Source organism: Quercus robur, chromosome 6 (assembly GCF_932294415.1).
Source record: "Quercus robur chromosome 6, dhQueRobu3.1, whole genome shotgun sequence".
Classification (NCBI taxonomy): domain Eukaryota; kingdom Viridiplantae; phylum Streptophyta; class Magnoliopsida; order Fagales; family Fagaceae; genus Quercus; species Quercus robur.
The window spans coordinates 37,612,765-37,756,943 of record NC_065539.1 but is presented as its reverse complement, the minus strand read 5'-3'; the positions used below and the strand labels follow the sequence as shown (position 1 = coordinate 37,756,943).

The 144,179-nt window shown below is 37.0% G+C and overlaps 7 protein-coding genes and 1 long non-coding RNA gene across 11 annotated transcripts; 1 reads left to right on the top strand and 7 right to left on the bottom strand.

The window, feature by feature from the left end:
* Window positions 1-26,596: 26,596 nt before the first annotated feature.
* On the bottom strand, window positions 26,597-27,858 carry LOC126688644 (uncharacterized). Its single transcript, XR_007644323.1, has 2 exons — window positions 27,781-27,858; window positions 26,597-27,017 (listed from the first exon to the last, which is right to left on the bottom strand). It is a non-coding gene; the product is annotated as an uncharacterized LOC126688644 (long non-coding RNA).
* A 5,095-nt stretch (window positions 27,859-32,953) lies between these two features.
* Window positions 32,954-37,473, top strand: LOC126688642 (low affinity inorganic phosphate transporter 1-like). Of its 2 annotated transcripts, XM_050383412.1 has the most exons (3): window positions 32,954-33,060; window positions 33,178-33,226; window positions 35,643-37,473. In XM_050383412.1, exon 3 carries the CDS (start codon window positions 35,704-35,706, stop codon window positions 37,273-37,275), a length of 1,572 nt encoding a protein of 523 aa, XP_050239369.1. In that variant the 5' UTR covers window positions 32,954-33,060; window positions 33,178-33,226; window positions 35,643-35,703; the 3' UTR covers window positions 37,276-37,473. The 2 variants fall into 2 exon arrangements, with proteins under 2 accessions (XP_050239369.1, XP_050239370.1); XM_050383413.1 differs by lacking the exons at window positions 32,954-33,060; window positions 33,178-33,226 and adding an exon at window positions 33,438-33,460.
* A 39,916-nt stretch (window positions 37,474-77,389) lies between these two features.
* On the bottom strand, window positions 77,390-78,867 carry LOC126688641 (phosphoenolpyruvate carboxylase kinase 1-like). Its single transcript, XM_050383411.1, has 2 exons — window positions 78,039-78,867; window positions 77,390-77,854 (listed from the first exon to the last, which is right to left on the bottom strand). Exons 1-2 carry the CDS (start codon window positions 78,820-78,822, stop codon window positions 77,799-77,801), a joined length of 840 nt encoding a protein of 279 aa, XP_050239368.1. The 5' UTR covers window positions 78,823-78,867; the 3' UTR covers window positions 77,390-77,798.
* A 22,944-nt stretch (window positions 78,868-101,811) lies between these two features.
* Window positions 101,812-104,199, bottom strand: LOC126690149 (uncharacterized). The gene is made up of 3 exons (XM_050385280.1): window positions 103,289-104,199; window positions 102,432-103,186; window positions 101,812-102,293 (listed from the first exon to the last, which is right to left on the bottom strand). The coding sequence occupies exons 1-3, from the start codon at window positions 104,197-104,199 to the stop codon at window positions 101,812-101,814; spliced, it is 2,148 nt and encodes a 715-aa protein (XP_050241237.1).
* Window positions 104,200-105,142: 943 nt separating this feature from the next.
* On the bottom strand, window positions 105,143-105,712 carry LOC126690148 (uncharacterized). Its single transcript, XM_050385279.1, has one exon. It carries the CDS (start codon window positions 105,710-105,712, stop codon window positions 105,143-105,145), a length of 570 nt encoding a protein of 189 aa, XP_050241236.1.
* Window positions 105,713-105,849: 137 nt separating this feature from the next.
* On the bottom strand, window positions 105,850-106,518 carry LOC126690147 (uncharacterized). The gene has a single exon (XM_050385278.1). It carries the CDS (start codon window positions 106,516-106,518, stop codon window positions 105,850-105,852), a length of 669 nt encoding a protein of 222 aa, XP_050241235.1.
* Window positions 106,519-122,361: 15,843 nt separating this feature from the next.
* On the bottom strand, window positions 122,362-129,122 carry LOC126688640 (cryptochrome-1). Of its 3 annotated transcripts, none has more exons than XM_050383409.1 (7): window positions 128,989-129,122; window positions 128,675-128,739; window positions 127,843-128,228; window positions 126,737-126,958; window positions 125,772-126,478; window positions 124,416-125,139; window positions 122,362-122,674 (listed from the first exon to the last, which is right to left on the bottom strand). In XM_050383409.1, exons 3-7 carry the CDS (start codon window positions 128,150-128,152, stop codon window positions 122,655-122,657), a joined length of 1,983 nt encoding a protein of 660 aa, XP_050239366.1. In that variant the 5' UTR covers window positions 128,153-128,228; window positions 128,675-128,739; window positions 128,989-129,122; the 3' UTR covers window positions 122,362-122,654. The 3 variants fall into 3 exon arrangements, with proteins under 3 accessions (XP_050239366.1, XP_050239367.1, XP_050239365.1); XM_050383410.1 differs by having other exon boundaries at window positions 128,687-128,739; XM_050383408.1 differs by lacking the exon at window positions 128,989-129,122 and adding an exon at window positions 128,830-128,870.
* A 6,548-nt stretch (window positions 129,123-135,670) lies between these two features.
* On the bottom strand, window positions 135,671-139,492 carry LOC126688639 (actin-depolymerizing factor). Its single transcript, XM_050383407.1, has 3 exons — window positions 139,327-139,492; window positions 137,489-137,754; window positions 135,671-136,096 (listed from the first exon to the last, which is right to left on the bottom strand). Exons 1-3 carry the CDS (start codon window positions 139,339-139,341, stop codon window positions 135,946-135,948), a joined length of 432 nt encoding a protein of 143 aa, XP_050239364.1. The 5' UTR covers window positions 139,342-139,492; the 3' UTR covers window positions 135,671-135,945.
* Window positions 139,493-144,179: the final 4,687 nt, after the last annotated feature.

Sequence of the window (144,179 nt, the reverse complement as noted above, 5' to 3'; positions counted from 1 at the left end):
CCAAAACGAGCCCACATAATTGGCGCCGTCTGTGGGAAAGAACTTGTGCCTTGACAAGTGAAACCGTTAGAAATGAAAGGATCAGGTCCGCGCCAAACCGGACACGCAGACTCCCAACGACAAGACAACTTTTTGAACCTCGAACGGGAGAAAGATCAAGACAAGCAGCGAGAAGGTAGTGTAAACACCTTCCACACGAGCAAAAGTCGCTTGAAAGGGAAAGGTCACGCATCCCATAAGCGAAACGATCACAGGGCTTTACAGCAAGAAATCGACGACTTGAAGAATAAGTTACGCCGAGAGCAACGAAAACGTCCTTCACCCGGCTCGGACATTAGCGATGAGGATGACAATGAGTACAGGCGGAGATCAAGAACCCCTCCAAGTGAAACCTTTTCCTATGAGGAAGAGCAACCTCGCAAATGCAGCCACAAAAGCCCATCTTACCAAGGCCTGGCAAACGACGCCATGAGTAAGGCCCTGGACCACATCTCCCAGTCGCCTTTCACGCATAGGATAGAGGGGGCTGAGTTTCCATGGCAATTCCACCAACCAACCTTTGCCATATATCATGGTCGGACGGACCCAGTAGAGCACGTAAGCCAATTTAACCAAAGGATGGCTGTCCATTCCAGGGACGAGGCGTTGATGTGCAAAGTGTTCCTGTCCAGCTTGGGACCTATGGTGATGAGATGGTTTGATGGCCTCAAGCCAAACTCTATAAATTCCTTTAAGCAGCTAACGCAGGCTTTTGGTTCCCGCTTCATCACCAGCAGCAGAGTCCCTCGGCCCCTAGATTCCCTCCTATCCTTGTCCATGCGAGAAGGAGAGACACTGAAGGCCTATTTAGATAGGTATTGGGAAATGTATAATGAGATAGAGAGAAATTACAATGACATCGCCATTAGCACCTTCAAGAGGGGCTTGCCGACAGAGCATGGTTTAAGAAAGTCCCTGACTGGGAAGTTGGTCACTAGTGTGCACCAACTCATGGACAGAATTGACAAGTACAAAAGGGTCGAAAAAGACCAACAGACGGGGAAGGGCAAAGCGAAGGTTGTCCCTCAGGAGAGAAGGGACTTCAAGTCGGACTGCTTTAACAACAGTAATAGGCCGAGGAGGGATTACTCGGAGCAGTCTGGATCCACTGGGGCACAGGCAGTCCATGCTGTGTTCCGAGAACTATTACATAAGGTCCTAGAGAAGGTGACGAACGAACCGTTCTTTCAATGGCCAAGCAGGATGGCAGGTGACCCCTCAAAACGTAACCAAAGTCTATATTGAGCATATCACCAAGAGCCGGGCCACACCACCGACGATTGCAGGAATCTGAAAAATCACTTGGACCGGCTTGTCCGAGAGGGGAAGTTGAGACATCTATTGCATCACCCTGTTGGATGGCAGGAGCAGTCAAACGTTGAAACCAGGCAAAGCACATTGAGGCCACCCATTGGCACAATAAATGTCATACTCGCCGCACCAGGAAGGACCGGCTCCAATCCTTTCAGGGTAATGACGGTAGGCAGGCTCCCGGCTGAAGCTGACGATAGGGAGTCCAAGAGGGCTAGAGGGATGGCCACGCCCCTAATCGGATTCTCGAATGAGGACAAACTGGGAACCCTTTAACCCCACAACGATGCCTTAGTCGTCACGCTTAGAATTGGGGGATACGATGTGAAGAGGGTGCTAGTTGACCAAGGCAGCGCCGTGGAAGTAATGTATCCCGACTTATATAAGGGATTGAAGCTGAAGCCAGAGGACCTGACGGCATACGACTCCCCTTTGGTCAGTTTTGAAGGAAAAACCGTCACCCCGAAAGGCATGATTACGCTGCCTATACAAACAGACTCGGACGTGGTGGAGGTGGACTTCATTGTGGTAGATGCATACTCACCCTACACTGCCATCGTGGCCCGACCATGGCTTCATGCCCTAGGGGCTATGTCATCAACATTACACCAAAAGGTGAAGTATCCGTCAGAAGGTCGAGTGAAAGAAATAATAGGGAACCAGGCGATGGCCCGGCAATGCATAGTGACAGCAGTCTCGCGACGACCGAATGGTGAGCCCTCCACCTCAGCCGAGAACGGCTTATAACAATTAATGACCCCGGCCCCAGCCTCGGGTAGTGGGGGACCAACCATGGAAGCGAGTTGCGAGGATTTGGAGAAGGTTCTTGTCGGATCAGACCCAGAGAGGTTTTTTCAGGTCGGCTCAGAATTACCGCCCCAAGAGAAGGAGATGTTAATTGATTTTCTCAGACAGAATGTGGACGTGTTTGCCTAGGACTCCTACAAGGCCCCAGGGGTTGACCCAGATTTCATTTGCCATCACCTTAATGTTAGCCCGGCCGTAACGCCTAAGAAGCAGCCTCCTCGGCGACCGTCAAAAGAGCATGCAGACGCCGTGAGAAAGGAGGTTACAAAATTGAAGAAAGCAGGGGCTATTAAGGAGGTTTTCTACCCCAAATGGTTGGCCAACACAGTCATGGTGAGAAAGAAGAGTGGGAAATGGCGGGTCTGCGGGGACTTCACAAACCTAAATAAGGCCTGCCTAAAGGACCCTTTCCCCATGCCGCGGATAGACCGATTAGTGGATTCGACCATGGGACACCCTGGAATGAGTTTCTTGGATGCCTTCCAAGGCTACCATCAGATACCACTAGCCACTGAGGACCAAGAAAAAATGGCTTTTGTCACCCCCGTTGGAAATTATCATTATAAAGTAATGCCCTTCGACTTAAAGAATACCGGGTCAACTTACCAAAGGATGATGACCAGGATGCTCAAACAACAGATGGGTAAGAGCATTGAAGTGTATATAGACAACATGGTGGAAAAGAGCAAATTAGTGCCCAACCACGTTAAAGATCTCGGCGATGTCTTTCGAATTCTAAGAAAGTACAGGCTGCGCCTAAACGCGTCCAAATGTTCTTTTGGAGTGGGATCAGGGAAATTTTTGGGTTACATGGTGACCCACCGAGGCATCAAAGTCAGCCCAGACCAAATTAGAGCTATCCATAGCTTGTAGCCTCCTCGGAATCCCAAAGAGGTCCAGAAACTCATTGGCATGATTGCCGCTTTAAACCGTTTTATTTCCCGTTTTGCAGACAGATGCAGGCCTTTCTTCCTCCTGTTAAACAAGTGGAAGGGCTTCGAGTGGACTGAAGAGTGCGCCCTAGCTTTCCAACAGCTTAAGGAATACCTTACTCGACCACCAATTATGTCCAGTCCTGAGGTCGACGAGATGCTATTCACCTACATTGCTATAGCCCCTCACACAGTGAGCTTAGTGCTGATCTGAGAAGATAACGGCACACAACGGCCCGCCTATTACGTAAGCAAATCACTGCATGAAGTCTGCTCCGTTACCTCCCCATCGTGAAAGCCATCCTGGCAATCGTGCAAGCCACGCGAAAGCTCCCCCACTATTTCCAGGCGCATACTGTTGTTGTACTAACCCAACTTCCGCTGAGATCAATACTCCGGAGTGCCGACTACACGGGTAAAATAGCAAAATGGGGAACGATACTTGGCGCCTTCAACATTAGGTACATGCCTCGTACTGTGGTGAAGGGTCAGGTTCTCGCGGATCTAGTAGCTGAGTTTGCTAAGCCCACACCAGAAGGAGGGACACTAAACCCTGACGGGAAACTGATCAGCACAGTCTCTCAGCAAAAGCCCAGTTGTTGGAAGGCATACGTTAACGGCGCGGCCAACCAAAAGGGCTCAGGGGTGGGGCTCATCCTGATATCCCCCGAGGGGATCACCATCGAGAAATCGTTGAGGCTGGTTTTCTCCGCCACAAATAACGAAGCGGAGTATGAGGCACTATTGGAAGGAATGTCAATTATCCAAAAACTGGGCGAAAAATCCTTAAACATGTTCTCGGACTCAAGACTTGTTGTGGGGCAAATAAATGGGAAACTGAAGGCAAGGGATGAAAGAATGCAAGAGTACCTAGTCCAAGTCAAGCGCTTACGGGCACATTTCGATCACTTCAATCTAGTGCACGTATCCAGGAGCGTGAACACCCATGCTGACTCCCTTGCAATGCTCGCCACCTCCACGACTTAGCCACTTCCTCGAGTTATTCTCGTAAAAGATCTCTATAGCCCAATGATGACGAGGACCGACTTAGTTCGGGTTCACAGCATTCGGGCAGGGCCTAGCTAGATGGATCCCCTAGTACTATTCTTCAAGCATGACACCTTACCAGAAGACAAGAACGAGGCCGATAAGATTAGAAGAAAGGCTTCTCAATTCTGGCTGTCCGAGGACTCCAAACTGTATAAGCGCTCATTCTCAGGGCCATACTTGTTGTGCGTACACCCAAATGCCACTGAACTTATTCTGGAGGAATTACACGAAGGGATTTGCGGAAGTCATACGGGGGTAGGTCCCTGTCCCATAGAGCCATAACGCAAGGTTATTGGTGGCCAAGCATGCAGAAAGAGGTGCAAGAATTTGTAAAGAAGTGCGACCAGTGCCAAAGGTTCGCCCCGAATATACATCAGCCGGGCGGGACCCTTAATCCGCTGTCCAGCCCTTGGCCATTCGCACAGTGGAGCCTAGACATCCTTGGACCATTTCCTAAAACAGCGGGGAACAAAAAATTTCTTCTTGTCGGCACAGATTATTTAACAAAATGGGTCGAAGCTGAGCCACTGGCAAACATTAGAGACGTTGATGCCAAGAAATTTGTTTGGAAAAATATCGTCACTAGATTCAGCATCCCTCACACCCTGATCTCGGACAACGGTCTCCAATTTGATAGTAAGGCTTTCAGAAGATATTGTAGCGAGTTGGGAATTGCCAATAGATACTCCACACCGGCTTACCCACAGGGTAATGGGTAAGCCGAAGCCATCAATAAAACCATAGTGAATGGGTTGAAAAAGAGGTTAGATGACGCGAAGGGAAGGTGGGTGGAGGAGTTGCCCCATGTCTTATGGACGTACCGCACCACGCCACGCAGGTCCACAAGAGAAACCCCCTTTTTGATGACATATGGGGCCGAGGTTGTTATTCCTCTAGAGATAAATTTCCCAACACAGAGAACCAGCGCATTCAGCCCCAGTGCTAACGATGAACTTCTGGAGAGGAGCTTGGACCTCATCAACGAAAGAAGGGAGAGTGCAATAGTCCAACTCGCCTACTACCAGCAAAAGCTTAAGCAAGGTTACGATGCCAAGGTGAAGCTAAGACCCCTGGCACCCGAGGATTTGGTCTTGAGGAAGGTCCTAGGCGCTGCAAGAAACCCCTCGTGGGGAAAACTCAGACCAAATTGGGAAGGGCCATATCGTATCCCCTCTGTGGCCGGCATAGAGGCCTACTTTTTAGAAGATTTGGATGAACATGTAGTGCCACGCTCGTGGAATGTAAATAACCTGAAAATGTACTATTATTAATGAAAGATGTAATTCTTGGAGCCACATTACTGTGCAACTACTTCTTCAAAGTGTTAAACAGAATTTAAGTCCTGCCTGGCTCCTCCGACCACAGGCTCGGGGGAAATTAACTAGAATGCAATTTCTTCCAAGTGTTAAACAGAACCCAAGTCCTGCCTGGTTCCTCGGAACACAGGCTTGGGGGAAATTAACTAAGATACGATTTCTTCTAAGTGTTAAACAGAACCTAAGTCCTGCCTGGCTCATCGGATCACAGGCTTGGGGGAAATTAATTAGAATGCAATTTCTTCCAAGTATTAAACAGAACCCAAGTCCTGCCTGGCTCCTCGGACCACAGGCTTGGGGGAAATTAACTAAGATACGATTTCTTCTAAGTGTTAAACAGAACCCAAGTCCTGCCTGGCTCCCCGGACCACAGGCTTAGGGGAAATTAACTAAGATACGATTTCTTCTAAGTGTTAAACAGAACCTAAGTCCTGTCTGGCTCCTCGGACCACAAGCTTGGGGGAAATTAACTAGAATGCAATTTCTTCCAAGTGTTAAACAGAACCTAAGTCCTACCTGGCTCCCCGGACCACAGGCTTGGGGGAAATTAACTAAGATACAATTTTTTCTAAGTGTTAAACAGAACCTAAGTCCTACCTGGCTCCTCGGACCACAGGCTTGGGGGAAATTAACTAGAATGCAATTTCTTTCAAGTGTTAAACAGAACCCAAGTCCTGCCTGACTCCTCGGACCACAGGCTTGGGTGAAATTAACTAAGATACGATTTCTTCTAAGTGTTAAACAGAACCTAAGTCCTGCCTAGCTCCTCGGACCACAAGCTTGGGGGAAATTAACTAGAATGCAATTTCTTCCATGTGTTAAACAGAACCTTAGTCCTGCCTGGCTCCTCGAACCTCATGATTGGGGGAAATTAACTAGAGTACAATCTCTTCTGAAGGTTAAACAAAGCCTGAGTCCTACCTGGCTCATCTGACCATTGGCTTGGGGGAGACTAACCAAAGTAGTAGCGTAAAAGAAATTCATTCAAAACAAAGGCAGAAAAGAAGTAGTTAGAAAAGATTCAAAGGAGAAATATTGTCATTCATTAAGCTCCAAAATGCGTTGTTTTACAAAATGTTGATAAAATAAGTTGACAAAAGGCAAAATGTCCTACACTAATTTTGGAAAAATAAGGAAAGACAACTACTAGTAAAGTCCTACGCTAACGTCCTAGGCCTTATCCTGGGCAGAACTCTTCGCGAGGACGTCCGCCTTAGGTTGATCACCTCCTGCCTAGGTCTCAGAAATCGCCTCATTGGCTTGAGTGACCACAGCCCTTATTGTGAGAGTGTCCTCAGGCTGGTCTTTTGCAGGGGGCTGCACCCCCTCGGCTTCAAGAACAAGGGAATCCGAAGCAGTGGCCTTCGTAGAGACAAGCTCCTCAGCAGGAGCCGAACCCGGAATCTCGCGAATATCTTCAGGGAAGAAGATATTCTCAATCTTCCTAAGGTCGGAGTCCGTAGGCACAGCCGCCCGGTCTAAGGCCACCCCCCAGGACATAGCGATGTAGTCCCTGCACACTGTAGCCACCTCCTCGGTCAGCCTGGCCTCGGTATCCGCCACTCCACGTTCATAGAAGGCTAACACCGCAGCCTCAACCGCCTCCCTGGCCAGGCGAGCCGCCTCTTTTGTCTTGGATAGCTCGACCTTGAGGTTTGAGACCATCTACTTCTCGGTCGCGAGGTTTATCTCGGACATATAAAACTGTTTGCGCATGTCCTCAGCCTACTAGGTGGTGGTTTTGAGTCCAGCCTCGGCACTGGCACTGGCCTTTTGCGCATCCTTTACCTCATTATTCAAGCGATCCTTTTCCAGCCTTAGGACGCCAGCAGCCTTCTCCGCAGCAATGCGAGACTGAGCCTCGGTGTGTAGATCCTCCCGAGCCTTCTTGGCCCATTCTTCAGCCACAAAAATTTGTTGGGTGACCTGCATGGGAGTAATGGAAAATTGATTAAACAAAATAACAAATAGACAGGTGCGGTATGAAGAAACTGAATAGGGAAGGGTCTTGGTTCACCATGGCCATATCTCTTTTCAGCGACATAAAGAGATCTGGTTACTGAGTAGCCCGCAGCCCCTCCATGTCGCGGGGCAAGAGAAGGGGCTGCTGCAAAGCCTCAACCAGATAGGATGCCTGTCCTCGCTGGGACTCCCACAGAGTCACGTCCCACGAGATAAGAGCGCCATCCAACTCTAGGCGTGGGGACCAGGTCCGCTGCTCTTTCCTCATAGCCGCCTCATCTCGGCTATCAATGGATTTTGTTCTTTTTTCTTTGGGCTCTTTGCCCTTCCTCTGCTACTTGGCCTTCTCAGGGCCGACCTCGCCCTCCTCAAGCTCTTCCACTGGCCTCTTCCTCCTCAAATTGGGAAGAGGTTGTAGCGCTGGGTCAGTTGTGGAGGGAAGAGGAGGAGGAAGCTTAGATGTAGCCTGCTCCTTGGGGACATCCTTGGAAGATTGCCCCTTATTTCTATTGGACGGGAAACCCCTGAGGAGAGACCTTGGCTTCAAGTCCATGCCTTTTTCTTCGGCCTCTTGGCTAGTGTCAACTTGTGCAACTACCAAGCCAAGGGTGGGAGCCGCCGAGGAACGGTCTTTGTCAGAATCCGAATCCGAGAGCGCTACAGGCCTGGCCGATACCTCTCCTTCCTCGATGAAATGGAATTGGTCAATTTGATCCTCAAGAGATGAGTGCGAGGAATCAACTCCTTCTCTTGGGACAACCACCTCCGGGAGAACACGTTGAGCTGGCAATCTGACGGGAGGTAAGTCCCTCTGAGCAAGAAAGCTTGGTATAGAGACGTCGATGCGAACTAATCGAGGACTTCCCGCCCTGATGGCTTGACCGGCGTCCACAAAAGCGCGTGAAAGGGGCTCGTAGTCTAAAATAAGAGGAGCGGCACGTAGTTGCCCGTCGTCACTCACAAAAATTTCAGACCTTAGCAGGAAGTTAAGAGCCTGGACATTGACCAAAATTAGCCGAGGAGACGTTTGTTCCTTGTCTGCAAAACCCAAAAGAGGGTTCACGTTAGTCCGAGGAGGCAAATAATCAAGGCTGAAACTGCAATAAAGAAAAGAAAACTCGAAGCTAAGATCCCCTCCGAGGGGTCTGACCCTACAGTACCCCACCTGGTGTTCCTGCCCTAACGGGGCAGTGAATACCATCGTGCCATGCTCCGAAGACGATCAAAAGGTCGTCCTTCAAGCCTTTGTTGGACTTAGGAAGGCATGATATCAGCCTCACCTCGTCGGACCTGGATTTCAAGCAGTACGACTCGTTAAGGCTATGGAATTCGTACAAGTGAACTACGTCGTGCCATGAGAAGCCGAGGTTCATTTGTTCGTTCAGAACATCTATGCACCCTAGGATCTGGAACATGTTCGCGGCGCACTGGTGGGGGGCCAACCTATGACCACGCAAATAGTCCCTAGTTATTCTCCCCATAGGGATCGTCATTCCTCCCTCCACAAAGGCTATCATTGGAATGGCAACCTGCCCCGTCTTTCTCTTAATCAAGATCTCCTCGAAAGAGCAATATTCTAGGCCTACTCTTGGCGGGATACGGTATTTAGCCCTGAAGCCTTCCATACCGATCGGAGAGTCTACCAGTTTCTCAAGCTTACCCATCCCACCAGCCCTAGTTGACGTGAAGAAGATTTTACTTAAGGAGGAAAGCCGGAAAGGCAACAGAAGGGAAGTGAGCACTTATGGGTGAGGAACTCATTGGGAATCTTCAAAGGAGTGTGTGTGGAGTTTCAAATGCTTTGCCAAAGAAAGTGCCGGAGTACTCTGGGACGCTTAAGTGCTTTTTCGAAAAATGAAAGCAAGTCTCTTTGGAAGTGTTATATATAGCGGGGAGAAACTGAACGGGCTTACTCCCGCCCAGAGAAATGGAAAAAATATCAACCGTTGATCTAGCGGCCCACCGTTGGATTAGAAGGACATAAAGCCATCAATCGCAATAATTAGCGCCTCGTGAGTTACAACACGCCATTTGCAGTAATGAGGCACGTGGGGGCGTACCTCCACACGGGTGAAACAAGAATTCACAATCAATGACCCCATTAATGTCAAAATCCCGTCTTTTCTCCTCGGATAAGAGGGAAAGAACCGGAATTTTGAGGGGCTATTGTAGGGGTAAAGTTCCCAAATCAAACAATGGGCCTTGAGCCCCATACAGAGTCCAGCCACGTCCAAGGAGAAAGTGGGGCGCCAAAAGGGCTTCCGGCCCAACTCTTTTGGGCCCAAACTTATTTAAAAGGCGGTCCAAGGAGGAATGTCTCATCGGACATGCCAAATATGGCCCAAACATGCATCCTACCAGCAATAAAGAATCACCCCAACAAATATTGGTAGTAGGGATGAGCCTCACAAGGCCAGGAGAGGGAAGAGAGTATAGGATATCAAGGGAGAGATTACAGCTACCGCATTAAATACAGGGAAGCTACTTTTCTGGCTGCATTAATGTGGAGAGGACATGCGAACAGTTACCTTGGCCACTACAACTCACAGAAAGGTAGGGAAGATGTCCGATGGGACGGGCACTCAAGTGAAGGTCCAGATGATCAACAAGTGTAAGGTTCTAATGACTTCAAGGAGGCTATATAAGAGAAGGGAACCTCCATGAAGAGGGGATTGGAAAAAAGGAGAAAGAAAGGACGGAAGAGAGAGAGAACGACCATAGCCTTTGATCAAGGACAAAAGTGCACCCACACGTCTCCTTGGACCGAATATCCAGTGGACATCAAGAAGATATTCTTATGTTCAATTGTTGTATGGCCCAAAGTTAACTAACGCTCACTTTGTTAGGACCCAGTTCTGTAACCCACTCTCTACAAATTCATTGTCTAAGGCTCCTTGGGTCATGATCACCTACCTGTTGGGCTTGGACCTCAAAACGAGCCCACACAAATATATATTAACTATATTGGAAGGGGGGACATTAGTTAATTTTATATATAATTTTGTTTATACCTGCAGTGTAAGAGGGAGGGAATTTTTTGCAAAAGCAAGGGCCGCTACCTAGCCCTCACATCTTATAGCCGTTGCGTCTACCCACGAGACATAACACAACACAATCAAATAATTCAATCTAATCAAATCGCAAAAATTGAAAACCCGAAGATTATGGGCCCGTTTGGTTATAGTGTTTAAAAATTGTTGTTTAAAAAGATGTGAAAATTGTAATTTAAAAAATGTTATTGAAATACATGTTTTTAGTGTTTATAAAACAAAAAAAAAAATGTGTTTGGTATTATGGTTTAAATAACATGTTTCAGTGTTCAAAAATATAAAATATGTGTTTGGTATGTGTGTGTTAAATGGTAAAAAAAAGCTGAGCAAAGTACAAAATAAATATTTTTTAAATCAGCAAAGTACAAAATAAATATAAAATATTTTTTAAATGCTGCTGGGTTGCTGTCTGTGTGGGTGAGAGAGTAGACCATTCTTCCAAAAAGCTGACCGGTGGACCCAGGTTACTGTTCAACCTAATTACGAAAGTGCCACTCAGCACTAGTTTTTGTTGTTAAAAATCAATCCGAAGGGGATTTCAAAAACCATTGTTTTGAACAATATTTTTCAAACACCCCTGTTCCGAAATGGTCTACCAAACGTATTTTTTTTTGTTTTTGAACAATAGTGTTCAGTGTTTAAACACTGAACAATATGTTTAGAAATCAATGACCAAACACCCTCTATGGTATTCTATATACCTGTACTTTTCGAATCCAGATGGGATTCTAGAGTTTCTCCAAAATTAATGCTCTATTTGGTCTGAAGTGAATGACAAGAGACCCATGGCACACAATACAGCACTGCACTAGCTTGAAATGAAACCATTAGGAATCTCCTCTCTTTTCTTTTCTTTTTTTCCTTTTTTGTGTTAGATCAGGCCAACTTTCTCCTTCTGTAGAGTAGCTTAAATCTCATGTTGTAGCTTTTCGAATATTGTGTAAAAAAGCGAAAGGCAAATCCCATATTATTCACATGGCAAAAAAAAAAAAAATCGTGTAAGCAATGCATTTCTTTTATCAATTCTTCACGCTAGCATCTTTGCAATGTGATAACCTGAGAAATAGGAAAATAGAGTGTTTGCAGATAGATTTCTTAAATTTTAGATTCGAATTTTAATTGTAGAAGGAATTTAAAGATGCAATATATATGATCTTGAACTCTGCATAAAGCAAAGAAAGAAAAGTCCCATTAAAAAAATTGGAGAAAATAGACAATTATATCCCATCAATGATTATCACTCTTCCCATATAGTGTCAATTTTTATTTTTATATTTGAAATAATGTCACAAAAATTAAAAGCATGAGATGTTTCTGCCTCTGAATACTATAGGCTCACGTGGCGAATACTGTCATCATGGACTAAAATGATTAGTTTTTTTTTTTTTGTTACAAAGGCTGTGTTTGGTTACTGTAAAACGTTTTTCGGAAAATACATATTTTCCGAAAATGTTAATTTCCGGAAAAGGAAAATATTTCTGTGTGTTTGGTTGCATTTCAACAAATTTTCCGAAAAATATTTTCTGGTGTTTGGAAAAGAAGAAGGAAAAGACAAAACCCAGAAAAACACTTACAAAACCCAAAAGAACTGGCGTGATCGACGGCGGCGAAGCACCGTTCACGAGATCGACGGCGCCGAAGCACCGTTCGCGAGATCGACGGTGAGCGAAGCACCGTTCGCGAGATCGACGGTGAGCGAAGCACCGTTCACGATCTCGCGAAGCGTCGCTCAACGCTCCGCGAGATCGCGATCTCGCGAAGCACCGTTCGCGTCGATCGCGATCTCGCGAAGGGTGATTCGCGCGCCGTCGATCGCGAGATCGCGCGATCTCGCGAACGGTGCTTCGCGCGCCGTCGATTGCGCTGTCGATCGGACCGGTGCTTCGGATCGACGGCGCAATCGGAGCTTCACGATTGACGACGTGTCTGTGAGCTCTCTCGTTCTCCCTTGCGCGTCCCCAGTTCCGGAAATCATTTGAAGTGAAAATAGGAACTGAAATGGATTTCCGTGGTCAAAGGGGAAATTTGTGGTCAACCGGAAATCATTTTCCGGAAAATAATGTTTTCCGTGACAGCCAAACGCATGCATTTTCCGGAAAATCATTTCCGGAATCACTTTGAAGTCGATTCAAACGCAGCCAAAATGATTAGTTTTCAAAATAAGTGAACTAATAATAAAAGTAGTGACATGACAATGTTAAGTTCGACCAAAGTTCTCGTCCTATTCGGCTTCCACTGACAGTCTGACACGCTTCACACATTGTTGACAAAGACAAAGTGGAGTACACAAAGAATAGTGAGTGGATAAGTTTTTTAGTTTTTATTTATGGATAATTCAATGATTGAGGGAGCGAAAATTTGAACATGGACACCTAGTTGGAAACACTAAAATGTATGGTTTGAGTTACAACACTTTTGATCAAGATAAAAACCATTAATTTGACTAAACTTTTACAACTTTGATGAGATACATCGTGTTTAATACATTAAAAAAATATATATTAATAATGATTCATATAAAAGTAATGTTAGTCTAATCATAATTTACTACTTTATTAATTTATAAAAAAAATATTTTAAAAAATTACATCTTTAATCTTGCTCATTTGACTAAATTAAGACTATGGGTGTGCATCAAACCCACTAACCCACCAAAACTAACTCAGTCAAATGTTTCAAATTGGTTTTTGTGAGTTGGGTTTGAATTTTGTTTTAATCCTTAGATTGGGCAAAGTTCTAGTTGATAGTTTTTTCAATCCATTTGACCCAACCTAACCCACCATGTATATAAATTTACTTCATTACCTGTATTTTTAATCTTTTAGTTTGATTAATTTTAGAATTTTAAGAACTAGTTTTGATAAATTTGGAAATTTAGAATATAAGTTAAGCATGTTATATGAATTGTAATAAAGTATTGAAAAAAGTGTTTACAGAATCGATGAAATACCAAATTTTTATAACACATAAAATATGTATGCGCAACCCATAGACCCAACCCAATCCATATGGGTTGGTTGATTTCTACACATATGATCAGTTGGGTTTGGAATTTCTTGTTAGGTTGGATTGAGAAAACCCTCTAACCTGACTTATGCAATCCCCTAATTTAGACCCATACCATGGAGAATAGCAAGAAATAGAGAAATTTCAAACCTAATTTTTCTTAAAAGTAATAAACAAATAAAGTACCTGTAAATCATCCTTGATATTTGTTAAAGAAACTACAAAGTAAAGGAAGACTCAGATTAAAATAATGTTATGAGCACAATAGTTTTCACCAAAAAAAAAAAAAATCACACCTACTAAGATGACAAGTTATTATTGATTTTCATATAAGTTCATTGCTAACACTACTTTATTATTTATTACTAACTGATGATGAACTGATCGTCAGTCTACTATGATCGTCCAAATGGAAGCTGTCCCTCACCAATCGGGTCTTCTGCAATTCGTGGACGAAAGAAAGGAAGTAATTCGCCGGCGGTTGTGCCTGCAAAAAGGTCTTCGATGCCAAAATCAGAAAGATTGACAAAGGAGAGCAATGAGAATAATGTGTTAGAGTACTTTTCTTACCCCACCCCTTTTGGGGTTCATTCTTTATATATGTGTGCTTGCAGGTGATTTCTTCTAGCCATTGGTGGAGTCTTGATGGAGGCTTTAATCCTGCCTGGTAACGCCCTTGCTGGGTGTTAATGATGAGCTGCCATTCCCAACGATCTGAAGGTTGATTAATGTCTTGTAACGGTTCCGCGAAGAGTGGGAACGAGTGTTCATGTCTTTGAGCGACGACCTTTTCCCTCTGGACGGTTTTAGTAAGGTCGTCCTTGTTCTACATTGTATGGACGATTACCATTTTGGTCGGGCATATCTGCTGCCCCCCTATTCCATGGTCGTCTATCTCTTGGACAATTATAGGAATATGAAAAGATTATTATTATTATTATTATTATTATTATTTTTTCAGTTATGGCGCTTGGAGTTCTGCTCCGCATTGATTGCGTAGTGGCGGCGGTCGCTCATCTCAGTGCCACATGTTTGATTTCTATTGGTTGGGGTGTCTCGTTTCCGGTGCGTGCCTTTTCAGTTTTCCCGCACTTTCCAAGGCAGTGTCCTTTGATTTTTTTTTTTTTTTTTTGCTTTTCCTTTTTCCATTTCCCCATTCTCTGTGCAGTTGATCTTCTCCTACGCGTATTTTGCTCCTCACCTTCTCAGTTTTCTCCCTAACTTCCAGGTACGCCCACCCCCATTTACGCTTTTCTTTCCTTTCTGATTTTTCCTTGCATTTGTGTCACTTAAGCTAATTTTTCTCTCTGTACTATCCTTTCTTCTTACGGAGTGGTGCTGTTAGTTTTTTTTTCTTTAATGGTGGATAATTTTGAAGTTAGGCGTAACTTCCCCTCCGTAGCTTTTCTCCTCGCCCGCTTAGGTTCCTTGGTAGAGCTTTCCGGTGACCCATTGGGTGCGCCTTCGCTTGCTGGTTCGTACCCACTAGTTGAGGAATTTGTTAGTAGGGGTACCGGGTTAGCTTCGGCGTTGGGTGTTTTATACCCTCTATTGTTAGAGTCTCAAGCTTGGTTCCGGTCTATTAGGGGGCTCCTAAGAGAGGGAAGTATGGGTTTAGAGGAAGGGTTAGGTGATTTAGAGAGGGGTTCGACCTCTAACGTGGTTGAGGAAGAGGCCGGGATCGATGGAACGACCACCGCACTTTCCCGTGCTCCCTCATCCTCCCATTCTCCCGCTCCTGCGACGGTCCGTCAATTTCATGCTCTCAAGGAAAATTTTTCCTTGAAAGTTGAGGTTTTTAGTAAGTTTAAGGATAGATTCTAGTTTCCAGAGGGAACCAAGGCTCGTCTTCCCAGGAAGGGCGAAAAGGATTGCGCCTTTGCCCACAGAGAAGTTTGCTTTTACGAGGTTGCTTTTTCGTGTGGCCTTCGGTTTCCCGTCCATCCGTTCATAATGGAGCTTCTTTACCATTTTAACCTTGCACCGGGGCAACTTATGCCTAACTCCTGGAGAATAGTAATTAGTTGTATGGTGATCTGGACGACCATTGCTGACGGGGATATGATCTCAGTTAATGAGTTCGTCCATCTGTATCGTCTGAAAGAGTCTAGAGAATTTGGGTACTATGAGTTTGTACCCTGGAATAGGAAGGCTCGTCTGGTAGCTAACCTTCCGTCGTCCTTCGCTACTGGAAATCAAGATACTTCTTTGTATCTGGGGACGGTTGGGAAACCTTGCCTGATGATTTGTGGGGGAACGTACCTAGGTTGCTGCGCCGATGGGAGACCCCTTTGATTGGTGCGTTTACCCCAATATTGTTGGCCTTTTTTCTTTTCTTTTTTTTGTATTGGTGTCGTCCTTTGCAGTGAAAGATCGTCCAGAACTTGAGGCCAAATTTGTAGAGCGAGTTCAGGCTGCGATCAAGTACGCAAGGACGATTGAAGATTTTGGTGAGCTGATCGATCCACGTACCCTAGCTCGTCACTGTCTGGGACCAGAACCTTCCCTTTACGTACTCAGTACCCTTGACCGTGAAGAGAGAAAACGTAAGCTATACTTCAAGTCATCTCTTTTCTTTGTGTTTATCTTCATTCTTTTTATTCATCGTTACCCCCCTTTTATTCGTCCTTGATCTCTTTTGTGTAGAAATCGAAGTTTAACAAAGAGATGTACGACAAAATTAAGGGCAAAAAGAATGAGCCTCTTTCTAGCATAGGCCAGAAGAGGCTGAGAATCACGGATAAAGAAAAGGAGAAAGAGAAAGAGGTGGTGGAGAGAGGATCTTCCACACCTACCCTTGATCTGGACGAGGGTCTGGCTGTATCTCCTGGCATTTCGGTTGAGGAGGTGGCTCGTCCTTTCAAGAAGCAGAAGGCTGCCAATAAGGGGAAAGAGAAGGTCGGTGCCAGCGTTTGGTCGGACGCTGGGACGGCCATGGATCGTGCCAACGAGCTTTTTACCCCTGGTGAGATGAGGGAAGTCACGAGCATTCCTTCGCACGAGATGGTGAGCCGTCACGTTCACAAGCTCGTGCAGGTGACCCATCATATTTCTTGTTGTCCTTTTCTTCGTGTTTAACTGCTTCACCATTTTGGTTGCTTTTGATTGAGCTAATTTTTATTAACTTTGTTCTCGTCCATAGGTGTTGGGGGAGACCATGCACATCACCACGTAGTATTTAGCGAACGAAGAGAAGGCCGTCGTGGCCAACTCGAAAGTGGAAGCTTTGGAGACTGAGGCTTCAGGCCTGCGGAAGGATTTGATCACGACCATGGATTCCCTCAACGTCTCCAAGGAGCAGGTTCGAGTACTGACGGAGCAGCTGGACGCTGAGAGGCAATCCATGAAGCAGAAGGACGAACTCCTGGCCGCAGCTGCCCAAAAGATGAAGGTTGCAGTGGCCAAGGCCATTACTGCCTTCCAGACCACGAAAGAATATAACACCATCCTTTTCCAGTGGTACTTCAAGGGGTTTGAGCTGTTGTGGAGGTACTTGATCAAGCATGGTCCTGGCGTGAACCTTGAAGACTTAGACTTTGAGGCCGTCGACAAGGAGATTAAGGAGGACGAAGCGGCTCAGGCAGTGGCGTCTGCCGGTGTTGAACCATCTCAGGCTACTCAGGACGATGATGTTGCCCCTCCAGCTTGACTCTGCTTAAAGAATTTTTTTTTTTGTTTTTTTTTTTTTTTTTTTTTGCACTAAGTTAAGAACAGCTAATGTTTGGATGCTAATGTTTGGATGCCCCTCCTGTTTTTGGGGCCCCCCATTTTTGTCTTCAGAACACTTTAACTCTATGTTTGATTTTTGGCTATAAATGTCTGTGTGTTTATTTTTGCCTTTCATGATTGCATGAGTTGTGCGAGGATTTTTGTCCCTTCCTGGGGGTTTTAGAAAGGTTTCCCCATTTACTGACTTTTTGGACGTCCTGCGTGAACGAGGTTGTGTTGGTCATCTTGAGGAGTTTGATCCTCTTGCTTTGTTGTATGGACGAAATCATTTTGTATGATCAGTTTGGGCGATGCATATCCGCTTAAGGAATTTTAGCTTTTGAGACGACGTGCATCCCCTGAAGGGATTTTAGTCGTCTTTAAGCTTTTCAGAGACGATGTAATTCCATTTAAAGAATTTTACTGTCATTAAGCTTTTTGGTGGACAATGTACATCCATTTAAGGAATTTTATCGTCAGTGAGCTTTTTGGCGACGATGTACATCCATTTAAGGAATTTTATCGTCATTAAGCTTTTTTAGGAATGATGTACATCCATTTAAGGAATTTTATTGTCATTGAGTGTTTTTTTTTTTTTTTGGCAACGATGTACATCCATTTAAGGAATTTTATCGTCATTAAGCTTTTTAGGGACGATGTACATCCATTTAAGGAATTTTATCGTCATTAAGCTTTTTAGGGACGATCATTTGTGCTTTTCTTTGAAAACTGTGGCGCATGATTTGCTTAAGAACACTTAAGAAATGCTGGACGATACTTATGATTCGAATAATTGCTTACATAAGATAGAAGTATCAAATTGGTTTTACAATGAAGTTTATGGTTCCTTTTCGTAATACCTCTTTAAATGTTCGACGTTCCACGGGCGAGGTAGTCTTTTTCCTTCTGAGTCCTCCAGGTGGTAACTGCCCTGACGTGAATAATGGACGACTCTGTAGGGACCTTCCCAGGACGGTCCCAATTTGCCATGTGCTGGATCCTTTGTTGCAGGGGTGACTTTTCTAAGGACGAGGTCACCAATGTTGAATCTTCTCAGCTTCACTCTTTGATTATAATATTCGGCTATCTTCTGCTGGTACTTGGCCGTTCTTTCAGCTGCCTGATCTCTAATCTCGTCCAGACTGTCTAAGTTTTCTTTCAATTGGCTGTCATTGGTTTGTTCGTCAAAAAATTCTCTCCTTAGGCTTGTGAGACCAACTTCGACTGGAATGACTGCTTCTGTGCCATATGTCAGACTGAACGGTGTTTCTCCAGTTGGTGTCCGCGCTGTCGTCCTATATGCCCACAAGACGCTTGGCAGTTCTTCAGGCCACATTCCCTTTACCCCCACCAACCGGGACTTGATGATCTTGAGCAGGGTCCGGTTGGTTACTCTCGTCTGTCCGTTGGCCTGGGGATGACCTGGTGATGAGTACTTGTTTTTGATGCCCAAGCTCGAGCAAAATGACCTGAAGCTTTGGCTGTCAAACTGACAACCGTTGTCTGATATGATCGTCCTTGGTATCCCGAACCTGCAAACAATATTTTTCCAAACAAAATTTTGTACCTTTGCTTCTGTGATTGATGCCAGAGCCTCTGCCTCCACCCATTTTGTGAAGTAGTCGATGGCGACGAGCAGGAACTTCACCTGTCTCTTTCCCGGAGGTAAGGGACCCACGATGTCGATCCCCCACTGTGCGAATGGCCATGGAGACGATATTGTGGTCATCTTTTCCCCGGGGATTCTTTGAACATTCCCATATCTTTGGCAACTGTCACACATTCTCACGAAATCAGCTGCGTCTTGCTACATTGTTGGCCAAAAGTAGCCTGCTCTCATGATCTTCCTGATGAGGGACTTTGCCCCCGTGTGATCTCCGCAGATTCCCCCATGTACTTCTTCAAGGATGTACCTGGCTTCCTTCTTTTCAACACATCTCAAATACGGTTGGGAGTAGCCCCTTTTATAGAGTTCGTCATTAAGGATCGTAAATCTGGCTGCTCGTTTCCGTACCTTTTTAACTTCTTCTGGATCAGGCGATAGTCGTCCTTCTTGAAGGAATGTGAATATCGGGCTCGTCCATCCATTGTCTGTGTGGACGGAGGAAATTTGGAGTTTCTGTATGCTAGGATAGTTTTGTTCTTCCATCTTCCAATCGAACCTTTTACTTTCGCTGTCCGTCGAGGCGCTTCGGGCCACCTCATCAGCTTCTACGTTCTGATCCCTGGGGATCTGGATGAACTCTATGTAATTAAAGGAGCTTATCAATTGGTTCATCAACTTGAGGTATTTCTGCATCCTAGCCTCCTTTGCTTCATACTCCCCTCTTACTTGCCCAATGACGAGTTGGGAATCGCTTTTGAGTACAACATTCTCAGCTCCTAGTGCCCGGGCTACTCTCAGACCCACCAATAAGGCCTCATATTCTGCTTCATTATTGGTTACAGGGAATTTAAGTTGGACTCCATACTTGAGGATATTGTTTTCTGGGGAAGTGAGGACGATGCCTGCTCCGCCTCCCCGTTGAGTGGACGATCCGTCAGTATTAACCATCCAGATGTTCTCCACGTTCCCGGGGATGGTGAATTCCGCTATAAAATCGGCCAGTGCCTATGCTTTTGTCGCCATCCTTGGACGATATTTTATGTCGAACTGGCTGAGCTCGATTGCCCACTGCACCATTCTTCCTGCCGCTTCGGGCTTGTTCATTGCTTTTTTTATAGGCTGATCTGTCATCACGATGATGGGATTGGCTTGAAAATATGGACGAAGTTTTCTCGAAGCCATAATCAAGGTGAAGGTGATCTTCTCTATACGAGGGTACCGTACCTCGGCACCCTGGAAGGCCTGGCTAACGTAATACACGGGAAGTTGCAATCCCTCATCTTCTCTAATCAATGCCGCGCTGACAGCCGTGACCGAGACGGCTAAGTACAGGAATAGGTCTTCACCTTCTTTGGACGGGCTTAAGAGGGGCGGGTTGCTAAGATAACGTTTCAGCTCTTGGAATGTCGTTTCGCATTCCTCCGTCCATGAAAACGCCTTCTTCAAAGTCTTGAAGAATGGAAGACATTTGTCCGTGGCCTTCGAGACGAACCTGTTGAGGGCCGCAATTCTCCCTATGAGGGACTGCACTTCTCTTACCGTCCTGGGTGAGGACATTTCCAGGATGTCCTTAACCTTCTCGGGGTTTGCTTCGATCCCTCTCTGCGATACTACAAACCCGAGGAACTTTCCCGAGGAAACTCCAAAGGCGCATTTGGACGGATTGAGCTTCATGTTGTACTGCCTGAGAGTATTGAACGTCTCTCTAAGGTCGTCCAGATGATTCTCTTCCTCCTTGCTCTTGACGAGCATATCGTCGACATAAACCTCCACATTTCTCCCGATTTGCTTCTCGAACATCTGGTTCACCAATCTTTGATAGGTGACCCCTGCGTTCTTGAGCCCAAAAGGCATGACCTGGTAGCAATAAAGTCCCTGGCTAATGATAAAAGCGATCTTCTCTTGATCTTCTTCGGCCATTTGTATCTGGTTATATCCCGAAAACGCGTCCATAAATGTGAGAAGTTTGTGCCCTGCTGTGGAGTCCACTAGCTGGTTGATTCTGGGCAGTGGGAAGCTATCTTTTGGGCAGGCTTGGTTCAGGTCTGTGAAGTCGATACACATTCTCCACTTCCCATTTGCTTTCTTGACCATGACTACATTGGCCAACCATTCTGGGTAGTGGACTTCTCGGATGAATTTTGCTGCAAGCAATTTATTTACCTCGTCCATCACTGCCTTGTTCCGCTAGGGAGCAAAGACTCTCCTTTTTTGCTGGACAGGTTTCTTCCCTGGATCAACATTCAGGTGATGCTGGATAAGGCTTGCTGGGATCCCTGGCATATCCTCGTGGCTCCAGGCGAATATATCGAGGTTGCTCTTCAGAAAGCTGACAATTTCACCTCTCGTCTTTTGACTCATGCTCGTCCCTATTTGGGTCGTCTTTGGAGGATTCCCTTCAGCCAGCTCTACCGTTTCAAGTTTCTCCATAACCTCTGGTGTCTTCTCTTCAATCACCCACGTGTGGTTTTCTTTTGAGGCCAGGACGGCATGGTAGCATTCTCTTGCCAGTACTTGGTCTCCTTTAATCTCCCCGACCCCATGTTCTGTTGGGAACTTCACCTTTAAGCAGTAGGTGGAGATAGCAGCCTTCCAGCGATTAAGCATTGGTCTCCCTATGATCACATTGTAGGACGAGGGTGAGTCTACTATCAGAAAATTGTGCTAGTTGGTTACCTGAAGGGGGTATGACCCGGCCGTTACTGTCAACGCCATGATTCCTCGGGGGTATACTTTGTCTCCGCTGAAACTGACGAGGGGAGACTCAAAAGGACGAAGCCTTTTTGGGTCCAGCTTCAGTTGTTGGAAAGCAGGAAGATAGATTATGTCCGCTGAACTTCCGCTGTCGACCAGGACTCTTCGCGTGTTGAACCCCTCGATCATGATCATAATGACGAGTGGGTCATCATGGAGTTGCTTCACACATCTGGCATCTTCCTCAGAGAAATGCAAGTCCTCACTGGTGCGTCTTTGCTTTGATGGAGGTACACTGTGGACGCTGTTTACCTGTCTTTGGTATGATTTCCTGAGAGACTTGAATGATCCCCCAACGGTTGGTCCCCCAGCAATGGTCTTTATTTCCCCTAGTGCGCTTTGTGGACGAGGTTGGGGGCGATCTTCGTCTCTCCGTGTATTAACTGGCTGGCTTTTCTGTCCATACCTGCTGAAATCCCCCCTTTTTACATACTGTTGTAGCTTCCCATTACGAATGAGTTCCTCAATCTGTTCTTTTAGATCCCTGCAGTCCTCTGTATAATGCCCGTGATCTTTGCGGAAACGGCAGTATTTCCTCTTATCGCTCAGTCCAGGTGCTGAATGGAGTGGTTTTGGCCACTTTAGGGACGGTTCATCCCTTATTTCTGTTAGAATTTGATCGACTGGCATCACCAGCGGGGTGAATTTTGATGGACGAGGGTTTTTGTCCTCCCTCCTTCAATTTCCGTCGTCATTCCGTCTGTCAGCCCGATCTCGTTTTAGCCCTCTTCGATCGTCCTCCTTTTCTTTCTTCTTTTCCCTACTCTTATCTGCTCCGTCAATAGCTGCCAGGGCTTCTTCCGCATTCATGTACTTCTGAGCTTTCAACAGTGCCTCGGCCATCGTCTTGGGGGGGTTCTTTGCCAAGGATGCCACAAAATCCCTGGACTTCAATCCTGCTTTGAAGGTCGTGAGATGTACCTTGTCATCTGTCTCGTCTATCTCCAGCATTCCCCGGGTGAAACGTGTCACGTAAGACCTCAGTGGTTCCTTCTCTCCTTGTTTGATGGTAAGCAGGTGGTCGGCGGTTCTCTTTGGTCGCTGCCCACCTACGAAGTGACGAACAAAGGAACTGCTCAACTGCTCGAAATTGTCAATGGACGATGTTGGCAACTTGTTGAACCATTCCCTGGCTGCTCCTTTGAGGGTTGTAGGGAATGAACGACACAAGATCTCGTCAGGCCGCTGTTGGAGGCCTAGGGTCGTCCTGAAGGTGTTCAGGTGATCCAAGGGGTCTTTCAGCCCGTCGAAAGGTTCTAGCTAGGGTAAACGAAACTTTGAGGGTACAGGGCACTCCTGGACGGCTATGGTAAAGGGTGAATCCGTCTTCCGGACGATTCTCTCCAAGCTTTGGTCCGTCTTTCCTTTGATGGCGTTTCTTAGTTCGTCCATCTCTTTCCTCATCCCCCTTAAAAGATCTGAGCTTGCTTCCTCCGGAGTGCTGGTTCACCTTCTGTTGCTATCTTCGTCGTCTCCCCTGTCTGCACGATTACTTTCCTGCAGCAGTCGTTGCTTCATCTCTTGGTTCTGTCTTGTGAGTTCTTCCACGGTTGCTGATAGCGACTGGATTTGTAGGGCCAGCACAACAGGGTCTGGGTTTGTACTGGATTCCATTTGGACTGGGGACAAATCACGTGTTGAATTGTCGTCCCCACAGATGGCGCCAAACTAATGATGAACTGATCGTCAGTCTACTATGATCGTCCAGATGGAAGCCGTCCCTCACCAATCGGGTCTTCTGCAATTCGTGGACGAAAGAAAGGAAGTAATTCGCCGACGGTTGTGCCTGCAAAAAGGTCTCCGATGCCAAAGTCAGAAAGATTGACAAAGGAGAGCAATGAGAATAATGTGTTAGAGTATTTTTCTTACCCCACCCCTTTTGGGGTTCATTCTTTATATATGTGTGCTTGCAGGTGATTTCTTCTAGCCGTTGGTGGAGTCTTGATGGAGGCTTTAATCCTGCCTGGTAACGCCCTTGCTGGGTGTTAATGATGAGCTGCCATTCCCAACAGTCTGAAGGTTGATTAATGTCTTGTAACGGTTCCGCGAAGAGTGGGAACGAGTGTTCATATCTTTGAGCAACGACCTTTTCCCTCTGGACGGTTTTAGTAAGGTCGTCCTTGTTCTGCATTGTATGGACGATTACCATTTTGATCGGGCGTATCACTAACAACTTGTCACTTCAAACAAGCAACAAAATTATTATTAATTTTGATGTGTCTCTAGACTTATTGCTCAAATTATGAGGTGCTCCACGTTTTGCTCAAAATTTTGGTGTCGTTCCCGACCTACAAAGTGGATGAGTAGCCACGTTAAGGTATGCACATGAGGGCAGAGCGCATTAGAAGTGCTAATGTTCATTGCACTAAAAGTCTAAGATAACATTCCTAGCAAAATCTAGTGGAATGGACTATTTATACACGAATGATGTGATTGTCATTGGCCTGAAACTTCTTGGTCGCGGCAAAAACTATGATTGAAAAACCCAATTATCAGTGGCCTTTTTTGAACTTCGCAACCAATTCCAATTCAAATTTGGTTGAGAAAAAGAGAAAATGAAAACGACTTATATATAATCTGCTTGTGGGATTAGTGTTTTTTTTTTTTTTTTAAATAAAAGACGCGAGGGAAGAATCTTATTATTTTTTTGTGTACATGTAATACCCCATCTCACATATATCAGGTTATTACAGGAGAAAATCTCTTTGAAGTCGTTCTAAAATAGAAGTCAGAAAAACCCACAACCTTATGGATGTCATGAGGGTTTTGAAACCACCAAGTCAACCTTTTGAATAATATTCTATATTTTATTATTGAATATTATAATATATTAGAAATTCAATAATAAAATAAATAAATAAAAATATTCTAAGTTACATTTTAAAAAATGCATCGTAAATAAATTTTTATTAAAATCAAAAAATTATAATAGGTTATGAAATAACTAAAAATATGAAAATCATTTTCAATTTCTATTAACCTTTGATATTAGAGTTTTAATTGGAGTAGTATATTAATTTTTTTTTTTTTTAAACATTGGGGTAGTAGAGGTTCATATAAAGAAAACTATATTATATATGTCATACAATTTATAATGCTTGCAATTAATCTTATAGTGCAAGTACAACTTATAAGAACCAACTTTTATTATTGAAGAATACATTATGGTAATTAAAATCATATAAAATAATCAATTAAACCCTTTTTTTTTTACTTTTTTGAAACTGTCAACAATAAAATTTAATCAAAACAGTATTCTTTAAATTTTATGAAATTTTTGGCAATAAAAATTCATTTATAGCAACTACATTAATTATTGTAATGTATTTATATTGCTTTACATGAGAGAGGACATCCACTCAAAGCAATCACAACATGTAGGACACAACTTTTATTATATAATATATGAAGTATATGATTTTAGGACTAGCTCCCATGTTCTGTCAATATTATGGCTACAACATTAAAATATGATTATAGATATGAAGTATGTATTAGAGACAAACTTCAGGGGGAAATTGGTGAAAATTTAGGAGTTTTTGTTGGAAATTTTTGTCTTTAATCGCATACATAGTTGCCACGTAATGATCTGCCACTTCTCTCTCACATCAAACATGGATATAATACTTCCTCTATTAAAGCTCATAATTTTTTTTTCTTTTTTATATTTATTTTAGAACATTTTAAGGTCAAATTGAAATCTTAAATATCTCCATTAAAGACACGAGAAAATGCCATTTAACCTAAACACTACCTCCCTTCTCACAAATTGTTAACCAAGCACGGCGGAGGGAGAGGAGGGGCTAGAGGGGACCATGGCCCCCCTTGACTTTTCGAAATCCTCCTTCTTGTTCTTTTGGTAAAACAAAATTGGAAATAAATTTCAATAAAAGCCCCCCCTAGATTTTTACTAAAAATATGTAATGCAATATTGAAAGAATAATGCTAGAGATACAAACTATTTTACAAAAAAATTTTATAAACTGCTGATGTGGTGAGTGATTATTGGTAAATGAAAAAGTGATATTAATAGTGAGTCTGAATGAAAACCAATAAGAGGTTGACCACATCAACATTTTGTAAAAATGTTGTAAAAAAGTTTGTGTCTATAGCCTGAATTGAAATATGTTTTTTTTCATTCCCTTAAATTACTCTTATATTATATGTTATATATAGCTCATTAAATTAAAATGTATTTAATGTATATCATATGTAATTTAATTATATTTTATTTTTATTAAATTGACTTGTATTTTTTTAGACATGTCAATACTTACTTTTTTTTTTTAGTTTTGCAAAGATTTAAAAATTTATTCAATGTATATATTTTTATTTACTTAAAAAATATCATATGTTAAATCAAAATTACAAATATTTAATGTATAAGCAATAAATTATGTGTGTATCTGTGGTAAAGTCTCTGATGGTTGAATAAGAGATCTAGGGTTCAATCCCTGCTTACACCAAAAATTGATTGGTGTATTGGTTTAATGACAAAGAGTAATCATCAAGAGCGAACGCCATAAGTTGAAACTCTTTCAAAATATATATATATATATATATATATATATATATCAGCTTTTTTTTTTTTTTTTTTGAGAGAAACTATATATCCGCTGTTGTACGCAAAGATTTATGATGTATTATTTGTGTACATGAGTAAATGCAAATGTGAAACTAATTATGTGGCATGTGTTGTAACAAAATCAGAATTCTTTTATTAGTAACTAGTTGCTAACCCGTGCGATGCACGGGAAAACTATTTTGTATAAAGATGAAACATTAAATTACTTAATGAAAAATAGAAATCAAACTTAAGTTTAAAATAAAATGAAGAATTAAATCTTAAGAATTAATCAATATTTCCAATAAATTGAAAAAAAAAAAAAAACTTTAAAAAGTGTTTTTTGGTAAGCCTGGCAATAGAACAGGTTGATAACGAAAACAACAATAAATGAAATTTTCCAATAGTTAGAAGCACCAACAACGAACAGGCAAAAAAATTTCAAAATTTCAATTTCATACTCTAATTGAAAAGAATTATAAGAATTGTCGTAGCAGCATAATTATTTTGACTCTAATCATCTCTCTGCAATAAATTTTTCCACAATACAATTAAGGACCAAAATGGGTTATGTATGAACTCCATATCCTGTTCCAAACCCAAAGATTCATCTAAACTACAATTCAATCAAATATAGAATACAAAACAGACACAAGTACCCTCTAATATAATTATTTACATAAAAAGAATTGGGTCGAAAAAAAAATCAGCACAATCTATTAAACAATAAAATTTCAATATAATCTTTGGAAAATATCTCTCCCATTGTCATCTTCATTGTTGTACATGATATGACATGGCTTCAAACTGTTGGCAGGAGGAGTCAGATGTTCCAAAAGAAACTCATTTGTTAACTATGGTAAAACTCATTCGATTGTGAACTATAGTAATTCTCATTGCATGTAGCAAGTACTGTCAACAAACCACAAATTTACTCTATCTTAGCAAATAGAAAAAGAGGCTAAAGCAAGGAAAAAAGAAGAATGATTCATTTAAAGCTTTACGTAGGCATTTGAATTGATGTAAGTGCTATATAATGTCTCAGTTGTAACCTTAATAGAGGACAACTCATTCAGCCCAGGAAAAAAATTTTCAAAATAAAAAGAGAGCAAAGAATGAAGCATTGAAAATATTAGTTTGAATACCAAGCCATTGCATTATTTGGCAGAAAATAAGAAAAAAGACTATTCAATGCATTGAATTAAATACCTTAGAAACAAAGTTCTACCAAGCACCTATCTAAATTTGAATGCTTGAAAGTTGAAAGTAACGTTGACAAACTGCGCTTTGACCATAAGGCTTTCATTATAAAAAAAAATTGAAAAGAACAACAATCCATCATTCCATTATTTCTATATCAATTGAAAATCTGGCAATTGAAATCAAATCTACTGATTAAGTACATTGGCTATTTAGCAGAACTGACATCTAAGATTTTCTTCATCCTTTAATGACTTGGCAAAACATATTTTTTTCCGATCGTTGGGTACAAACAGAATATTTTTTGTACAAACCATAAAGTGGCTACAAACTAATGCAAGAGTAAGCAAGGCATTTTATCAAACACATGGTGTGCACAAAATATTTCAATGCCTTAGTTATAAATGTTTGTTATTATAAAAATTAAAAATTAAAAAACAGAAAACAATAGCATGATTGTGAAGAAAAGAATTACCAATAGCAAACCACCAAAAAGATACAATTGTTTAGTGTTTTAATAACTCATGTCTATGTCCATTACTCATAGCTTTCTTTTCACTGCAACCCATACCAACAATTTGCATTAAATAATCACAACAGAAAATCTTCTATCATTAGTAAAATTTTCTCATAATTTCTATCTTAAATAGCTCTACCTTTTCACTTTGCTATTGCTGGGATTTGCAGACAGCTTCTAAACTATATAGATTTGGTCTTTCGCTATGCATAACAGAAAGCAGAAAATAATCCGTGGGTTACTAAAGGAGGAAGTTGGAAAAGAAGCTGGGGTCTACAACCAAACAAAGAATCAAATAAAACCCCTCAAAAATCAAGATGCTACTATTAAAGAAGATTCGGTCAAACTAAAATACAAAATAAATAGAGACTAAACATGAAACCAAAGCTTGAGATAACCTAGAAACTTTAATTAAATCCCCAAAAAAAATAAAATAATAATAATAATAAAGGTCTCATGTTAATACAAATAGAGCATAAACTGAGAATTCTTACGGTGGAGGACATCAAATACCAAAACTACACAATTAAAAATTTGCTAAAAACCCCTTTTTAAGGGCGTTGAACCAAAGGCCAACCATTCAACCATAGTAACCCAAAAAACCAAAAGTAGATCAAACCGACAAAATTCCTCAATTTCACTCCCCCTTACAAATAACAGAACAGATAAGAGGGAAAACAAAACTTGAAAATTAAAGTGACATGATTAAGTTTAAAAGAACTAAAATTCACCTGCGATGAAAAAGGGATAAGTATAACAATGTAGAGTATGACAGAATTTTTAAAAGAAAAAATTCTTTAAATTTTAGTTCATACCCCTTTTAAATTTCAAAAGTGCTGTTTCCCTAACTGCCCAACACTATCATTACATCCCACGGGGAATTCCATTAAGTTAAAGACATATTTTTGCAATCCTTCCAAGAAAATCAAAGTGCTACCTATCAGCAGAACAATTAACAACAATAAGAATCCAAGTTGCAACCAACATAAATTTTAGGAAACTTGCATCAAATGCCAATAATTGTATTATTCTAACAAAAAGTCACATATCCAAGTCCAAAAATTTATTATAGCCGTTAGTAGCAACCCAAAGATAAGAAAAGAGACACCTATTAAATTGGGCTATAAAAAAAACATTTGATGATTGCTATAAAAATCATGAGCTAAAGTTGAAAGTTCAATCCAAAAGTCCTAAACTTTAGGAAACTTGCATCAAATACCAATAAGTGTATTATTCTAACAAAAAGTCACATATCCAAGTCCAAAAATTTATTATAGCCGTCAATAGCAACCCAAAGATAAGAAAAGAGACACCTATTAAATTGGGCTATAAAAAAAACATTTGATGATTGCTACAAAAATCATGAGCTAAAGCTGAAAGTTCAATCCAAAAGTCCTCCATAAAATAGGAATAGAGTATGGAAAAAACAAATAGATGAAGTCTGACTTATCTCTAATTCCAACAATACGGTAACAATGCCATACAAACATATTTTGCAGCAACTTTAAATGAGAATGAATTTCATTATTACAACATGGTAAGAAAAAAAAAAAAGATTTCAATTTCATTGAGACATTCTGTCAAACACTTAGGGTGATGGGGAGGATTTTAACAAAATAGACATAAAATTTTTACCAAACCTTTAATTTTCATTGATTCTAATTTCTCTGATACCGATTCTTACATCATTCTCTCAACCATTATACTAGCAAAAACATGAGAAAGAGAGAATTACAGAGAGAAAAAGCAAGAAAGCTGGTGAATTTGTCAAACAAAATTGGATTTTGAATAACATATGGAAGACTTTGTATGTTTTGAATAAAAGGAAGATCGATTTGTTCCAGAAGACAATTTGCGATGTCGTTGGGTTCTTTGGATTATGCCCGTTTAGAGAGGAAAAGGGGTATGAACTAAAATTCCTAACTTGACAACAAACCATAATTGAAGAGAATATTAGAAAAAGAAATTAATACCTTTGCTGTGATGAAATTAGAGTATTCCACTTCATCTCTGCAAAGAAACTAAATGATTTAAATCCAAAGAGATGAATTAAAATATATATATATATATATATATATATATATAAACGAAAACATTTAATCAATCACATCAGAATCCTATTTTCTAAGCCCTAATTTCTGAATTTAAATCTAGAACCAAAGCCAACTGAAATTATAAATTTTGAAAACGTATAACAAAAAATCAAAGAAAGAATGGGAACCCATCGGTGGAGGAATTTTTTTTATCAGAGAAAGAGTAGGAACCCATCAGCAGCGGTGTTTATGGGCGGAGGAGAATTACCTTTTGAGAGGAAGTAGGCCACGACCCGAAAATCAAAGAGAATTGCTATCTCTGTCTCGGCGTTTCGCGACTCTGTGTTTTTTTTTTTTTTGGATGCGGCGGTTCTGTTTTTTTTGTAGAATAGAATCTATCTGGGGTAGCAGAGCCACAGGTAGAAGAGGAGTGGGGGGAACGATAGAGAGAGATACGTTTGCGTTTGAGGGAGAGAAATAGGTTTTATCGGGTTTGTTTTTGGAGAAATAGTTATTGGGTCAGAAAAGGGTTTTACTTTTTTTTTTAATAATCTTTTTTTTTTTTAATAATGCTGATGTGAAAAAATGTGGAAGCTCTAAAAGCTTCGGTTTTATATATATATATATATATAGATAAGATTAGAATTAATTTAAACCCCTGGGTTGGTATAAAGATTCTAGAATCTCACACAACATGGCCCATGGGATTTGAGTTGGACCATCCACTAGCATAGGCTAGCATCCAGTTTTTCTCATCCCCAAACCCAAGGGATATAATATCTCTGTCACAGTTAGTACATTAACCTAACCCACCGAGGAACGCACAAACTTTGTCAAATAAATGAGGGTATATGGGCCAAAGGCAACCGTTCCTTTTTCCTCAAAGTCAGCATTTGTATTCCGACGACTCGTTGACTTGGACTTTCGCCATCAAAGTTGAACCGCGTGGGCCCAATTCTACTGACACATTGTAGATAGAGCTCACCGCGTGGCCCATTAATTATTCGTCCTACTCCTTTATGCTATATTATTCAATTTTATATATTGTCATTATGATCATGGATTATAACTTCTTTTTTTCTCCTTTTTTTTTTTTTTTTTTTCTGAAGAAATGATTATATTTGGTTCAAGTTCAACTAATTAGTCTCTGCTAATACTATATGATTGACTATGAATAGTAGATAAAAAAATCCACGTGAAAGTGACAAATAATTATAATAAGATAAGTATGAAAATGTGTTATATTAGAATTATTCATTTACATTTTATATAATATAATTATATGAAACATTATCTCATTGTCCATTGTTCAAGTCTTGCATGATTGATTGATTGCAATAGACTTGGGGACTCGAAAACGTCAATTGTTTACTTATGTTTAACTTCACCATGATATAACTTAATTAAAAAAATATTACTATTATTTGCATTTGTTACTGTTCTTCTTCTTATTCTTTTCTTTTCTCTCTCTCTCTTTTTTTGTGGTCATGCATGTATTACTGTTCATAATTGGACAGTGACGTTGGAGGTTTGTTCTACAGATTTTCCCTCAGCCACAAAAAATATCAAATAAAATTTTGGTGATCATAAGTTATAGGCCAATTGTCAAGCAAATGGTTAAGTAAATTAATCCTAAGCCTTACATTTTTTTTTTTTTTTTTTATGCAAGCCAAATCACAGATATCTTAAAGTTTGTTCAAATTAACATGTTAAATAAGTAGATTAATAATAAGCCTTACATTTTTTTTTTTCTTTGGAGAAAAAATATAATTTAAAATAAGCCTCCTTGAATGTTTGTTGGCAAAATTTAGGTAATATTGATCCACTGTTCAAATGAATGATAACCAGGTTATCTCAATCAGCCCGCTAATGCTATTTTGCGAATCACTACCTTTTCAAGAATAAATTACCTAAATATTGTTCACAAGTTCAAATCAAGGGTTAATTAGATATCCTAAAGAATATACCTAACAATAGGGTTTGAACCTCAATCTATCCTATTGCCAACCCAAAAAAGGTTCAATAAACTTTCATATCAACTGCCACAAGAGATTACGCAAATTCAATTATGGAGAATTTTGTTCAAAGTTAAAAGGGATAAATAGCACATTTTGTCCTCAAAGTTGCCTAATTTTTCAGTTTAGTGATTGGAGTCACAAATGTGTCATGTGATTAGGTATATTTACAATAAAAAGGTTTATATAGATTAAGACTTACACGCTAGTAGTATAGGACTCTGGGTGGATTAAAAGTTCCACATGATCACCATAATGGCTCACTATTGCCATGTGTAATAATAAAAGAATATTTTCGATTTTCTAAACTTGAGTTTGTTGAATAATTCTTTATTTCATGTTTGGCTAATGAGAAAATGTTGGGAAAGGACAAAGATATAAAGAAGAGGGGAAATGGGGCAATCATTTTTCAAAATTTAGAAATTCTAGGGACTAAGTAGAAAAATAGAGCAAATATTAAGGAGTAACTTGGATCATTTTACAAATTTCAATGATTTGATTGCTACATATGAAATTCTAGGGACTAATATTTGAAAAATTGAACAAACATTAGGGACCAAAAGTGATGTTTAACAAAGATTAAAATGACTTGTTAGCAAGAGTCAAAACAAGAGTCAAAAGAGAACTCCAAGGAGCATAGTGATTGGTAATCACCTTCCATTCTGATAGGTGTCAAATATTTGATCGGTAGCCATACCTCAACGGGTTTGATACACAAGAGTACTGAATTTAATCTTTATCCAAGAGATGGTCCACTCTTACAATAGTAAGAATCGGAGGATATGCTTGTTAAATTCCTTTTTACTACTGTACATTTTACACACGTTAGTGCATTAAGCAAGCGTTTTTAAATACAAAAAATTATTAGATTTATCAAAAGTATTAGTGAAGTGATACTCCTAACTAATAAAATAATGCCATTAATATAAGTCAACTTCCTAATCAACATGAAAAATATAATAATAAATCTTTAAATTATATTATATTTACGTAAATAATAACATTTTATTAATGGAATGAATTGGATAACCACTTTAACAGTTCCTAGAAATTTCTCTTTAAATACGTACACTTCCCCGGGCTTCCCTCCGTATTCCGTTTACTCTTTCCAACACACACTCTCTTTCTCTCTCCTCAGTTCTGAACTGTAAACTCTCACTGACAAATTTATAACAGCGTTTATACTACTCGTAAGTCGTAACGTTTAACTTTATTTTCTTCTTTGTCATCTTCTTGTTCTTCTTTCTCTTTGTCTCTCTTCCTTTAGAGCTTGCATTAACTATGTGTTCCTGTGCGTGAAAGGATAGGTAGAGAAGGCAGAGGATCACTGTTCTCTCAGTTAACAGTAACAGTAAGGTATTTATTTCCTCAATGATTTCATATAAAACTTTGTCAATATTTGGTTGTTGGTTCTTTTTTTTTTTTTTCTTTTTCTTTTTCATTTTAGTTTTGTGGAGGTAGTGTGTGTCCTGCCTTTCAAGTGGGCCATAATGAAAAACCTGACCTGTTTTTGTTTTGTTTCCTGGGGCCGCAATGTTTTAATGTTCTTGGATTTGAGCTTTTAAAGCGTTCTTTATTAGCTTACTAGAGGTATGTTTCATAAGATTTAATCAAAAATACATATCTTTAATCTTTGTAGATATATAGCGGGTTACAATTGCTGTGTTTGGGTGCCCTTTCTTTGCTTTTATGTCCAGTGTTCAAAAGATCGCTTAAAAAGAAGGGAATTCAAAAATCAAGAATTTCTTTGTTTTTCGAATGGGTAATAAGGTAATTCTAGAAGAGAATGGTAGGTCTGTAGACTGTAGTTGTTCTTGTTCAGGAGGTTCCAGGGTATTCTTTCTATTTTTCTTTTTCCTCTCCTTTCTCTTTGGTTGGTAAGAAAATTAAAGAAACTTTTCTCACGAGATGTTTTTTCTTTCCTGTTTTGATTCTAGGGGCATGATAATTTCTTAACCACCTGTCGTATACCATTTATTGTTTTGTTTCCAGAACCTTTCCTATTTAACCTGTCCCACCAAATTCTAAACAAATAATAAGTACTAGAATCAGTGGAAGGGATTTTTTTTTTTTTTTTTCTTTTTCTTAAGAGTTCTAGTTAATGAATATCTTTATAATATTTATTAATAAATAATATAAAAAAATTAGGAATATAATCCCTTTTAAGGCTTTTTCCCTTCTTTATATATACTTTATTTAGAAGTTATATATATATATATATATATATATATATATATATGAAGATGTTGTTAGTAAACCAAAAAAAATTTATAAGAAAAAAAAAATGAATCAGAAAGATTTTATAAAAAAAGAAAAAAATATATATTTTAACATCTTTTTCAATTTACTATAAAAGCTGATAAAAACTTCTTTAAAAGAGCTTATTAACAGTTGTCTTAAAACTATTCATTAATATGACCCATTATATATATATATATATATGTATGTATTTGTTATGAACACTCTTTTTGTTTTTTTATTTTGAGAAGGATGTTGTTATGAACTTGAATTGGACATATCACCGTATAACTTTCGTGTAAATTTCCTTGAGTGGGATTTTCTGGTCCTTCACTTAATTTCTTTTGTCTTCTTGGTTAGAGCTCTAGGGTCCTCTGCCTCTGGTTTCAGTAACCATATTCGCTGTCTGATAGCAGCTTTTCCTGCATAGGGGGGCCTTCCATTTTCCATAAGCTAATTATTTCATCTAATCTTATCTCTAATGAAAGTTGCAAATAAGCATTTGCATCAAGTATGCTAAAATAGCATAAGAACTAAATATAGCTGATGAAGCCAAATACTACCACCATCAAATCATGAACCGGTAATGAAAAATAGGATTTTGTTACCGTGCTTGTTCAAATTTAAGAGACATGGTTGCTTATGCAAAATAGTTTTTTTTTTTTTTTTTAATTTCTTTGCATTTATGAGGGTGAAGGAAGAAATTAGATGATGGTTGCTGCGTGTGAAAAGAAATAAATAATAATAAAAAATCAAAAAATTTGATAATAAAATATAAAATAGATAATCAGGTGCAACAAGTATTTTAAAAAATAAAATTTTAAAATAAGAATGCTGATTTTGCATAAGCTAACATGAATGCTGATTGTACTTTTTTTTTTTTAAGGAAGATTGTACTTTCAAAAGAAGTAACCAGAAACAGTTTGGCCTAAACCATGATCTGAATGGCTCATGCCTCCGACCTCCGAGATATATAGATATTTATATATATATATATATATATATATATATGTGTGTGTGTAAAAGAAAAACTTTATGATAATCAATGTGTTCCTTGATTTGAGGTGCTGCAACTAATGTTTTAGCAGTTGCTTTCATCATAAGTTGATAATTGTGGTATTGCTTTATCGACTCAAAGACTTCCTATGCCCGCTTAAAAAAAAAAAACTTCCTATGCCCATTTACCCAAAAAAAAAAATATATATATATATATAAGGCTTCTATGTCCCGACGCAATTTATAAGGCTTATTTTCTTTGAGCTGTCTCTCATCACTTGTTTCTTTCTTAGTCATATGGCCCTTAAATTTGAATTCTACAGCAGTGGAAAAATATCTGCCACTTTTTTTGTCGTCTTCTCAATTACCTCTTATTTTATGTTTGTGATTGTTTCACAATCACAGTCACAGGTCACAACACACGAGTCTAACAGTCCACACTCGGCTGAGTCAACTCGCCGACTGACTCTTGTGGATCACATGTTCATACTTTTGTTTTGTCATATGTGGGTTGATATATATTTTTTTCTTTTTTCAGGTTAAAGAGTGAGGGGGTTTGAACAGGTGCAAGAGATTGTGAGAACTGAGAAGTACCAGTCATGGCTAAGGAAATGGAAGTGCTCAATGCTCTTGATGTTGCGAAAACACAATTGTACCATTTCACAGCCATTGTGATTGCTGGGATGGGCTTTTTCACAGATGCATATGATCTATTTTGCATCTCTCTAGTGACAAAACTGCTGGGCCGCTTGTACTACTACAAGGAAGGTTCTCCTGATCCAGGCTCTTTGCCCTCAAATGTCTCCGCTGCTGTTAATGGTGTTGCCTTCTGTGGTACCCTTACAGGCCAACTCTTTTTTGGTTGGCTTGGTGACAAAATGGGCCGTAAACGTGTCTATGGACTGACTCTCATGGTCATGGTGATTTGCTCAATTGCCTCCGGCCTTTCCTTTGGCAAAGATGCCAAGGCTGTCATGGCTACACTTTGCTTCTTCAGGTTCTGGCTTGGCTTTGGCATTGGTGGTGACTACCCACTTTCCGCTACTATAATGTCTGAGTATGCCAACAAGAAGACTCGTGGTGCCTTCATTGCTGCAGTGTTTGCAATGCAAGGTTTTGGGATTTTGGCTGGTGGAATGGTTGCTATCCTTATTTCTGCAGCTTTCAAGGCCAAATACCCTTCCTTGCCTTATAAATATGACCCAATTGGCTCCACTAGTCCACAAGCTGATTATGTCTGGCGCATAATTGTGATGTTTGGTGCAATCCCAGCCCTGCTTACTTATTATTGGCGCATGAAAATGCCCGAAACAGCTCGATATACTGCTTTGGTTGCCAAGAATGCCAAACAGGCAGCTGCTGATATGTCCAAAGTTCTGCACGTTGAATTGGAAGCTGAACAGGAAAAAACTGAGGTCAAAGGAAATGATTTCGGATTGTTCTCAAAGCAATTTCTTCGCCGACATGGGCTTCACTTGCTTGGAACCACAGCTACTTGGTTCTTGTTGGATATTGCTTTCTACAGCCAGAACTTATTTCAGAAAGACATTTTCACTGCCATTGGTTGGATTCCAAAGGCAAAGGAAATGAGTGCCCTTGATGAGGTTTTCAGAATTGCCAGAGCACAGACTCTTATAGCTCTCTGCAGCACTGTGCCAGGGTATTGGTTTACCGTGGCATTCATTGACAGGATAGGGAGATTCGCAATCCAATTGATGGGGTTTTTCTTCATGACTGTCTTCATGTTTGCCTTGGCCATTCCTTACCACCATTGGACCTTAAAAGCCAACCGAATTGGGTTTGTTGTGATGTATTCCCTAACGTTTTTCTTCGCCAATTTTGGTCCAAATGCCACCACATTCGTCGTGCCAGCCGAGATTTTCCCAGCAAGGCTGAGGTCTACATGTCATGGTATATCAGCCGCAGCTGGAAAAGCTGGGGCAATGGTTGGTGCATTTGGATTTCAGTATGCAGAAAAGGCTATTGGAGTGAGAAATACACTTATAATTCTGGGTGTGGTCAACTTTCTTGGAATGGTATTTACTTTCTTGGTGCCTGAATCAAAGGGGAGATCATTGGAGGAAATGTCTGGTGAAGCTGAGGAAGAAAATGGAGATGCAATAGAGTTATCACAGCATACTGGTCATGACATTAGAACTGCACCGGTTTAATTAGGCCTTCTCTTTATATCTTTTAGTATTGTCTAGTAAAATCTTGCGAGTTGCAACCACCGACCATAAAGCTCTTTTTATGTTTCTTGCTTTTAGCTACTACTATGGTCTTTGTTCAAAGATAAGGTGAAGGTTGTAATGTTCTTTTTCTTTTCTTTTTTCAAATATTGCAATTAAGAAATCTTGACGGTTATTGTAGTCCGCTCTTTTTCTGACTTTTTAATCTTTTAATCTATATGTCACCATTGAGCATAATCTTCCACTTTCTTCATCAGATTTCTGCACTTTTTTATTCTCTGTTCTTTTCTTTCCTAATTTTTTCCCTATTTTTAAATTTCTCATTGTGATTCTTGTCATAGTTTCTCAGATTCCTGAGAAGTGGGAAGTTTAAATAAAATAACCCTTTTTCCTCTTCATGCCCACTGTCTTACAAGCAACCAACAAGAGTTCATGTAAACTAGATTCATAGTCGAGTTTGCAGGTACAGAGTTTTTTTTTTTTTTTTTTTTTTTTTGAGAAAATGCAGGTACAGAGTTAGGAGTTAAGGTTAGAGGGGCAAAAGTATAGAAAAAAATATATAAAACATCATTAAGACCCTGTTTGGTATAGTAGTTTAGTAACATATTTTCCGTTTTTAAACAAGATTACGCACATTTTTATTCACATATATTTCCAAAAAATACAAACAACATTACTAAAATAACGTTACCAAACAGGCCTTAAGAAACTCCAAATAAGCATTCATTTTTCTCTATAAAAAAATAATTAGAAAAAATATTCATTTAGTATTAACAAACCCATCAATGAAGATTAAGACACAAAATTATTATTTCTTAATATATTACCGTGTAATCATTTATGAGACTGGAACTCGACATGTGTTTGCCGTTGGTTTTTTTTGGAAAAACTATATATTTGATCTTTAACCTTTGGGCCGAATGTCAATTTAGTCCTTAACCTTTTAAATGTGTCAATTTGGTCTCTAACTTTTTGATACTATGTCAAAATAGTTCCAATTATTAAGTAATAGATAGAAAATATTGATGTGGTTAATGGCTAATATAAAATATTATTATTATACCACTTAGGATGCCATGTATACAAAGATTAAAAAGAATATATGTAAAAACAAAAAAAGAAACTAAACTAACCAGGAAGAGCATAAAAAAGGATTGAAAAATTTCTACCCAGGTCTAGCAGCTGGCCTTAGATGGACATGGTCTCCTCCTAGATCATCTTCACCATCTATCAAATCATCGTCAACGGCCACCCTCCTCTCCTACAACCAAATTCATACCCAACCTAACAGTCTCTTTGAAACTCTCATCGGATATGTAGTTTTGTTTAAATCTGACCAAATTTGATTTGTATTTTTAATTGAACTTTAATTTTTCTTTTTCTTTTATTTTTAGGCTATGTGGCAGTATACATGGAATCTTCTTAGGTGGCGTTTTTTATTTTAACTGTTAGCCATACCAAAGTTTTTCATCCATCACTTAACGGAATGAACAATTTTGATACAATATTAAAAGGTTAAGGACCAAATTGACACATTTAAAAAGTTAGGGACCAATTGACATTTAGCCTAAAGGTTAAGGACCAAATATATAATTCACCTTTTTTTTTTTTTTTGGTATATGTTTATGTTTGTGTGTGTCTTTGATGGGCGTGTCCATTGCTGGGTAAGGATAAAATTATTTGTTAAAATCTTTTAAAGAATCAGGTTGTTTGATTTTGGTAAAATTAGTTGATTAAGCTTAATTATTTTTAGCTTTGTTATTCTTGATTTAATTTTGTTGTTGGCTAATTTTTTTAGGCTTGTTAATTTTGTTCTAGATTTTAGATCTATAACTTTTTTTTATGGCCTTTAATTAAGATTCTAAATTGAAAGGCCTATTCATTGTATTATGTATTAGAAATATCTACAACGACACCTTCTCTTCATTATGTAGGTTGTGTTTGGCTTGATGTAAAATGTTTTTTGAGTATAAAATAATTTCAGGTGAAAATATTTTTTGAAAAGGAAAATTTTTTCAATTGTTTGGTTGTGTTCTGGTAAATAAGATGGAAAATAGTTTCTAATGTTTGGTTTTCACATAAAATTATTACTGGAAAATATGTATATACGTCGAAAAATACGTCGGACAGTGTCTCAGCCGGAGCTCTCTCTCTCTCTCTCTCTCTCTCTCTCTCTCTCTCTCTCTCTCTCTCTCTCTCTCTCTCTCTCTCTCTCTCTCTCTCTCTCTCTCTCTCATAAAGGCTGAAAAATAGGAGTGTAATTCAGTTGAAGGTAAAATAGAAGTGTAAATGATTTTACACTAAAGGGGTCAAAATTTTATGGTCAAACTGAAGTTAATTTCAATTTGACCGTATTTTCTAATCCACCCAAACACCCTGTTAGGTGTAAAATATTTTTTGTAAAGGTTTTTCACCCGAAATAAACACAATCGTAGTTTCAATGCAATGGATGCTGTGTTGGTGACATTGTTATTGGTGTTAAAAGTCCGACTCAATGCAACTAAAAGTTCATACTTTACTGAAAACGGAAAGAAAAGAAAGAAGAAGAAGAAAAACAAAACATTTCAATTCTTTTATATTCACGGTTGAATGACTTCTTGGAAAAATTTAAAATTACATAAGGGATTAGTCTGCCTTCTAACATGCTAAGCCAAAAAGGAGAAAAATAAATGAATGATAGAAAAAGGTCCGCCATTTAACACCAATCTTAAGACATTATAAGCCTTTTGGCTTTGCATTCAGCTTAAGGTGGAATGAACATTTCAAATTCACGTGAAATTTGAGTATATGTGAGAGTGCATATAATAGAGTGTGTGAACTAGTTTTTACCATTTAAGTAGATGGTTTTTGATAGACCAAAAAACTACAATCGTCTAGATGACCCAGCCTAGACGAAGAAAGGGTGCCATAAAGACAGCCATTCAATACCCCGACTGTTACATATCAACGGGAAGACCGTTGGAACCTCCATTAAACTTACATTAAGCAGGCTTGAGGCGTTACAAAGAGGGCAATCAAGCCACCATTAAAGGAGGCCAATGGCTAGCAGGTTGATGAGCCTATTTATAGGCTTCCCAAAGCTCAAGACAGGGTACGAATAACATCCACAATTATTTACGAATTCTCTTTATTCTCAAATTAACTCCAAAACTCTTTGTTTTATAACTTTATCATCGGAGACTCCTTGGCCAGCACCACATCGGTATCCATCTTGTAGCCCCTTATAGGACCCCTGACAAGCCCGTATTAGGAATCTAGACAATCTTAGCTACTGACAATTTTAGCATCATTAGTTTGGCGCTGTCTGTGGGGAAGACAATTTCAGACCTTAGCTTGAAAGCGTAGTTCCGTTCAATTCTAAGATCCAGATGGAGTCCAATACACTGCAAGACTCTACAGCATTAGCTTTGCAAATCCAGATGTTTACAGCTAGCGTAGAAAAACTCACCAGTCAGAACCAGGAGAGAAGGTTACAATTGCAACAAGATGAAAATCGCTCGTCGACGAGCGTTGGGACTAAGAGAAACAATGACGAAGATAGCCACAAAAGGGACAATTCTCAACGACCAAAATCCTAAGATAAAGCCAACTCAGATCTTCTCAGGAACATGAGGAAAGAGATGGACGAGATAAGGAATGTGATGAGAGAAAAGACAGATAGAAACCTAGACAAGATGGTTAGGAGGATGGATTCCCCCTTTACTACAAAGATTTTGGAATGCCTCCTACCATTGAAGTTTCGACTTCCATAGCTTGAGTCATTTGATGGCCTAAAAGACCCGCTGGATCACATAACCACCTTCAGGATGACCTTGAGTCTACAACAAACCCCAAATGAGATCTTATGTCGCTCTTTTCCTACCACCCTCAAAGGGGCAGCACGAATGTGGTTCAGGAAACCGGGAACTTCATCCATCAACAGCTCTGAATAGCTAGGAAGTTCTTTCGTGTGTCATGTTGTTGGTGGGCAACACCAGAAGAGGATGGCGAACCACCTACTTACCATCAAGCAAGGCGAAAGAGAACCCTTGAGGTCATATGTGAAGCATCTTACTAGAGAAGTGCTAGAGGTTGACAAAGCTGATGATAAGGTGTAGTTAACCACTTTTAAAGCTAGGCTGAAATCTAGAGAGTTCGTGGTTGCTCTCGCAAAAAGTCCTCCACAAACGATGGTTGAGATGTTATTGAAAGCTTAGATGCACATGAATGCAGAAGATGTCCTGGCCGTGATAGTAGAAGAGCACACACCTAAAGAGAAGGAGAGTGCCAAGGAAGACCACAGAGGGTGTAAGAGAGAAAGGGGAGATTGTCAGACCAACTTCTATGAGAATAAGCGGAGAGATGATAAAACTTCGCGGACGGTAAAATTTACTCCTTTGGTCATGCTTGTCGACAAAACTTTGATGCAGATTAAGGACAATCACCACCTCAAGTGACCAAAACCACTGCACTCCTCACCCAATGTGCGGGACAAGAGGAAGTATTGCTACTACCACAAGGATCACGGCCATTACACTAAAGATTGTAGAGACCTGAAGGAGCAAATAGAAGAACTGATTTGTAAAGGGAAGCTATAGAGGTTTGTGAAAAAAGGGGAGTCTAGTCGATCTAGAGACGATCGTAAGATGAAGCTCTAGACTATTCCGAAAGACAAGGATAATTCGCTTAGTCGTCAACAAAGCACGATAATAGAAATAAAGATGATCATTGGAGGACCGTCCACTAATGGATCCTTTAGGTCCCTCAAGAAGTCACACCAGAGATAGGTAAACAATGTCCACAAAATACCTTTCACGAAACAAAGAAGAAAACAAGCATGGACATTTTGTTTTCAGAAGAAGACGCTAGAGGTGTGAAGCATCCACACGACGATCCCTTGGTCATTATCAAGGGTGGTTTTTGTGTGTAGCCACGTGTCTTCCGATAGAGGTGTGACTCTACTAGACCCGGATTTGTTTTGGGGAGTTCAACCCGGAACTCGACTCTGAGCTGCATAGACCAATGGCTTCTAGTGCATTTTTAAGCCTACAAAATAGATAAAGCCCCAAGTCTTAGAATCATGATAATGGTTGAAATAAATAAATAATATGTTTAGTTGAATAGTTTTGATTAAATAGTGAGTTGAATGTTATTATTATGTATTTTATGTGATGTCCATTAGAATGATTAATTAATTTTCATATGTCCAGTAATGGGATGAGTTCAAAATAGTCCATATCCAGCTGTAGTTCATGGTTCATGTCCAACATAATAAGGTATGTCCAACAATGGTCTATGTCCAAATAATGTATGTCAAATAGTTTATATCCAGCTATGGTTCATGCCCAAATAATATATGTCCAGCGGTGGTTTATGTCCGAATAATATATATCCAGCGGTGGTTCATGTCCAAATGATATATGTCCAGAGATGGTTTATGTCCAAGTAGTATATGTCCGGTGGTGAGATAGATTCAATTTATCATTATATATGTTCATTAATGAAGTATTAGTGAGATCATGTTTTATTAAATAGTGAGATGATATTAAAGTAACTTGCATCCAGCGGTGCAATAAAAATGAGTTAACATATACTTAATAATGTAATCTTGAAGATAGAGAAACATTGACTTATCTTTTATGTTTCTGACTCTAGCCGTATAGCATCACTTTATTCTTTATATGATTTGTGGCTCCAGCCGTATAGTATTGGTGAGTTGATAACATTCCAGGGGCATAATAATATGAGTACAGTGGTACAATGATAATAAAATAAAATATATTCAATAATGTAACTATAGAAATAAAGATATAATGACATATCTTCATAGTTTGTGGCTCCAATTGTATAACATTAGTGGACTTACAACATTTTAGCAGCATGATAAAATGAGTCCAGCGGTACAATATGATATTATGAGTCCTTTCATAATGACTTCATGATTGAAGGGAAAAAATAGGTGCAACTGGAAGAAGATAGAATATGTCCAACCGTGTACATAGGTTGGTTAAGTTTATCCCCTTTATTATGCACTAAAATGAGTTTCCCCATATAATACACTTTTAGTTTTTAGGCAAATATAAGTGATATTGTCATCCATAAGAAGGGCTTTTAGTATTATAAGTTTGTGTCTTTCATAAGAATGATTTTAATGTTAAATCACTGGGCATTCTAGGAGAAAGACTTTTAGTATTTGATGTTCATATGCCTTCCATAAGAAGGGCTTTTATAATATGATCTTGGAAGAATGTTTGGTATCTTTTAAGATGTATGGAGATATGGTGTTTGTAATATATATGGGAACTATGTATAGATACTTTGTTGAATATGGATATTGTATATAGATACTTTGCGAGATATGAAGTTTGTTGAAGTTATATGTGAAGTATGTATGGATATTTTGTGAGGAGTGTGTTTGTAAAATATATGGAAGTGTGAGAGATATTAAGGTTAAATATAGTAAATACATGAGATTATAATTGCTGCTGGAGTGGCTTTTGTGTTATGATAATGGATTATGTTTCTTTCTAAAAGAAGAGATTTTGTAAGAGAAATGGAGAAGGATATGTTTGGGGATATGGGTAGCAAGATGATGATATTTCAGAATGTAGAGAATGAGAGAATGAGCATAGGATGGAGTAGTAGTGTGTTGTAATGGTGTTATCTAAGAAGAGAGATTTTGTAAGAGAGATGGAGAAGTATGGAAATGTTTAGAGATATGACAACAAAATGAATGAAGTTTCAGAATAAGGGGGTAAGAGAGGGATGGATAGTGTGTGGCTTGGTCCTCTTTATATAGAGTCAAGTAAGTAACTAGATTAGAATTAGTTGAAGGGAAATTTAGCAAATAAGGAAAAGTCTTTGACAAAGTAAGTGATTTCATTAGTGGGTTTTTTATTTTTACCCAAAAGAAGAAAGTTTGAGACTTTAAGGTTGCTGCTGCAAGAGTACAGCAGTAGCTGCTGCAGCTATTAGGTCTACAGCAATAGCTGTCCTGACACAGTTGGATGATGTCAGCTCTGTGAGGTCTTCTGCTAGAGAAAATATTTTGCATTCAATTCATGGGTTTGCCTAAAAATGGTAAGATAACCTTTATAGGATCTTCCTATTTTTGGTATTGCAGCTGGAGGCTAAGGACCTTAGCTTAAAATGGTATGATTTCTTTTATAAGACCCTTACTTCTTTGGGTATAGCAGAAAGCTACTAGGATTGGGCATTAATGGGTTGATGATGTCACTTTTAGGCATGTGTCAATTTCCTAAGTTGCTGCTGGAGCTATTGCATTTGCTGCTGGAGCTGTTGTTGTATCTGTTGGAGTTGTTGCAGCTTCTACTGGAGTTAACGTAGTTTCTGCTAGAATGATTGTTGGTATTTTTGGCTAAGTTGCCTTTTTTGGAAAATTATATGTTTAGTTAATGGTTTTATTACAATATAATTTTGGTAAGTAATAGACTAGTTAGTTGATATTTAATGAAGTTTTAAAGATGTAATTTATGGTCTCTTTGTGTTTTGACCAAATCTTGGAGAGCAAGGAGAACATTTAATGCTAGATATGAGATATTAAAATAGATTTAGTCATGTGCTTGGGATTTATTTAAATGAAAATAATAATATAATTTATATAAAATAATATAATTACATTTTTAAACTTATATTATATGATAAACATTAATTTTTATGTAAAGAGCATGGGGAGTTTCATTATTTTAAGTCTTATGTGATATGAGAGGCTTACTAGATGCTACCTATTGCACACTGACCCATCAAAGTTCAGGGAATTGGGGAAAACATGCCAAGCAACATGTTTTCCTTTATCAACTTTGAACCGCTGAAACTTTACTGAACATACTTCTTCATCCTCAAAACCATGACTTCCAAAATTCCCCCCAATGAGACTCATGAGCTTGGATCATGAGCCCAAAATGAGATGATATGCCATAAGATTGAACTATGGACTTTGATGAGATAATATCTCCATGGGTTTTAGACCATGGGCTTTGTCGTCATTTTGTAAATATGGGCTCTTTTGCGCTTTAAAAGAGGTTTTTCCAAAATCCATAATTTGTTGATGTGGTGTGAGTTGCCAATAAAATAAATTCCATGTGGTGTGAAAAAATTTGTCATCAACAATCATCATGCTAATGATAAAAGGATTCAACACTAGACGAATTCTCATAGATAATGGCAGCTCTGCAGGCATTATCAACCTTTCAGCTTTCCAGCAGCTAAAGGTGGATCCCAAAAGGTTGCAACCCTTCGAATCTCCCCTCTTTAGTTTTAGCGGAGACCGAGTGTACCGCAAAGGGATAGTAGCACTGACAGTCACAATAGGATCACATCCCCAACAACTAACCCAACAGCTTAACTTTTTTGGGGTAGATTACCCATCATCATACAATGTGATTATTGGAAGGCCCACACTCAATCGTTGGAAGGCAGCAACATCTACATACTGCCTAAAGGTGAAATTTCTAACGGAGTATGGCATAGGTGAGATGAAAGGAGACCAAGTGCTAGCCAGGGAATGCTATCAAACAGTGTTAGCTACAAATGAAAACCATACTTGGATGATTGAGGAAGAGGAGGAGAAGAAGATAGAAGCCTTCGAAACTGTGGAACTGATTGATGGAGAACCGACGAGGACAACAAAGATAGGGATGAACCTGAGTACTCAGATGAAGAAGAAACTGGTGCAATTCCTCAAGAAAATCTGGACATCTTCGTATGGAATCACAAAGACATGCCTGACATAGCGACAGAAGTCATCCAGCATCGTCTGAATGTAGACCCTAAGAGAAAACCCATCTAACAGAGGCAACAAGTATTTTCCCCTGAGCGAAACAAGGCCATCATGGACAAAGTAAATAAGCTGCTTGCAGCAAATTTCATCCGAGAGGTATATTATCAGGACTGGCTAGCCAACGTCGTCTTAGTAAAGAAAGCAAACAAAAAATAAAGGATGTATGTGGACTTCATGGACCTGAATAAGGCCTGCTCAAAAGACAGTTTCCCATTGCCAAGAATAAACCAACTCGTGGACTCCACAACAGGACACAACCTCCTCACGTTTATGGACGCATTCTCGGGCTACAACCAGTTCAAAATGTCAGAAGAAGACTAGGAGAAGACTACCTTCATCACCAGTCAGAGGTTTTACTACTACAAAGTGATGCCCTTTGGGCTGAAGAATGCAGGAGCGACCTACCAGAGGTTAGTTAACAAGATGTTCAGCAAGCTGATCGGGAGAAATATGGAAGTGTACGTGAATGACATGCTCGTCAAGAGTAAAGAGGAAGACACACACTTAGACGACCTCAAGGAGACCTTCGCGACCCTTAGATAGTACCAAATGAAGTTAAATCCTAGTAAATGCACCTTCAGGGTCTCATCGGGAAAGTTCCCGGATTTATGGTGTCCCAGCGAGCAATAGAAGCTAATCCGGAGAAGGTGCAAGCTATATTAGAGATGATTTCACCAAAAACAGTGAAGGAAGTGCAGAAGCTAACAGGGAGGATCGCAGCTCTCAATAGGTTTATCTCCAAAGCCACAGACAAATGTCTTCCCTTCTTCAAAAACTTGAAGCAAGATTTCACTTGGACGGAGGAGTGTAAAGAAGCCTTCCAGGAGCTGAAACGCCATTTAAGCAATCCCCCCCTCCTAAGCCCATCAAAGGAAGAGGAAACTTGTTTTTATACATATCAGTGTCAACCACAGCAGTGAGTGCAGCGTTGATTCGAGAAGAGAAGAGGGTACAGCTCCCTGTTTACTACGTAAGCCAAGCATTCCAAGGAGCCAAAACAAGATATCCATGAATTGAGAAGATTGTCTTTCCCTTATTGTCGTTTCGCGCAAACCTCGTCCCTATTTCCAAGCAAACCTTATTTTGGTAATAACGAACCAACCAATAAGGAAGTCGATGAACAAGCCCAAGGCTGCAGGAAGAATGGTGCAATGGGTGGTCAAGCTAAGCTAGTTTGACGTTGAATACCACCCCAAAAAAGCAATTAAAGCTAAGGAATTAGCAGACTTCATTGCCGAGTTCACTATGCTAAACAATGAGAAGTTCCAGAACAACTCAGAGAAATGGACAATCCAAGCAGATGGCTCATCAGTTCATAAAAGAGGAGGTGTGGGAGTTGTCATTAACACTTCAGAAGGAAAAGTCCTCAAGTACGGGGTACAGCTTCAGTTCCCTACTACCAACAATGAGGCAAAATACGAAGCTATACTACCGAGACTCGGGATCGGGAAAGCTTTGAAGGCTAGGAACATACTCCTCAAAAGTGATTCCAAGTTGGTAATAGGGCAAATAAAGGGTGAGTATGAGGCGAAGGAAGGAAGGATGCAAAAATACCTTAGGCTAACGAACCATATAATGCAAGAATTCGATCGAGTAGACTTCACGAAGTCCCCAGAAGCCAAAACTCAAAAGCAGACAAAGTGGCAAGGCAAGCATTGTCGAAAGAAGGAACAATATCGCTAGAGTTAAAAATAGAAGTACAAAAATATCTGTGCATTGAAGAACTCCACACTTTCGCAATTCAAGACCAAAGTAGTTAGACGACTCCGATTTTTTCTTTCCTCTAAGATGGATAGCTCCCAACAGACGTTGACGAAGCAAGGAAGATCAAGAAGCAAGCTGCCAGGTTCACAATCTTGAATGACATTTTGTATAAAAGGGGCTTGTCTATGCCCTACTTGAGGTGCGTCAAGGAAGACAAGGCTAAGTACATCTTGGAGGAGGTCCACAAAGGAATGTGCGGAGACCACACAGGCCCAAGATCCCTGGTAAGCAAAATCATTAGAATAGGTTATTTCTGGCCCATAATGCAGAAAGATGTGTAAAAGAGTTCATCAAAAGATGCAATAAGTGCTAAAGGTTCAAGAACGTCCAGCGCATCCCAGGAGAAAAGATGACGGCCATAACCTCCCCATGGCCATTTGCTCAATGGGGGATAGACATCATAGGCCCCTTACCCTAAGGTAAAAGGCAGGTAAAATTTTTGTTAGTTGCAATTGACTATTTCACTAAGTCGGTAGAAGCAGAAGCACTACCAACAATCACAGAGGCAAAAATTCAAAGCTTCGTGTGGTGAAATACAGTTTGTAGTTTCGACATACCAAGGACGATCATATCAGACAATGGTTTTCAGTTTGACAGACTTCAGAAACTTCTGCTCAGGACTTGGAATCAAGAATCAGTTCTCGTCACCAAGGCACCCATAAGTCAACGGGCAGACAGAAGTGACAAATCGAACGTTGCTGAAGATCATCAAAGATCGACTAGAAGGGGCAAAGGGTGCATGGCCAGAAGAATTACTAAATGTCTTCTAGGCCTACAAAACCACCGCTAGAACCCCAACTGAAGAGACGCCATTTAGACTCATCTATGGCACTGAAATAGTAATACCAATTGAAGTAGGAATCGCCAGAATGAGAAGAGAATTCTTCCAAGAAGGCAGCAACGATGATCAACTGAAGGTCAACCTGGATTGCCTGGACGAAGTAAGGGAAGAAGCATCTTAGAAGATGGACAAGTACCAACAAAAGATGGCCGAATATTACAACAAGAGAGTAAAACTCAAAAGAGTCAATATAGGGGACCTTGTTCTACACAAATCACACCAGCAATGAAGGATTCAACCCAAGGAAAGCTTGGACCAACATGGGAAGGACCCTACAAGGTTGTCCACTATTTAAGACAAGGAAGCTACCACCTGGAGTCGATGGACGGGAAAAAGCCGCCACGACCATGGAACATCAAGCATTTGAAAAGTATTATCAATAGCGTTAAGTCACTATTGTAATCACGAGAATAACCTCCTTATTTGAAATAAAGTAATAAAAGTACTATTCAACAAATATTCTCGCAAATTGTGTATGGGTATATAAGAGGGAAGCAAAGAAAGTGGCTAAGTGATAAAATTCATTAAATGAATATAAATCACTGACAAGGCCTAGTGATAAAATTCCTTAAATGGATGTAAATCACTAATGAGGCCAAGTGATAAAATCCCTCAAGTGGATGTAAATCACTAACGAGGCTTAGTAATAAAATTTCTTAAATAGATGTAAATCACTAACGAGACCAAGTGATAAAATTCCTCAAATGGACATAAATCACTCAAAAATGGCTAAGTGAAAAAATTCCTTAAATGGACGTAAATCATTGACGAGATCAAGTGATAAAGTTCTTTAAATGGATGTAAATAATGGATGTAAATCATTGACGGGGTTAAGTAATAAAATTCCTTAAATGGATATAAATCACTGACGAGGCCAAGTGATAAAATTCCTTGTACGAATGTAAATCACCTAAAAATGGCTAAGTGATAAAATTCCTTTATGGATGTAAATCGCTTAAAAGACAGGCTAAGCGATACAGTCCCTAGAAGAATATGACGAGGCAGACCATGTGGCAAAGGTCAAACAACAAACAGCTTGCACAGAAGTTAAAAAATAAATAAAAAAAGGAACGATCATCAAAGGTAAGACAAACAAACATATGACATAAATATATAATTGTCAAGGAAATTGCTTCAAAGTAATTATTTAAAGCCCAAAAAACACACTAGGCACCCAAAAAAAAAGGGAAAATGTTCAAGTAGCAGCCTCGCCTCCTTCAATCGTATCAGCAGGGGCACCCTCAAGATTGGCAGGATTTCCCTCTGGAACATTCTTGTCAGTGGTAGCAACTTGAGCAGCCTTGTCAATCTCCATCTCCTTGTCCACCTCTTCGAAGTCTAGGTTCTCCAGGTCAACTCTAAAAGGGTGCTTGACCAAGTAACGCCTGAGGAGTTCAAAGCCTTTATAATACCAACTGAAGAGCACTATGTTATACTCTTCAGTTAGTTGAAAGGCTTCAATAGCCTTGGCAGCCACAGTCTCAACCTTCTGGTTCGCGACTTGAAGTTACTCATCCTTCTGCACTGTTAGCTACTTCTCAACCTTTAGATCGTCAGCCAAAGCCTTAGCCTTCTCCTTGGCATAATTGGCCTTGTCCATGGCAGCGATGAGATCCCTCCTCAGCTTAGCATTCTCAGCCTCCAGAGTCTCCACTTTGGACCCTTCCTCCATTGCTAAGTACTCAGAGGTAATGTGGATTGTCTCTCCCAGCACCTGAAACTTATGGGAAAAGAAGGTTACAAAGAAGTTCAACTTCACATACTATACAATCCCAAGAGAATAAAGAGAGAAGTATTACCTGGATGAGCTTATGGATATGCTCACAACCTCATTGGAAGGAATGCCTAAAAGCATCCTGAGGTCCTCATGAGTGACGACGTTATGGGCCCTCGTCAAGGCCAAACCAACATCATCCCAAACGCTAGATGTTTGGGAACCTACCTTCTCCTTGCCTTTCTCTGCTCTCCCCTGCCTTTTTGGACAAGGGGTAAGTTCCTCCAACGAGGTGGTGGGAGAAGCAGTCCTCATGGCCTCTGGGATGGAAGTGGCCGGAGTGATCGGGGTTCCCTTCTCGACGACTCGCACCACCTTCTTATCCAAGCTTGAAAGAGGCTCATTCTTCTTGGCCTTCATTTTGGCATATAGATCCTGGTTAAACTTGATCGTCATCTCTGCACAACAGGAAAACGACGAGACTTAAAAAAAAAAAAAAAAAAAAAAAAGAGACTGAAGAAAACTCAAACAAACCAAACTTACTTTTCACTTTAATCTTGATAGCACGAAGGATGAAGGGGGAAGGCTTTGGACCAAGACAATGACGAACTAAAGTTCTAGGGTCGATAAGATCGTTAAAGTCGTCAATCGTTTTCGTGTATTCGGTGGCTGCCTGGACATGTGCCTTGTACCTACCCTTAAGCTTGGAATGCTTCTTAACTACAAAAACACAAAAAAATGAAAGGTTAGTGACCAAAAAAAAAAAAAGAGAAAAAAAAAAATAGGAGAAACTAACATGAAATAAGCAAAAGGACATCACACCTAGCCTCGGGGCCCCCCACTGACGAAGCAACCTAGGAACTTCACCCCAAAAGTCATCGAAAAGAGTCTCCCATCCATCCCCAGATACAAAGAAGTACCTAGACTTCCATTATCGAAAGGACGAAGAAGATCCGTGATGATCCTTGCTTCCTGACCCAAGGCACAAGCTCATACCCATACTCCTTGGACTCCTTTAAACAGTACAGGTGAACAAACTCATCCAACCAGATCGTGTCCCCCTCAAAGACGACCATCCAGATCTCCATATAGCTAATCACCATCCTTCACGAATTTGGCATAAGTTGCCCAGGAGCAATGTTGAAGTGGTTCAGGAGTTCCATGATTAATGGATGGACAGGAAACCTAAGGCCGCACTAGAAAGCAGCCTCATAAAAGCATACTTCTCCAGGCAAGAAATCACAAGCTTTTTCCCCTTCTCGAGGAAGACGAATCCTGACTTCCTCAGGGAACTGGAATCTATCTCTAAATCTAAAGTGGGTGTTAGCGTCTAGAGCACACTCTTCCCTAAGGGCATGGAAGGACCTAATCTCCGTCCATACAAACAACAAAGAACCAAAGGCAACAGTATCTACCTCTACCTCAACGAGGTCATCACTAGACGACAACCTAGTTTCAAGCTCACTAGACCTCACCTTAGACACTACTTCCCTCTCATTAACCATTTCCCTAAACCAATTCAAAGACTGATGTAGTGAAGGGTGCAAATCGGCCAACACAAGACCTAAGCTACTACCCATAGATACGAAACCCTCAATTGGGGGGCAATGGGTACTAAAAGAACCTAGAGATGCCCCTAAACAAGCAAAGAAAAATGAAATAGAAGGACAAAGCTACCTAACCTCGGAGCTTTTGACCATGGAATTCATAAGGAAAAGGTATGAATTTCTATCCCTAAATGGAAAAGGAAAGGCAAATAAATTTTGCTATAAAAGGAAGAGAAACTGTACCTCAAAAAGTCAAGCTCAAAAAAAAAAAAGGGCAAACGATCAAGCTCAGAAAAGAAAAACGCAAAGTAAAAATGGCAAGAGGTGAAAAAGTGAAGAAGAAGAGAGAAAAATGAGAAGTTTTAAAAAACCAACTTGGGAAATTGAAAACCAGTGAGGAACCCAAAAGTCCCTCGAACAAAACAAAGACATCCACCACTCAGAACGTGCCACATGGCCACGACACGCATAGTGCTACCACTTCACATTAAATGCAGATAAAAATAGAATCTCAAGAGTCATTTGAACAAATGACCTTCCATATTCTCGAGATTGTCATCACACGTAAGGACGACCTCAAAATAGGGGGCAACTGATAGACCAAATAACTGCAATCGTCTAAATAATTCAATACCCTAACGGTTACATATCAACGAGAAGACTATTGGAACCTCCATTAAAGCTACATTAAGTAGGCCTGAGGCATTACAAAGAGGGAATTCAAGCCATTAAAGGAGGCCAACGGCTAGAAAGAAGATGAGCCTATTTATAGGCTCCCCAAAGCTCAAGACAGGGTACGGATAATATCCACAATTATTTAGGAATTCTCTTTATTCTCAAATTAACTCCGAAACTCTTTGTTTTCTAACTTTATCATCGGAGACTTCTTGGCCGGCACTACACCGGTGTCCATCTTGTAGCCCCTTGTAGGACCCTTGACAACCCCGTATTGGGAACCTTCTGGACGACCTTAGCTTCTAACGATTTCAGCATCATCAGTTTTCTTCTAATATAGAAAAATATCTTGACCTTTGTTGTCACATTAGTTCTAAATTTCTAACTCAAAGTGGCACTTCCTTCCCACCCATAATACTAGGAATCAATGTACATTGGGTGTAGGTAATTATGTTTAGTTTACCATAAAAATAAAATGACATTGCTTATTTCACACGCTAAAGTCGTTTTTTTTTTTTTTTTTTTTTTTTTTTTTTTTTTTTTCAAAATAAAAAAAAACTTGGGCCACTTGGCCTTTGTTGGATGGTGAGGTTACGGCACTATGCTCTTTTTAAGACCCAAAAGTCCTTACTTAAGTTAATGAACTTTACGAATGATTGACTATACGCTTCTCAGGACATGCTTTTCGACTGATTAAGAGAATCTGAAACCAAAATAGGAGCAATAAAAAAGTGAATCTTTATGTCACCATTAAAAGTACGTTTCACACTCATAAGTTGTAAACACCTTTGTTTTCTTATTTTTTGCTGAATGTAACATCTTTGTTTTCTTAGTAGTTGGAAAAGAACTTCAATTTATTCCTGTTCTCTTTCCGCAAAATTTGACAAAACCTTTTGAGGAATCAAAACCACATTAGCAAACATATGCGTATGCCTACATGTTTTGTAGGGTGTGTGTCAATTGGTATGGGTTGGTTCGTTGAAGTTAAAGAACTTTATGAGTGATTGACAATATGCTTCTCAGGACATGCTTTTCGACTGATTAAGTGAATCTTTGTCTTTCTCAGAACAAAAACCAAAATAGGAGTAATAAAAAAGAGAATCTTTATGTCACCATTAAAAGGTTCGTTTCACACTTGTAACACCTTTGTTTTCTTATTTTTAGCTGAATGTAACATCTTTGTTTTCTTAGTAGTTGGAAAAGAACTCCAATTTATTCCTGTTCTCTTTCTTTAAAATTTGACAAAACCATTTGAGGAATCAAAACCACATTAGCAAACAAATGCGTACATTCACAAGTCTTTAAATGTTTTGTAGGGTGTGTGTCGATTGGTATGGGTTGGTTGGTTGAAGTTAAAATGAGGATGGACCACCCATTGGTATGGACCCTGTTCCCGAATAAATGTTTCTAATTCATCTGTAAGTGCACAGACAAGTGCATTAACGGGTAACGACACTGTTATTAAAGCGATAGTGACACTGCAAATCCTACCACGTAGAAAAATGAATAGTCAACTTAAAAGAGCCTTACATCCAAAGGCATTTAGCAATTTGATAAGCAAGGCTAAAAGGTCACATGCATATCACCATCCCAAAAAGAAAAAAAAACTCACATATTTACCAAATGATTCTTTTATTTTGAAAATAAAAAATAAAAATAAAAGTTGTGGAAAATAATGATTTTGGTCCATTTATGCTATGTATACTTTTCCCTCTTTCTTCTTTCAATCATTGTTCTACAAAATTGTGGATAAGCCTCTCCCACCTAAATTCCTCCTCGTCCCTCAGAGTTTAAACTCTTTCGGATTTTAAAAATGACAATACTTTTAAATTAACTTGGGCAATAAGTTGAAATAAAGCGGTTCAATGAGGTTCAATATGTTTTTTATATGTTGAAATGATAATATTAGAACATATAATTTTTGTTTCATGATATTTATTTTTTATCATCAAGTCTACATTCATATACACAAGTTTTATATTAAATAATAAAAGATTTTATTAGTTGAGTTACCTGGAGTATAAGAAAGTTATTGGACAAATTGGGCCATTGAATCCAAACTAATGAAGGTATTCTTAAAGTAGTGGAAATAATATCAAAACATAGAATAAATAAATAAATAAAAACTAGTGGAAATAAAGGGCCTTTACGACAGTGTATCACCACCACCATAGAACCAACTTCCTAGAAAGAAAGTATTGATAAAACATTGGGTTTGACAGCTTTGTCTCCAGGCCCAAACCTGTAATAGGGTTCACATGGACTGTGTCTGTGAGTCCATGTGCCTAATCAAGGCAGTAGGTTGGTCAAGACCTCAGAAGATGGAATTGCTTCCTTTAGTAAGGAATAACCTAAAAAGCTATATTTGCTGGTTCATTATGTGTTTGGTCAAATTAATTGTTTAACAACATAGATTTATATACACTTTAATATGTATGAAATCAAAATCTATATCACAAAATCAATATCATATTTTCAAAATAAATAAAGAGAACTCTGATTTAGGAGCTTGTGACTTTAATTTTATATATTTGTTACTTTAGAAGGATACATCTCAAACCGAAAATTCTATCATATCTTATTTTATCATCTCAAAAAGTCACTTTATCAATAATACAATACAATTTTACAATACTCCAAGCATCCTAACTTTTATTTTCCTATTCTACTTATTAAAATTATATTTCTACACAATAAAATAATATATCCCACAATCACCATCATTTACAATACCATACATTATTTATTCTCTCTCTTTTTCTTTCTGTTCAAGAACCACAATCACCACCACCGCTGCACTACACACACCTGACACCACCACCACCACCACCACCACCAGCAACCCATAATCTACCATCAACACCAAAAAAAAAAAAACAAAAACACAGCAACCCACGGTCAAACCCATTAAAAAAAATCACTATCGGAGCCATCGAAACTCCAATTCAAACCTTTGTTAAACCCATTAAAACCCATCGGAGCCATCACCAGCAAACCCACATCACTACACCTACTGCCCAAGTCGTTGCACCACCAAACCCACACCGTTGCATCCACTGACCACGTCGTTGCCCACCAAAATCACACCTATTGAAATCAACCCACCACCACCACCCACCAATCCAAAACCCTTTCTCACATAGATCACAACCCACCTGACCTACACAACCCAGGCAACCCAACACTAACCCATCACAATCTCCATCTCTAACCACTGTGAAGCCACACAATCTTCACCCACAAACACAACAAAAAATTATGAAAACCTGATTGCTCAATTCGCCGCTGGGTAACTCGATTTTGTTGAAGCTCAAAGGAAGTGGATTCGTCGCTAGGAAACTTGAAGGAAGTTGATTTTGTTGACCCACGTGGAGAAGGAAAAATGAAATAGAGAGAGAGAGTTGCCGAAGAAGGAAAAACGCGAAGACCCACCACTGCCGATCTAGAAACCCACCATGCTGATCTCCAACTCAACCGCGCCACCATGTCGATCAGAGAGACAAAGAGGATGATGACTGCTTGCGTTGCATTTCCATTGGGTTGATGAGAGTTTAGCATAAAGTGAAGGTAATGAGAAGAATCAGAGAGCAAGAAGAAGAGAAAGCAAAAAGAAAGAGAGAAAAAGAAGAGAGAAAAGAATCGGAGATAATATAATAATAATTTTTAATTATACAATGTTTCTATATTACTATCCTCATCTTACTGTAGGAGTATTGTAAAATTTTTTACAATTGGCACATTTTGCAAGTCAGGCTGGAGCAACATTTGAAGGCTATGATGGTAAAATATGTCAACATATACAATATACCATTTGGGCTGCGGATGCTCTTACAGTCTCAAATATGTTGTCTTTTTTACTTTTTCATATAGTTCATATGTTCACTTTTCTTAATTTCTTTTAGTTTTCCAAATTGAATTTGTTACATCTTAGAGTTAATAAGTAATATATGCTACTCTATTTTATTAGAAGAACCAATGTTCAAATTCTTTCTTTGTATTATTAGCACTACTAAATTATGAAAACTATAAAAAATAAATAAATAAATAATTTGTCACGCGAGATATTCACTTTGCATACAATGAAACAAATTTTGTAATATTAACACAATCAATATAGAGGAGAAGTATACACAAAAATAATTTTTTTTTAAAAAAAAAATTCAGTAGAAGAGAAACTTGACACTGACTCTTTCTCTATAGTATGGGGAAGTAGAAGTATAAAATCATATTTATAGACTCACACACACAAAACCTTCAATAATTGACACAATCTCTCGGCTAAAAAAAAAAACAAAAAAACAAAAAAGCATATCAACATCATAACATGGCCCTCCTCAAAAAAAAAAAAATAAAATAAAATAAAAAAATAAAAAAATTCATAGCATTGTATGTTTAATCCACACAGACAATTTTAAAATAAAAAATAAAAAATTGCCACAACAATTTCAAGACCAATTATTGATACCTAATCGGAGATGTTAGAACAAATAAATGAAATTACATAAATAGGCTCAAAGTTTACAATATGTTTTATATTAGGCCCCATATTTTTACTTTTATTCGTTAAAGTAGCAAATTTATGAAATTGTTTCAATTTGAAACTTTCATCCATTTGTGTTATTCTAGGAATTAATGAAGATGTAAAAAGTTAAAAACCAACGATAAAAGTATACATTTCACCTAGGGCTAATTCATAAATTAATTTGACGAACACTGAACAAAAAAAGATAAAGAGGGAAAGCTCAATTTGGAAAGAAAAAAAAAAAATTCACTTAAGAGTGAAAAAGTGAAATGGCTCTTATGTGAGAAAATCAAAGTTAGTTACTTCCCTGAAATGTTAATTTTATCAATTTTTTTTTTTTACTACTCCATTATTATCTAGAATAACAGATATGAACAAATGCTTCAAATTGAATCAATTTCAATATTTAGCAACTCATACCTGAATGAAGCTCAATTTGAGTGGGTAGGTTGCTAAAATAGCAACTTGGGGAGTTTTACACCACCCAATATTTAATACTTAAGGTGGAATAAGCAATTTCTATACACCATTCTCTTATTGCCGTGACCAATTTCGCTTTAGTTTTGTATTGTCTTTGAGTTTTTCATCCAGCGATCACAAAAGACTCCTTATGATTACACGCTACTCAATTTCTGCCTTTATTTTGTGAAATGGATACTTTATGATTACATTATCACTTCACAAAACTTTTTTCCTATCAATTCTTTGCTATCTGATACATTTGGTTATTCATTGGACAGCAAAGTATCCGAGTTTCCCTTCAAGCTCTTTCTTCATTCTTCAGATTGGTTCAATTTATGAATTCAAGCTGGACGCCTCACATGTGCAAAAGATAATGATAATCAAGTAATGCTCTATCTTGCTTCCACTGCACAAAAAGCACTTATTGTTATTGTATGTCAAACCACTTTTAGACAATCTTATTCATCAATAGTACTGTCACATTGTTATTGGTTTTAATTTTCACAATATTTTTACAACAAATTATTATTGGTTTTAATTTGAAAACACCACTGATATTACTTTTTTTATTCACAAATAAACAGCTTGTCACTTAAGATTTATAGTGAAAATATTACCAACATAACCTTTCTCATTCATCAATGATGCTAAGCGCACTTGATTTTTATCACGCCAGCTGCTTTGTTGGGTTTTCAAGTATATATTCGGTGTTTCATTCCCTATGCACTCCAATTATTGATGCTTGAAGTTGATTATTGGACGGACACATTGATCAAATTCTGTGCCTATATATGCTAAACAACAAAATGTCACAACAGCTTTATATTTTCAAATTAGCATGCCACAATTTACTACTAACATTTTTTTATATGAAGTAATGCTACAAAGCTTTATATTTTCAAATTAGCATGCCACAATTTACTACTAACATTTTTTATATGAAGTAATGCTACGTTGATGATATTTTTATATCAAATTTTATGTGACAAACTATTACCGGTTCTAAATTAAGTTCACCATTGACAATATTTTTTTACCCACTAATAACGATTTGTCACTTAGAATTTATTGTGAAAATATTGTATATCCAGCATTACTCTTATTATTTATTAGATTTGTTTGTTCTTTCTTTCTTTCTTTCTTTCTTTTGCCCCTAAAGGGGAAATATAATAATTTATTAAGAGTAATGTTATCGTTACAAATTATTTTACAACATTTTTATAAATTGTTGTTGTAGTTTGCTTCTTATTGGTTTTCATCTAAACCTACCACTAACATCATTTTTTTATTTACCAATAAGACAATAACTACTCATCATATTAACAGTTTGTAAAATAGTTTATATTTCTAATTTTCTTGCATTACTCATTTATTAATAGGATTATTTATGATTTGAGAATTTTTGGTGTATATTGTAGAAAACAGCCCATGCGCCTTGTAAGAAACATCAAAATCATAGCCCAACCCAGATTCTGCCCACCCTAAAGTAAACCCATGTGGTGGAATAAGTCCATACAGAAGTCTTGATGCCTTGAGGAGGTTTGAGTTCCAAATCATATTGAAGTCTAACAAAACTATTTACTGAATGCAACTGAACCAATCAATAGTTGAAAATTCAGATTTCATAAAATTTGGCCCAACATATAGCCCCAACCTAGGAAGCTCGAATTAAGATCTTTTATTATTTTTCACCCATACAAAAGCCCGCTAGGAGGATTTTACGAAACGTCGAACTCATGGAGCAACCCCACCCATGCATAGTGGATTGTAAATGCCTCAGGCCTTAAGCATAATTAGTAAAGGCCTGTTTGTAAGTTAAACTTGAACCCACAGTTGACCCCAAGGCTGATATGGAGCCCATTTTCACTTTCTTTCCTTTCCACCCCCACACTTATAACTTATACTAGGCCTGTTCAAGGATATACTAGCACCAACAAAACCGATCTAATGGCACCGTCCTGCCCCGCCCTGCTCAGGGCTCCGCCGAAGGTTTCCGGTATAGTGGTCGAAAGTAGATTTTCAGTACCCGATGTCAGACTGGTGTGGCCATCAGCGCCGAGATGTGCACACTAATAAAGACCGAACTAACCCGAGCATGTTTTATATATATGTATAAGAAGAGGCCTAACATTTATCCATGAACAGGATCCTTCTTATAAAATAAAATAAAAAATTGAATTCTTATCCATGAATGTACAGGCCTAACATCCTTATCATAAAAAAAAATAAAAATAAAAAAGTTAACGTGTGTGAGCTACCTTTCTCAGTCAAAAAACGTGTATTATGAGGAATAGTCTGAGTGGTCTTGTCTAAGTAACTCTAGTGTCTTCCCACTTGCATTTTTTGAAAATAAAAATATATTAAAAAAATAAAAAATGTTGTATCGCCGTATGGGATCCATGTCTTGCCACTTGCGTTTCTTGAAAAAAAATAAAAATAAAAAATGATGCATGTCACTGTTTGAGTCACTGATGGAGTCAATCACTGTGCAAAATGTATTTTTTTCTCTTTTAATCTCAGCCACACACGTCTTTTCTCTTGAGTTGTCTCCTACTCAGATACTCTCATTTCTTCTCTTTACTCATTAGACTTCTGCTCCTCTCAAGTCTCACCTCTCAGACTTAAAACTCAGTCACTCATCAGTCATCAGCTACCTCCATTTCTCTTCCAAACCCTAATCCCGCCGAACAAACATTAGTTTTTTCCTCTCAATCTCAGAAACTCATGCTCTCACCTAACCATTTTTCTCTTCTTTTTTGCTCTCAGCCACATAATGTTTCTTCCAAACCCTAATCCCACCAAACAATTAGTAGTGTTTCCCTCTCAATCTCAGATTTTCTAGCTCCCACCAACCATTTTTCTCTTCCCTTTTGCACTCAGCCACAATTTTTTTTTCCATACCCTAATCCCGCCAAACAAACAATAGTTTTTCCCTTTCAAATTCTCAATCTTAGGCTCCGACCTAACCTTCCAATATTTAAGAACATAAGTTCTCAGTCTCACTCTCAAGACTCATCTCTGATTCTCAGTCTCACTCTATCACAAGGAAAGACTTTCCACTCAAGGTCTCACGAAATTCCTAATACCTAAGTCAGTCTCCTTCTCATCTCTGTTCTCCACTGTGGCTCTGCCACTATGTAGTTCTGTCTTTGGTAACCCTAACCCCTACTTTGTTTTAGTTTTATTTTATGGTCACTAAATGTTTCTTGTTGATTCTTTCTTTTTCTTTTTCTTTTTGGTTATTTTCTTGTAATTTTAGGGGTAATTTAAAAGATTCAGCTTCAGCCTAGTGAAGGAATAAATCTCAAAGGCTTAAATAGTTCCTAGGTATTTTCTCATACTATTTATATTTGTTTTGAGTTCATTTTTTTTTCTTTTCTGTTTGATTTTGTTTTAAGGATTATTTTTTATTTTGTTTTCAGTTCACCGTGTTGTGTTGAACTTTCATGTTCGTGTTTGATTTTGCTTTTAGTTTTAGTGTTTTTTTTTTTATTATTAAATTTCACTCATGTTGTTTGTTGTTTGGTTTTGTTTCTAGGGTTCAAAGACTGTAAATTTATTTTTTGATCGTGTTTGATTTTGCTTGTAGTTTTAGTGTTTTTTTTTTTTTTAAGTTTCACTCATATTGTTTGCTATTTAGTTTTGTTTCTAGGGTTCAAAGACTGTAAATTTATGTTTTTGATCATCCTATTGATTAGGGGTGTTTATCAAACCACATAAACCGCACAAACCGCGAAAACTACACCAAAACCATCCACAAAATGGCATAACTGCACCGCACCGCAAGTAATAGTACACTACACCACACCACACCACATGGTGCAGTGCGGTTTGCGGTTTGATAATAAGAAAACCGTACCGCACCACACCCTCTCTATATATTAATATTTTTAATTATTTTTAATATTAAATATATTATTAATAGTTTAATAACCCTAGTTTTCAAAAAAAAAAAAAGTTTGATAAACCTAGCAAGTGTTGATTACGAAAGGCAAACCAAAATAAAGAAAAACAAGCTCAATAATTTAAAACTTGGACCATAACAAAGGGAAAAATTAGTTTTGGGCTAGGTATGAAAAGCCCAAAATTTGAAATATATACAAGCTTCAAACCATTCAAATCGCATCTTATACACCACACCGCACATGTGACCGCAAAAATGAGGTGCGGTGTGGTTATGGTTCTGGCTAAACTTTAAATCATACCGCACCACACATGTGACCGCAAAAATAAGGTGTGGTGCAGTTATGGTTTTCGCTAAATCACACCGCAAAGTGCGATGCTAAAAATGGCCTAAAACCACACCGCGAACACCCCTAGTATTGATTAATCATACTGTTGTAATTTTAGTTTTATATATATAATATTTCTTTTTAATGTTCACTCATGTTGTTTGTTGTTTGATTTTGGTTTCTAGGGTTCAAAGATTGTAAATTTATTTGTTGATCATCCTATTGATTGATTATACTGTTATGATTTTAGTTTATTATATCATGCTAATATGTTGTGATTTTAGTTGATTGTCTTGTTGTTGTGATTTTAGCACTGAGAAAGCTATTTGTATAGTTTTTGTTTACTAATATTTTATTGAAATTAGTGTATGACTATATGTTTAAGTTAAAGGTTGCTTGCATAATTTATTTGTTGTTGGTTCCTTAATTGCTATGTATATGTGATTGTTATTTATATTGATGTAATTAGATCATGGCTACTTGTGCTTCTTCTTCCACCCCTCCTGCTGAGCCTACTCCTAGTTTATGTACTGAGGCTAATCAACCAAATACACAATCTCCCATTCCACCATCGGGTGTTGTACCCCCTCAAACACAAACAGAAACTCAACAAACTACTATTAATGGTGGTAAAGAGCCTTCTAAGATATGGGACCATTTCTCTAAAATAGAGGGATGTGACCCCCTTTACCCTAAGTCACAGTGCAACTATTGTCAAAGGAGTTATAATTTTCATCCAAAAAGAAATGAAACCTCTGCCATGTGGTCCCATATAAAATCTAGTTGTAAGAAGTAAACCTATAGGCGTGATAAAGGCCAAACCATTTTGAGTTACCAAAGTAAATAAAAATAAATAAAAAGGGGGGGGGGGGGGGGGGGGGGAGACTGTGGTAATGTGCTGGTATTGAGAAAGTTTAGTGTGGAAAGACTAAGAATGGTCTTGGCTAGGATGATAATTGTTGATGAACTACCTTTTAGGTTTGTTGAGCATAGCGGGTTCATTGATTTTATGGCAGAGGTGGAGCCTAGGTTTGAAGTTCTCTCTCAGGTTACTGTTACAAGGGATTGTCTTGGACTTTACATTAGGGAGAAGGAGAGTTTGAGAAATGTTTTAATGGCTGGTCAAAGAGTGTGTTTGACAACTGATACTAGGACTTCAATCCAAAACCTTAATTACCTTTTGTTTAAATGCACATTATATTGATGTTGATTGGGTTTATCATAAAAAAGTTTTGAATTTCTACCTAGTACCTGATCATAAGGGTGAGACCATTGGTAGGGTGGTTGAGTCTTGTTTGCTTCAATGGGGGATTGATCATAATTTTACAATTACTGTTGATAATACAAGTTCAAATGATGCGACCATAGAATATCTTAGGAGGAAAACAAAGGATAGGGTGGGTAGTCTCTTGGGTTTTGAGTTCCTTCATATGCGTTGTTGTGCCCATATTTTGAATTTAATTGTGCAAGATGGGCCAAAGGATCTTAATGAGTCATTTGTTAAGATTCGTAATGTAGTGAGGTATGTGAAATCCTCTCCTAATAGATTTGAGAAGTTTAAGGCATCTGTTGAAAAAGAAAAAATTCAAAGCAAAAGTTTGTTGTGCCTTGATGTCTCTACTAGGTGGAATTCAACTTACTTGATGTTAGAAAGTGCACAAAAGTTTGTGGCTGCATTTGAAAGGATGAAGGAAGATTATGGGCATTTCCTTCGTTATTTTGAGGATCCATCTAGAGGTCCCCCTTGGTTTTTAGATTGGGAAAATGTAAGACTTTTTACAATATTTCTTGGTATGTTCTATGAGGCAACTTTAAGATTTTCTAGTTCCTTGTTTGTGACTACTAATGTGCATTTCCATGAGCTTGTTAGTCTTCAAGACCAATTAAATCAATTGTGTAATGGCAAGGGTGATCCTTTGTTAAAGGGTATGGCACAAAGAATGAAATTGAAGTCTGATAAGTATTGGGGAAGTGTTGATAGGATAAATCTAATGTTGTTTATGGCTGTTGTGGTTGATCCTAGATATAAATTGAAATATGTGAAGTTTTGGTTTAAGCAATGGTATGAGAAGGCTGATGAGTTAAGATTGAGAATTAGGGAAGCTTTGAATAGATTGTACAAGCACCATAGTAGGGCAATGGGGACCCCATGTGGTGCTAGTGCTAGTGGGACTAGTGAGTTTGGTAGTAGTGATGTTGTTGCCATGTCTTTCATGCTAAGTGGCTTTGGTAGTGCAGAAGAGAGGATGAAGAGGTACAATAACATATACAAAAGCACTTAACAGATAAGGATAGTGTAGAATGCAAATCTGAATTGGACCGATATTTGTTAGAAGCTAGTGTAGATTCAGAGATAGAAGGCTTTGATATTGTTGATTGGTGGAGGGTGAATTCTTCAAGATATAGGATCCTTTCTCAAGTTGTCCGTGATGTTTTGGCAATTCTCGTCTCTACCATTGCATCAGAATCTGCATTTAGCACAAGGGCTCATGTCTTGGATCCTTTCCGTAGTTCATTGTCTCCCAATACTATTGAAGCTTTGATTTGTACACAAAACTAGTTGAGGTCCAGGGATTCAACTAGACCAATTAACCTACGAGAGGCAATGGATGATGTGGAAAACTATGAACTTAAATCGAGTAATGTGTTTATGTTCTTTTCTATTTTTTTTTTTTCTGCTTTTGTTATTTATAAATTCTCTTGTATTTTTTTTTTTTTTTTGTTATTTATTTATTTATGAGTTATTATTTATATACAATTTTCCCCCTTTTAGAGCTTGCACCAAAACCCATTGTGGGTACAGATTCTATTCTAGACTGATTTGGAAGGTGGGGTTGTTTTTTGGACTTAGCTACCTAAGGTAACTTAAAAATTTTATGTAATTTGCTTATGTATGTTGGCTACTATTTGTAATGGTGTTAATTGTCATGTATTGCTTTCTACTTTCTAATTATCATTATTTTTAGGGGATTGACATTGTAGGGATGTAGTTTTTTTTATACGATGATTTGGAGTTGGAGTTGGTGGCTAGCTTATTGTAGAAATTTTTTGTGGTTGAATTGCTAACTTAATCATGGAGAGGACCAAGTTAGGAGTGTTTAGGTGCTTGGGTTGTTGCTGGTTGCTGGCTTAATGCCTCTTTGCTGCTCTCTCCTTTAATTTTGTTTACCAAATGCACACATGACAACATAAGCACTGAACATACTTGAAAATTATTAGACAATTAGTCTTAGTAGACTAGACTACCTCCATTTTTTGTGAAAAATATGCAGTTGTGTAGTGTACCAATTGTATATTCTGGTTCAACATCCATTATGTATATTTGTATAATGCTTCTCATGCACTCCTTGACTTTTTGTAATGCTGCACTACTATTCCTCCTTGGAGTTGTACTACTACTTATATTTGATGTGATTACTATGATAGAAATATTAATGTTAATGTTGCTGCCATGCTAGAATTCTCTTGTTATGATTGAGACTTGATACTTTATAATTGTGTGTTTGATTTGGAATGTTGTGTCAGGTTTAGATTTATTAATATGTGTTAATGTGTTTAATAAATACATTTTTAATTTGACAGGTTGAATTTAAGTTATATTATAGTTGAGACTTGATATTCTATAATTGTGTATTTGATTTGGAATATTATGAGTCTGGTGACAAGTTTGGAGTTGTCTTCTTATGGTTGAAACTTGATAACGAAAGGCTTAGTTAAAAAGAAGTCAGTTAAAAAGAAGTCAGTTAAAAAGAAGTCAAAATGGGCTCAAAATGCTTTTTTTAAAGGCCTAAAAGCCCAAAGCTTAGAATAGTAATTTTTAAAAATCCAACCCATATAACCGAACGAACTGCACTGAGCTACTAAGATTAACCGCACCTTGTGCAAACCGGTTTTTATCTTCCAAAAGTAAGGTGCAGTTAAGCATAGGGTGAAACCGCACCCTATAGGTGTGGTGCAAAAAACCTCTCCAAAATCGACCGAACCGAACAGTGTACACCCCTAACTCATACCCTTGCAATAAATAAATACATATGTATATATAGGCATATTTTATTTATTTTTATGGATATTTTATACTATTTTGAGTTTTTGAAATTAGTAACAACTATAAAAATAAATAAAAAACTTTAATAACACATCTAAAATTAAAGAAAAATTGATTTCATCTTTCAAACACACCAAGGAGGCGAGGACATGCATGTTAGAGTGATTCCCTCATGTCTATATCTGACACATGTCTGACACAAACATTTCAAGAATTTTGGGGTGTCAATTTTTTCTTAGTTAAAAAAAAAAAAAAAAGTATACATGCATTGGCAAAATAAAGAATATTTGTTATTGACAATGAAATATAAGATAACTGTTTTTTTTTTTTTCTAGGAAAGAGAGTTAATTTACAAGAGTTTGTTTGTATAAAATATAAAAAATAGAATCCTCTGAAGTAGTTCTTTTGGGTAACTCCAGGATGAATTTCTTAAGCTATCATCCATTCATTTGAAATGAGTGTATTAGATTTTACCACTTTATTAATAATTTAAATAAATACTAAAAGAGTGATAGCCAATTTTTTTTAATAATATTGATGATATCATAAAATGCAATCTATTTATTCCAAAATGAATAGATAAGATTTTTTAGGAATTTTATGTTGGAGTTATTTTAAGAACTTTAAAAGATCATAATCAAAATGATGGGTAATTTATAAGAAGAATTAGACTCTTATAGAAAGGAAGAAAGAGCAATAAAACTTGTCTTAAAAAAGGGATAAAAGACAGAGTCACTAAAATAATCACTTATGAATGCACGAATGGCTATCAAATCTTTAAATTATTAATTTAGATGATTGATTGTAATAATTTAAAAGTCTTTTATATTTCAATTTTCTGTCTATAAAATTAATTATTAAAGTCACTTTTTATAATAATTATTTAATAACAAAATCCATAATAAAGTATTCCTAAACATCCTTTCAAGTGGCAGTGCTACATTCTAAATTGTTGGCATAATTGCACCCACTGAATTTTATTACAACTTTGAGGGACAAAATGGCCTAATGCCCTTTTCACCCAAATTAAATAGTCTTATGTCCCTCTTTCCAAACTAATTAGGGAAATACCCCTCTTTTGTAACTTGATTTTCTCAAAATCGAGTTTAAAATATATATATATATTTGGAGCCCTATAGTGACATTTTTAAGGACTTATAGTGACGTTTTAAGGACCTATAGTGACATTTTGTAACTCGATTTCATAGAGCTCGAATTACAAAATGCCACTATAGGTCCTTAAAAACGTCACTATAGGGTTTAACTCGATTCTGAGAAAGTCGAATTTCAAAAGAGGGGCATTTCCCTAATTAGTTTGGGAAGGGGAGTATAAGGCTATATAATTTGGGTGAAAAGGGCATAAGGCAATTTTGTCCCAACTTTGAGTTATATATACAAACTAGTTAGTAACGTATACAATATAGCAGAAAGTTAACATATTATATATATAATAAGAAATTCATTATTAATAATAGAAATATATATGTAATTAATAATAGAAATCTTCATAAAATATTACACAAAACACGCATTGTAGTTACTCTAGAGATTGTCTTTGAGATACTACACGTCCCTAGGGTAGCGTATCCTGACTACCCTGACTATGAGCGTCTGAGGATAGTGTCCAAAGATAAACTCTCGTTTCGCTTTTGTAAGACACCTTCATCTTGGGGTGACCATCAAAACACCCATTGCTCGGGTTTTGCAAAAGGTCTGAGGTTCCTTAACATGGCGATGATATTTGTTCTTCATCCTTTGTCTCACTTTAACTCTATTACAGAGCCTCATGCTTGATTTTTGTTTTCCTTCTTAAAGGATATCTCTATTGACTTTCCTTCTCACTTCATCCTATCCCTCATAGATGTCTATAGGGATACAGCAACCTGTGATAAGCTCATTTTTCCTTTGGCTATCGCGCGGATTCTTCATCATTTTTCCATTCCCTTTCCCATTTTTCCTCATTTTTCCTTGATGGGTGCCATAGACGCTACTACTGTTCGACGGAGTGACGCACAACTCAGACCGCAGCGGCCCCAGACATAGACGGCAGCTCCTCCCACTTCTTTTGCTCCTTCCACATTCGCACCTTCTTCCTTAGCGGGTGGTGTGACCCTTGAGGCGGTCATGGCGCAACTACAGCACATGGATGCTCGCCTTGACACACTCAGTGATGAGTTGTGTCAAGTGAACACCCATGTCGGCCAAATTGCCAAATGGCAGGCTAGCTTTGGTGGCTTCGTGGCATCTCCCTTTCCTTCTCCCGAGGTATCTAAGGACGATGACGATGACTCTGACAACAATGATGATGATAAGGATGGGGATGCTAGCTCACCCAGTGATGACGAGATGTGTACTTGATATACTTACCATTTGTCACTCATGACAAAAAGGGAGAGTAGTTTTGAGATAAGAGTAGTCATACTCATAAGGGGAGGGTTAGTATAAGAGATTTTTGTTAGGGGAAGTGTTCATATTCTTTGAGGGATGTAGTGAGGATTTTTGTATCTTTTCTTTTCTTTCTCTTTTAGATACATTATATTTTGTACATTGGTCTTGTAACCACTTAACATACATTGTACTTAGATTTGGGTTATATATTGATGTATGTTATTTCACTTATCTCTCCATGTATTGTTTCTTTTCTTTCTTTATACACATGTTTCTTATATCTTGTATGCAATCTTATATTTATGTTTCACACTAAGATGCCTTGATGAGTTTTGTTTAGAGTGTTTCAGAAATACAGGTTTTTCAAAGTCTTTTTGCCATAAACTCTCTTCTTGCAAAGCTTTTCAAGAGTTTGTATTAGGATATATTTTATTGTATTCAACAAGTGAATATGAGTTGAATGATTTATGACTTCTCTCATATGTTCATTTGTTTGTTGTGGTTTTGTGACGGATTGTCAAAGGGGGAGATTGCTAGGACATATGTGATTTGATGTTAGGAACATATGTCAATATTTTATGTAATTGACTAATCCTTTAACAAAACGTACTTTACTTGTAATTGGGTAGATCTAGGATGTGTTTAATACTTCAAGAAACAAAGTTTCAAGTTCAAGTGTTAAAACCATGCAAGTCTGCCAAGAATCAAGTGAGAAAATGCAAGATTTTAAAGCTTAACAGCTAGCATCTATCGAGGTTTAAAAAGCTGTGAAGTTCAAAGCTCGACAGCTAGCTCGATAGATACCCTATTTGTCGAGGTTTATGAAATTTAGTTTTTCAGAGCTGTTTTTTCATTCAATCCATGAGTATGTGTTAGACTTTCTTTTCTCACAACCCTAAACATATATAAGGATTGTTTTAAGGGCCGTCACAGCTAATGCAACTCAATGCAAAAGTTTTTCACAAGCATATTGTGAACCGGAGACATATGCCCTAGTTCATCTTTCTCTTGAAGAAACTACTATGTTTGTACACCGTATGATTTTGTGACCAAGGAGCTTCTTGATCTTCATCGTGTGATGAATTGAAGAACTTTGCAGCCAACATCTTTCTCAAGTTGGTGATTAAGTCGCATACTAGGAGTCGTGCATGGAAAGAAGAGATTGTCACTACAGAATAAGTCCAATTGGTATTGGAGTAAGAGTTCAATTGTAGGTTGGTATACAGTACTGGAATTCCTTTACTTGTAACCGCTTGTTTTGATAATAGTAGATTCTCGGGAATAGTGACCTTAAAATTACCCGGTAGGGTTTTTGCCATGTAGGTTTTTCCTATTTGTAAACAAATCACCATGTCAATTTATTTTCCGCTGCATACTTAGTTTAATTGGTGATTTGTTTGTGCTACCATGCATCTTGCATGTTAATTTGATTAATTAATAAACTTGGCTAATTAATCAATTAATTCATCATAAGGAGTCAATACATTCTTGGCTTATCATTGAGTCTAGTTGTATTTTACTCGGATTATGACCCGACCCAGTATAAAAGTGCTATGATTTTTAATGGGATTTTTTTCTGCGGTTTAGTCCATGGAGCAGAGGCTTGGGTCGATAGGTCTAAGCTAGATAGAAAATTGTTGTTTTTGGAGATTAAGGTTTGGTGTGTTGTTTTGTGAGAGAAAAATGTAATGTCACATCTAGTATTTTTCCATGTGAATAGTAAAATTACTGCAACTCCTTAAACGTAGACAAATTACCGAACCACGTAAATATGATTTTTGGTGCATTTTTTTTTTTTTTTTTTTTTTTTTTTGCATTTAACAAATCTAGGAATTTCGTATATATGCCCTAACATGTAAGATTTCTCATTATCCTATAAAAGATATATAATTCAAACTCCACCTACATTAAAACTCAACTAATATCTTAGTTTGATGATAAAGAGCAATCATCATAGAGCAAATGTTATAAGTTAAAATTTTATCAAATTTATTTTATATATATATATATATATATATATCAACATGTAAAATTTCTCATTTTCAAATAAAAGATATATAATTCAAAATCCGCCTACATTAAAACCCAACTAATATCTTAATTTGATGATAAAGAGCAATCATCATGGAGCAAATATTATCAGTTAAAATTCTATCAAATTTATTATATATATATATATATATATTGGCTCATTGAAATTTGAAAATCTATGGTAGATTAATAGAAAGGGAAAAAAAATGAATTTTTTACATTCAAGATTTTCATCATGGAGGTCACGCTGTAGCAATGACTACTGACTAGTGAGGGTGGTGGCCCACAATTAGAAGAATAGGTATATATCATCTATACTACTATTTAAGAAGTTTACCCTGTTTGGAATCCTCTTTTTTTTTTTCTTTTTTTGGTTCAAAAAGACCCCCACATCCTTATGTTTAAGTAGAGATAAAACTAAAGAACAATCCAGTAAAAATACAACACTAACTTCAACTAAAACATTGCCTAAAAATAGAATCACTCTCCGATTAATTTTCAAATTACTTTATCCACTTATAAATTAGGTTCTCAAAATAAAAATTATATATGAAAAATAAAGACAGGTTTTTTTTTGCTATAAAATAGGATCACTAAGCCCAATGTTTTCACTTTTTTTTGTCCTTCTCCTTTTTTCCCCTTTATCAAAACTTAAACATTTCTCTCTTTTTCTTTTCTTTTTTCAGTTTCCTTTCTTCTTAATTCTAATATCACATTTTATTTTTTTTCAAATCTCTTTTCTTTGTTTTTGAATTATTAAAAAAAAAAAAGTGATTTTTAATGTACTCCCTTTTTTTTAATGATTTATTTATTTATGTTGGTATTTGAATTGTTTTCTCTTCACATCTGTTTGTACTGCCTTTTTTTCCCCCCATTTTAATGACTGTATTTTGTATATCCAAAATAAAAATTACTATGTGTGTTGTTTAATTGAATAGAAGAGAGAAATGTCTCTGTTAGAGATATATTAGCCCATTAGTATAGGTCCAAGCCTAATTCTACTTTGTGTGCAAGCCAAGTCTCCTACTTGTACTAGAAGTCTATTAGTCTAGGGTTTAGTCTACTATATATACACATGTTATGATTCATTGTAACACAGGATTTGTATTACACTCTAATATATTATTGATGTAGCCCTTTAGGGTTTCCTCCGTGGATGTAGGCCGTTAGGCTGAACCACGTAACCCTCATGTGTTACTATGTTTTATACTTTATGATTTCGCTTCCGCATCCATACTAGCATATTCAACATGGTGTATCAATGCTAATATTTAACATGGTATCAGAGCCACCTTCTTGTGGCCATGATTTTCTGTCCTTACGGTATATTCAAGAGCAATCTTTGTCTTCCTCGGTGTTTTTCTTTGCTGCGTTCATCTTCTTTGGCTTCCTACTACTGCCGTCAAAACTCTCCGGTATAGTCAAGCTACTGTTAGAAGTCGCATCAACACTGTAAGACCATTGCCTTCCTCAAACTACCGTCACAGAACCAAACTTCATTCAAGGGATCTTCTCAACCTTATCAAATCTCAAGATTTCATCAATCTTCCATCTTGAGTTTGAGAGGGGGTGTTAGAGATATATTAGCCCATTAGTATAGGTCCAAAGAAGGATCAAAAGTATTTGTAGAAGGAACAAGAGACTCGTCTGGAAAGATTTCTAAAACAGAGGAGTTAGTCAAGGAAGAACGAAAGTGAGAGAGCTCAACAAACAATCGGTGTTCCCAAAAGACAACATTACGAGAAACACGAAGACGATGAGAGACAGGATCATAACACCTATACCCCTTTTGAGTTTCGCCATAACCAAGGAAACAACAAAGCCTAGATCGAGGCTCAAGTTTGTTGTGCTCATGAGCCTGAAGAAGAACGAAACAAGCAGATCCAAAGGATCGAAGGTGATGATAATCAGGAGGTGACCCAAAGAGACGCTCATACGGAGTCTGATTATGGATGACAGCACTTGGAATGCGATTAATCGCATGAACAGCATTAAGAGCAGCTTCACCCCAAAATGGGGCAGGAACTTTGGCAGAAAGAAGAAGAGCACGAACAGTGTCAAGAATATGACGAAGTTTTATTTCGGCTCGACCATTTTGCTGAGAGGTACCTGGACAAGTTAGATGATGCACAGTGCCATAGGAATGTAACAAAGCTTGAAAAGCATATTGAGTATATTCAAGAGCATTATCAGAACGAAAAGTTTTGATACGTTTGGAGAATTGGGTTTCAACCATTTTGGCAAAGTTGCTATATATTGGTAAAATTTCAGAACGAGATTTCATAGGAAATATCCAACTATAACGAGAATAATCATCAATAAAGACAACAAAATATCGAGATCCACCAATACTAGCAACAGAAGAAGGTCCCCAAACATCAGAATGAATTAACTCAAAAATACTATTAGAAATGGATTCACTGTTATTAAAAGGCAAAGCTGGTTGTTTTCCTAACTGACATGAAGTACAATCAAAATTGTCTTTGGACACAGAACCCAACAGACCCCTAGAAGCTAACTGTTGTACCCGAGAAGATGATGCATGACCAAGACGAGAATGCCAAAGTGCAAGAGATGGTAAGGAAGAAATTGCAGCAGTTGCAGCAGCAACAGAAACAGGAGCAACAGGTGGAAGATGAAGATTGTCCACGGGAAACATACGCCCAACTCTAGGGCCGGTCCCAAGCTCTTGTCCCGTCCTCGGATCCTGCACAATACACCCAGAATAGTCAAAAATAAGGCGATAACCTAATTCAGCTAATTGTCCCACAGAGCACAAATTATAGGATAGGTCAGGTACATGGAAGACTCCAGGAACAGAAAGGTTAGAGGTTGAAACAAAACCTAAACTATTTCCATGCATGGTGGAACCATCAGCTATATGAATATTTAGAGGATGTGGTGCAGGGTCAAGTTTGGAAAATAAGGATGAGTGAGGTGTCATGTGATTGCAGCAGGCAGAATCAAAAAGCCAAGTTTGAGTTTGAGAGGGGGTGTTAGAGATATATTAGCCCATTAGTATAGGTCCAAGCCTAATTCTACTTTGTGTGCAAGCCAAGTCTCCTACTTGTACTAGAAGTCTATTAGTCTAGGGTTTAGTCTACTATATATACACATGTTATGATTCATTGTAACACAGGATTTGTATTACACTCTAATATATTATTGATGTAGCCCTTTAGGGTTTCCTCCGTGGATGTAGGCCGTTAGGCTGAACCACGTAACCCTCATGTGTTACTATGTTTTATACTTTATGATTTCGCTTCCGCATCCATACTAGCATATTCAACATGGTGTATCAATGCTAATATTTAACAGTCTCAAGTTAAGATGAATAGAAAATTATGATATTAAACTCAAAAAAAGCCTCATCGCACTATGGACATATTTCAAATTATTATCCAAATTATGGGTATAAATTATTACGGAAAAATTATAGTTTTACCACTGCTTTCATGTAAAATGTGCTGAACATTATTCTTTTTATAAGATTAAAAATCAAAAACAAAAAGAATAGCAAAGAAATGAGAAACATTTTCATCTCAAAGCCGCGTTCTGACTCAACATTGCTCCATTTTTATGTCAAATTAGCGCTACTTTCTTTTCTTTTTTTTTCTTTTTTCCTGAGAGTCAAATTAGCGCTACCAGTTCTCTTTCCAATATTTCTATGAATGATCATTCTTGCTATTCTTTTGTTTTGTAATAACTAATAAGTAATTAAAATATGCAATAGTTTAAATGTTTAATGGTAGTGATTATAAACCACACCTACTGTTGCACATGCGTGTCGGGACATAGTTGGGCCCTCACGACCCCACAGGCACATGGCAAAAGCCCAATCAGGATAGACCTACGCTAATCTGTCAGCCTCGTTTAAAATATTTAAAAATTTATCAATTTATTTTTTAAACACAAATGACATGTTACTTTAACGTTGTTAATCACTCTGACTTTCTGTCTTGATCGTTGGATTGATAAACAAGGTTACATTTAACTTATATGAAGGTCAATTAAACTGTTATAGTCGACATAGACAAATTTTTTAATATTTTGTCTGTGTTTAGAGATCAAATTGATCAATTTTAAAATATCTTGAATTTAATTGATATTAGTTCAAACCTAAGGATAGATAAGGTACTATACCATTCTTTTCTTCATATATATATATATTGGGTACAAATTCTTAAATTCCAAGTTGAGCGCCATATATGCATCATTTTTGTGTCATCTAAAATAGAGCCTGGGCCCGTTCCAACCAATAGAAAAGGAGGGTGAAAATGACATGCAAATTAGAAGAAACATACAGACACGCTTGCCACTGCATGCTAACAAGTTCAAATCAATAGCAAAATTTATAACTTCTTGTTGTCTCTATTTTTGAATCAACCAATGAAATAGCAAGACCTGTGTTCTACTTCTAAGGGAAAATGACATGCAAATTATTAGGGTTTTCATTGATAAGAAATGAATGGAGTACTCTTTTCCAGTTTTCCTATCATTTTCTCTTTAGAGGGATATCCCTTCAATGGCTATATGAGCCACTAACTTCTAGTGTTATTTTAATTTATATATATATATATATAATTATTTTTTACGCTGAATAACATCAATATTATTAGAGGAAACAGACTCGGACACTAATTTCTAGTGTTATATATTTGTTACTGAGTAAATGAATGGAGGATATTAGCAAAATGCAAGTGAATGATGGATAATATTATAATTTCTTCACAGTTGGGCCATTGTAATGATATCGACCCACAAAAGAAAACAAGCAAATGGATGAGGTGTGTAGTTAGCTTAGTTTTATATGGATGCCTCAAAGGGATCATTAATATTACTTTTTTTACTTCAACAATAACAACCAATAACAACTTGCCACTTAGGATTTGTTGTAAAAATATTGTGGACATATCATTTCTCTTGAACTAATAACAACTAACTACCTATAATTTGTTATAAAAATGTTATAGACCTAGCATCTCTCATGCTATAAATTCAAATCATATCATAACTATAAAATAAAAATCAAGTCATACCCTTATCTCAAATCATATCATAACTAAAAAATAAATAAATAAAACAACTCATACTTTTATCTCAAATCATAAAAGATATATATATATATATATTGAAAAAAAAAATCACAAGAAAAAGAATAACCATATAGTAATATATAGGAATTTAAATACAAACAATAGATTAGCCACATGGCTTATAACCATATATAATTAGAATTTCTTCTATAAAAAATAAAAAATTGGACATTCAACAGCATAAAACACGGCCCAAGATGACTCCTCTAGCAAGTCTCCAAAAAAAAAAAAAAAAAAAATCCGAAGGAATATTCTTCTTCTCGAGAGCGAGACAGCTTGACTCTCTTCCAAATTTAAATGCGAAAAATGCATCTAACACGTTGGGGAAGACATTTGTGCCACGGAACATTTCCATTTTGTCACAGTGTGTGTCAATTGGGGAAGGGTGAAGACCCCTTTTCAAAGTATTGAGTCATCTCTGACTCTGATTGTAACAAATACGCAGTTTTAGGCAGGACATTGAATTTTGGATCAAAGACTCAGAGCCTCAAACTAACCACACCTCTCCACCCAATGGCACCGTGCCACGGATATTTCTGTTGGCAAAGTCACGAAATGGGACTTGACCACGTCACTATAAAGGTGTGTACCTTCTTTTTTTTATTATTTAAATTTACCTAACTTTCTCATTTTATAATTGTATCCCGTATCAACCAACTCCTTAGTTTATTTACTTATCAAAAAAAAAAAAAAAAACTCCTTAGTTTATTTGATCTCTTTTCTTCACAAATTTTAGAGATAAGATTTTTTTTTTTTTTATCTGTTTTCGTATTTAAATTTATTAAATCTCGCCAAATCATCCAATTAAAATTTATATGTTTCCCCTTATTCTATAGGAATTTAACTTGGGAGAATCGTTTAGCATGGAAATTTTTGTTGTATTTGCGTATAGTTCAATTAGCGTCCTTGTCGGGCCACGTAATAATGTTTCGAATCGCTTTAACAGTAATGTTTCGAATACGAAGACACTGACAACAACATGCATTGAAGAAGTGGGGCTGTGGGGTCCCACCTAAAGAACTACAATATATATTACACTTCAAGTGGGACTGTTAAAAAAAAAAATCAAATAGGACTTGAATGAATCCCTTTTCCTTTTTTATTTATCTTTTTTGTCTTATAAGTAAAGGACTAAAAAGTTGAGGAAACAACAACATTTATCTGTTCTTTTTTTATTGTGAAAAATCTTGAACTACAAATCATTATTCAGTCAACCCCGAACCCAATGATATAATAAGCTTGTTACAAGTTGTAAAATATGGTTTGTAAATGAGTAAGTGACCACCACAAATTATTTTATAATATTTTTATAAATTGGTGATATGATCAATTTCATATAGTTTTTATTTAAACTCATTATTAATATTATTATTTTTATTTATCAATAATCACTCACAACATCAGTAATTTATAAAAAATTTGATAAAAAAATTTGTATCTATAGTATTACTCTTTTTTTTATATTATTTTTCTTTTATAAATCCCGTCATATGGATTCCAAAAAAAAAAAAAAAATTTGATATGCCAATATTTAGCTTATCTACAATCTACAATTTCTTGAAAAAAAAAATTATAATTACAATTATATTTTTATTTAACTTGTTTTTAAATCAAAATAAAAATTCCTAAACAAAAACTAACTTGAGCTCCGGGATGAGCGGCATGGCTTATCTGTATTCAGAACTTGTTTGACACGTTGGTTATCACAGTCTAGTCTAACTGACTAGAGTACTAGTACTATTCTGCAGCCCATGTGGGGTGCGAACTGCGATGCCCTTATCTCAATTTTGATAACAAACCCTAATCCGGTGGTCACGCTTTTTTTGTTTCATCCGGATATCTATATATTATATAAGTACGGTTCGCTCAAAAGTTTTTTATTTTTTATTTTTAAGTACAAAGATGATTAGAACCAAATTAGGATGAGCAGATAGGATTTTGATAAAAAAAAAAAAAATCAATCAAGGATAAAACAAGATTAACTGTAATTAACAAACAGGTTCATAAGAAACTCCGAAACTTTCATCACATATTCATATTATATTAACATAATCGAACATAATAATCCCCTTCTATCTTCACAAGAAAAGGGGATGGAGCAAATTTTTTAAAAAAAAAAAACACTCCAGAGAGACTCTTGCATTCCATAGCATAAAGCTGTCACTCTCACTCTCACTCTCACTCTCACTCTGTTTTTGCCTATATATCTTCCTCGCGCATACATTAAAATTTAAAATAAAGAAAAAAATATCTACAAGAGCTTCGATCACATGTACACTAGTGTTTTCACCGCTTTGTACTAGTACTTCTTGGTGTAGAGCACACTTTTTTACAAAACTTTGTATTACATATCTCTAATTATGCTTCGTTCATATTAATTTCTTCTTCTTCTTCTTCTTCACTGCACCATCAAGTTAGATCAGCCACTGTTCTCGCACCTCCTCCACTTGTTATCCATGGGTGTCCTGCACACAAAAAAAATCAATCGTTAATACCTAAACCATAATCTTAACGGTTCCTAATTTGGAGCACTAATTTCTCTCGTTTCAGTTGATATATATTAATTACAATTTTTATAACGATAAATTAATTTTTTTTAATTAAGAAAAAGGCCTGTTTGGCTGCAAAGAAATTTGACGAGACACTTACTCAGAACTTGTTCGGTCGAGAATCTTCTAGAAACATCCTTACAGAGCATCCGTCGGAGCAAATCCTTAGCCGCAGAGGAAACCGACCCGAAAACCCTAGCCGGAAATCTCAGATTAGCCCTGAGCACAGCGTCGAATATCTCCACCGCCGAGTCCCCATAAAACGGCGGAAACCCAGCGAGCATTATGTACAAAACGACACCAGCACTCCACACATCGACTTTCTCACAGTAATCCCTCCCGGCCAAAACCTCAGGCGCCACGTAATACGGCGTACCGACCACACCGCTCATCAGCTGCCCCTCCTTGAAAAACTCGGCGGATCCGAAATCCGCGAGTTTAAGTCGGTTCCGATCGTCGAATAGTATGTTATCGGGTTTTATATCACGATGGGCCACGCCGAGACTGTGACAGTGGGCCAGAGCCTGAACAAGCTGACACATAATGGAAGCCGACTCGGGCTCAGGAATAACTCGGCGAGTCACGACTCGGTGGTGAAGATCGGACGAAGAACAAAGATCAATAACCATGTGAAGGTGCGTTTCGTCCTCGTAGAGGTCGTGGAGGTTAATGATGTTTGGATGCGAAGACAAGAGGTGAAGGATCTTGGGCTCCGTGAACAAGCATTGGGCGTCGAGTGAGTCGGCCGAGACTAGACTCTTCTCGATCGACTTGACGGCGTAGTAGACGCCGTTAACAGGCAAGAGGCAGCGGAAAACGACGCCGAATCGTCCCCGTCCGATCTCTTCGCTTACCTGGTAATTTCTGTGTAGTGCTTCGCTCATTAGTACTAGTGGGTGGGTGGGTGGGTGGGTTTTTTTGAGATTTACGAAGAGTAAAGAAATTTTGTGAGGGGTTTTAATAAAGGGTTTCCGGAATGTTGTGAAGGAATATTCGTATATAACACGATGACCTAATAGTCGGTTGCCACGTGTCGAATCGAAAGGGCTGTAGATCCTATGATGGGAGACAGGTAGCGGAGCTTTACTGAATTACGGTAGTAACCTTTTCGTTGAATTTGGTTTGAATTCCGTACCTATTATTGTGTGGGGAAAGGAAAAAAATTTTGAATACCAAGTATCGTACCGTACCGTACGGGGCTAGGAGTAGGAGTCGCTTGCCTGCTTTTTGAGATTGTTGTGTTTTTTGGGGTTTGCTCATGCTTTTGGTGATAATTACCAAACGCGCAACTGATTTCAGTTTGTGACTTTAATTAATTAATTAATTTTTTTTTTTTGATAAGACTTTAATTAATTTTTTGATAAATACGTTTCGTGCCATTTTCATTAGTGGTGCTATCATAACGTATCATGGCACAATTTACATTGAGACTAAATCTCTGGTTCAGTGTATTTTTTCAAAGTATCGGAGTCTAGATTTGAACTAAAGAGCTTCTAGTTAAATCTAAGACAGACATTTTAAGACCGAGTGGCCAACCCTACTGTATTGCATGACAAATTATAATTAGTAAAATAATGATATTAGATCATATGAGAACACATTTTCACTAATCACAACTCATTACATATATGAATCATAACACAAAAATTATGTCATTTGATGCGTCAGTAGCCTTTATTTCTTTTTCACGTGTGACTACTCGATTTTGGTTGCTCCCTACGTCTGGCCCCACTTATTCGATTCTTGTTTTTTACTCCTATCAGAATTGGATAAATATATGGCCGGATTTCCCCTCAAGTAAAAGACGAAAGAAAGACTGCCGACTGCCGTTTATCCTTGTTATCGAAAATAAATAAATAAATAAGACTATGGCTAGAAAGCTCTTGATAATTAAACCATGAGGTCTTAAAAATTAACAAATTAAATCATATTATTTTAAGAGTAACAAATTAAATTTGATATTTTAAAAAATAGCAAATTACATCTCAGATCATATAACTGGAATGTCAAAGTGCCTATTTGACAACTACCTATTTTTTGCCTAAATCTTTTTATCACACCTTAAACCAAATAAACTATATTTTTTCTTTTTTGGAAAATAAAGCTAACTTGTTAATTTTTTTTTTCTCTCTTATCTTTCAAAAAAAAAAATTACCAAAAACTACAATATGCCAAACTAACTTTGGGGTTTTATTATTTTACTTTTTGAAATCTCAAGATTTAAGACACATTTGGTAAGAGATTTTTGGTAACGTTATAGATGTTTTGTGAAGTAAGTGAAAAAGTGTGTGAAAATACGTATGATATCTTTTAAACACTAAAAACTATTATTTAAATATCAGTACCAAATACCCCCTTAATTTACACTTTTGAAACTACATGATTTTTTACACTTCCAAATCATATGAAATAAAATATAATTTTCTCAAATATATTTCTCATAATAAAAAATTTGTTTTGTTTGTTGTCCCATCACTTAAATGAGTTAAATTATTTAGCATAACCAATGAATCACACCTTCCTCAGTTCCTCTTGTAGAAAAGTGGACCTTACGCATGGGTCTTGCACATAAGACTCATTTATATAAAAGAAGGGTGTAGCACATTGAATGTATGGAATAATTTATTCTCAAGTGTCTTACACTCAAACTTATTGTAATGCATAAATTTTATTTTAAAAAATAACTTTAATTTTGCATACTTCATAAATGGTATATTTCCCAACTGATATGTGCAATACTAAAAACACTTTACACATCAATAGCCAAATATTTATTTTTAATTTATTTAAATTCTATTCTATATTTAAATCATTAATTAAATGATAGAATAGATAATTCATTATACAAACAATCATAATAAATATCTATTAATAATTACCATAATTAAATATTTAATAGTTTTATATAAAAATAAAATCACAATAAATACCATAATTGTCATATTTCCTATAAAAACACAATCAAAATAAATATCATAATTGTCATATTTCATATTTATATACAAAATAAAAGAGATTTTTTTTTTATATAGATAAAATCATATTTTATTAAATTTTTATGTGCATTGCACAAGTTGTTGACTAATACTCTCCACATCCCAATTTATTTGTCCTACTTCAAAAATCTAACTTTTTAAGGGAATATCATTTATTGCATTGTCCATTGTATAAAAATGTATAAACTTCCAAAACTACCCTTAAATAAATTTTTCAAAAATGGTTTTGGAAATAAAGTAGAGGCATAATAAGAGCATTAGTAAATTATTGGTTTTTAATTTTAGAAACAGGACAATATTTTGGGATATCTCAAAAGAGTCCAAATCCTCTATCTCACTCTTCCTGCTCCACTATATACTCCACAAATAAAAACATACCACATGTCCATATATTTTATTAAATGCTAAATTTATGTCTTCTATTATTTCAATTTCCTAAAATAAATAAATAAATAATCCATCATATTTAAGTAATTGAAATAATAGAAGGCGTAAATTTAGCATTTAATAAAATAGATGAACATGTGGCATGTTTTTGTTTGTGGAGTATATAGTGAAGCAAAAAGAGTGGGAAAGAAGATTTGGACTCATCTCAAAATGGTATAGAGGACAAACAAATTAGAATGAATGGAGTATAAATTAAGAAGGAAATGTATAACGGTAGGAAACATCATAGAAATATACTACTTAGTTACCAAATAATATTTTGGAGTAAATATGGATACAAATATTGTGTATACTTCATAAATGGTATATTTCCCAACTAATATGTGCAAGACATTATTTAAGCATTATAAATATAAAATAAAATAAAATAAATAAGACATTATTTAAGTAATATATATAAAGAAGAAAATGTAGAACAATAGAAAAGATGGTAGAAATATACTAACCACTAAGTTACCACATAATATTTTGGAGTAGATATGAAATAACAAAAAGTGATAGAGATACATTTAGGCACTTGGAGAAGGAAAAAGTTTGTCTCCAAATATGTATGAAGCTATCTTATTCCAACCTATTATGTGACAATTAAAGAGACCGTCCATTTATAGTTTTATGCCCATGACTTTTTTAATAAGTCAAGTGAATTGTTTAAATATTTCACATTAATTATCTTATAATCCACAGTATTGTAGGAAAAATAGCTTCAAACATATTTAGAGTCAAACTTTGTCCCTTGTATGTAGAATTACCATTTTTCTTTGTTCGTCTCATTATTTTCACTAATTTCTTAGAGAACTTGCATCAATTTGTGCAAAATAGCTTAAGGAAAAAAATTTGCCCAACCAAACCCCAAAAACCACCCATATTAGCTTATGTAAAATTGTGCAAAACTCATCCAAAGTTACAATAATTATGAAAATGGTAAATTTCACAAACCTACCTTAAGGTTTGTGATAATACCAATTAGGTCCAAAACATTCTAAAACCTATCAATTTAGTCCTCAAAAGACAACTTTATCCCTAACTTCTTCTTTTTGTTCTCTTCTTTCCCTTTCTCTTTTCTGTCTCTCGTCATTTCCTCCTCTCTTAAACTCTTTTTTCTAAGTTCTTTTTCACAAACCTACCGTTCTCTGTTTCTCTTCTCAAAGTTTCTGTGATAGAATTTATAGATTTTAGAGAAGTTTTCATGGTATCAGAGCACTGATCCATTTTAATGGCTTCCGCTCCTTCTGGTTCATCTTCTTCAGCACCTGCTTCAACTACTCTACATGCTATGGCTACTGTGAGCTTACCAGTGAATACTTCATTGTTGCTGTTGTCAAACATGTCATCCATGATGACTATGAAGCTCGATTATGGAAACTATATCGTGTGGAAACATCAAATCGGGGTGATCCTTGATACCTATTCAATGATTGATGTTCTTGATGACTCAATCATTGCTCCAGGTAGATTTCTTAAAGATTCATCTGGCAATTTCACTATTGAGGTTAATCTAGCCTTCATAGCTTGGAAGAATCGTGAACAAGCGATGTTCACCTTCTTGAATTATACTCTCTCTCCTGCAATTCTTGCTCTTACAGTTGGGTAGAAGTCTGCTGGAGGAGTTTGGAGAGTGTTAGAGAAAAGATTTGCATCTGTCTCAAGGTCTCATGAGATGAGCCTGAGAAATGAGTTGAATGCAATTAAGAAAGGTGTTGATTCCATTGATGGATATTTTCAGAAAATCAAGCAAGCCAGAGATAGATTGGATGATGTTTCTGTGTTTGTGGATGATGAAGAGCTTCTTCACATCATTCTTGAAGGTCTTCCCTCTGAATATGATTCCTTTAGTTCAGCAATTAGGACTAGAAGTGATGTACTATTAGTTGAGGAGTTGAATGCTTTGCTCAATGCTGAAGAAAGAGTAATTAAAAAGAGATCTAATACAGTTGATTCAGCTTCTATGGCTATCGCTGCAAAGTTTCATTCTCAAGGTTTTCAACAAGGAAGAGGAGGAAGGAATAATAATCAGAGAGGAAGAGGTCGTGGTAATAATCATAATTTTGGAGGTTCTCACTATGGTGGTGGTAGTTATTCCAATCCTAATCAGTTTCAGAATTTCAACTCAAGCAATTTCAACCCAAGCAATTTAGGGTTTTCTCCTCAGTTTCAGACCTTTAATCAAGCTAGGCAATCATCCAACCAGAATCTAGGTCAATCAAGCAGGCCTATCTGTCAGATCTGTGGCAAGAGTGATCACTCAGCTCTTGATTGTTACCATAGAATGGATTTCACATATCAAGGGAGGCATCCACCAGCAAAGCTTGCTTCTATGGTGGCTAATGCTGCTCAAGTTCAAGCTTCCAATGCTTGGCTCATTGACACAAGTTGCTCAGACCATGTGACTCCTAACCTGTCACAACTCTCTCTTATGCAGCAACCAGTTCAAGGATCAGAGACTGTCACAGTTGGCAATGGTCAAGAACTGCCAGTCACTCACATTGGTAATAGTGAGCTTCAAACCTTGACCCATAGCTTTAGGCTTGATAACATTTTAAGAGTGCCTGACCTTGCTTCAAATCTTCTTTCTGCTCATAAACTTTGTCTTCAAAATAATGCTTTTTGTTATTTTGATGCACATAAGTTCTTAATTCAGGATTTACCCTTGGGGAAGATCCTCTACGCAGGGTTGAGTAAAGATGGTGTTTACCCCATTCCATCTAATCCTAATCTATCTTCAACTTCCTGCTTCAATTCTGTTCAGAATCCTGCATTTGTCTCTGTCAAACCTCATCACATTCTGTTGTGACATCACAGACTTAGGCATCCAAGCTCTAAGATTTTACTTTCTACTTTAAAACCTGTATTTCCTTTTATTTCTTTTTCTCAAATTGATGATGTTTGTTTATCCTGTGAATACTGTATAAGTGCTAAAATGCACAGGTTTCATTCGAATAAAACACCTCTTGTTTCTACTTCACTTCTTGAACTTGTGCATAGTTATGTATGGGGTCCATCTCCACTCACCTCTTTACTTGGTTTCAATTACTATGTCATTTTTGTTGATGATTACTCACATTTTACTTAGTTATTTCTTCTCAAACATAAAAACGAGGTCCTGTCTGTTTTCAAACACTTTAAATCCATGGTTGAAACTCAGTTCAGTTCTAAACTTAAGGTTCTAAGAACTGATAATAGCTCAGAATACATTAACAATGAGTTTAAATCCTTTTGTTCAACTTTTGGTATTCTCCACCAATCTTCCTGCCCTCATACTCCTGAGCAAAATGGTGTCTCAGAGAGAAAGCACAGGCATATAGTTGAAACTAGTCTTACCCTTCTATACCAGTCCCATCTTCCCCTCAATTATTCGTCCTATGTTTTCTCTATTGCAACTTACCTTATCAATAGAATGCCTTCTTCAGTCTTAGGTTTTCATTCACCTTGGGAGAAAGTTTATTCAAAACCACCTTCTCTTCATGCTCTTAAAACTTCTGGCTGTGCTTGTTATCCATACCTTAGGCCCTTTAACCAAAATGAGTTGCAGCCCAGATCTAAACCTTGTGTCCTTCTAGGCTATCCTCTACTTTCTAAAGGTTATATATGCCTTGATCCAACTTCTAACAGAATATACATTGCCTGTCATGTTTTGTTTAATGAGTCTCTCTTTCCTTTTGCTCATGATTCTAGCTTCACTAATCCTCATCTTCCTTTCTCTTCATCTCTTAAATTGGCTTTCTCAACCTACACAAATTGTTGATGAGTCTGTTCATACTGAGTCTGCTACTATCTCCACACCTCCTGATCTTACATCTTCTCTACTTCCTTCTTTTCTTGCTCCTTCAATTCCTATTCCTGTTGTTCCTCCACCTTTGGCTGTTCCTTCCTCTGTTCCTCCTTCCTCATCGATCCCAGCTCCTGTTACTTCTTCATCTTCCTCACAAACTGCTCCTAGTGTATCTGATTCTAGTGCCATTGTTCCTGTCTCTACTAATTCTCATCCAATGCTCACAAGGTCAAAGCATGGTATCTATAAGCCTAGAGTTATGCAGGTTCAGGTTGATTACACCATCACAAAACCCCCTTCTTTCACTATTGCCTCTAAACACCCACAATGGGTAGCTGTTATGGATGCTGAGTTTTAGTCTTTACAGAAGCAAAATACATGGTCTTTAGTTCCTCTTCCTCCCCATAAAAATGTGGTCACTTGCAAATGGGTTTATAAGTTGAAAAGGCATAGTGTTGGCTCTATAGCAAGATATAAAGCTAGATTGGTTGCAAGGGGATATCTTCAACAATATGGCCTGGATTATGATCAGACTTTTAGTCCTGTGGTGAAGCCTGCTATTGTTAGGATTCTTCTAGCTTTGGATGTGCAATTTGGTTGGGAATTGAGGCAGTAAGATGTCAGTAATGCATTTTTGCATGGGGTTCTTAAAGAAGAGGTTTATATGGCTCAACCTCAAGGTTATGTTGACCCTGCCTTCCCTCAGCATGTCTGTCTTCTTCACAAGGCTCTTTATGGTCTCAAACAAGCCCCCTAGAGCTTGGTTCGAGAGATTTACTTCTCAATTGCGGCACATTGGCTTTTTTGCTTCTACTGCAAATGGTAATCTCTTCATTTTGAGGCATGGTTCTTCAATTGTCTTTCTGTTGCTATATGTGGATGATATCATTATCACAAGCAACAAATCTAGCTTTGTCTCATCTATTATCAAGCTGTTGGGGGTGGATTTTGATCTCAAAGATCTTGGTTTACTTCATTACTTCCTTGACTTGCAAATAGACTACACTTCTTCTGGGTTTTTTTGTTCATCATACCAAATATGCCTCTGATCTCCTTCAGAAGTTTGGTATGACTAATTGTAAGCCATGTAAAACTCCTTCCTCCCCTAACTCTCATCTCCTCCCTAATGATAGTCCATTATTATCTAATCCTACATCCTATAGGAGCTTGGTTGGTGCCTTACAGTATCTTACATTTACAAGGCCTGATCTATCATTTACTATTCAGTAAGCATGTCAACATATGAGTTCTCCTACTCAGAATCACTTTCAGGCAGCCAAACCTATTCTTAGATACCTTCAAGGCACATTGCATTTTGGTATTGCCTTCACTCCTGGTCCTATTTCCTTATCTGCTTATAGTGATTCTAATTGGGCTGGGGACCCTGTGGATAGGAGATCCCTTACTGGTATGGTGCTTTTCTTTGGCAATTCTCCTATCTCCTGGTCTGCCAAGAAACAAGGCACTGTTTCTCATTCATCCACTAAGGCTGAATACCGTGCCTTGGCTTCCACTACTACTAAGTTGTATTAAATTAGAATGCTTCTTCGAGATTTTGGTCTTGTCCTTCCTCATCCTCCTCTTCTCTGGTGTGATAATGTTAGTGCTCTAACCATTGCCACTAATCCTGTGTTTCATGCTCATATCAAACACATCGAAGTTGACTATCATTTTGTTCATGAGAAGGTCCTCAGGCATGATGTATTGATTAAGTTCATCTCCACCCATGATCAGTTAGCTGATCTGTTTACTAAAGGCCTTCCCTCTCCTTGATTCAATTGGCTTACCTCCAAACTTATGTGGAAATTCCCCATTCGTTTGAGGGGGGATGAAAGCCATGGCAGTACTGGAGGTCCAGCACATTCAAGTCATGAGGAATAAGAAGAAGCTCCAACGACTAATCCTATCAAAACGGTGTCGTGTATAAGGCTGGGAAAACATAAAGAAAAGTTAAAATAAAACGTCACCGTTTCTCATTAAAATGAACGGTGCCATTTTGTATATGTTGTAGCTGTTTCCTCATTTAAGGAAACGATACCATTTTAGTGTGTGTGTAATATTACTAAACTGTCAGTTTGTTAGCTCTGGTAGTGCACGTGTGTGAATCTGTTAGAGCACGTGTGAGGCAGTTACCAATCCCCCTTGTGCTCTCTCTCTCTCACTCTATATGTATAAATATAAGTTGTAGCCTCCATTGTTATTGTATTGTGAATTGTATTCAGTGAGATAATACCTGAAGAATTTTTAGCTTCTATTTCTCTCTCTGTTTTTCTTTCTTTTCTCTGTTTCTCTTCTCAAAGTTTTTGTGATAGAATTTATAGATTTGAGAGAAGTTTTCACAAAACCATCTTCATTATGTAAAATTGCAGTTTTTTCCTCAACAATGTTGACCACCACATCCCTAACCACCACGCTCCGGCCATGGCACGATTTCCTAGACCCAACCTTGTTAAGCTTGTCACCATCTCTCTCCGACGCCACCAACCAATCAATCATGATTTTTGGTGAGCAAGAAGAAGACAAAAAAGATTGGTTTTTGAAATGGGTATTTTCTGATTTGGGTTTAGTGTTTAGAGAGAGAGAGAAAGAGATCTGAGAGAGAACTTAGAGAAGAGAGCTTAAAAGAGGGGAAAAGGAACAGAGACAAATGAGAGAAAGGGAAAAAAAAAAAGTCAGGGATAAAGTAGTCTTTTGAGGACTAAATTGGTATTATCACAAACTTTAGGGTAGATTTGTAAAATTTACCCTTATAAAAATATGCACCGGCACTATTCATGTGCATATTAGTTTTTATTATTTCTTTATTTATCTCAAAAATGATGAAAGAAAGTAAATGGTAGTTATGGTGTGCGAAGAAAAAGAAATAATTTAAAAAATGAAAATTTGATATTTTAATTAATAGAGTTTAGAATATAAAATTTGATGTTGGTGTTTTAGAAAATTGGTTTGGTAAAAAAAAATAAATAAAAGGTTCTTATAATAAAATAAATAAGAATTTTTGCACGAACTGATGTGAATGATTATAGTAAAGTAAAAAGGACAAAGAATTAACATCAATCTTTTGCCTTGATAAGAAACAATTAGACATTTGTTTGGGATCTTTTGTGGCCATGACATGTGTGCATTTTTATAATTTAACAATTAGGCTTGGGTTCTTTTGGAATAGTTGAGTCTAGTACTCACGCCAATGGATTATTCATTGGCTATAACCGTTGTGTTTTCTCTTAGGCAAAAAAAGATAGTATAATGAGTGATGGAGATAGCGAATTAAAAAGAAAAAGAATTTCTTCGTGTTCAAGTAATTGAGGTTATGAAGCATAAGAAATTAAGGTGAAGAAATGCGTTCAGCAAGGCTAAATATTTAGCAAGATGGAATGAATATATATTCTTCAATGCCCAATTCAGTATAATCAACAGTGAATTCATGCCAGTAAATATTTTAAGCAACACCATATGAAGATGTGAAGCAATATACAAAGAGAGTAAGATATATAGAAACTTATCTTAATTGCAAGCAACCTATAATTCTCTCTTGTCGAAACAATTACGAGGATTGAGGAACTTGCAATAAATCAAGCCCCAAGGAAAGACACTAACAAATGTGAAATTACTGCAGCTTCGGATGGATATTAGCCACTATCACATTAGTGCTGTACAAGAGGAAAGATACAATGAAAATAATAACGTTTTGTTTTTTGTTTTTTGTTTTTTGTTTTTTTTTTAGGAAAATAACGTATTTCATATCCTTATTGGTGTATATATATAATAAAAACTCTTATTAGGTTTTACTGTTTTGAGAGTTATTAGATTTGTTGATAATTTTTGAGCTTGTTTAGATAAGCTATTTCAAAAAGTGCGTCTATTTTAAAAATCACATTGCAATGATGTCACATCCAAAGCAGATAGTGATGCTGATCTGGGGGCAATTCCAGCACTCCGTTGCATCGAAAACCCACTAAACACAAACATCATTTGCTGTGTGATTCAGGTCATGAACCTTTTGGATTTCAATCCCTGTTATGAAATGCTCATGAAATGATTCTAGCATTTCTTTTTCTTTTTTTTTTTTCCTTTTAAGAAAAATATGGTATAGGATAAACCTCCAATCCAAGCGAAACAGTGTTTTTACGTGCAAAAAAAAAAAAAAAAAAAAAACTCCAAGCCAAACGCACTGATACACCTCGACATTCGTTAAAGACAAATAGAACAGTCAATTTAAAAAATAAAAAAAAAATGAAAGCAAAATGGTAAAGGAAGGTATTAATAGAGAGGACAAATATTATCCTACTACATATATAGTTTGAGGATAATTTCATAAATTTGAAATAAATACTTTTTATGTTGGAGCTGGCCGCTGAGTACAGTGATGGAAATGGGTAACCTTTTCTGAGACAAGAACAAACAATCAAAAACTATACTATGAAATAGGAATAGAAATAAAAATTAATTTCGCAAGCTTTTAGCGGAAAAAACAGGATATCCGTAAGAGGCACTGTTTTTCATGGCTTTTGGAGGAAGCAAAAGGTTAAAGGCGTTGAGGCAAATCTCATGCATTTTTATGAGGAGACAATTTTGATAATATTTTTTTAATAATAGTTGAGTGTGACATGTTTTATTGATTTTTAACTAAACTTATTGGCTTATTGCTAATATATCACTTTATTATTTACTATTAACTAGTTACTAATACAATAATTATGAAATATTTCGTGAAAATTTGTATGATTATACCAATATTATTTTGGATATGGGTATTATGCCACGGCATCCAGATAATGGGAGGTACAAAACAAGGGCAACCAGTGATATATCCACCAAGTTGTAAAAAAAAAAAAAAAAAAGGCGTTTTAGCAATGCCAATGATCCCCTCTGAAACAAACACTGTGTTTGGTTGGGGGGATAATAGGAAGGATGGAAAACAAAAGGAGGAAAATATGATGGAAAACAGTGTTTTTCACTGTTTGGCATACTGAGGATGAAAAACCCAGGAGAAAATTTTCTCTCCCGGGCCCACAATTTGCATCCTCCCAAATCGGGAGGAAAATTTTGGAGAGAAAACTGCTCTCACTGTGGAATTACACAAATGCCCTCTCCCACCTACCCTCTTCACAAACACAACGGCTGTTCTGGAATCAAATAAAAAATAAAAAATAAAAAAAATAAAAATAAAAGCAGAGAGCGATTGCTGGAGAAAAAAAAAAAAGAAAGAATGAGAGCACTAGCTGGAACGTTCTTGAATGAGGGAGAAAAAGAAAGAAAAGAAGGGGGAGATAAAGAGATAAGGACAAACGTGTATAAAAAAAAAAAAAAAACCAACCAGCGAGAGCTGGAGAAAAAAAAGATAAAATGAAAGCATTTCTGGGAAGGTAGGAGACAAAGAAAGAAAAGAAGGGGGAGATGAGATAAGGACAAACGTGTATGGAGGAAGAAAAAAAAAAAAAAAAAAAAAGAAGCAGCGAGAGCTGGAGAAAAAAAAAGATAGAATGAGAGCATTTCTGGGAAGGTAGGAGACAAAGAAAGAAAAGAAGGGGGAGATGAGATAAGGACAAACGTGTATGGTTTAAAAAAAACAAAACAAAACAAAACAAAACGTATGGATGAACTGAATTGAGAGAAAAGAGAAATAATATAAAGAATAAAAAATCTTAATCGAGAAATGTTACCACAATATTTCACAATATTTTCACAATAAATTTTAAGTAACAAATTGTTATTAGTTAATATTGGTGAGTAAAAAAATAATTTCAATAGTGGGTTCAAATTAGAACTAGTAACAACTTTCCACATAAATTTTGTTGTGAAAGTATTGCAAAAAATGTTGTGGACATAACACTTCTCATTGAAAAATATAATTGTTGATAAATTTTATATTATTTAATGAGTACAAATAAATCTATTTCTTACTTATTATGAAACAGGGGTATAATAGTCAATTTATATATAAACTACATTTTCTATCCTCCCACTTTTCTTTTCAATCAAACAAAAGAATTTTCCACCCTCCCACTTTTCCATCCCTCCAACCAAACACACACGAGGAAAAACTAAATATTTTCCATCCTTTCACTTTTCTATCCTCCCACAATTTTCTATACTCCCACTTTTCCACTCCTCCAACCAAACATACCCTAAGGCTTAATGAAATTTGTGATCCCTCATCCAATAGATTGTCTATCTCAAACATGCTTCCTTTAGCTTCAGTGAAATTTATTTTCTGGATTGTAAAACTTATGTTATGTATGTTTAATTTTTTTTTTTTTTTTTTTTTTTTTTTGATAGGGAAATATGGTGATTTCATTAATCTGAAATTGGATTACAACGTAACTAAATAAACAAGAATTACAATAAGTCATCACTGAGAATCTGTTGAATGAAAGGAGACGAGACCCCCTTCCATATGTGGGATTGGCTCGAGAGTTTTGCTTCTCTAGCTAACTCATGGGCATCTCTATTACCATCCCTTTTCAGATGTTGAAAGGAGCTCCAGTTGAAGACATGTAATGTAAGAGAGGAAAGAATTGCCGAAATAGGTTTGACATAATATATTTCCTCGTTGAAGAGGAAAAAACCTACCTTGAAATTCTAAAATAATCCCATTGTAGATGATGTGAAAATCACTATGTATATGTTTTCAAAAAAATATAAAATAAAAGTATATCACTAAGCATATATGCTAAATGAATAGTATATACAGAGGACCTGAATATATTGACAGAGAGTTAAGTTAATTTAATAATATTTTCTAATTTATTAAAAAAAAAAAAAAAGTTAATTTAATAGTACTAGCTAGTAATATAACACAAGCATTTGGCTCGATCAATGTGTCAATGATCTTGTTCTCTTTGAGTCTAGCTTGAGAGAGAAAATCAGATGTGTACTTGGCAGAGATTGCAAAATCAAGGAAATAGCCGAGAGACTAAGGTCAAGCATCTCAAAGTTCCGGCTAAGAAAGTCCTTGAGTTATTGGTAGATCATCTTTGGTGATGACTCATCGACAATGATCATGTTATTCACATAAAAGAGAATAAGGATTGCGTTTCTGTTAATGTGGCAAAGAAACAAGGCTAAGCCACAGGTGCTAATAGAGTAACCCCAAAGAAAGATAGTGAAGTTGGAGTTGGCAAACTATTCTCTAGGAGCATTTTTAAGTACATATAGGGCAAAAAAAAAAAAAAAAAAAAAAAAAAAAAAAAAACTTATACTATAAATTAATGAGGTAGCCCTGGTGGAGATTAAATCTAGACTTGTTCACTCAAATCACAGTTAAGGAAGACATGTTTTACATCCACGGAAAAGGATCAACAAAGAGATCGCAATAGTTAGAAAGAGTATGGACGGAGAGACATGCAAATTTAGAACTTTTTTTCACAATCAATGTCATATCTCTGAGTGAACCTGTGATTATAAGGTAAGTTTTGTATCTCTCACAGGGGCGGAGCCACGTAGAGGCTTGGGGGGCCGTGGCCCCTGCAAAATTTTTTTTTTTTTCATTAGACTATGAAGAAAAAATAAATGGGCCCCCTCAACATTGGACAGCCAGCCCCCCTACCCACTTCTCAACTATCCTCCTAACCCAGCCCCAGCTTTAACACCCTCAGAAAGAAAGAAAAAAAAAATTCATTTGTTCTACTTTCAAGTGAAAAAAAAAAAAAAAAAAGCCCAAATAAAAATTTTGAACTAAAATCTAAAAAAAAAAAAAATGTAACAGGACAAGCCCACCATGGAAAAAGAGCTCATCATCACTCTTAAACAACATATTAGGAACCCAATCAAAAGAACAAAAAAAAACAAGGTAAAGCGTAGCAAACCTACGGAATCTCAAAAATAAAATAAAATAAAAAATAAGAAACCAAAACCCAATATACGCGATTACAACCTAACCTAAAGAAACCAGAGCATAAGCAACAAATTCATCAAGTAAAGCAAAACCATTTATCAAAAAAAAAAAAAACCAGAACAGCTCAACGACAACAACCAACGGCAACGGAAACCTCAGGTCCTCTGCAAAAGCGACTCAGCAACGTTGCAACAGCCACACCCAGAGCAGTCGACGGCGAGATCAGAGATTCCCTTTTGCAGATCGGAGATTGGCAACACCGCGACGACGAGATCGGGATAAGAACCTCAGGCAACATCAAGGTATTTCAGTTCTGTCTCTTTTTCTTTATCTCATCTCTGCTCTGAGCCTCACTGAGAGCGCCGTGCTCTCTCTCTTTTTCTTTTATCTCATCTCTGCTCTGCCTTGTCTCTCTTTTTCTTTGCTCTGACTTAGACTTAGCCTTTCCTCTAGTTCTCTTTTGGCTAAATTGGCTTTTTGTGTAAGTGTATATATGTAATGCAAATATGTAATTGTGTATTTCTGTACTTAAAAGCAGCACCCAGAACAACACATTATTAAAAGACAAAAATAAAAAAATAAAAAATGAACCATGTTAGACAGTGGGTTGAATCAGGTGGATGATATAGTATACTTGTATTTTTTACATTGTGCAAAACCAACAGTGAGGTGTGAGCTAGGTTACTAGTGGTTAGTAAACAAAAATAATTAAATAATTAAATAAAAATAATTAATAATTTTATTAATATTTCAAATAAATTTATAATTAATTGTTTATTATTTTGCTAGTTATTATTGATAAATATTTGATAAAGAAACCATGTACCTAAGATTTATTTTTTGTGAAAGATTCATCTTCATCTTCTAAGCGGATTTGTATTAACTTTAACTTAGAAAATCTTCGTTCAAATATGAATTTGCGTGTTTGTTGGTTGTTGTTGGCATCAATATATGAATTTCTTTTTTTATTAAACTGTGTAAGGAATACCCTGGAAAAATTTCCTGAGCTGTTGGCCGACTTCATTTATTGTTACGCTAAACAACAATAATTAAAGCTATATAATTAAATTAACCAATACATTATAAAAGACAAATTAATTAAATTATTTTTGTTTTTGTTTTTGTTTGAGGGGTTATTATTAATTAAAGTCGTATTAAAAATGGGTTGACTGTTTAAATTATAGTGGAAATTTTTGTTTCTTGAGTATGAATAACATTCATATAACTAAGTAAAAATTTCTTAAAAATTTCTAATTAAAATTTTATTTTTTTAAAGTTATTTTCTGGTTAATTTTGAGTCATATTCTTAAAACTAAAAGAATTATGAGCAAATGAAAAACAATTGATGCATTCTTTAAGAAAAAAGATGTTAGCAATTCAAAAATTAGGACACCGTGGCTGTAGAAACAAATGTTGATATTTCAATGCCTAATGAATACCCCTCCAAATGTTTAAGAATTCAATCTGAAGAGATAGATCGTGATCTAGGATCACGTAAACAAATATGTGAATTCCCTATCAACAAACAAGATGAAATCCGACGAGTTTGTTTAAAAAAAAGTCTGTATCAACCTAAAAATATAAACTATCTATACAGTAATGATACTCATCGTCATCGATTTCGGCCTTCGAATTGGCCCCCCCATGTTCAAATTCCTGGCTACGTCCCTGATCTCTCAATAGTGCCACTAGAATGAGTCTTTGATCTTGGAAACCCACATGCAACCAATCATAGACTAACCAAGAGGAAAGTCGAGAGAGAGTACAAACAACATCATAAGCTTGTGTTGGGCTTGTTTGTTTTGTTTAGGGGTGGCAAAATTAACATTACAATTTTCCTGTGTGCATACTGCATGCTACTCGTTGCCTTTGAATGTGGGTACGATAATAACAACACTAATACACCGAATCCCATTATAACTATGCAATTATACATGTTTGACGGAGAAAAGTACTGGAATGAATGACATAACCTAACAAGAAAAAGTATTTTGTTTTGGCTCGACCCATAATCATATATGAGATAGCAGATGGTATAAATTTAGTAACACTTTTCTCCTAGGATCTGTTGCACGAAAGGGATAATATGGAACTTAGAATTGTCAATTATATCCTTTATGACAATGGCAAACCAATTCGGGGAATTTATGAAACAAGTATTCAATTAGTTCGGACTTGTTTATTGTTGAATTGGAAACAAGACAAAAAAAATTCTGTCGAAGAGGCCCACGCTTCTTTTGTTGAAGTAAATACAGATGGTATGAGTCGAGATTTGCTGCAAATCGATTTAGTGAAATCTCATATTTTGTATATCAGAAAAAAGAAAGATCCGTTAGGTTCAGGGTTGATTTTTGATAAGATGTCAGACCGTACCGATATCAATCCATTTTATTCTATTTCTTCCAAGGCAGAGATTCAACAATCACTTAACCAAAATCAAGTAACTACTCGTACCTTGTTGAAGAGGAATAAGGAATGCGAATCTTTTATAATTTTGTCATCAATTGACATTCTAGAAAGTCCTTGCAAATATGCTATAAAGATGCTGATAGTGCGGGTTCTATTCTCCTTCGCATAGTGTAAAACCCACCAAACACAAAAGACAATATTGCGTTGTGATTCAGGGCGTGTTGGAGGGTGTGTGGACCGTGGAGAATAAGCTTTTTTTGCTGAACCGTGGAGATTAGGCTAAAATCAAAGATATTTTCTTCGTTGATGAAATGTTACATTACGTGAAGCGTAAGCGCAAGTGCAAGTGCAAGTGCAACCAATTATCATGGCCACAGCCATAAAGTAATTTTAGGACATTTTAAGCCAAAGTGATTCTGTGGTGGAGCCAATTATGCTAAAACTGTTGAGTTAACTTAATTTGCAAGAAATGAATTTATTTTTTTTTTCTGATAATAAAGGGTTATTATCAAGAGTAAATAGTATAAGGTTTTTTTTTTTTTTTTGAGAAACCTAGTAAATAGTATAAGTTGAAACTTAAAAATAAAAAATAAAATTAAAACTATTAATCTTTTAAAGTGGATCTAAAGTTCTCTCACCAGTCATAAGTTATTTATCAATCTATCCTTAATCCTTTATAGTAATTAATTAACAATTTTTTTTTTTTTAAAGAACAAAATATAGAATACAAACTTTAGAAAAATGAAATTGATAGGGAGTAGGGACAAAAGAGTTGAGTGATTTTAATGGAGGCACTACTTTGTTTTTTTCTTAAAGGCTATCTGGCTATGCTTTTTCAATGGCAGATCTTGTGCTTTTTTATTTGAAAGATACGCTACGGCCGTGTCCGGACAAGGGAAGGTACAAACTACAAAGCACGGACAATCACACCGACCACTTTTATTAGTGTGTGTTATTATACTCTCTCACTTTTATTGTTACTGGTTGCCTTTTTTTTTTCTTTTCTTTTTTTATCCATTAATAACAATCACCAACAGTTGGGACAATTTTTTTGTAATTTACTAGATTTTTTTTACTTTGAGCGGTTATAGAATCATCTCGAGTCTCGACGTGTTACCAATAGCCCAAAGGCTAATGAAATTGATTGGAGAGAGCTATAATATTAGTCATCAAATCGAAAAAGAAAAGCCTACAAATTAAAGAGAAGAATTATATCTTTTTGAACCAAAGGGGGCCATTGTGTAAAGATATTTAATGTTCACTCAAATTGAACAATTCCACCCAAAGGCTATTTATTTACTTATGATGCCGTAAAAATCACCAGTGAGTCACACAGTCCTTGCACACTCGAAATAGCACCTGCACAACAAAAAGAGAAGGCTTAACAGAGAGCACCGGTGTGGTGCCGGCCAAATACCCTCCGAACGTCAAGTTAGAACTATTCTCACAACTCTAAAGTGCTAGAGAGGGTAAATTATGCGTACCTCGATTTGTGAGAGCATTGAGGCTTTTATAGTAGTAGAAGGCTGGCATCTCTTCCTTCGTGTAGAAGTCTTTTCCTTATAAGACTTTACTTGAATAGTTCCAAACGTGATGAGCAAGACCTTTCCTTGTAGAGAAGATCTTCCTTCGGTGTGCGTATCTTCCAGAATTCCTTTTGCACTAGGATTCCTATTTTCTTTGGGATTCTATGATGATTCAGGCGTGGGTAGTAAGTACTCTTCATCTAGGGTTTTTGCTGTATCTATCCACGATGGGCCTTTACGCAAGTTGGGCTAGCTCTCCATCAGCCCACGGACCAGGATCCGTCAGGCCCATTTAATAAGGCCCGTTAGCCTATATTTTATTCCCTTCAGTTGCCCCCTTCAACCTATGGATCCCTCACAAATGAGTGGAAGGACCCATGGGGTGACAATCCCAAGCTCAGGGGATGACGGTTCAAAGCTAAAGGGATGACGGTTTGAAGCTAAAGGAGATGACGGTTCAGTTTAAAGAGATGACGGTTCAGCTTAAAGAGATGACGGTTTGAAGCTAAAGGAGATGACGATTCAGTTTAAAGAGATGACAGTTTGAATGCGGACGCCGTGAACTGCACCAACACCTGACAAGCTGTCCGGAAGTCATTATGACGCATGACACGTGTCGCCCTTTGATTGGATTTTATCTCGGATCGAAGCGTCGCTTCGTCTTCCGTGCACCTCCTCTATAAATACCAAAGTCTTCCTTTCTCATTTCTCCATTTTCAGCTAAAACACACTTGTCAGAGCACAACCGTCATACCTGTTAGAGACAAACTCGCCTAGTTGCTACATCCGTCATCGCCACACTTCCTCTGTTCATTCACAAGATTTGTAAGTGCTTTCTTCCTACAGATATACTTTCCCCCTTTTTATTTTAATTCATTTCCCCTAAATTTTATATACCCATCATAATTTCTAGATCCATCAGAGTCTTAGGTTTTGTCGTTACGTGTAGGAAATGTCTAGTGCATCGAGTAACCAATCAGTTGTTCGTGACGGGGTGGATTACGAGGAAGTATATCCGCACAGTCATAAAGACCAAGAGAGTCCAGGCGAAGATAGGAGTCCGTCCGCCTCCTCCTCGTCCTCAACAAATGAGGATGTGGAGATGGTTGAACAAGAAGAGGCTTCTGATGACGGTGAGGAACAGATAGTAAGATCCGTCATAAGTGCTGATGGACTTACGGAGTTCATTATGCTACCAGAGTGGACGGTGAATAACTTTGTGTCCACCATCAAGGAAACCCACTTCAAAACACTTAGGGATAACTACCAAATTCCGGATAACATCCCCATCCGTCTGCGTTATAAGTCAGAGAAATGCTACTACGACGAGGTTGAGGGCGTCGGAGTATATGAGCAGATGCTGAAGGTGGGACTTAGGTTTCAGCTAAGCTCCCTTCACCGTGAGCTCCTCAAATACCTAGGACTATCCATCAACCAAGTTTCCCCTAATGTCTGGAGGGTCTTCATAGCAATGGAGGTCTTGTATGGTGCTATGACCGACGGTGCCAGGAGGCTGACGGTGAGTGAGTTCCTTCACTGCTACCATCTGGATGAGATTGACAGGTCGAGGGGGATGTATAGTTTTGTACCCAGGAGTTCGTTGTTAAAGGTTATTTACGACACACCAGACTCAAATAGGGATTGGAAGAGTCGTTACTTCTTCCTAGAAGGTGACGGTTGGATGTGTCGCCCAGGGGACACGGAGCACATGCCCGTCAACACGACTTGGGGCATATTGCACCCGTCCAGTATGCACCCGTCCTAGTGTGTGAAAATTTTTTAACCGTCCATTTCATAACTTATTTGATAATTTTAACCGTTATTCTTCTTTTGCAGTTAGACGACGCCCCCCAAGTTGATATTAAAGAGTTTGCCTTGCTCGAGAAATTTTTTTCTAAGACCCATCCGGAAGAAAGGACTTGGGCAAAATTGGTTACACTTAATACCATCCACTGGTATTGCGACGGACTAGAGCCAACGCCAGCAGCCGTCAAGTACGAAGAAAAAATTCGCAGACGTAAGTCCGTTGTCTTTATTCTTTTTTGAACGGTCTTTATCTCTATTTTAGTGGCTAAAATTACCTGTCCTCCTTTTCAGAAATGGACGATGCTAAGAGGAGAGCGTTGATCAGGTCGAAGGCTGCAAAGAAAAAGGAAACAGGTAACGTGGCTCCTACTAGGACGGGCCCGAGTATCCCGTCCACAAAGAGGAAACCGCTACCTAAGGGGGACCGTCCTGCTAAAAAGGCCAAAGTCCCTTTGGAGCCCGTCATAGGGCTTATGGCTGAGGCTGCAAAGACGGCCACCCTAGTGAAGCATGGGGTCGGCAAAGGCCTCATGAAGGGTCCGTCGACCAATCAAGAGAAGCCGCCTGTCCTCCTCCAGGAGGATTCCAAACATGCCTTGGAGCAGATCTTGTCCATTATCTCATCGGAGGACTACAAGGACTTGGGGAACCACTCTACGGAGGCCATGGGGGAGACGGGCCTTTCTGCAATTGCTCAGGTAACCCAGCCTGTCACCTTTATGACCGTCCATTACTTTTGCTTCCAATCTAACTCCTTTTTTTCATTTCAGGCAATGGTTATGATGAAAGGACTGATGGACCGATGTCTCAGCCACGAGACAACCTTGGAGCATATACGGGCGAAGGCAGAGTAGACGAAGGATGAGCTAAACCAACTGCGAAGTTGGAAACCCAGGATGGAGAAAAAGCTTGAGCTTTCAGAAAAGGCGAGAAAAAATCTTGAACAGAGTACGGAGGAGGCAAAGAAGGCCCTTAAGGGTAAGGATAAGGAGATACAGGACCTGAAAGATGAGCTCCGTCAGGCTAAGGAGGCTACGATACGTGAGTACTGTGACTCCGACGCCTTGATTGCCGAGCTAGGAGACTCATTCCTTCAAGGCTTCAATGACGCCATCCATCAATTTAAGAAGGCCTACCCAGACTTGGATGTTTCAAAAATCAAAGTTGAGGACCAAGCTCAAACCTCCGTCATGCCCGTCGCCTCAGAGGTCACTGACGACCTCTTTGCTGATGACGAAGTTCTTGGTGACGGGGAGTCAGCACAAGCCCAGAATGCACAAGTCCAGCCCGTCGTAGAGGTGGCCCATTAATCCGTCGCCAATGAAGCCTTTCAGCCAGACAACTTTGTAGAGCAGATGGTTGACACTTCGGTCCAACAGTTGTTGTAATTAGATAATTAGTCTCTCTCTCTCTTTTTTTTCTTTTTTTCTTTTTAATTTATTTGGAGAACAATTTTCATCGGTTGTGGATAATATGTAAACATTTCCTTTTAAGGGCTTTATATTATTCAGTTTTGTTGTTTCTATCGAATGCATCCGTTCATTTTGTTCTACTGTGATAGCCGTCTAGCTAAGTATTTTAATTTTTTGGGCTTTTAGACTTACACCTTGATTGCCGAGTTACCCACATCCCAGTTTTGAGGATTTGATCAGTAAGTCCGGTTTATGGGTGCACCTTGCATTCTGATATTTTCGAGCTAAACCGTCCACTTTGGACTTTTTAATGGAGGTCCGTCCATATTATTCATGTCCGTCCAGATTGTGGACCTTGTTTGCATCCGTCCACTAATTGGGTTTCTTGTAAATTTTCTCCCTCTTTGGATGACCCGTCCACCTTGAGGACGTTTCTTATTGTTCATTTTTTGATCTGAAGAATTTTTTACGATCCGTCATGTTCGTGGTCGTTTAGATTTTATCCGTCCACCTTGTGGACATGATTATACTTTTCATCCTCCAGGGATGCTCCGTCCACTTTGTGGATTTTGTTTATACCCGTCCATTTAGGACTTGAAATTTTCATCCCAGTGGGACAATCCGTCCACTTTGTGGATTTTAGTCTATATCCGTCCATTTTGGACTTGAAATTTTCATCCCAGTGGGACAATCCATCCACTTTGTGGATTTTGGTCTATATCCGTCCATTTTGGACTTGGTATTTTCATCCCCTGGGATGATCCGTCTACTTTGAGGATGTTGGTTTATATCCGTCCATTTTGGACATGAAATTTTCATCCCCTTGGATGATCCGTCCACTTTGAGGACATTGGTTTATATCCGTCCATTTTATGGACTTGGTATTTTCATCCCTTGGGATCATCCGTCCACTTTGAAGACGTTGGTTTATATCCGTCCATTTTATGGACTTGGTGATAAATTCACCATAAGGGTGATCCGTCCTCTTTATGGACTATGTAATAAATTCACCCTATGGGTGGTCCATCCACTTTGTGGACTTGATATTGAATCCACCCTCTGGGTGATCCGTCCACTTTGTGGACTTGATAGTAGTTTTCACCCTATGGGTGATCCGTCCACTTTTTGGATGTTATTTTCTCTAGTTCTCTTATGAACTTTTGTAAGAATTCAAGTAGAAAAGCATGGTTGTATCTGAATATTCCTCTTTAAAATAAAAATATGTTTGTTGGAAAAAGTACCTGCCCCCTTGGGTTTAAAAAGGTACAAAGTATTATAGCAAAAGTTGTCAAAGAAAAAACTAGTAATTTGTAGCTAAAATTAAATAAACTGGTAAATTAGGGATTGTCGCTGTTCTTCATATTATCTCTACTGGTAGTATTTTCGTAGATGCTCCGTGTTCCATGGGTGTTGCAGCTTTTGTTCGTCCAACGTCTCGAGGTGGTAGGTGCCCTTCCTCTGCCATGAAGCAATCCTGTAAGATCCTTCCCAGTTGGGGCCAAACTTTCCTTGCGAAGGATCTCTAGTGGTGCCTATTACCTTCCGTAGTACAAGATCGCCGACCTGAAAGTCTATGTGCCTTACTTTGGAGTTGTAGTGTTTCGCCATGAGATTTTGATAACGCGCCAACCTTTGCTATGCTGCCGCTCTAACTTCGTCCACTAGGTCGAGCTAAAGGTGCATGGCCTCTTCATTCTTATCCTTGTCGTAGTTCTTCACCTGGTAGCTTGTGAGCCCCACTTCTGCGGGAATGACAGCTTCACTTCCGTATACTAGTTGAAATGGCGTTTCTCCAGTGGGTGTTCTTGCTGTAGTCCGGTATGCATATAGAACGCTTGGTAGTTCGTCCAGCCAGACACCCTTTGCCCCCTCGAGTCGAGTCTTGATTATCTTGAGAAAGGATTGGTTCGTGACTTCTACTTGCCCATTAGCTTGTGGGTGTGCGGGCGACGAGTAGTGATTCTTGATCCCTAGCTCCGAGCAGAAGTCTCTGAATGCATTGTTGTCAAATTGCCTACTGTTGTCTGAGACCAGCACTCTGGGTATCCCATACTTGCATATGATATTTCTCCAGACAAAACTTCGGATGTTCTTCTCCGTGATAGTTGCTAAGGCCTCTGCTTCTACCCACTTAGTGAAATAGTCTATGCCAACTACCAAAAACTTTAGTTGCCTTATCGCTATCAGGAATGGGCCTATGATATCTAGCCCCCATTGAGCGAACGGCCAAGGTGCTGTCATGGGGGTCAGCTCTTCGGATGGTTGTTTGATGAAATTGCTGAACCTCTGACACTTGTCACAGGACTTGACATAAGCTTGCGCGTCCTTCAGCATTGTGGGCCAATAGTATCCTGTTCGGATCATCTTGTGTACTACCGACCATGCTCTTGAGTGGTTTCTGCAAATGCCCTCATGGATTTCTCTCATTACGTAATTTGCTTCCTCATAGCCTAGACACCTCATGTATGGTTGAGAGAACCCTCTTTTGTATAAGACATCTTTTATCAACGTAAATCGTGATGCCCGGACCTTCAACTTTCTAGCGGCGTCCTTCTCGTCTGGTAACACGCCGGTTCTCAGATATGACATCAATGGCGTAGTCCAATTGCGTTCAGTGTCTACTACCTTCATATTCATTTCGTCATCAATAAGTGAGGAGGCTTGAACAAAGGATAATACCTGTTCGGGGACAAGCATAAATTCTACTGAGACAACTTTTGCTAGATGGTCGGCACATTCGTTTTCTTCCCTTGGGATTTGGACGAATTTGACTTCGAGGTCGCCGATTCGGTACTTCACTTCTTCTAGATACCTCTTCATCCTTTCATTATTACATTCGTATCCGCCATTAATCTGACTCGTCACTACCTGTGAGTCACAATGTACGACTATGTTTTCCGTACCTGCAACTTTTGCGAGGTCTAGCCCTGCCACCAAGGCTTCATATTCTGCCTCGTTGTTGGTTGGGAGGAAATCTAGTCTGATCATACAACGGATCTTATCTCCTTCCGGGGTTTGGATTACCACGCCGGCCCCTCCAGCTCGTCTGTTTAAAGATCCGTCTGTATAAATACTCCACTGTCTTTTCTCCTCTGCCCCCTGGCCATCCTTAAAGGTGAATTCGGCGATAAAGTCAGCCACTACCTACCCTTTTACAACCGTTCGCAGACAGTATTGTATATCAAACTCACTGAGCTCCACTGCCCACAAAGTCATTCTTCCTGCTGCCTCTAGACTACTTATAGCTTTTCTTAGGGGCTTGTCCATCAAGACAACGATGGTATGTGCTTGGAAGTACAGTTTGAGTTTTCGCGCTGTGATTATCAACGCGAAAGCCAACTTCTCCATTTGAGGGTACCTCTCTTCTGCCCCTCGGAGCGCTCGGCTCATAAAGTAGACTGGTTTCTGCGATCCATCTTCCTCTCTTACCAAAGCTGCTCTTACAGCGGCCTGTGAAACGGCTAAATACAAGTAAAGCTCTTCTCCTGGCTTGGATGGACTGAGCAACGATGGAGAGGAAAGATATGCCTTTAAGTTGTCAAATGCTGTCTGGCATTCGTCCATCCACTCAAATGATTTTCTTAGAGTGCAGAAGAAAGGCATGCATCTATTCATTGCTCTCGAGACGAACTTGTTCAGGGCTGCGATTTTTCCATTCAAACTCTGGACCTCTTTTACTGTCCTTGGTGGTTCCAATTCCATTATGGCTAGTAACTTCTCCAGGTTGACCTTTATACCTCTTTGGGACACCATGAAGCCCAAGAATTTCCCCATCGTCACTCTGAAGGCGCACTTGTTTGGATTCAGCTTCGTGTTGAATGATCGGAGTTTGTCAAAGGTCTCCCTGAGGTCGTCTAGGTGATCGTCTTCACGCAGACTCTTCACCAACATGTCGTCAACATAAACTTGTACAGTCCTGCCAATCTGGTGCGCAAACATCTTGTTTATTAACCTTTGGTATGTTGCCCCAGCATTTTTGAGTCCGAAAGGCATCACCTTGTAGTAAAATAGTCCCTGGCTTGCAACAAAGGAGGTCTTCTCTTGATCAAATTCATCCATCTTGATTTGGTTGTAGCCCGAGAAAGCGTTCATGAAACTTAGGAGCTGGTGTCTTGCAGTTGAATCTACCAAGGTATCTATCCATGGGAGCGGGTAGCTGTCTTTAAAGCAAGCCTTGTTGAGGTCCGTGAAATCTACGCACATCCTCCAGTTTTTGTTGGCCTTTTTAACCATGACGACATATGCCAACCAGTCGGGGTAGTATACTTCTCGGATGAAATCTCCTCCGCTATGGCCTTGTCCCGCTCCTGGGTGAACACTCGTTTCTTTTGTCGGATTGGAGGGAATGAAGGCGATACATTTAACATGTGAACTATGACTGAGGGGTCAATTCCTGGCATGTCTTCATGGCTCCAAGCAAACACATCTTGGTTATCTCTGAGGAAAGTCGTGAGCGCTTGGCGTACTGGCCAACTAGCTAGCGTGCCAATTCTAGTTGTTTGTTCCGGCCGTGAGCTATCAAGGTTCACCTCTTCCAGTTCCTTCACTGGCTCTGCCAGTGCTCGTTGCTCTCCAATACACATTGTTTGCTGTTGATCCTCCATCTCTAACATGGCAATATAGCATTCCCGTGCTGCGATTTGATTTCCCCGCAGTTCTCCTACCCCGTAATCCGTCAAGAATTTAATCATTAAGTGGTATGTTGAAGTCACCGCCTTCCAGGAATTGAGAGTGGGCCGTCCAAGAATGGCATTGTAGGCGGACAAGCAGTCGACTACGAGAAATGTCACCTCCCTAGTGATCTGCTGGGGATAGTCACCTGCCGTCACAGATAGTGTGATTGCGCCCAAGGGGAACACCTTCGTTCCTCCAAATCCCACGAGCAGGGCATTCGTTGGGGTTAACTGTTCCCTATCAATCCTCATTTGCTGGAATGCCGGGTAGTATAGGATGTCCACTGAGTTGCCGTTGTCGACAAGGACCCGATGCATGTTATAATCTCCTATTTGCAACTGACCACAAGTGTGTTGTCATACGGATGATGAAGTCTCCGAGCATCATCTTCTGAAAATCCGATGACGGGGTTATCTATTTGTGGCATTTTAGGTACGGATCCTTTAAGTTGGATGCTATGAACCATTCTAAGGTAGGTTTTACGGGCTTTTTTGGAAGATCTGCCAGTGGTTGTGCCCCCTACAATCATTCTTATGTCCCCTACAAGTGGTCTAGGGCGCTCGTTCTCCCGTCGTGGGGCTTGCTCCTGGGGCGGATTGGTTCTTTCCTTGTTGACGAACCTCTGTAGCTTCCCTTGTCTAATAAGAGCCTCAATCTGCTGTTTTAGATCGTAGCAGTTGGCTGTGTCGTGCCCGTTGTCACGATGGAAGTGGCAATACTTGTCCCTTGGCCTCTTGTTGGGATCTCCCTTTAGCTTTCTAGAGAACTTCAGTTCTCCTTTATCTTTGATCTGCATTAAGACTTGATCTATCAGGACGGCTAATGGGGTAAAGCTAGTGAACTTCCCTGTGGGGGGTCTAGAGCATCTTTCATCTCGTTGATCTCCGGTTCTAGCCATCTTTCGCCCCTTATCCTGTCGTGTGTCCTCCTGCCTTTCCCTCTTTCTGGGCTTCTCCTCTCGGGCTAGCATAGGATGTCCAAGGGGAACACCTTCGTTCCTCCAAATCCCACGAGCAGGACATTCGTTGGGGTTAACTATTCCCTATCAATCCTCATTTGCTGGAATGTCAGGTAGTATAGGATGTCCGCTGAGCTGCCATTGTCGACAAGGACCCGATGCATGTTATAATCTCCTATTTGCAAACTGACCACAAGTGCGTCGTCATACGGATGATGAAGTCTCCGAGAATCATCTTCTGAAAATCCGATGACGGGGTTATCTATATGTGGCATTTTAGGTACGGATCCTGTAAGTTGGACGCTATGAACCATTCTGAGGTAGGTTTTACGGGCTTTTTTGGAAGATCCGCTAACGGTTGTGCCCCCTACGATCATTCTTATGTCCCCTATAGGTGGTCTAGGGCGCTCGTTCTCCCGTCGTGGGGCTTGCTCCTGGGGCAAATCGGTTCTTTCCTTGTTGACGAACCTCTGTAGCTTCCCTTGTCTAATAAGTGCCTCAATCTGCTGTTTTAGATTGTAGCAGTTGGCTGTGTCATGCCCGTGGTCACGGTGGAAGCGACAATACTTGTCCCTTGGCCTCTTGTTGGGATCTCCCTTTAGCTTTCCAGGGAACGTCAGTGCTCCTTCATCTTTGATCTGCATTAAGACTTGATCTATCGGGCCGGTTAATGGGGTGAAGCTAGTGAACTTCCCAGTGGGGGGTCTAGAGCATCTTTCATCTCGTTGATCTCCGGTGCTAGCCATCTTTCGCCCCCTATCCTATCGTGTGTCCTCCTGCCTTTCCCTCTTTCTGGGCTTCTCCTCTCGGGCTAGCAGTGCATCTTCCGCGTTCATGTACTTGGTGGCTTTGTAGTGCACGTCCGACATGGTTTTTGGGTCGTTCTTGTATAAAGAAAACAAAAACTTACCCTTCCGTAACCCATTAGTGAATGCTGCTATAAGTATCTTATCATCCGCTTCGTCAATTGAAAGGGTCTCCTTATTGAAACGAGTTATGTAGGACCACAGCGTCTCGTCTTCTCGCTGCTTGATGCTCATTAAGCACGCAGTAGACCTCTTGTACCTATGTCCCTCAATAAAGTGCGAGGTGAATTGGGCGCTTAACTCCTTGAAAGTATTGATGGAGTTCGGTATTAATTTACTGAACCAAATTCTCGCAGGACCCTTCAGCGTCATAGGAAAGGCCCTACACATGATCTCGTCTGGTACTCCTTAAAGGTGCATCAGCGTCTTGAAAGTCTCTAGGTGATCGAGGGGATCCTTGACCTCGTCGTAGCTTTCAATCTAGGGCATGCGAAATTTCTGTGGCAGGGGGAAGGAGTTGACGGTGACGGTGAATGGTGAGTTAGTTCTGTTTACTAGTTCATCAAGATCATTGGACACTCGTTCTTTGAGGGCATTCATCATGACCTCCATTTGTTCCTTCATCGCCTGCATCCCTGCGACAATAGGTGTTGGGGCCGTATCCATGAGAGATGGAAGGCTCAGGTTCTACCGCTCCGGTCTGCTTGGGGCATTACTGCCCTCCGGCCTCTCTTGGTCCCTTCTTTCGGCACTGGTACCTTCTTGGTTTTCCTCTTGAACATCACGTCCTGCGTCCCTTTGACGTAGCTGTTCCTCTAGATCGTGGTTCTGTTTTATGAGACGCTCTACTGCTGCCATGAGAGTTTGGACCTGCCTCTCCAACGCAGTGGATCGGGGCGACTCGTCTCCTTGAACGTTGTTGGTGGTGGCCATCGAGCGAGTGAGTACCATGCAACTCTTATGTCCGGGAAGTGATAGTCTGGCTAAACCCAACGATTCCCACAGACGGCGTTAACTGATGATGCCGTAAAAATCACCAGTGAGCCACACAATCCTCGCACACTCGAAATAGCACCTGCACGACAAAAAGAGAAGACCTAATAGAGAGCACTGGTGTGGTGTTGGCCAAATACCCTCCGAATGTCAAGTTAGAACTATTCTCACAACTCTAGAGTGCTAGAGATGGTAAATTATGCATACCTCGATTTCTGAGAGCATTAGGGCTTTTATAGTAGTAGAAGGCTGGCACCTCTTCCTTCGTATATAAGTCTTTTCCTTAGACTCTACTTGAATAGTTCCAAACGTGATGAGCAAGACCTTTCCTTGTAGAGAAGATCTTCCTTCGGTGCGCGTATCTTCCGGAATTCCTTTTGCGCTAGGATTCCTATTTTCTTTGGGATTCTATGATGATTCAGGTGTGGGTAGTAAGTACTCTTCATCCAGGGTTTTTGCTGTATCTATCCACTATGGGCCTTTGCGCAAGTTGGGCTAGCTCTCCGTCAGCCCACGGACCAGGATCCATCAGGCCCATTTAATAAGGCCCGTCAGCCTATATTTTATTCCCTTCATTTACCATTTTATCGAAAAAATAAGTTAATCTTACATTAATTTTTAGGTTAATTAATTATACATATAATCTTTTTGATTCAAAGAGGGGCCATTATGTAAAGGGATTTAACGTTCACTCAAATTGAATAGTTCTACACTTCTACTCAAAGACCCGTTATTTACCTTTTTCGTCGAAAAAGAGTTAATCTTACATTATTTTTTAGGCTATAAATATAAATATATATATATATATATATATATATATATATATATAAAGAGAGAGAGAAAGAGTGGCAGCCAAGTATGGTTTTTGAGAACAACACCGAGTAAAGTTCATAAGGTCACGAGTGTTTAATTAGAGTAGGTTTGCCAAGTTGAATATTAGGTTGGACATTGGAGAGTGCAGACGCAACACTCCTGCAGTATAGTACAAGGTATTTTGCGAACTTAAACCAGTCAAGGTTATATTATATTTTTCCTCAAAAAAATAAAAAGGCTATGTTATATAAAAACTGTTGTTAAGTCTAAAATGTAAATTGCGACTTCTAAATTTAACTGAAACTCATTTCAGTTTTTTATCTTTAATTTCATTCACTAAAGCTATGATTGGTTAGAAGGAAATTGGCAAAAGGAAAGAGAATGGAAAATTTTTCCTTTATTTGGTTAGAAGAAAATATGGGTGAGAAAAGAAATGTGAAGAAAAATTGTTTCTTTTTAGGTCTCGCCAATTTTATTTTTTCTCACCCTCCTAATTTATAAATTTACTTTTATATCCTTAGAAATTTTTCACATTTTTGTGAAATTACTTTTATATCCTCATAATTAATTGTTAATTTATAATTGACAAGTATATATTAGTAAAATAATCTTTCCTTCTACATCCAAACACACACAAAAGAAGTAAGAGAGAAGTGATGAGCTGTTACCATGTTTTTAATGTTGAGATCTTTTAGGATGAGGTGGTCAGTTAGTATCATATACATAATAATATATTAATAACACTACGCACCCTTTGTGTGGTGGTCACTCCACAAGTATAAGTGTTTTGTGAGGTATGTGGGGCAAGAGCCGAGGTTCAAGTCTCCAAAAGGGAGCTTCACACACATATACACTTAGATTAGGCTACAGTAGAATTTCTATCTTGTATCATATTAAGGACATATTTATATAATTGGCTAATCTTTTGACAAAATACATTTTACTTGTAATTGGGTAAATTTAGGATCGGTTTAGTACTTCCAAAAACAAATGTTCAAGTTAAGTACTGAAACCATGCAAATCTAATCAAGAAACAAGTGAGGAATGTGCTACTCATTAAAGCTCGACAAAAGTCTCGACAAAATCCTTTCTATCAAGAATTACTGCTGAAGCTCGACAGAAGCTCAACAGAAACTGTATTTGTCGAGAATTACAAAATCAGATTTTCCAGATCTGACTATATGCATATCCTTGAGTATTTGTGTAGGGTTTATTTTTTCACAACTCTAAACATATATAAGGATTATTTTAAGAGTCGTCACAAAGAATGTAAGGTGTTGAAAATAGAATACATGCATATTGTGACCGTAAGCAGAATTTGCTCTAGTTTATTATTCTTTTTGTAGAAACTACTATGTCTTTACGCCAAGAGTTTTGTGGCCAAGGAGCTTCCTGATCTTCATTGTTGATGAACTGAAGAACTTTGTAGCCAACATCTTCCTCAAGTTGGTGTGTTAGTCACGTATTAGGTTAGTCACGTACTGGGATTTGTGCATTGAACAGAGAGATTGTCGCTACAATACAAGTCCAATTGGGTATTGAGGTAAGAGTTCAACTGTAGGTTGGTATTGGGTACTAAGATTCCTTTTACTTGTAACCGCTTATTATTGATAATAATGGATTCTCAGGAGTGGTAACCTTAATTTCACCTGGTAGGGTTTTGCCTCGATAGTTTTCTCCATTCGTAAACAAATCACTTGTGTCAAATTTAATTTTTGCTGCATTTAGTATAATTGGTGATTTGTTTGTGCTACCACGCTATTGCATGTAATTAAATCTAATTAATTAACTTGGGTAATGAATTAATTTGCAAATGAGTCAATTCATTTTAACCCAACATATCAAAAAATATATATATATAGTAATAATATTGAAGGGAAACGGAATCGGAGAAATACCATGTATATTAAGCTAGCATATTTTGTATGCAGAAGAATGCCAGGGTTTATGATGCACAAATTAGGAATGAGGAATCTCAGCATGCATGCTATAAAAATAGGAAGTTTGAGCTTGAGTTCAATTTAATGGAGGATTCAAGAATTGTATTATTAATAGGGTTCTATGCTAGCTATAAATGACAAATTCCTTTTCTCTGTTCTTAAAGCATGATTGCATTTTATATACAAAAAAGTGTTATGTTCACAATATTTTCACAACATTTTTACAACAAATCATAAGTGGTTAGTTGTTAATAGTTCAAATTTGAATACTAAGATTACTTTTTTACCCCAATAATAACAACCGATAATAACCTGCCACCTATAATGCATGTCAGCTATTTAATTTACTCAATTAGTTGTCCGTGTTGTATTAGCTCATGATTATCTTGATAATCTTTCTCTTTTTGGGTTTTATGTTGTCGATGGTGTGTTGCAACTTGCAACCTAGTGCTGTTGGTTTGTAAAAATTCTTGCTTCTTGAATGATAGTCACCCTAATTATTTATATATTAAAAAAAAAAAAGTTACGGTTACTTTAAATCAAGTTGCCTTCAAAGTCATCCTAAATAGGTTTATCTAACAATTTTTTTTTTTTTTTGGAGAAATAGGTTTATCTAACAAAGATGGTGGATTCCCACGGAAAAATTTAACGTGGTTTGAACTAAGCAAAACCTTTTTTTATGCAAAAGCGAACCATTTGTAAGCCAATTTATATATATATATATATATATTTTTATTTATTTATTTATTTATATATATAAAAACTTTTATATGTATCAGTTATATGTAATCATCCATGTATGACTAAAACACTATTAATTTTTTTTACTTCTAGATAAGGTTTGCTAAAAGTCTAATAGCTCAACTGACATAATTTAGTATCTTCGAATAAAACATTCAGATTAAATCCGCTCACCCCTTAAATTACGGAATTATAAAAAATAAAAAAATAAAAAAAAATCTAATTAGGTTCCCAAACATTCATACTAAAGCACTATATATATATATATATATATATATTTTTTTTTTTTTACTTCTAGATAAGGTTTGCTAAAAGTCTAATAGCTCAATTGACATAATTTAGTATCTTCAAATAAAACATTCAGTTTAAATCTGCTAACCCCTTAAATTACGAAATTATAAAAAATATAATAAAAAAAAAATCTAGTTAGGTTCCCAAACATTCAGACTAAAAGACTATATATATATATATATATTTTACTTCTAGATAAGATTTGTTAAAAGTCTAGTAGTTTAGCTGACATAATTTAGTATCTTCAAATAAAACATTCAGATTAAATCCGCTCACCCCTTAAATTATGAAATTATAAAAAATAAATAAAAAATAAATAAAAATCTAGTTAGGTTCCCAAAAATTAAGGAGGTTATGCACTTATGCCCTCAATTTTTTATGATAATGAATGCAGTATTCTACTTCAAAAGGTGTGATAAAATTCACTTTTGGAGGAACATTAATTTTGAGGGCATTGGATGCATTTGTATAAATGGTTGGAAAATGTGTTTTGAGTTTAGAACAAGCATTTGTAAAAAAAAAATTATAAGAAATTGTGGTTGCAAAATAGAATTTTGGGTTTTAAAAATACTCTTTTAATCTCCTAAAACACTTAATCAAATAAACCCATTGTGGGGTCCAATAATTTATGGGTCCGGCCCACACGCTTATAGGAAGCCCACCGGTCTTAAACTGAAGGAGGCCGGGGCCCAAGCTCGAAACTAGGAAACATAAAAATAGCCCGAAGACATAGCCGAGGACGGTTTCGTCCTCGGCAGGCCCAAAACCTCAGGGATAGGAATGGAACATGAGTAAGCTAGAAAGATCAGAAAATATCCTGGGGAAGTTGTCTTTAATACCCTTCCCTGACATGACACTGCCCCTAACAGAGCCGGGATCTTAGGCTTTATGGATCATCTACAGTAATTTTGGGATTAGACTGATGGGACAGATATCTGCCCTGGAAAGATCGACCCTACACGTGGACGGAGGACAACGAACGTAGGCTAGTATAAAAGAGAATGTTATGTGACCAAAAGGGGGCTCTCTTCCCATCTAGCTTCTTGAGAAAGACATTGATGAAAGAAAATGCCAGGATAATGTACACCGGACACCACATAAAAACCCGCCGACGGGTAACCAGGGACAACCCCACCGCTCCTTAAACATGATCCGAGGAGCCAAATCCTCCTAGATACAAGATCGAAGGGCTTGAGTATCCAGCCCAAAGCTCTTTCTCATATTGGCTCACCTACAGTCCGTCTCGAAACGTCGCCCTGTGATCCAACGCTGGCCTTTCAAGCCCACTCTCTACAAATACTATTGTGAGGGACTTTCCGCGTGCGAGCCCAACATCGTCGCTGGGCCGTTGAAGATTTTGTGTCCTTACACCCATTATCTACTTTATAAAAGGAAAAATGATAAAATTTTGTTACAAAATTGATTGTAACTTAAAATTACAACCTTACTCAATAAAATAAACATTACTACATATTTTAAAAATCTAACAGTTGAATTGCATATTCTTTACACTTTTAATACACATGTCAAATTTTATATTAATCAGATATTATTTATTATATGATTTATAAACTTATATTTTATGCATACTTTCAAACTATAAAAACTTACAATTTAAACAATTTATTGATGATATAGTTATTGATCTTTAATTTTCTAAAAATTTTACAAATATGAAGGATATAAGAAAAAAATATAATTCAAAAGTGAATTTGGAGAAATTATTCACTCTTTGTGCGTCATACAGAATCCTCTTCTCACCGGGACAGGACCTAAAATATATTATTTTCAAGGTTAAGTTTAGTTATCTTGTTATTGTTATTATTTTATTTTTTATTGGCTGAATAAGGGATAAGGTCGAGTTTGATTTTGACCTGCCTCTTACAAAAATCAGATCAATAAATTAATGAAGTAGTTAAGCATATCTTCAGAATATTCTTTGGCATTTTTCACTGAAGTGAAACCTACTAAATTGTAGCAAAAACCAATAATGTTAAACTTATTGATTTCCTTTGGCATGATCCAGGACATGCCCAGTCTTAAACAAGACTTAAAAATAAAGAAGACCTATGAATAATTTTTGCAATTAATTTGCTGAATATGTTGATAAGCTTGCATTTTGCTGGTATTAGGGGACATTAGTTAACAATCTATTTTAGAAAAATTTTGACACTACTTCTATCATAAATGAAAAAAGATATCAAATCATTAATTTTTTTTTCTTATAAATTTTTTTAAATAAATTATTAATCAATATTTTAAAAATATTTATTAATATTTTCCTTTATTTTTATCTATTTATAGTTTTGTGCTAACAAATGCTATTAGAGAGCATTTGTTGGTATTTCTCTTTGTTTTTTATCTATTTGTAGTTTTGTACTAACAGGGGAACATGATTTCGGGACAAGTGCTGTCCTTTCTGCGACGGGCAGGAAATTTAACCATGCCATGAGAAAGAGGGAATTGTGTTGCTAGTTCAGTCAAACCATTTAATATGCTGAGGGAAAAAGGACAAGAAACTTAGGTAGAGCAGTAAAACTTGCAGGCTTTGATATACGGCCGTCGGCAGTTGTCACCACCAAATTTATTGTCTTTTTTTCTTTGTGTACTGTTTTTTCTTTTACCTTTTTTCCCTTGCTCGATCATGATCCACTTTCTGGTCTCATAAGTCGATTCTCGCGACCTAGCATCTAGTTTGGAAAATTTTAGGCTATAATATTAATTTCTGCATTTAGTTTACCGATAACATTGTGTGTGTTTATTTCATTAAAAAAATATATATATATATATATATATTCTACGTTATTTAAAAGAATATGTTATGTGTAATATAACATGTTTTACACTCTTAAAAATTATTATGGTTTTTAGTGTAATTTGTGGCGTGTCTTAATTGTTTGAACCATTTTTCTCTCCTTGGTATATGTGTTTTTGTTTTTAAAAAAATTGAATATCTAACTCTAAGGTCTTTTGGAACCATTCTAATTTCAAAAATTAGTAAAATTAGTATTATGCTTTGCAAGATTTAATTAAGAATTATTAATAAAGTAAAAAAATTATTTAGGAAATATTGAATTTTAATCGAAGTAGTATTATATACTTACATTAAGTGCAAGAATAATGTTTATTGCCCAAATTTTATTAATATAAAACTGTAGTAAATTATTAAATAATATAAAATAAACTATGATTTTTTTTTATAAAGAATTTATTGGTGGTAGAATTTTAATCGTAATATTTTTTTTTTTTTAATTTTGAAACTTTGGCAACAAAGTTTTACTTAGAGAAACTATATTAATTATTTTTAATGTATTTATGGTCAAACATGACAAAATGAAGGGGAAAAAAGAAGAAGAAGAGAATGCATCATCTTAATATAATAACTACGTGTAAGACACAATTTTAAAAATATAATATATAATATGATATAATTTCAACCTAAGTTTATATAAATATTATTTATTGTGAAAGTTTTGGTGACATTAGCTAAATAAGTTATTATATTATATAGTTTTAGAGTTCTCACATAATGTACCAATACCAAAAGTTTGGCTTATAATTTCATATGAATTGATTTTTTTTATATATATGTTTAGATAGATTTTAGTCACAACTAAGGCTGTCTAGCGAGTCAAGGACCCGACCAAACAACCAGATCCGCCCGACCCAAAGCCCAGCAAGCGGACTCAAAGAGCATGGTCCGTCAGATTTAGGTCTTTTGTTGTTAAAAACCAAAGATTCACTTCCAGTAGTGGGTTAAGGGATTAAAAACCCGTATAATCCAACCAAACCGAAGGTTACAACTTTATTTGAAAAAGGGAAAAAAAAAATTCAGTCCTCATTAGTTTCTAGGTAAAGTGATAAGATAACAACATGTAGTCTACTAAAGTTATTGAGTACTGACTAACTAAGACTTTGCAAGCAAATGCAATATCAAATCAAAACTTTCAATCTTAAACTCTTAACACAGTTCTACATGTTTGTTTAGCCCTCATCTCACTCTCTCCGTTCTCTACTTCTCTAGTTTCTACTCTCCATTCTCCTGTCTCCACACTCCTATCCAAACCCTAGCTACTGTCGTGGCCTCTTCACCAACCGCTATCATCCTCGCCTCACTTTCTTTACACCATAGGTTGAGTCTTAGCCTCTCGATCTCAAGTATATTTTCTTCATTTTTCATCTCTCTTTTTCTATATTTTGAGATATGGGTTTATCATTTTGTTCACATCATTTAAAAACCAAAGATTTGTAATTATTAATTTGATTTGTTGGGTCATAGATTTGAGTTATCACTTTTCAAAGATGAAACCCTAACTTAAAAAGATGAAATCCTAACATATTTTTATTTTGTTTATCTGATTTGTATTTTATTTCTCATTTGTTTGATTCATTTTGTTTTCCTAATTTAAAAAATTGAAACCCTAATTTTTTAAAGGAGTTGAAAGTTGTTCTAGTAGGCTACTCTTTTTGTTTACTCTTCAAGCTCGAATCCCTAACAGCTAAGGGTTCTCTAAGTTATGATTTCTCTTCTATTGTTTCTCTTTTAACTTCTTGTTGTTGTTTGTTTGTTTTCTACTTTTATCATTGCTTTTGTTGTTGTTGTTGACTTCCTGTTCTTGTTGTGTCACTTGTGTGTGTGGAGCCTATGATTTTGTTTCATTCCTTGTTACCAGGTTAGTGGTTTTTGGATTTAATTAATACCGAGTGTCGTTGGGGTGTGATTTAAGGACTGATCTATGGTTAGGATAGATAAATTGAATGCTTGTATGATTTTGGGTTTGCCATTTGTTGAGGACAAAATTTTCACGCCACATGGTTTTATTTCATTGGCAACCCGCACCACATCAACATATTATGGATTTTGGGAAATATATTTTAAAGTCCAAAAGAGCCCATATTTACACAAAATGACGCCAAAGCCCACGATCCAAAACCCATGGTAATATTATCTCATCAAAGCCCATTGTTCAAGCTCATGACACAACATCTCATTTTCGGCTAATGATCCAAACTCATGAGTCTCATCGGGGGGAATTTTGGGAGTCGTGATTTGAAGAGCCAAGAAATATGTTTAATAAAGCTCCAACAGTTCAAAGTTGATAAAGGAAACATGTTGCTTGGCATGTCTTCCCCAATTTCCTAAACTCTAACGAGTTAGTGTGCAATAGGTAACATCTGGTAAGCCTCACATATCACATAACACTTAAAATGATAAAACTCCCCATTACTCTTTACCTAAAACTTAATGTTCATCGTATAATCTAAATTATATTATCTCATATAAAATATATTATTATTTTCATTTAAATCAATACCAAACACATGCCTAAATCTTATTGGCAAACACATGCCTATAAAAGAAATCATACCATTTAAAGCCAAATCTTTAGCCTCTAGCTGCAATACCAAAAATAGAAGAATCCCATAAAAGTTATCTTACCATTTTTAACCAAACTCGTGAATTTAATACTGAACATTTTCTCCAGCAGAAGACATCACCCAGCTGACATCATCCAGTTGTGTCAAGACAACTATTGCTGTACAGCTGACAACTATAACAAGAGCACCAATAGCTACTGCTGTGTTAGCTGCTGTACAGCTACCGCAGCAAAATTAAATCTCAAAATTTCTTCTTTTAGCTAAAACATAAAAACCAACTAAGGAAATCACTTGTTTTGCCAAAAACCTTTCTTTGTTTGCTATTTTTCCCTTCAACTAATTCTAATCTAGTTACATACTTGGCTCTATATAAAAAAGACCAAGCCACAACTCTTCCTACACACACTACTACCCATCTCTCCCACACTCTAATATTCTAAAACTTCATCAGTTTGCTGCCCATAAACACTTCTCCATTTCTCTTACAAAATCTCCCTTCTTAGAAAGCAACATAACCCATGACATAACACACAAAAACCACTCCAACACATAACCCATGACTATAAGTTCATATATTTACTATATTTAACCTCTATATCTCTCATACTTCCATATATTTTACAAACACATTCCTCACAAAATACCCATACATATTACAAATACCACATCCCACAAAACATATATATTTCTTACAATCTCCATATATCTTAAAACACATCAAATACTCTTCCAAAAACATTTTATCAAAATCCCTTCTCATAGAAGGCATATATTTATAACGCTAAAAGCCTTTCTCATGGAAGGCATATGAACATCAAATACTGAAAGTCCTTCTCCTAAAAGGCACAATAATTTCATATTAAAGTCATTCCATGGAAGACATAAATTTCTAATACTAAAAGTCCTTATGAAAGATAATATCACTCATATTTGACTAAAAACTTAAAAAGTATTACATGGGAAAAATCATTTTTAAGTGCATGATAAAGAGGATAAACTTAACAAACCTATGCACACGGCTAGACATATTCTCTCTCCCTCCAGTTGCACCAATTTTTCCCTTCAATCATGAAGTCACCATGAAAGGACTTGTAATATCATACTGTACCACTAGACTCACATTATCATGCCGCTGGAATGTTATCAGTACACTGATGTTATATGAATGGAGCCACAAATTATGAAGATAAGTCATCATATTTTTATCTCCAAAATTATATTATTAAGCATATTTTAATTCATTATCATTGTACCACTTGACTAATGTTACTATACCGCTGAAATGTTATCAACTTATTGATGCTACACGGCTAGAGTCACAAACCATATAAAGTGGTGCTATAGTTAGAACCACAAACCATATTAAGATAAGTCAACGTCTCTCTATCTTTGAAATCACATTATTAAATATATGTTAACTCATTTTTACTGTACCACTGGATGCAAACTACTTTAATATTATCTCACTATTTAATAAACATGGATTCACTAATACTTTTTTAATGAACATATTTATTAATAAATTGAATCCATCTCACCACTGGACATTTATATATTATTTGGACATAAACCACTGTTGGACATATATTATTTGGACATAAACCACAGCTGGATATGGACTATTTTGGACTCATCCCATTATTGGACATATGACATTTAATTAATTATTCTCTAATATTGGACATCACTTAATATATATATATAATAATGATGTTCAACTCATCATTTAATCAAAGCTATTCAACTAAACATATTATTTATTTATTTCAACCATTATCATGATTCATAGATTTTGGGCTTTATCTATTTTGTAGGCTTAAAAATGCACCAGAAGCCATTGGTCTATGCAGCCCAATGTCGAGTTCCAGATTGAACTCCCCAAAACAAATCCAAGTCTAGCAAAGTCACCCCTCCAGTAGAAGACATGTGGCTACGCACAAAAACAACCCCCAACACCATCTAATGTAAAACTTATGGCTCTTGCAGCAATAAATATGCTGGTTTTGTGTTGTTCACTTGTTTGTTTCTTGGATTTTGAGGCATGCCTTAGTGGTCATTTGAATGCCCAATTAAAATGTGAAGGATTCATAGGTGAATTTAATATTGTAAATGACATAAAATTTCTTTATTTCATTTTATTAATTTTTCCCTAAAATTATGCTGTTTTTATGGAAAATTCTAGTTATAAATCTTAGTTTAGTCCTACGTGGACTGCCACGTGGTACCACTTTACTATTAAACAAAACAAAAAATAATGATCTATCCTTGTCTCTCATTCACAGTGCCTGGTGATCTATATACACAAATTAATGCTACAAGCACAAAGAATTTTACAATAATTTTACAAACCGATGATATGACAAATTTTTACTAGGTCTTATTTGAGCTCACCAGTCACCACTAACATCACTTTTTGACTTAACAATAATCATTCACTAGGTTTATAAAAAAAATTGTAAAATTATTTATGTCTTTAGCATTTTCCTAATCTCAATAACTCAATGCCTAGAGTGACACTCTAAGATAATTAATTTGTTGGAATAGATTTCTAGAAATAAATTTTTACAACAAAAATTATTGTTTTGGTAACCTATTACAACAAAAAAATTTGTTGCAATAAGTTTCCAAAAGTAACTTATTGCAACAAAAAGTATTGTTGCTATAATTTATTGAAATATGTCCTGATTTCCCGCCATATTTATTACAACAAAAATATTTATTGCAATAAATTGTAGCACCAATATTTTTTTACTTTTAATAATAATAAATATATTTATTGCAACAAAATTTTTGTCGCGATAACCTATTGTCACAATTTTCATTGCAATAGTGTGCAATGAAATTTTTTTGTTGTAATGTGTTTATTGCAACAAAATATTTCATTGCAATAGACCTTTATTCTTGTAGTGGTACAGTACAACCCTCCACAACCAACTAAAGTCAATACTCCTTCACCGTAACCAGTTGAAGTCATCATCATAAAAACAGCAATTGACATAGCTCTCCTTGGAAAATCAACTTCAGTCCATCTTGATGAATTTAGTCCATATCCAACCGAATGAACAACGAGGAATCCAAAAAATGTGCACACTTCATTACGTGGAGGATACACCACACTATAATAACATCATAAGTGCAAAAACCACCATCAATGGCTTCACTTATACCTACAAACCAACCATGAACCTAAGATGCTCATAACAATGTTCACATATTCAAGAACCATTGGCGCCAAATAAGATGCATATTTGGGGACTTCAAATTTCATTAGAATAGTTGGGAAGAAGAAATTTATGGCAAACATCCCTGTAAACTACATGCATATTTCCCTTACACAATTGATGACCAGACAAGGACGACATTGGCGACTGAAGACATGCTTCAACAAACTCAAAGCTCCCTGACCCTCCTTTATAAGTTGTTCAAACTCAAAATCAATAATTTTACCCCTAGTTTTTGTAAATTTTGTTCTTTTTCAGCTAACTTTTTTCATCTCTATATGGTAGATAGGGGTGTCTTGAGCAAAAAGAGGAAATAAGAAGGGATGGAATAGCTAAAAATCCTGGAATTGCAAGCAAATCCTCCAACCCCAATTAAACTTTTGCATTACAAAATTAAATTTTAATCCTAAAGCAGTTGCCACCCCATATGAATTTTTATATATCAAATTTAACTGGTCTGCAAAATTAGCTAAAGCGAACTCTGAAATATATAATGGAACAACCTACAATAGAATCTAATAAACATTAGACATGAAAACAATAAATAAATAAAATTCAATAAAGAAAATAATAACATTATAATCATTCATAACATTATATATGATGAAGATTATGCAGATGCAGTGTTCACCTAAGCCAAAGGCCATCTTGTATAAAGGACTAAATAGCAAGTGGATACATGTAAATATAAATTATATAATTAAGTCTAAAAGGTTGCTATAATTTATTACAATATGTTCCGAATTTCTGCCATATTTATTACAACAAAACATTTGTTGCAATAAATTATAGCACCAATATTTTTTGTTGCAATAATTTTTTAAACAATAATAAGAATATTTTATTGCAACAAAATTTTTGTTGCTATAACCTATTGTCACAGACTTTATTGCAGTAGTGTGCAATGGAATTTTTTGTTGTAACAGGTGTTTATTGCAACAAATCTGAGTTTATTGCAACCAAATTTAAGTTATCTACTTGTGGTTCAAAATTTGACACTTTACAGGGCTAAATATGTAATTTTGCTCCACTTTTATGTCTCTCATTCAAAAACACAAAAAACATTAAAAATAAATAAATACAAGATCAAGTAAGATAAAAAAGAATCTAGTGGAACACTTGTATCGTGAGATTTCAAACCACAAGTAAACAATTTAAATTTCAATCAAATCTTAGGTGAGTAAAGTGTTAAATTTCAAACCACATGTAAGTAACTTAAATTTCGGTCAAACCATAACTGAGTAAGTTGTAATTTGCACTTGAAGTTTTGTGCAAGCCGTGCCTCTTCTACATTTCGGCTCAACCCTAGTTGGTGGGTTCTGCTGACAGCTTTGGGACTGCCTTGCTCGGCCTTTTAAAATACCCATAGTTGCTGACTGTTAAATCTATGGACCATGCTAATGTCATGACCTTTTGGGCTTCATTGAGTTTATTCCAAGTGTGTCCACCTGACCTGACCATCTACATGGCACCGGCTCATGCTTTGAAGACCCACCCTTGTACCAGTCTTTAATTTGCTTGGGCCTTGATTGGAAATTTAGTTCTTTTAATAATAAAAAATTTGGCCTGGGGGGCTAATTTAAAGAGTCCAATTTCACCCAACTTTGGGCATTTATTCCCACGGGCTATGGGCTGCAAAGAAAAAGGCTTTGGACTGACTATGTGGGCATTTCCCTTGTTGGCCTTCTGTCCTAAAAGGCTAAAAATTGCCCCTATAAACATAAGAAAATCTTAAGAAATTTGCGATATTTTTAAATTAAATATATATATATATATATATATATATATATATTGATTCCCTGGATAAAAGAAAAGAAACGTATAACAATTGAAGAACTTTATAAAAAGAGAAGATATCTCATGAAGTCTTATATGTCATCCAATTCCTCACATACAGTAGAGCTTACACTCCTATAAGTCCACAGTCCACACGCAGTGAAAAATATAAGTTACATATAGCCATTACATAAAATAATTTCTTTCCCCACCTCTGAGGACTCACCGAAGAGTAAAATATTGTGCAAAATTCCTAAGAGAGTAATCCTAAAAGTTACTAGGATTACACACCATATAATGGAGGTGGTTCAAATATAATGTATGGAGCCAGTTAGCTTCACACAACACAAAAAATGAAGGCCATCAACTTATTTGATCATAATCTACCCTAATTGATTCAGCCAAAAAAAAAAAAAAAACCTACCCTTTTTGGACGACATCGTAGAATTACAAGACCTTTGACATGATATCTTCATTGGTTAAATCGGACACTGGATAACTATGAGGCTTTTGACATGAAATCCACCATGTTAGTTGTTACTCCTCCAATTTGTCAAACAATATGGGCACCCAAAATCAAGTGAAATTCAGTAACCACGGTGCACGCATGCATACATTGCAAGTAGATAGAAAATACAAAGGAAGCTAAGTAAATGTATCAATGCAAACTTAAAAAATGCTTGTGTACCAAAAAAGTTGGCAAAATGTTTCAAGCCTATTCTTTGCTATCAGATTTAAAACTTATCCAGTGTCACCAAGGAAAACAAAGGATACATTATTTGACATACGGATATACATACAAAAGAACAATTAGGGGGGGGGGGGGAGGAGAACATTATCATCCCAAAGTTTACCGATCATACACTAACATCCTCTTTCTTGGACAACATTATGGTTGGCTGTGAATTTATGAATGAGAAGGTCATGAACCTCCAAAAGTTCCTGCACAAATTTGAACAGTGTATTAGAAGCCAACGAATAAACTCCATGGTGGTGACAGCGATCAACTTAATTCACCTTAACTAGAGACTCCTGTGACTGAAATTCCAATTGATTTAAGTCCAATCCCCAACTAAATAACAGAACTACTCCATGTCTAAATCCTTTTTAAGATGAAAACGTTAAGAAGATAGAACATGAACTTTTCATGAATTTCTATAATAGAAACTGAGTTATCAATGGGTTTTAAACTTCCCACCTGAACTGTAGGGCTGATGAATTTTATATCCACTTTGATATTGCTCAGAAAATTACAATGGAAACAAAAAGATAAGAAATCAAATGCTATCCTGATGCTATAAGAAGTGATGAGTTGATGGCTTTGACTTGAACTTATGAGTATTTTTTTTTTATCTTTATCCAATCCAATACACCCCCTCAAATTCCACGGAGGTGGCCAAACGTTGAGGTTTGATGCCTGTATCTACGTGTATGCTTAGAGGATTTTTTTTTTTTTTTTTTTTTTTTTTTCCTTTTTAAAGTGTGAAAATTTTCCATTTAGAACTTTGTTCAAAGATATTTATGTTTTTCCAATCACCAAAATATTCCATAACTCATGCTTGACCGAGACACAATAGGCTGCATTTTGGGGCTCTAGGAGATTTGAACTTTTGTTATGTGGGTGGGGGGGGGGGGGGGGGGTGGGGTGTGTGCGGGGAAGCATAAGTGCATAACCAACTTTGATCTTCTGCACACCAAATTTAGAGAAATAGAAATTTTTGTGGTGTGAGAGAGGGCTCTTTGGGTGAATATATACTATATAGTTCAGGTTTTGTGAGTGCCTATCTCTATTTTCTTAGTGAAACTTTCTCCTTAACATCACCCTTGGACGTACGCCTAAGGACAAACCATGTAAATCTTTGTGTTCCTTGTGTGGTTGTTTCTTCTATTTTTCTATTTCTATTTTGCATTAACCCACTATAATTGGCTACACACACACAAAAAGTAGGTATCAAAGCTTCTGTTATCTCAACAAACCAGTTTCTGAGCTATGGTTCTGTTTTTGGATTGAGGTGCTGTTCAGTTTTGATTTTGGTTCTTTGTTCAAGCAACTGATTGTTCCAATAGCCACCAAATCTATTTGGTAGTGTAGTTCTCTATTTGCTTAGGTTTGCCCAAGATGGAGGCAAACATTTCATTGGTAATAGAATTTGAGATAGAAACATTTAGTGTCCATTTGGGAATAGCTTATTTAACTATAGTTGAAAACCTTTTGCTAAAAGCGTAAAAAATAGGTTAAAAAATAAGCTAAATAGTATAGTGAGACCCATGAATAGTATCAAAAAGTGCAGTGGAGCCTATAAATAGTAGCAAAAAAAAGCTGAAAGTGTAGATAAGCTGAATTTTTCAGCTCATCCCAAACAGATGCTTAATAGGAAGAATAATTTCAAGTTATGGCATGTAAAAATGCATTCTTTGTTAGTGCAACAAGGACTATTGACTACGCTAAAGGGGAAAGATGCTTTATCAGCATAGCTATAAGATTATATCTAATAGCCAGGTTATATCTATTTGGATAACCATGCCTCCAGTAAGAAGTCAAAGTTCTCTCATCAAAATTCAATTACAAATAATGAGCAGGAAGCCAGAAGCAGCTGCTAAAAATATTTAAAATGATGCAGCTTTGAGTAAATGTGGAACACAATTATGAATCACTGATTGCAAAATAACTAATATTACTTACCATCTTTGTTTGAACTCTGCTGCATGTTAATCTGTTCTTGCCATGGCTGCTTTAAGTCAGAAGAGTCATACACTGGAAAAAAGTTGTCTTCTGATGAATAAGACAACTGAGGAACAGAAAATGTGTTTCTGCTGGTGGTCTGCTTCTTAGTCGACGAAGATTCAGCCGTAGAGCGTAAGTCTTCATCTGTTCTTGATGTCCCTGCTTCATTGTTATGCTTATGCAAATCATCTGGGAGTGGCTTTTCCCCTTCCATATATTTAGATCTCTTCCTATAGAATGGATAATGCTTAGAATTTTGAACCGTGGGCACCTTCTGATCATTTGATGAAATAGTAGGACACGGAATCCTTTCCTTTAAGAGAACCTTTGGAATGGAAGAATTTTCAGTACCACCTGAATTTTCAACGACTTTTGCAATAGCCAAATTTTTAATACCATCAGAATTGTCAACAACAACTTCATTCATGACATCTGAGTTTGCATCCCTATTAGCTGCATCCATTTCCCACATCTTGAAAATAGCTTCAATCAAACGTTCTCTGGCCAAATCTATCTCAATTATAGGTTTTGGATAGTTAAATCCCAACTCTACCCCTGAAGCTTTGAGCACAGAAAGGGGTGCATCCCAAGGGTGATGAATCCACTCAGTTGGCATCCGTGCTAGCTCAGGCATCCAATGCCTCACGTATTCACCCTCCGGATCGAATTTGGAGCCTTGAATCTGGGTCCAAAAATCAGAATATAGAAGAAAAAAAAAATGAGGTCCAAAAAGGCCAGGGCGGCTAGAAATCTTTAATTCAGTCAGAAAAATCTAAGTCTAAAGCTCAGCCCACCAAAATAACTAGATTCTTCTCAGTAAGAGAAATCAAGGCACTAAAGGAGTTGAACGCATTCAACTTTCTTCAAGGAGTTCTTTTAACTATCCTATCTCAAAGTGTGCAAAGGAGACTTCCTAGATTTTTATGCACAAAGAGTCATGTTCACTCCATTACACTTCTGATGGCCTGTTGTTCTATTCTTATGGGGGCATTTGGACAATCTGTGGAGAATGGAAAGTAAGCTAAAACATGGGGAAGCCAAAACCTTTTTGTCTTTCTCTTGGTTAAATAACCCACATGGAATTTAGCAATGTAAATTCAGGAATATTTAAAATTCACATACATGTGCACGCTTACAACAGAACTCAAATGAAAGTGACTACATCACATTTTGCCACAAAATTATAATATATAGCCAACATAATGCTATATAATGGATATTACAAATTTAAAACTTTAAAGTCTTGAAATTCAGCACAATAACTTTTATAAATTCAATTGCTAATGCTTTATAAAAAAAGGAGGCCCAACGTACCTCTGGGCTGTCCAGTCGCTGAAGCTCATGACCATCTGGCAAGCTCCCTGAGATATATTGCCAACCAAGGATGTCACTTTCTAAGTCTGCATCCAAAAGTGTGTCCCAGAAATACTTCATCCCCCATCTCCATGGAAGAAGTAAAACTTTTACTGCAAAACTTGAAACAACCACTCTTATTCGATTGTGTATCCACCCAGTTGCCCAAAGTTCTCTCATTCCTGCATCAACTAATGGGTAGCCAGTCCGACCCTGTCTCCAAGCCTTAAAATTGGCTTGGTCAGCATTCCAAGGGAAAAATTTCAAGTTACTCAGTAATGATCTCTCATGAGTGAACGGGAAGTTGAAACAAAGATAACGGGAGTATTCTCTAAGCCCAATGGCTCTGAGGAAAAGATTTATACTTTCTTCACCCAAAGAGTTTCCTTCTTTCGCCCACAATATCTGTTTCATTCGCACATATTGGAAAACTTTCCGTACACTTAGTTCTCCATAATGAAGATATGGGGACAAAAGTGATGTGGAGTTCCCCCCAACCTTTTGCCTATTATTTGAATAGCCCAGCAAATGCCGCTCAACAAATTCAGTTAGAGCCTTATCAGCATTGCTCCAACCTGGAAACCATGCTCTTCCTAATAATGCATTGCTAGATTTTTCCAATTCATCTTCAAGACCCAATTCCTCAACTGAACAATTCTTAACAGTTCCTGCCATTATACAGAAGAAGCACACCTCAGCTATTCATTCTCACTCATCTTTCTTTCTTTTGCAAACACTGACAAACATAATATATTGAGAAGTTGAAATCTGAGCTGAATATCATGACCATTCTGTTGCCAGTAGAAAGTGTCACAACAGCAGTACCCCTACCTTCTTATTTCTTAAATCATCAATACTATTATATATTTTAACCTCTAAGTTAATTGTGCCATCATGGAAGAAAATAAAATTTTGTTAAAATGTACCTGAAGCTGGCACTAATTTCCATGGAGGGAAAGGTGAAACAGGTTCCATTTGCAAGTGCAAGCATTTATTCCAATATGCCTCAAAGGCTGTAAAAGCATGTCCACTCTCATCATATACATCCCATGGCTCGTACAACAAATCACCATTATAGCTTTGCACAGAAATTCCTAGCTCCACCAGTTTTTCTTTGATATTGTAATCTCGAACGAGTGAAACAGGATCTGGAGAGAGAGAGAGAGAGAGAGAGAGAGAGAGAGAGTACTTAATGATTTAACAAAGGCCTCTATAGGAGTATCTCTGAAAGAACAGTCCAAAAGCATGAAGGAAAATGATACTCCCTTGAACACATTAAAGAACATATCCATAACCAACTAAAATATAGGTTCAATTGATAAATGGCATACACAGTAGTGTGTGAAGTTTCAAGGTCTTGGAACCCATTTGACGCTGCTTGAGTTTTATTTATTAAGATATCAAAAAACAAAAATGCTTATAAAAGTATTCAACTTAAACAATCAGAGCTCCAAAGGCTGCAAGGTATGAAATCATGACTATATTATGCCTATTAAATATTCCTCTACTTCAGAGCGAGGAAATGGTAGTTACAAGTTTGAATAACATAGTTGAAATTTGAAAATTAAACTTGCAATTATCTATTTCAGTAAATCCAATATCCAATTTCCTTATTCACAGGTAAAGAATAATCCAGTTCTAAAGAAAATGAATTCCAGCTATTCAGATGTAACAGAGGCCACTAGTGTTTTATGAGTTGTTTCCTTCTCTTACAGACTTGTTTCTTTATCCATCTTGACGACCATAATTTGTATTGGTGATAAGTTGTGTAAGAATTTTAACAGAATTAGTATAATCATGTGTCAGAGCTCTAAATTTAAAAACCAACTGATATAATCATCTGAAAGAATCCGTAAATGGACGAGTATCCCATTGAATAAAAGACCAATCCATTCAGTTACAAAGGATAGATAAATTCATGAAGGCACCAAATAAAGTATATCAAAAGTTAATATGCCTCACTAAATTTATATACCAAAATCAAAGTGCATATCAGTGAAGTGAAGCTACTTAATTTGGAACCAGAACATACCATAAAGATGGTTGAAGACTACTTTTGTTGCCCCAACAGCATTGATGCACTCCACAAGAGTGGCAAGAGTACTGTCAGTCTTGATGAGCATAAGTTCAGCCCCAAGAGACTTCAGGGAATGTTCCAAGTGGGCTAGAGATTGCTTCAGCCACCACCTCGAAACTCGACCTGGATAAAAATGCCCTTCCTCTTTTGGGCACCATATATAGACAGGAAAAAGAGAACCATCCTTAGCAGCTGCAGCTAAAGCAGGATTGTCCTCAATTCTGAGGTCCCTCCTAAACCAAACTATGGTCTTAACGATACCCATATTGGATAATTCCAATACTTCAGTGTCAAACCAATGTCTTAACTTCTATAGTGACTACAGTGTACTTGCTCTTCACCTTCACTCCAGAACAAGGAAAACAGACAAAATTTTCGTCGGTCACAAATTCTATCAAACAACTTTAAACTGTTCAATTCAAGAACCCCACAAAGCAACTCAAAACAAAGACTCAATTATTTGCAGCAAACTATTTTTTTGATGAAACTATTTGACTGAATTTCGCCCCAAAAAAAAATTGAAATATCTAAAACAGTACTAGAAAAAGCATATAGTGGATCGTCAAACCAAACATATGGTTGTAAAAATTACTTGCAAAGCTTTCTTTTTTTGGAAGTACCATCAATCAAATTCAGTCACTACAAAATCTAGAACCCATTTCACAGACCACCAAAACCCAGTAAACAACATACAAAAGCTGCAACTTTTTTTTAATCTAGAACAAAAAACAAAAATTGCAACAAGGAAAAGGCAATTTAAGGTGACAAACACTCAATTGCTGCAAACCTGTTCATGTACCTATGGTCCACCATCCACCTGGCCTGGGCTGATCATCTAGAATTCTCTATATTCTATAAAAGGAGATTAGATTTCATGTGAGTAAATTATGAACTATATAATAAAGCAACAATAATAAATACAAGGGTTTCCTCAGCACCCACTTCTATTTTTAGAAACTATTTGAAAGATGCCAAATACCCATTAAACAAGATCAACTAGAAGAATACAAAAATTGCAATACCTCCAAAATCCAATTACACTATAGATTAAAGTTGTCAGTGTTTATATATTATATATTCACAGAGTAGTTAAGGGTGTACCAAATACAGTGTACAGTGGCGTGTGTGATTGATTGACCGACGTGAATCGAGGAAATGTCTTTTTGTGTGGATTTATGCTATAATTTGTGTCACAATTAGCTCATGTGGCAAGTTATAATTGGTAAAGAAGTGTTTTCATATAGATTTACTATCACCTCTTCACATGATAGGTCTATATGAAGACATTCTTCCATCAATCACAACTTACTATACGGGTCAATTATAGCTAAAAATTGTGACACCTTCATTAATGTTTTGGGTGTGTTGTATAGATTTCATTGACGTAAAATCACGTGGGAAACGCTGAGTATTAATAATGACAGTGGTGGGAGACCACACTTGTTGTTATTAGGATAGGCCCAATTGGCTCACAGTCTCACACGTCTCCTCTTGAGGCAAAAAGCCTTAACTCTAGCCTTAGCTATATAGCCCACTACATAGTAGCCCAACAGTATCCTCAACTACCGGGGCTCAATTGTACCATTACAACTCAAGCTTGTAAAAAAAAAATATATATATATATATATATTTTTTTTTTTAAGATAATTTTTTTTTGTTTTTTTTTTTAAGATTTTTTTTTAATCAATGGGGGCTAAATATAGTTAGAGTTAAAGTCTGTTTGGATACAGTTTATTTTGTTAAAAATTAAAAATTGAAAACTGAAAACACTATAACAAAATAATTTTTAAATGTGTGAATAGTATCGTAGGACCCATTTTTAATATTTTTTTCTGAATAAAGTGATTATGGGTTCCATAAATAATGCATAAACTGTGCATTTTGTCTCCTAAAAGCTTAAACGCGTGCATAAAAAAAAGAAAAAGGAAAAGGAAAACACAAAATGCCAGACACAGGAAAATAATTCCTATCCAATCGTATACTTAGTGAGCGTTTGGATTCAGAGGTTTCACATCTGCGTTTTGAGTTTTCACGTTTCCTTCTCTTCTTTTTTTTTTTTTTCTTTTTTTCTTTTTTTTTTTATACCAAAAGTTGGTTTCACGTGGAACACAGACCTGACAATGTGCACGGGATCCACTAGCACTTTGAACATCCACACATTGGTCTGAAATAGCACTGTTAGTGGGTCCTGTGTACTGTTTACATGACCCACAAACATCTTTTTTCACCAAAACTTTAATTAAAAATGGATCACACAGCACTATTCACACATTTAAAAATTATTTTGTTACAGTATTTTCAATTTTCAACAAAATAAGTTGTATCTAAACAAACCCTTAGAATCATAAAACTTTAAATGAGGTTCTTTATATTTAATTATCACTTAAAATCTCTTATTCTTACTTTATAAAATAACTAGTAAAAAATAATTTAGTCATTTTATAGAGTTAGACTTTACCTTTATACGGCAAAGGGAGATAAGACAAAATAGAGACAAAAGGAGTTAGAAGTAAAAATGCTGTACTCAATCTTATTTGATATTTCTTAATGGTAAGACAAAAGGTGATCTTAAGTAAATAAGGTAGGTTTAAGTTAACTTATTTGCTTACGTTGGGTTTGGTTTATGTGAGAGAGAGGGGAAAATGTGAATATTTTTTTATTATTAAACTCCACCCGAACCCATTATATCTTCTCATTCAAACTAGGAAGAAAATGGGGAGAGGAAATGATATAAGATGAAAATTACTCATCCACTTTTATATTATAAGGATACTAGTAATTTTCTTCATCTTTCCATTTTCCATCCTTTATACCAAACACACATTGTGAAAATCATATATCTTTTCTCTCCTCACAACATTTTCCATCCTTCTAACTAAGCAGCACCTTTAAGTTACTTTCCATCGCACGTGAAAAAGGCAAACAAGCGTGGCCAAATGCACAAGCTTCGCTACTGCATGGCTTCACCCATTCCACCACACCAATGCAAGCCACAACATAACCCATATAGAGCACACCCTCACCTCAAAATATTCATACACACTCACAAATCTATCTCACCCAAAGCCCAAACCAATCCATTACACTATTCAACCATAAACGAAAAACCATTTTTAAATCGCCCCATACAACAGACCAAAATCCAAATCCAAATCCCTCCACCCGCTTCGTCATTTTCCACTCAAGGCTCAAACCATTAAACTTCAAGCGCGCATACACACCAATACTTCATTGCTGTGACATAACACCTACTGCCATAACCCATAGTGGGCTTCAATTATTGCCGTAGCTAACCAAACGCCAAGGTTCAACTAAATCCTCCTTTTCCTAAGTCAAACTGACCCAACCACTGATTCGTCAAGACTCAAAAGTGACCATTTTTTGGACACGCTAGTGATTGAATTTTCATCTTGAAATGGTAGCGTTAGAGAGAGTACAAAGCAACTTTTAGAGAGAGAAATGGATTTAGAGAGAGGGAAATGTGGGTGGCGAGGGGAGAGTGGACTCGATAAAGAAGTATGGGTAATTAGATGCCATTTTTGGAGCTTATAGGTGTTCCGATGGTGGATTGCTAGATATGGGAGAGGGGGAGGGGGGGGATGAGGTAAAATGAAAAAAAGAAAAGAGGAGAGAGAGAAGGGAAAATTAGTGCCACCTGTTCCAAAAAAAAGGGAGGAGAGTAATCAACCATTTAATTAACCTAAACATAAATTCATAAAAGCTTTAGAACATTTTAAATATATATATATATATAGAATTTCATAAGATATTAAAACCACATCATAAAAGTTCCTCCTTAAATTAAGTCGAAATGGTTGATACAATTTAAAATTTGTACCAAGAAAAAAAATTAAAAGAGTTCGTTATACTAACTTATGTATTGAAATGAAAATTCCAGCCAAAACCAAACTTAATTTAAAACTTATAAAAGAGACCTTAAAAAGACAACAAAGATCTAACCCAACATCCGTCACTTTTGTCCATATTTTGCTCCCATGCATTGAATCTAGAGCAACTTGCAACCACTTGCTCCTTCACTTCTTCTCGCTTCATATAATCAAAACCCAAAAAAAAAAAAAAAAAAAAAGGCAAATCCTCTTTCCCAATTTATATCCGTCACTCTATACTTCACCAAATGTAACAAGTCACATGTACATTATTTCTTCAACACTAATGGAAGAGTTAAATAGAGTCAATCTCATCAGCCATTAACTCATATCCAGTAAGCTCCCCACCCCCCCCCCCCCCCCCCCTTCTTCTCTCAAAACCCACTTTCACTACTCCATTTGCCCCCTCCAACAATCTCTTCAATTTAGTGTCTTGTCTTGTGACAAAAAACATACACAAAAATTAAGAAAGAATAAAAAAATATAGGAGTGGCTGGATCATGAAGGCTTGGAGCCTTGGAGGTGGAATGCAATAGTGGCTGGGTATTTTGATATGATTCTGATATCTTTTTTGGTTACAGAATGTGAGTTGGGTGGCCAAGGAGATTTGACTCCATACACTTCCATCAGTGTCTAAGAAATAATATCCACGCAGCTTCTAGTATTTGGCAGAGTGTAGTGAGGATGTGGAGCATATAAGTTGTGACTAAGGGTTTGCATACAAACAATGAGGCAATAGGCAATAAAAGCATTAGCATTCAATGTGCTAAAAAAAAGTGATTTTAGCGTATCAAAAACCTACTTTTTACTATTTTAACATATCATTTAATAATACACCCTACATCCTATTTTCTATTCTAGCATATAACACATTAAAATAACCTAGAATAATTCTTACCATATTTTAAAACAAAAAACAAAACAAAAACACAAAGCAAAACTTAGTACCACCCCTATAACCTATGACCATATTGGAACCAAGCACCCAAATCGAGCTTGTCGATGATCTCTTCACCCTTCTTAATGGCAACAACGAAGTGTTTTTGATGCGAGCTCTTGTTGACTTGAAGGTGGTCGATGGTGGGGTTGATCTTGGTGTGATTCGTTGTCATAGACTTGGTTGATCTTGAGACCACTCTTGGTGCGATTTGGTGGTGGGGCTAATCTCGATGCTGACTCGAAGATAGTCAATGGTGAGGCTGATCTTTGTGGTGTCATAAATTTGGTTGCGAGCCATGCCACAATACTCATCGAGGTTTGAGAAAAGGAGAAGAGAGAGGTATGAGAGTGAGAAGGGAAAGGTTTGAGAGGAGAGAGAAAAAATGAGTAAAAAAATAAGTAGCATTGGTACAATTATATGCTACAATGCTAATGCTCAAGTAGCATATTGAACGGTTTTTTTGCTCTTTAGTGTGCTAAAATGACATTTTGAGTGCTTTAGCGCCCAATGCTAATGCTCTAACATCAAGCAAAACCTAAATATGGTTTAGGAGCCATGAGAGATCAAATCCACAAGACAGTGCACATGCCCATACCATTAAACATGGACACATCTATTTTTTTCCCCCTCAAGTTATAACTATTTTGATAGTTTTAACTGACAAAGCATTATTTGAACCTTAAATGTTTTTGTTAAAAAGATGATATGCCACATTTAAGTTAAAAAGATGATATGTCAACTAGTTGAGCTATGATAAAATCCTACAAGCTCCATGCCCATCCTTACTTGATTCACTATTCCAATTTCCAAGTCCCACTTTTCCTCTTACTACAAGTGGGGCGAAGGGAGGTCTGATCATTTGAGTCAGATTCTACTACATGAAAAGAGAGAGTGAGAGAGTGCCAATGCCATTGCCCATTAACCCACTAGTCTCTCAGTCGAATCCTTTTTATTTATTTATTTACTTTTTTTACTCGAATTGCTGTCAACAATAGGGGTGTGCGCGGTTCGGTTTGTGCGGTTTTTTTCCAAATTTATTACCGAACCGATAGAGATTGGTTTTTTCATAATTGGAAATGATGCACACCGCCTAGAGTCGGTTTTCCGACCTATCGCGGTGCGGTTTTTTGTGGTTGGTTTAGTCGGTTTGGTCGGTTTGAAATATTTTTTAAAAAAAAACTTTTTTTTTTTAATAATAAAAAAATTGGGCTTTCAAGCCCAACATCAATATATCAACCTGTTCAAGATTTCAAGTAAATGCTAACTGTTTTTTTTTATTTAGCAAGCCATCAAAAATCTAGTCACACATAAAACAAAAGCAAAAGAAAAGTCAAATTAAAAAAAAAAAAAAAGTAAAAATGCCGAAAATAATATTTTTCTACATCCAGCCAACACACAAAAGCATATTCCAACTCATATTTATACCATAATTACTCATTACTCAATTAGACACTAACAATATACATTACTCAATCTCAATATATATAACCTAAACAACTATAATAAGAATGTAATGCAAATAAAATTAATATCCACTTCCATGTAAAAATAAATAAATAAATAATTTTTTTGACCAAAGAATGCTTTACCATGAACATATACTACAACAAATAAACAAAAGCCAATGCCTAATAGGTAGTATGGCAGTACCACAATAGTTACACTAAGTAGCTCAAAATCCTCAAGTCAAAAAATATAAAAATAAAAATACAAAAGTACTAAAAAAAAAATATTGAAAATACTAAGCAATATTTTGAATCATTAGCGATTATAGTTCAAAATCTTTCTCAGTGAATGATTGAAGAGTGATAACTCTCTCAATCTCCCTCAAAATCAAATTGCTGGAAGAAGAAGAAAAAAAAAAAAAAAAAAAAAAAAAAAAAAAGTTGCCAGTTCTCGTGGACTTAGAGTATAGAAAGAGAGAGAGAAGAATCGGTTAATTGTTTGTGACTATGAAACTCACCGGCGGTGTTGCGGCGGACTGACAGGGGGTGAGCACTGAGCAGTAGCAAAGAGACGAGAGAGACAGAGAGAGTTTTGAGGTAGGTTATGTGAAAAGAACCATTCATATACTTGTTAAAATTTATAACCCTAAAGTAAAACTATGTCATTTTGTTTTTATTTTTATTATTTTTTTTATTTTTATTATAAAATAGCACTGTTAAACTGAAATGTTCCGTTTCATTAAGTCATATATTAGGAAATAAGAATCATAGATTCATAGCATCATCGTCTTTATTAGAACTGGACTCAGATCAGAAGAACTGGAGAAGCTGAGAAGTGGAGAACGATATACATATAGGTATCGGTTCTGTTTGGCATGTATCGGTTTTGGATTTCCAGCTCCGATGACTACACTGCACCAGCATCGGTATTCCCTTCACGCTCCGATCGTCGGCATCGGCTTCGTCGGTCGGTTGCAATGGCGGTGCAGAACGATCGGCACCGGTCGGTTGGATAGGTGCCGGTGACTTTCTGCTCACCCCTAGTCAGCAATCTAAAAGCACACAAACAACACAATATGGGACCGTATAAGAGGTACACGAATAGAGACCAAAGGTCTTATCAAATGCACTTCTAAGCTAAAGAACGCAGCACCAATTCGTTTTCGTCCCATACCATGCCCACCATATCATTTAGGTGCCTGATTTATTTTTTTTAAAAAGGTCATCTCCACAAATCCCTTGGAAAAAACTCATCATTTGCAAGTTCAGCTGATTAATCGAAAGTTCTGGATTGAACAATACACATAAAAGGCAAAAAACATTGGCAGCAAGCAAGTTCTTTCCAAGCCAAAACTGAAATATCATATGCATTACTAGAATTTGCCTACAAAACTAGAGATCCCCGGCTAAAATCTGTCAGTCAGTAAGGAAACCACCTAGGTCCAGTATAGTCCGTTCAAAAAGCCATGAATTTCCAAGATTATGAAATAAAATGAACTCAAGAGACCCACTGATAAAATATCCATACCATAGAACAGCAGTCACGTTATCCATACACAACATACCCATATAACACCTGAGAAGCATCATGGCAATAAGGGAGCCCAAAATTCCCCTGTACTGGGTATCATACCACGAGCCCCTAATCAGCCTTCCCAGGTGCCAATTATTTAATAGTTAAGCTATATGTAATTTGTGTCAGTAACAGATAGTGCACATAATCAGCAACTAATTGAAGCAGGAAAATGCGTTTCTTTTGGTCACCCCTGGGTGTTTCTCTAAGTGCTCAGTTAGCACGGTCCCTAAGGACTTCAAGATCCATCTCAGTGGGGTCAGTTGCCTGGATCTCATAATGGATGCCCTCCAGCTCCCTTCTGAACCTATCCTTTGATGTTGCATACAGCATCTTGGCACGGATCCTGGATACAGAAGGAGACCTGGATACATTGAGAAAGAAAACCATTAATATCATAACTTTAGTTTGGGAAAAAAAAGAAGGTAAAAGGGTAACCAAAAAAATGCCCCTGATGATTCCATCACCATATTTCCAATCCTTGCACAAGAAAATGAAAGTTTGAAAATTATCCAAAGATTAAAATAAAAAAAATCTACAGTGTTCCTCACTGGCCCAAAACAGTAAACATAGATCACACAGGAACTTCAACAGTTCAGAAGATAGCCCTTGCAAAGATCTGTCTTCACCAATACTTGCATGGAGATCACATAGCAACTCTTAAAAAATATCCAACATAGAAGATTCTTCATTCAAAATTCTATAAACCAAGTGAGACATGATAACAAATAAAGGCGAAACAAATTCTCATTAGCCCTCAACACAACACCAATCATTTCAAACCTTACTGTCACCTTATTATTCAACTAACAAGAGCCGAACTATAGAAATCCTCAAATAATGAAAGGCTCTAATCCAAATGCCAATGCCATAACACTCTCTGGAGATAGACCTCACTGCTATCCAATGCATTAGCACTTCTTTCTCTATGAATGAAGAACCAAGAATATGTTCTCCGTAGTCCTATTAGACAAAGGTCACATCATTGTAGTAAAGGCCAATTCAGATTATTACTCACTTTTTGTTTGTAATTGTGCATAGCAGCAGCATCTTGTAAAAAGAAAAGGTATATGGAAGCCATGAATTTGTGAGACAAAGCTTTTCTTCATAAAGAACGTTGGCAACCACATAATGACAGGTAACGGGTTCATAAATTTAAGAGAAACAAGGATGTTAAAGAGTAAACAAGGATATAATGAATCCTAAGTATTATGAGCACACTGCTGTTTTTCAAAACATGACCCCAACCCCCCTTGGAAAAAAAAAAAAAAACACACCAACCACAACAACTATGCCTGTCTTATAGGGTTGGCTACATGTATTCTTTTTTGCCATTCTATCATGTCCAAAGTAATACTCTCAACTAATGTTATTTTAGGTCTTTTCTACTTTTTTTTATTCCCTCAACTTGAATCAACTCTCCCTCTTCTTTTCATCAATGGACCACCCCATCTTTAAGCAAATTCCCCATTTCAAATCCTATTTTTCCTTCTATTTCCACTTGTCCACATCTCCTTCTCATTTATAATTTTTTTTTTAAAAAGGAAGTTATGTAACAAAAAGTTATTGTTCTGGCACTAATTTTTTTGGCAACAAAAGTAAACCTAGGAATATATTGGAATAAGTATGACTGGTGTGGCCACATCATCGGCCTTAATTTAAGATAGAAGGGCATAAAACACAGTTTTATGAGTGCAATTGCAGCCTGCTTTCCCATAGAATAACACAAAATTGAGCATTTGCAAAAGAGACTAACCATGCAATAAAAAATATCTTGCTCTTCTGGCAGTTCTCAGAAGTCACAAAGTCAAAGTCATAAACTGCATATCGACAATCATTCTCTGGCAAAGAAGCAGTGAAATCATCATAGCTCTCAGCTGGGCCCCCAGTTTTTTCGACCACAACCTCTTTTTTCTTCTCATCGATCTTGAAAATCACATAGCGGTGCACCTTCTTCCTTTGCAGTTCAAGGAATGTGGTCTTGCTTTGCTCAGCGACACCCATGCCAGAAGAAGCATTTGTCTGAAAACAAAAATTACAAGTTAAAGCACTTGATCTGTTGAAAAGCTTTAAAACATTATCATGATGATGACAAAACATCAGAAGGAATCGATAACACCATAGAAAATAAAATATTATTTGTGATTTTCATATAAATATGATAATGCCACAAATTAGATTCAAGTAATAAGTTCCTATCCCTGGGCACATAATTTCTTCGGGAGTTTGGAGGGGGTTTGGTTTCCCCCTTAAACAAATATGTCAGTCAATGTTAAATGAGATGCCCCATGCCCATGGCTATGGGGCTCTCTTTATTTTTGTCCAAGACAGTGGCTTTTAAATGCCGTTTTTCCTCTGCGGCCACACAAAGCACTTTTTAGAGTCAAGACTTATGGCAATAGTAATCAATCAGGAAGTTCACTTTCTAATGCATTCAAATTGGATATGAACAACGGTAGAAGCTTTCCTTAGTTTAAAAAATTCGAAATAACATAAGAATGTTACAAACACTCCACTTCACACACAATATAGGATTCAGTTTGTAATTCCAATTCAGTGAATTCCAAAATACAGAATTTCTGATTTTCCTGTGAAATTTTTTCTATATGTTTGAGGTCTACTTTTAGTGGATAGACCTTGGTGCGATGGCAAGTTCCTTCCATGGTTCCACCAAAAGTGACAAGTCATGGGTTCGAGTCTGGGGATCAGCCTCTCCGTAAATATTGGGGGTAAAGCTACTTACCATGACCTGTCCCAGACCCGCAAAAGTGAGAGCTTTATGCACCGAGAATTGAATCTGGTTTTTTCCTGGTGAAAATTCAGTTCCCAGTTCCAATTCCACTTTGCATGCAAACTTACTAAACATGGCGTAACTGCTATGTAGTAATTCACAGCCTAACAAGCATGACTAAGAAATACCATCAATCTAGGTGATTACCATTTACAATGTACATATATCACATTAATTTCAAAATTCAAACAAAATATTTATTTTAAAAAAAAAAAAAAAAAAAATCAATGCCACCTAATAAAATTTCCCTCAAAACAGAGAAACAACACCAAAACTAACTGCCAATCACATCAAACCAGAAATCAGTTCAATTAACTGTATCACCAGTTCATCATTAGACTAAAATATTGTTTCCATCTCTAAAATTTGCATGAATTCTTTTTTCAACAGTTTAGGGGAAAAAATACATCTTTTTTAAAAGTTGACAAAAAGTCCTAAAATTTTTAATATTTTAAAGAAGAACATAAGTTTAAGATAAAAAATAAAATAAAATTCATGCATATAATTATGATTATAATTATTATATAGAGGAATTTTTTTAAAAAAATAACAAAACTCTCAAACAGAAAAAGAAAAAGTGGAAAATTAGACATGCGTAGACATGTTGAAAGTATTTACACTAACAAATCCATAAAATCAAATTCGAGATTAAGAAATCAAGATGTATATTTAGATTTGGTCATAGAACAATGACATGCACAGTAAATGCAACATAGAATCTTCACTTTAAAAATAAATAAATAAAAAGCAGTAAAAGCGAAGAGACTAAAAAGTAGCGAAATAATTTGAAGTGAAAAACTTACTCCTCTGAGAGACATGGCTGGAGAGAGAGAGATTTTAGAGAATGTATTGTCTGGAGAAGAAGAAGAAGAAGAAGAAGTTGTAGAAACAAATGAATAAAATAAAATAAAAAATAAAATTTGTGTGTTTGTTTTGTGTAAAGAACAAAGATTCGAGTTTTGAAGGGAAAGTTAAGTAAAGTAAAGAGAGTGCCGCGTCATCAATCTCCGTCTAATCTTTTCTCATAAAACCAGGACCTCCATTATTCGAGTGGGTGGGGGGCAATTTTAATTTGTATGGGGCTGTTACGTGATTTGGTAACAGATGATTAGTTGACCGTGTTTTGGGCTGTGACCTTTGGTGTTGACCACGTAGTATGCAGATGCGGTCAGGATTAAACAGAGATGTAGGACTTATCACATGTACGAGATCAAGATGGTGGGTTGGGAAAAAGTGAAATTACTTTAACTTTCGGCGAAATCTTTTGTCTCTTTCGGTTTGCACCAGTGGTCCATTCATCGATCCTGCCTGTTCAACAACGTTTAAAAAGTAAGTTTCAAGCACAATAAAATTGAGGAATGCTTACGCCAAAAGTTTCACAATTTGAGACCTGGCGAGTTGCAGGCGGTGGAAAAAAAAAAAAAAAAAAAAAGAGTGGGTCTGTTGCGTCTATTGAGGATTTTGGTATCATTATTCTAGTAATATTATTTGTATTTTTAAAAAATATTTATGGATAAAAAAGTGTATAAAATATATATAATGTTGTTTAAAAAATAAAAATTATTGCTCAAAATCTCATACCAAATAGCCCTATATATATTTTCACCGTTTACAACTTATTATATGGTGAGTTATAGTAAAAATTGTAAAACTTTTTATGGCACTGACATTTTTTAATAAAATTTGCATCAAATTTCACAAAAGTAGGACTCTAATCATACAATTTTTTTTTTTTTTGTTTATTTTTGCATAAAAATTTTCTATTTTTTATTTTTCATATTTAAATTCTAAAACACTCAAATTACCTATTTTACACAATTTTTATTAATATAATAATAATAAATTGTTTTGCTTTTTTCATGTATATACAATAATTAGGGGTGAGCAGAAGCTTACCATCACCGACCTAATGATTGGCACCGATCATACCATACCACCATTGCAACCAACCGACTAAGTCGATGTTGACGTTCAGAACGCAAAAGGATTTTCGATGCTGGTGCGATGCAATTACCAGGGCAAAAATCTGAAACCAAGACAAGGTCAAACCGAACCAATATGGTGATACCTACATAATAGTTTTATAGGTTTGGATACAACGTCATTTTACTAGTGATTTCTTTTATTTATTTATTTTTTTTAAAGCTGTAGTATTGGGTGCTATTTATAAATAAAAAAAAATAAAAAAAAAAGGCAAAACGATGCCGTTCTATGCTAGGTTTTCTAATTTCTACTCTAGTATAAATTCATTCTATTCTCTCATAGTCCCTTATCTCTCTCTCGCTCTCGCCTCTCGCTTCTGGCCTCTCGCCTCTCAGCTCAACTGGCCTCCGCAGTCTGCCCTCTCAAGTCTCATCAACAGCAAACGCCTCACCACTTCGTAGCAAACCATCGGTAACCCTTTCATAACTTACTTGCATAGTTGCATCACATGAGCTGGCTTCAATTAGTGGACAGATTTTTAATGTGTGAATAGATTTTTTTATGAAGTTTATGTGTGAACAAATTTTTTATGATGAAATTTGGACATATTTTTTTATTGGTAGGAGGGTAGAAACTACACTTGGACAGTTTTATTTTTTTTATGTGTAAACAAGTTGATGTATTGAACAGGTTGATGTGTGAACTATGAAAACCTAAGTGGACATTTTGCTTGATGTGTGAATAGTTTGTTAAGTGAACATTTTGCTTGAAATCTTGAACGTGTTGTGTATTGGGCTTGAAAGCCCTTATATATATATATATATATATATATATATATATATTAAAAAAAAAACAGATTTTTTAATGTTTCAAACCGGCCAAACTAATTAAACCAACCGTAAGAAATCACATCGCTATAGGTCGAAAAACTAACCCTAGGCGGTATGCATTGGTTCTAATTATGAGAAAACAAATCCCTATCGGTTAGATGATAAACTTGGGAAAAAATTGAGCCAGCCAAATCGTGCATACCTCTAACAATAATTATCATTCACTTTCTTCTTTCATTCTTGTGATACGTAAAAAAAAATAAATGCAAAATGAATAGTTTCAATGTAAATATACACAGTTACATTAATAAATTTGCAATTTTACACAATTATACATTTACTATGTGAATCATTTTTAAGCAAACAAAATTTGGCTACAAACTTTATTATAGTCAATGGCTACAACTTCCACTAATAAAATTAATATGACTACATGTTTTGAAAATCTAACAATTTAGATTGCATGTTTTTTATGTTCTTAACACATATGTCAAATTTCATGTCAATTGAATATTATTTCCTATTCGATCAATAAACTTATTTTTTATGCATAATTTTATATTACATAAATTTGAAATTTAAATATTTGATAGATTATACAACTATTGATCTTTGATTTTTTGGAAATTTTGTAAATATGAAGGATATAAGAAGAAAATGTAATCTAATAGCGAACTTGTCAAAATTTACATTAAATAAGAAGATTTTAGATGGAGTTATAGTTTAAGCTACAATCAAGTTTGTTGCCAAACTTTGTCCTTCAAAATTTATAAATTTTATACATTTTTATGTTAAACAACTAATGTCACGTGAGTGCTCTAATCCCTTGTCTGTTGTTCACATCTAAAATATTTTTTTTTATAAAATAGTTTTTCCATTTGCTGGTATAATTCAACTGAAAATATAAATCAACTTAAAAATAATTTTAGGTTAACCTGAAAAAAGGACTCGCAAACTCTTTATCGTACCAAACAATTTCACTACAAACAATTTTGCTTCGTTTTTGTTCTTGAAACTATTTCCTTCGTTTAGTACCTTTTTGAAGTGAAAAGTCTTTGTTACATTTGCTCATGTCATTAATCTATATGACCAAATTCTTTTGAAGTGAAAAACCTTTTTAAAAGTATTTTGAAAATTATTATTTTTTAAATATTACATAGCTGAACTTTTTTTTTTTTTTTTGGTTGATGTGGACATAGCTGAACTTATTCTCATAAAAAGGCGAGATGTTTGTCTGAGTGAAAATCATTTTATAGTTTCAAGAACCGAAAAAGCTATATTTTTTATATTAATATTAAACAAAAATGTCTTGATTTGACATGTTTCATGGACCCTGGAGCCCATATTGGGATATAAATATCCCAGCAAAACTAAGGAAATCCTTTTATTCTAGCAAAACTGAGTACACCCTCAATTCTAGTAAATCCTAGGAGATCATTGGTTCCAGCAAAGGCAAAGTATTTCCACGGATCCAACAAAGTAAAATGGTTCCAAAAAAAAAAAAAATTTGAAGGCATCAGGAAAATGGATAGAAGTTCCACAATAGCATCAAGAGAAGGTGGATCAAGCATGATTCAACTATCGCCTCATTTCTTGGGGGCTAAAGTCTATTGTGCGGCAGACCTTGAAAATATTTTGAAGAAAATCAATAGAAACACTATATTGCAAGTCAGTAGCAAAATCAATATTATTGAAAGCTCAATAATGCATCTATCATTTCTTGTGGCTCAACAATTGGGCTCACTCATGGAAATAACAAGATTTGGAGAAGCTATAGAGTCCACTGAAGGACACGTACAACTAGCTCTAAAGGCCGATCATGGCATCACAAGTATTGCCTAATCCTCTTAATGTACCACTAGTACGTGAAAGGGGGATTGAATGGGAAGCCCACAAAAGTTACTGCCAATCCTAGTCCTTTCATCCAGCACAAAGTAAACTTTGTGGAAAATATGCTTTATGATAAATCGGCTTCAGCTAAAGAATATCCCATTGTTAGGAGCCCAGGGGCTCCCATCGTTAGGAGCCCAAGGGCTCCCATCTCTAGGATCCCGAGGGACTCTTATCCCAGAAAAAGAAAAAACATAGAAGGAAGGTAGAATATTACTTATAAAGGTACGCGGGACCTGAATGTAGCCTATAAGAGGATCCCGGACCACCATTTTACATGATAGCCCAGGAAGAGATCTTGGAGGAACTTGGGGATACGATGAGTCAGAATATCCCATCTCCAGGATCCCGAGGGGCTCCCATCCCAGAAGAAGGAAGCAATACCCATGGTTCGAGGGATCCCTTGGACAGAAAAAGATAGAAGGAGGAAGGCTAATATACTGCTTATGAAGATCTCGGAGAAACTTATGGATATGGAAAGGAAGGCATAAATCCTACCAAAGGAAGAACTAGAAGAGGTGAACTTGGGGGCTGACCTGGGCCTATCCTAATCAGCAGTCAGTTATTGGTAAAAAAAAAAAAAGAACAACTAGTGGAGCTATTGAAAAATATGAAGATTTATTGGCGTGAACTCCTTCAAATTAAATAAGGCGCGTCCAAAGTATAAATTTCTTTTGCCTAAACATCGATCTCCTCATAGATCCAACTAAGGCAACAACAATATCAATCATGAAGAGGCATATCACGGTCAAGGAACTCAAGAGCTTCTTGGAAATAATTTCTTACATTAGGAAGTTCACACTAAGACCAAGCTTGGTCACTAGTGGATTATCCAAACTTTTGAAAAAAGAGAATGTTTTCATATGGGAAACTGAGCATCCAAATGTCTTTCATAAAATTTTAACAGATCATGAGTCATCTGCTTACCTTATGGGTACTAGTCCATGGCAAAATTATTATTGTTGTACCTGGGATCCCAAACCCAAGCATACAGAGCATTAAAGGATACCGAA

What these genes read in the sequence shown, in the direction of transcription:
- LOC126688642 (XM_050383412.1), top strand. Translation starts at nt 35,704, where the DNA reads ATGGCTAAGGAAATGGAAGTGCTCAATGCTCTTGATGTTGCGAAAACA.
- LOC126688641 (XM_050383411.1), bottom strand. Translation starts at nt 78,822, where the DNA reads ATGAGCGAAGCACTACACAGAAATTACCAGGTAAGCGAAGAGATCGGA. An exon ending in CTCGACCGAACAAGTTCTGA is followed by an intron (nt 77,855 to 78,038) that starts GTAAGTGTCTCG and finishes TTTTGTGTGCAG; the next exon opens with GACACCCATGGATAACAAGT.
- LOC126690149 (XM_050385280.1), bottom strand. Translation starts at nt 104,199, where the DNA reads ATGGATGAATTTGATCAAGAGAAGACCTCCTTTGTTGCAAGCCAGGGA. An exon ending in CTGCGAACGGTTGTAAAAGG is followed by an intron (nt 103,187 to 103,288) that starts GTAGGTAGTGGC and finishes ATCTTTAAACAG; the next exon opens with ACGAGCTGGAGGGGCCGGCG. An exon ending in TGTCAAGTCCTGTGACAAGT is followed by an intron (nt 102,294 to 102,431) that starts GTCAGAGGTTCA and finishes AGTTTTTGGTAG; the next exon opens with TTGGCATAGACTATTTCACT.
- LOC126690148 (XM_050385279.1), bottom strand. Translation starts at nt 105,712, where the DNA reads ATGGCTAGAACCGGAGATCAACGAGATGAAAGATGCTCTAGACCCCCC.
- LOC126690147 (XM_050385278.1), bottom strand. Translation starts at nt 106,518, where the DNA reads ATGGCTAGCACCGGAGATCAACGAGATGAAAGATGCTCTAGACCCCCC.
- LOC126688640 (XM_050383409.1), bottom strand. Translation starts at nt 128,152, where the DNA reads ATGGGTATCGTTAAGACCATAGTTTGGTTTAGGAGGGACCTCAGAATT. An exon ending in AGTCTTCAACCATCTTTATG is followed by an intron (nt 126,959 to 127,842) that starts GTATGTTCTGGT and finishes CTCTCTCTCCAG; the next exon opens with ATCCTGTTTCACTCGTTCGA. An exon ending in GCAGAGTTCAAACAAAGATG is followed by an intron (nt 122,675 to 124,415) that starts GTAAGTAATATT and finishes AAATTTGTGCAG; the next exon opens with GAACTTTTGGAGGTTCATGA.
- LOC126688639 (XM_050383407.1), bottom strand. An exon ending in AAGATATTTTTTATTGCATG is followed by an intron (nt 136,097 to 137,488) that starts GTTAGTCTCTTT and finishes CAATGTATCCAG; the next exon opens with GTCTCCTTCTGTATCCAGGA.